This window comes from Loxodonta africana, chromosome 23, assembly GCF_030014295.1.
Source record: "Loxodonta africana isolate mLoxAfr1 chromosome 23, mLoxAfr1.hap2, whole genome shotgun sequence".
Taxonomy (NCBI): Eukaryota; Metazoa; Chordata; class Mammalia; order Proboscidea; family Elephantidae; genus Loxodonta; species Loxodonta africana.
Genome location: NC_087364.1, coordinates 58,858,611 through 59,002,539, shown reverse-complemented (window position 1 = coordinate 59,002,539; position 143,929 = coordinate 58,858,611). Strand labels below are relative to the sequence as shown.

At 40.8% G+C, this 143,929-nt stretch overlaps 1 protein-coding gene across 2 annotated transcripts; it reads right to left on the bottom strand.

Annotated features, from left to right (window-relative positions):
• Positions 1–24,611: 24,611 nt before the first annotated feature.
• On the bottom strand, positions 24,612–86,591 carry SLC25A36 (solute carrier family 25 member 36). 2 transcript variants are annotated; one of them, XM_023555482.2, is made up of 8 exons: positions 86,374–86,391; positions 58,217–58,325; positions 57,565–57,729; positions 53,330–53,407; positions 47,687–47,787; positions 39,246–39,312; positions 35,983–36,272; positions 24,612–35,113 (listed from the first exon to the last, which is right to left on the bottom strand). In XM_023555482.2, the coding sequence occupies exons 2-8, from the start codon at positions 58,261–58,263 to the stop codon at positions 34,920–34,922; spliced, it is 942 nt and encodes a 313-aa protein (XP_023411250.1). In that variant the 5' UTR covers positions 58,264–58,325; positions 86,374–86,391; the 3' UTR covers positions 24,612–34,919. The 2 variants fall into 2 exon arrangements, with proteins under 2 accessions (XP_023411250.1, XP_010594285.1); XM_010595983.2 differs by lacking the exon at positions 58,217–58,325 and having other exon boundaries at positions 86,374–86,591.
• Between the last annotated feature and the right edge of the window lie 57,338 nt (positions 86,592–143,929).

Below are 143,929 nucleotides of genomic sequence, written 5' to 3'. Positions count from 1 at the left end.
TAGAAAGCTCTATGAGGCAGTTCTACTCTGTCATATGGGGTCTCTATGAGTCGACTTGACGGTATCTCGGTATCTAACAATTCTCAACAGTCATTACACATACTTGTGAATTGTGTCCAAATGAGCAAAATATCTAATCTACAAATTGTTTTCAAATAAAATGAACTTTTCATAAATAACAAAATTACAAGTAATGCACTGTAGAAATATTTAATAAAATATTTATTGATCTCATTTGCAGTTTTCCTTTTTGTTAGGAAGCTAATACATAGTTTCTAGTGCACAAACATTTTGCTAGGGCTCTGATGATAAGCTATGCCTATAAAACATTTTAATGGCTTAAAGGACCGTGGGCAAACATCTCAGGAGGGCAAGAAGGCAATATACATACTTTTTCACTCAGAAATTCTACTGAAATGAATTATGCTACATATCTCTCATACGTATACAAAGATAAGTCTCTACAAGAGTATTCATTCATTACATTTTTCATAACAACAGAAAAAAGAAGGAACTTAAATGCCCATCAAACACTGATTGAATAAATAAATCATGGCATATTCCTACCTTGGAATACTATGCAGCCCTTGAAAAAGTGATGTACACCTGGCTCCTGGCTGTGTTGGTAGGAAAAAATTTCTACATGTACTGTTACATGAAACAAACGAAAGGTCAAAACACTATGTACAGAACCTCAGGCCTGCTCCCCTACACTTTTTTTTTTTAAGAAAAAGCTATATATTTTTATATATGTGCGTATGTTCATGAAATAGTTCTGGAAAGATACATGAGAAACCTTAATAGTGGCTCCCTCCATGGAGTTGGACAGGGACAACAATGAAGGAAGTACTGAGTTTTCTTTGAATAAAATCCAAGAGTTATTTTCATAATAATTTAAGGAAGGGGTAAGAGGAGAAGTAGAGTGAGGAGAAAAAACAAATCTCTAAATTAGCCTACAAAGTTTTCCTGATAAGGACCCTACCTGTCTCCAGAGCTTTACCTGGTGCTACTTGCCCTCAATGCTCTCTGTGCTCTAGCTTCTCCGGCCTGCTCTCAATTCTTCGGATTTAGAGTTCTCCATCCCACCTTCCAGTCCTTACACATACCAATGCTGTTCCTTCTGCCTGGAATTACCCCCACCAGCATACACATACTTAATTAACTTGTACTCCTCTCTCAGATGATTTTTTGCTTCTGAGGGAAACCTTCCTGACTTCTCAGACTGGGCCCAGTTCCCCACTATGCACTCTGATAGCATCCTATGCTTTCCACGCATAGCACTAATCACCGTTTAGTTCTATATCTGTGGGTTGTTGTTTTATGTCTAGTCCCCTAGCAAACTGCTGACAATCATATTCCTATCATCTAGCACCATGTCTGACATGTATTAGGTGTTTTGTAAATATTAAATGAGTAAGTGAATCTACTAAGGGGGAAGAAGAAGGAAAGTTTCCCATCATGAAAGGAGCATTGTTTGTGCAGCATGGCACCTTTCAAATTCTTCCCACTCAGCAGCCTCCTAATCACAGGAAAGATGCTCTGCATAAGACTTCCCCTCAGAAGTGATAGAACATACACACATACACACACACACAAAAGGAGCACTTTCTCGTAGAGAACAGGAAAGGGTGCTAATAGACTTCATTCAGTAACCCTAGATTTTGCGCTGTCATGGCTATTAAAAGTCAGCAAAATAAAACTCCATTTTATGTTGGACAACATTGTGTCACTCATATGTCAAATAGGCCTAAAATAGATTATAAAAGACCACTACACAGACAAATAAAACAAAATAAAAAAGAGAATTCCACATTGGTGTGGCCAAGTAGATACCAATGGAATTAACCCTCCCACAGAAAACAATGAAAACTCTGGATAAGCATGAGGGGGTTGTGGGGGAAGGCCTGAGGGCACTGACCCAAAAAACCAACCCATTGCCTTCAAGTCAATTCTGACTCATAGCAACCCTATAGGACAGAGCAGAACTGCCTCATGGTTTCCAGGGAGCACCTGGTAGATTCGAACTGCTGACCTTTTGGTTAGCTGCCTTAGCACTTAACCACTATGTCACCAGGGTTTCCGAGGACATTGAAGAATGAACAAAAGCAAGCAATTTCTGGAGGGGCACAGAGTAAATTACTAATTTTTATGGCTTTTAGCCTGAAAAGGGAGGGCAAAATCAACACTTCACAAAGTAGCTAAATCTCTCCTAGAAAACCCACAAACTTTCTGGCCTGAAAAACTAAAGGACAGAGTTCAGGACAACCGTAGCTGCTAATGTAAAGGTTGGAGGTTCAAGTCAACCCAGAAGCACCTTGGAAGAAAGGGCTGGCTATCTACTTCTGAAAAAACAGCCATTGAAAATTCTATGGAGCACAGTTCTACTTTGACACATATGGGATCACCAGGAGTTGGAATCAACTTGCTGGTAACTTGTTTTTTGTAATTATGCTTAAACAAGTAAAGAAAAATATACTCACAGTGGATGAAAACATACAAAATCTCAGCATACATACACATACCAAATGGAAGAATCTAGAAATAAAAAATACAATACCTGAAGCCATCAAAAAAAAATTACTAGTAGGCTCAACAGCATATTAGAAATGAAAAAAGACTCAGTTATCTTGAAGATATATCAAGAAAAATGATTTGGTCTGAATAAAAGAAAGAAAAAAAATTGTAAAAAATTAACAAAGACTCGGGGCCCCGTAGGACTATATCAAAAGGTCTAACATAGGTGTAATTTAAGACCCAGAGGAGGACGAGTGAGAAAATGAGGTAGAAAATATATTTGAATAATTGTCAAAAGTTGGCTCAAATTTGGTGAAAGACATACATTTACAGATTCAAGAAGCTGAGATAACCCCAAGTATGATAAGCATGAAGAAAATCATCTCTAGGCAAAGCATAGTCAAACTTCTGAAATCTAAAGCAGCTAGAAAAAAAAGAAACATTACGTACAGAAGAACAATGATTCAAATATGAATGATTGTCTCATCATAAACTATGGAAGCCAAAAGACAGTGGAACAGCATTTAAAAAAAATTATTATTTTTTGTTGGTGGTGAAAACATACAGCAATTTAACAATTTATACATATAAAATTCAGTGACATTGATTACATTTTTCAAGTTCGGCAATCATTCTCATCCTTCTTTACTGAATTGTTCCTCCCTCATTAGCATAATCTCACTGCCCCCTAAGTTACCTATCTAAACTTTTGAGTTGCTGGCCCCCTAAATTTTCTATCTAAACTTTTGAGTTGCTGTTGGCAGTTTGACCCCATATAGATAGTTCTTTTAAAAAGTGCAATGCTCAAGGCAGGCATTCTTTACTAATTAAGCTAAATTATTGTTTGTTTTAAAGAAGACTTAATGGGATTTAAGATTTAAAGATTATCTCAGGGAGCTAAATTTCGGGGATTTTTTCAGCATCAATGGTTCTGGGAAGGCTAGTTCCATGAGAATGTGAAATTCTAGGAACAGGATTTTTAAAGTGCCAAAAAGAAAAACAGTGTCACTCCAGAATTCTATATCCAGGGGAAGTATCTTTCAAGAATGAAAGCAAAAGAAGGTTATTTTCAGATAAAAGAAGATTAAGAAATCTGTTTTCAGCAGACCTGGATGACAAAAGAGTGCAAAGGAAATTCTTCAGAGTGAAGGGAAATGATACTATATGAAAATTCAGATATTCAGGAAGGAATGAAAAGCATCGGAAATGGTAAATATGCAAATAGAGGAGTCTATTATTATGACTTCTTAATTTCTTTTAAATGTAACCACTGTGACACTAGGGCTCGTCCAAATGTATACCAAACCAAAAACGAAACCCAGTGCCGTGGAGTCGATTCTGATTCATAGTGACCCTATAGGACAGAATAGAACTGCCCCATGGGGTTTCCAAGGAGCGCCTGGTGCAATCAAACTGTCGACCCTTTGGTTAGCAGCCATAGCACTTAACCACTACACCACCAGGGTTTTTAAATGTATAGGACTGTTTAAATAAAAAATTAAAGTATTTCACAGTTTTTTAAATGTAAACTCCACATGTAAGGTATATGGGAGGAACATACTTGACATTTCTCAAGCTGAAAGAACTGAAGAAAAATTCAGTCCTTGAATTACAATACTGAAGGATTCTATGGGCAAAATACTGAATGATGCAGGAAGCATCAAAAGAAGATGTAAGAAATACACAGTCACTGTACCAAAAAGAATTGGTCGACATTCAACTATTTCAGGAGGTAGCATACAATCGAGAACTAATGGTACTAAAGGAAGAAGTCCAAGCCTTACTGAAGATATTGGTGAAAAACAAGGGTCCAGGAATTGATGGAATACCAATTGAGATATTTCAATAAATAGACGCAGCGCTGGAAGTGCTCACTTGGCTATGTCAAAAAATCTGGAAGACAGTTACCTGGACAACCCACTAGAAGAGATCTATATTTATGCCTATTCCAAAGAAAGATGATCCAACTGAATGCAGAAATTATCAAACAATATCATTAATATCACAGGCAAATAAAATTTTGCTGAAGATCATTCAAAAGCAGTTGTGGCAGTATATCGACAGGGAACTGCCAGAAATTTAAGCCGGATTCAGAAGAGGACGTGGAACCAGGGATATCATTGCTGATGACAGATGGATCCTGGCTGAAAGCAAAGAATACCGAAAGATGTCTACCTGTGTTTTATTGACTATGCAAAGGCACTTGACTGTGTGGATCATAACAAATTATGGATAACATAGTGAAGAATGGGAATTCCAAAACACCTAAGTGTGCTCATTAGGTAGCTGTACATAGATTAAGAGGCAGTCATTCAAACAGAAAAAGGGAATATTGCCTGGTTTAAAGTTAGGAAAGGTGTGCGTCAGGGTTGTATCCTTTCACCATACGTATTCAATCTGTATGCTGAGCAAATAACCCGAGAAGCTGGACTATATGAAGAAGACAGGGCATCAGGGTTAGAAGACTCATTAACAAACTGCATTATGCGATGACACAACCTTGCTTGCTGAAAGCGAAGAGGACTTGAAGCACTTACTGAAGAAGATCAAGACCACAGCTGTCAGTATGGATTACACCTCAACATAAAGAAAACAAAAATCCTCACAACTGGACCAATATATTAGCCACGTCACGATAAATGCAGAAAAGATTGAAGTTGTCAAGGATTTCATTTTACTTGGATCCACAATCAACACCCATGGAAGCAGCAGTCAAGAAATCAAAAGACACATTGCATTGGGCAAATCTGCTGCAAAAGACCTCTTTAAAGTGTTAAAAAACAAAGATGTCACCTTGAAAACTAAGGTGTGCCTGAACCAAGCCATGGTATTTTCAATGGACTCATATGCATACGAAAGCGGGATGATGAATAAGGAAGACCACAGAATTAATGCTTTTGAGTTATGCTGCTGGGGAAGAATATTGAATATACCATGGGCTGCCAAAAGAATGAACAAATCTATCTCACAAGATGTACAGCCAGAATGCTCTTAGAATCAGGGATGGCGAGACTAAGTCTCACATACTTTGGACATATTGTCAGGAGGGATCAGTCCCTGGAGAAGGACATCATGCTTGGTAAAGTAGAGTCAGAGAAAAAGAAGAAGGTCCTCAACGAGATGGATTGAAACAGTGATTGCAACAATGGGCTCAAGCATAACAACTGTGAGGATGGCACTGTTGTACATAGGGTCACTATGAGTCACTATGAGTCAGAACCAACTTGGTGGCACCTAACAACAATAACAATAATGTATATAGAAGTAAGTAATGCATGTGACAGCTATGGCATAAAGGACAGAGTTCAGTGGAAATGCACTATAAGGCTCAAAGATGTCTACATTTTATGAAGTGGTACAATTTTAATTTTAATTAGACCAAGAAAAGTTGAGGTGGTATATTGTAATCTATAGAGCAACAACAAAATGAAATGCAAAGAGGTATAGATAAAAAAAGCCAACTGATTAATTAAAATGGAATTCTAAAATGATATCAACTTAATCCAAAAGAAAAGAAGGAAAAGAACAGATAAGTTAAGGAACAAAAACAAAAATGGAGGAGACAGACAAAACAAATGAAGTATTATCCTAAATGCAATCACATAAATAATTTTATTTTACATTAAATGTTGGGACTAACTCTCCAATTAAAAGGCAGAGATTTTCAGAATGGATTAAAAAAGAAAAAAAGCAAGACCCAACTACCCAACTATATGCTGTGTATAAGAAATGCGCTTTAAAAATAAAGATCCAGATGGATTGAAAGAAAATAGAAAAAGTGTACCAGGCAAACACTAAGCATAAGAAGGTGGGAGTGCCTATATTAATTAAGAAAGAATAAGCTTCAAGACTATTATCATGTAAAAAAGGTGATTTCACAATGATAAAAGGATCAATTCATCAGGAAGACTTAACAATCATATATGTTTATATACTTAACACAAAACCAAACCAAGCCCACTGTCGTCAAGTTGACTCCAACTCGTAGCGACCCTATAGGAGAGACAGAACTGTCCCCATAGGATGTCCAAGGCTGTAAATCTCTACAGAAGCAGACTGCCACATCTTTCTCTTGCAGAGCAGTTGGGCAGTTAGTGGCTTCGAACTGCTAACCTTCTGGTTAGCAGCCAAACACTTTAACCATTGAGCCACCAGGGTTCCTTTCACCAGAGCTTCAGAATTTATGAAGCAAAAATATACTGGATTAAAAGGGAAAACATGACAACTCAGAGTAATGACCAACAGAAAGAATAACTATACAAAACATCAGTAATGACATAAATGATCTGACCAACACTACCAGTGACATTGAGCTGATTGATATTTACAGAACTCTATACCCAATCAACGCAAGTGCTACAGCTGCTAACCAAAGGGTCAGCAGTTCAGATCCGCCAGGCGCTCCTTGGAAACTCTATGGGGCAGTTCTACTCTGTCCTGTAGGGTCACTATGAGTCGGAATCGACTTGACGGCACTGGGTTTGGTTTTTTGGTTTTATACCCAACACTTGTAGAATTCACACTTTCTTTTCAAGTCCACAAGGTATGTTCACCAAGATAGACCCTATGATGGGCCATAAAACAAGTCTCAACATATTGAAATCATACAGAGATCAACACCTTGACCTCACTGATATTTATAGAACACCCTACCCCAAAAGAGCAGAATATACACTCTTTTCAAATACACAAGAAACAATCATAGAAACATACCATATTCTGGGCCATAAAACAAACCACAACATTTTAAAAAGAATCTGTATCATACACAGTTCTTTGAACAGCAACAAAAACAAACCAGAAATCAGTAACAGAAAGATATCTGAAACATATACAAATATTGTTATATTAAACACATACTCCTAAATAACCCATAGGGCAAAGAGAAAGTCACAGGAAAATTAGAAAATATATTTAACTAAGTGATAATAAAAGGATGGCATCTGTGGATTTTAAAACAAAAGTAGTGTTTGGAGAGAGCTCTGTAGCATTAAGTGTTTATATTACAAGTTCTCAAGTCAATAGTTTAATATTTCTCATTAAGAAACTAGAAAAAGAAGAGCAAATTAAACCCAAGCAAACAATAGGAATCAATGAAATTGAAAATACAAAAAGAATATGAAAACCAGTGAAACGCTGGTTCTTTGAAAAAACCAATAAAATTTATAACCTCTAGCCAGACTGATCAAGATAAAAGGGGAAAAGATGCAAATTAAAACTATTAGCAATGAAAGAGGAGCCTTCACTACAGGTTCTGTAAACATTAAAAGGATAATCACGAAAAACTGTATGCCACCTTTATGGACAATTTAGTATCAATAAATTGGTAGTATAGATAAAACTGACAAGTTCCTTTAAATATACAAACTATGAAATCTCACTCAATAGGAAACATATGACCTGGATAGGTCTGTCTAAAAAGAAATTGAATTCGTGGTTTCCAGAAAGCAAACTTCAGATCCAAATTGTTTCACTTGCAATTTCTAGTGAACATTACAGAGGAAATAATACCAATTCTACACAAGCCCTTCCAGAAAATAGAAGAGAAGGGAATATGTCCCAATTCATTCTATGAGGCCAGCATTACCCTGATACAAAGCCAGACAATGATATAACAAAGAAAGAAAATCACAGACCAATATCCCTCATGAACATAAAGGCAACATTCTCTTAAAATTCACCAAATTGAATCCAATAATATTTTCAGAGGGTAATAAATCATGACTTCAGTGGACTTGATCCCAGGAATGCAAGACTGGCTCAACATTCAAAAATCAACCAATGTAATTCATGATATCAACAGACTGAAAGAGAAACTGTTTAATAGATGCAAAAAGAGCATTTGACAAAATTCAATTTCTGTTTATGATGAAAACTCTCAGGAAACGAAGAATAGAAGGGAACAAAGAGAGATTTCTCAACATGATGAAAGGCATCTATTAAAAACCTACAGCCAAACTCACACATATTGGTGAAAGACTGAAGATTTTCCCCCAAGAACGGGAACAAGGATGTTCAGTCTTACCACTCTTACTCAATATCATACTGCAGATCCCAGTAAGCGCAGTGAAGTAAGAAAAAGAAATGAGGTATTCAGATTGTAAAGAAAGAACTAAAACTCTCTTTATTCACCAGCGACATCACCATCTACAAAGAAAATTTCCAAGAATCTACACAAAAGCTATTAGAACTATTAAATGAATTTAGCAGTGTCAGACAACACAAGGTCAATATATATAAAAATCAACTGTATTTCTGCACACTATCAGTGAACAACTGGAAACTTAAATTTATTAAACAATATTTAAATGTAAAAACCATAAAATACATAGGAATAAATCTACAAAAAAAGATTTGTATAAGAAAAATTAAAGAAATAAATGAACAAATACACCATGTTCATGAATTAAAAGACTCAATATTGTTAAGAGACCAATTCTTCCAAATAGATGCATAGATTTAACAATCCCAATTGATATCTAAAATTCATATGGAAAAGCAAAGAACCTATTACAGCCAAAATCCCCTTGAAAAGGAAGAACAAATTGCGTGACTCACACTACCTCATGTTATAACACTACAGAGCTACAATAATCAACACAGTGTAGCATTGCCATAAGAATAGACATTTAGATCAACAGAACTGAACGTTGTTGTTAGCTGCCTTCAAGTTAGCCCGACTCACAGAGACCCCTCCATACACAAAGGGGTTGGACTGTTGTGATCCATAGGGATTTCCATTGGCTGATTTTTGGAAGTAAATTGCCAGATCTTTCTTCCTAGTCTTAGTTTGAAAGTTCTGTGCTGAAACCTGTTCAGCATCACAGCAACATGCAAGCTTCCACTTGCAGATGAGTGAGGGCTGTGCCTGAGGCGCATTGACTGGGAATCAAACAATGGGTCTCCTGCATGGAAGGTGAGGACTGAACCACCCAACCACCACTGCTCTCTGGGGAACCAAATTGAGTCCAGAAATCGACCCACATGTATATAGTCAATTGATTTTCAGCAAAGGTGCTAAGGTAATTCAGTAAAGAGAACAGTCTTTATAATAAATAGTGTTAGAACAATTAATCGGAAAATCCACATGCAAAAAAAAAAAAAAGATAAAAAAGAACCTTGCTCTTTAACTTGCACCACGTACAAAAATAAAATTCAAAATGGATCGTAGAGTTTAATGTAAAATCTAAAATTATAAACCTTTTACAGAGACACATATGAGAAAATCTTTCAGACTTTAGATTTAGGCAGATGGCTTACTAGGACACAAAAGCATGAATTTTAAAACAAAACTGATAAATTGGGCTTCATCAAAATGAAAAGTTTCTGTTCTTCGAAAGACTGTTAAGACTATAAGAAATCTTTGAGAAGCCACAGTGGGGAGAAAATATATGCAAGACACATATCTGATCAGGGATTTGTTTGTAGGATTTATAAAAGAACTCTCACAAGTAAATAAGAAAACAAGGCAATTTTTAAAATGGGCAATAAAACCTGGTGACCCCTAATAATGTATAGAAAAAAGACAGAGTGTTAATAGAAGTATGAATTGCCTTTTTTTACACTTAAGGTAAAAAAAAAAAAAAAAAACCTGGGGTCTTGGCAGTTTTAATACTTCTTTCCCCTGTTAGACCCTTAGTGTTTTGGAGGGTCATTGGGAAAAGCATGGGGCCACAGGCCAGACAGTGGCACCCAGTGGGTTAGCCTGTGCTGGAAGGTATCCGAAGGCCTGGGAAGTTCAAGAGGCTGAGATGGCTTCCTTCCTTTGGCACTCTTTCCTTCCTTTGTGTGTCTTTTCCCTTCCGCTCTCAGGTCTCCCTGTGCTCCGCCTTCAGGGTTAGGGTTCTTTCTGCTTCTCTTGTCTGTTGCAGTCTCAGCCTCCTCATCTTCATCTCCTCCTCTTCCTCACCATGGCCTGGCCTTCTTCTTCCTCTCTGGAACCATCATAATCAACCTCCTGCTCCCTGGCGAAAGCTGTCTCATTTCTCCCCTTCTCCATTGGCGGAGATCCCTGAGCCACTGTGGAGCATGCGGGGACGGGAAATACAGCCGATAAAAAGAAATAATAGGGTTTCGGATCAGGATAGAGGTTACCATCCATACTGAGAACGGCTGCTCTCGACATTTAAAAAAAAAATCCCTCCATTATGTATTATCTCACATAAGGCTTAGAACCACCTTATGCAATAAAACAAAAAACCAAACCGTCGCCGTGGAGTTGATTCCGACTCATAGCGACCCTATCAGACAGAGTAGAACTGTCCCCATAGGGTTTCCAAGAAGAGGCTGGTGGATTCGAACTGCTGACCTTTTGGTTGGCAGCCAAGCTCTTAACCACTGCGCCACCTTGTGCAATAGGATGAGTAATATCACCAGGTCACAAGGAAGGAAACATGCCTTCACACAGCCCATCGATGAGGGAGCAGGCACCAGCACCTACCCATGGTGCTCACCGTTTCACAGGAAACCGGTGAGTGCTGAATGGGAGAAGCCTGGATCTGAGTCGGCCTTTGCCATTGGGCAGCTGGTTGACTTTGGGCAAGTCACTTACCTTCTCTGAGCTTTCACTTCCTGCGCACTGCGTGCTGATAAACTACGTGCCTTACGAGGCTGTTCGTGATGATCGAATACACTTCGTTAAAATTCTACAAATATGGGAACACATATGATTTCTTTCCCTGTGAAGACAAATCTGCTCTTGTGATTTTTCTTTGTGTCCTTCCTCACTCTTTTTATTTTGAATTATTGAAACCTAAACGTTTGATGTCTCGTGTTACGTATGTAAAAAAAAAAAATGGAACTCTTTCCCCAATTATTTAAAACTGTTTTTCCCCTTCTCCTTTTTTCCTACTTCCCTTCCCCATCCCCTCCCTGCTGAAGCCCCTGTACAAAATCACACACCCTTCAGTCCATGAGTTAGTTCTCCCTGTGCTTTAGCCTAACTCAGAAAAAAGCCCACAGAATCCAGAATTAGCTTTGCTTAGAGTTTTCATAAATCCAGACACACTTGTGCCTCCAGGCCTGGCCAGTCCCTACACAAACACAGAACCATTGCTGCTGAGGAAACAGGGCCAGTGCCTGGTTTGGAAACAGGCCTGGGAGTGAGGGAATCTGTGAGGTTGTGTTTTCCTGTGACCATCCCTGTCCTCTGTTCCCCCACATTCCTGTCCACAAAGTTCCCTTCAGTGTCTCCCACAGGGCCTGGGCCAAAGGCCCATCTGGGCTTGGGTCTGAGGGGTAGGTGGACAGGCAGACACAAAGCAGAGGCCTGACCTGGGTACCGGAAAGTGTCCTCCACTTTGTTCTGAGGAGGCCCTGGGCAGCCTGAGGCTGGGGAGGCAGAGCAGGCTGGGCTCAGATGGCAGGCGGCGCCCTTGGCCAGCCAGATGGTGAACAAAGGGGACACACAAAGGAGGCAAATGCGCACAGGTCAGTCCCCACCGCAGGCCCCCCGACCCATTGCCCTCAACCACACACTGCACCTCAGACCCACACTGAGGCACAAGGGAAAGGAAGCTGCCACCTACCGCTGGCCTGCGGAGAGCTGAGACCAGGCCAGTTTCTTCATTTAAATTTCACAGCCAGGTTCTAAGGTCCCCACTTTACAGATGAGGAAACCAGCGTTTGGAAAGGCTTGCCCATGGTTACAGGTCAGAATTTAAACCAAGAGGTTTGCTTCCAGTGCCTATATTCCTGATCTACGTCATCAGGTTATTTTCTATTGTTAAATACTGAGCTGTTTGCCTCTGACCCACGACTTCTACCCAAGGTCAGAAAAACAAAACACTAGCAATTCCTTAACCTAACCTGTGTTCTCAAAAGCCAGGAAACATCAGAATTCTCAACGGGGACAGAATGAATCAAGCTACTAAATTGCTTCAGAGAGAGATTCGTATGTGTGCTTTCAGATGTTTCAAATAATTGCTTTTAGAGAGAGAATTTTTGACCACACACTAACACAGTGGTGCTGAAGCACTCCCAATCTGAACAACTGCTGGCTCCGTGGAATATATTTGACAAGAGGGGCAGTCCAAGGAGCCCTGGTGGCACAAAGGTTAAGTGCTCAGCTGCTAACCTAAAGGTTGGCAGCTCAAAACCCACCCAGTGGCCCTTCAGGAGGAAGACCTGGTGATCTCCCATAGAGATTAAAAAAAAAAAATTTTTTTTTTTTTTTTAAAGCCTAGAAAACCCTGTGGGGCAGTTCTACTCTGTCACATGGGGCCACTATGAGTTGGAATCGATTCAATGACACTCAGGAACAGAGAGAGTCTAATCAATTTCTGGGCAGCACATTCCCATCCAGAGTTGTTTTTTTTTTTTTTTGCCAGTTCTAGGGCTCCCTGGAACCACCCGAGGAGGGGAACAGCGACACGAAGTGTCAGACACATGCTGACTGAACGGATTCCTATAGCACAAGTTCTGCCTCCAAGAAAAGGGCCAGAAATAGAATCACCACTGTACAGATCCTTAGCTTGGCAGCAGGATCTTTGCTTGAGGAAATGGAGGCTAGAGAAGGTGTTGTGGATTGAATTGTGCCCCCCCAAAATATGTGTTGGGTTCCTGGTCCTTGTTTCCTCTTTGGTAATAGGGTTTTCTTTTGTTACGTTAATGAGATCATACAAGCGTTCCTAAACCCAATCACTTCTAAGTTATAAAAAGACCAGAATAGACACACACAGATACACACACACACACACACAAGAGGGAAGACAGACACCCTGTGAGGGTCATCTTCAAGCCAAGGAACATCAAGAAACCAAGGAACGTCTGGGGCTACCAACAAGAAGAAATCTACATGGACAGGGATGGATTGCCCAGTGAGCAAGGTGTGAACAGGCCTACTTGTGCTTGTTTACTAATCTGTGGTTCACAATTTCACATGTTTTTCACCACATCTTGAAACCCATGTGAAATTGTATACTATAGATTAATAAACAAACACAATTAAGCCTGTACGTACCTTGCTTACTGGTTAATCTGCCCCTGGACATGGACGAGACCCTGATTTAGACTTTTGGCCTCCTAAACTGTGAGAAAACAAATTTCTGCTCTCTAAAGTCCCCCACTTCTTGTGGTGTTTGTGTTACAGCAGCACTGTGCAACTAAGACAGAAGGTGAAATGGTAGAGGGTCATCTGTACATCTTCTCTGACAAGGATGAAGTCTTTCTTCTGGCAAATAGAAATCTAATCTTCCCACAGTCCACTGTGAGGGGAGGTGACCTGGCCCCTCGCCTACATTCAGTTCCCTGGACACAATGACTGGCTCAGGGGTGTCCAGGTGACTCAAGTCAGCCCAGAAGATTCAGGCCTAGAACGTCCGCTTGCCTCTTAGGAAAGAAGAATCCTCTCCCCTCTGGAATGGTGAAAGTGATAGGGGGTGGTTAGCCTTGAGAGGCTGAGGGCATCCTGCTTAGTAAAAGTCTGGTCCAGACTGATCCATAGACAGAGCAGGTGGGTCAGGAGGTGAGTGAGGCCATCCTGGGCTCCTCTGAATTCTGCATTGCTTGAAGCTTCTCAGGTGTGTGAGCTAAGTAACACCAATTTTGGTTAAGCCCATTGGTTTTCTTTTTCTGCTGATTTGCCTTTACTTCCTCAGCTCCCCCTTATCTTCTTTTTAACCTCCAGTACAGATGGTGTTTCTTGGTCAGGACAATCATTAGTCACTGGGAGGCCTCCGGTGCAGAGGCTAGATGCATAGAAAACTACACTTCCCAGCTTCCTTTGCAGTTACTAGGGCAAGCCACTGAGTTCTAGACTTTCTTCTTTCATCTATTCTCCCCCCTTTCCCTTTTTGTTGCTGAAGTATTTTAAAGCGAATCCTAGACATTATCTCATTGTACCCTCAGATAAGGACTTAAAAAAAAAATTACCACAACAGCATGATCACACTCAACAAAATTATAGTAATTTCTTAAAATATACCCAATCCATGTTCATCTTTCTCCAATTGTCTTAAAATTTCTTTTTTATAGTTGTTTTGTCCAAATCAGAATACAGTTATGTTCCTTCAGTTGCATATGGCTGATGGGTCTTAAATGTTTTTTAAATTCATTTTAATCTATGACAATACCCCCTTTACCTTTTCACCTCACATCATTTATCTGTTGAAGAAATGGAGTCTTTATCCTGTAGAACTTCCAACATTCTACACATGGCCGATTGTGTCCTTATAGTGTTTTTTAATATGCTCTTCTATCCCTTGTATTTCCTGAAAACTCATAGAAACGTCTTGTAGAAGATTCTATTTGATTTGTCTTGTTTTGTTTTTTTTTAGCAAGAACACTTCCTAGCAGTGCTGTGCATTTTCTATGGCATCACTCCTGGAGGTACATTATATCTGGATGCTGCACTTTTGGTGATGCTAAAATTCATCTGAGGGTTCAGGTGGTATCATTCTGATCAACCCATCCTAAAATGCCCCTCACCTTTCCGTGATGGCTTTGTTAGCATTGATGCTTGTGGCTTAAATTCACTGTTTCAAAATGGTGGTTTTCTAATTCAATGCTTCCTCCATTCATTAGCTGTGACTCTTCTGTAAAGATAAATTTTTCCCTGTCAACTATCTAGCTAGTGTGAAATGTAGTTCACCCAGTAAGGACAGGATACATGCTTGGTTCTTTCCCTTTACTCACCTGTTTTCAGCATACAACTTGCTCCTTACCGATCTTAAGCAAGCAAGCAAACAAAACCCACAATAAATTTTTCAATGAGTATAATTTAAAGAGGATTTATATAGTATATACGGAGCCCTGGTGGTGCAGCGGTTAAGAGCTATAGCTACTAACCCAAAGGTCGGCAGTTTGAATCCTGCAGCTGCTCCTCGGAAACACTATGAGGCAGTTCTCTGTTCCATAGGGTCGATATGAGTCAGAATTGACTCGACAGTAATGAGTTCTGTTTTGTTTTATAATACATATGATGTTCCAATACACTGAGACTATTCTCATCCCTGGCCTGTGACGGCCCCTCCAAATTGGACTCTAAATCTTTTCCTTGTGACCCCAGTAGTCTTGATAGCTTCCTTGCTTTCTGACATGAGATATCCTAGGTTTATATCATACATACTCTATCTCACCCATGAAATCAGTCATTTCTTCTAGGAGCCCTGGGTCCTTTTGGTGGTAAACAGTGCCTAAAAGAATACAATCATTTTAAAAGGACTTCCCCTCTGGAAACGAAGCAAACGGTTCACACAATCACTGGTCACATCTCTTCTGGTGTAGCCAGGAGAGGCAGATGCTGCAAACCAACTTCACTGCATTCAGGATTTTGGCTTCTGGCTGGCCCTGCCGGAAAGGATCATGGAGGAAAGCTCAGAAAAACCAAGCCCAGCTGTCTTCGCATCCCTCTGGCAGAGCAGCTGGCCAAGAGCTGACAGGTGTGAGGCGGGTGTTTTCCTGGAGACCTGCTTCCTAAGCTCACCAGGCTGATCTCTGAAACAAAGGGAAATGGCAGAGCTGGGGTGCACGGGGCTTCCTTGCTGAGGACCCAGCGGTCTATTCCTGAGTGGGTAATTGTGAGTGTGTGGGAGGAAGAGGGGTGTATGTCTTCTAGGGACTTCTGGTAGGGCCTCTACAAGCAAATTCTCATTTAAACCTCACAACAACCCTACTTATATCCCTATAGTACAGATGAGAATGAGGCTCAAAAAGGTTAAGCCACTTGGCTAAAGTCACCACATAATAAGTAAGTGGAACCGCTACAGTGTGACTTGGACTTCACAGTTTCTTTTCAGGACTATGGGTTCCCACAGCCTGAGGGGGGTGGTACTCCTGTGATATCAATAACAGAAGCAGCAGCGGCCACTGAAATTGCCAAATGCCTCCCCAGTGCCCATTCTCCCTTTCTTTTTTTTCATCAGAATTCTGCTTTTATTCTGAAGAACAATGCACTCAGCTAACAGACTACATTTCCCAGTTTCCCTTACAGCCAGGGGCGGCCAACCGGTGTGAGTTGAAGTTGTTGAACGGGACTTCTGGGTAAGCTCCTTGCAAGGGGGATGGGTAGCTGCAGGGCTGCCCTCTTGTCCTTCTTCCATTCCTTTTTCTTCCTCCTTTGACTTTGGACATGATGGCTGAGACTCCAGTGTCATCATGGATTATGAAAGAGCCTTGAAAATGGAAGCCTGGTGCTAAGGATCCCCAAAAACCCAATGCCGTCGAGCACTAAGGATAAGGGAACAGAAAAAGGGAAGGAGTTTGGGTCCCTGATGACCAAGGAATGGCAGTGCCAGCCCAGGTGGCCTATCTTTGGACTTCATTAATGGGAGAGAGAAACAGATCTCTGTCTTGTTTAAACCACTTATCGAGTTTTTTGTTCAGGGCAGATGAGCCTAATCCAAACAGGTATAAGCAACAACATCAAAAGCAGAAGCAGGGTAGGATTCTGGAAGTTAAGTGATGCCCTAGTTCAGAGGCTCTCAGCACTCTGGCTACAGCTTCCCCTTTGAATGACAAACAACTTGCAGGGCCCCTTTTATTATCCTGAAATGAAGGAAATTCAATGTAGTATATCCAAATCAATATAATGCCCTCATTCTAATATGAAGGAGAAATAAAGAGAAAGTAATTTATACACATTTCAACGGATAAATGCTTGGGCACAATTATACTAGTGGACAAAATGAAATAAGCAGATGCCTATAACTACATGTAAAACCACCGTGAATGTGACAGTTTGACATGCAGGCTGATAACCAACCAACTAACCAACCAATCAGCTGCTGTTAAGTCAATTCCAATTCATGGCGACCTCATGTGTGCAGAGTACAACTGCGCTCCACAGGGTTTTCAGTGCACCTCTGGGTAGGTTCAAACTGCCAACCTTTCAGTTAGTAGTTGAGTGCTGAACTATTTGCGCTACCAAGGGACAGTTCAGGCTGATAGAAAAAACCAAAAAACCAAACCCCCTGCCGCTGAGTTGATTCTGACTCATAGAGACCCTATAGGACAGTGTAGAACTCCCCCCACAGGGTTTTCAAGGAGTGGCTGGTGGATTTGAACTGCCAGTCTTTTTGGTTAGCAGCCTAGCCCTTAACCACTGCGCCACCAGGGGGCCAGGCTGATAGTGCGGGGGGTGGAGTGGGGTCGGGGTGGGTGGGGAACCTTTGCCGTCGAGTTGATTCCGGGGCGTGTTTTTTTTTTTTTTTTTTTTTTTATCATCATTGCGGCTGTGACTTTCTGAAACGATGAACAATTCTCGGTAAAGTTTTAATCAAAATGAGGCAAAGCACAACCTTGCCTTGATTTGCACAGTAGATGCATTTCTCGAAAACACTGTATATTCAAATCACACAAAAAATACTTAGTGTTCAGAGATAAAACACAGAGTTCAAGGCTCAGCTAATTATGAACAAGCTTTTCACCCGTGTGAATTTCTGGTCGGACACTGGGAATTCGTATGGGGCGCAGGGCAGCTCTGCTGTACCGTACTACCCCATGCCCTGCAGAGCCCCCGGCACTCACCTCCCAAGCCTCTGCAGTCGAAGGCTAAAGGCACTGCTCAGATTTCCTAGGCGCCCCCTAGCGTGTGGTACTGTCCTTGCTGACAATTGTTCGCAGACTGCCACTCTGAAAGGCAAACATTTCTGTAGGTTGAATGGATTCCAGCTCAGAGCCACCCTATAGGACAGAGCAGAACTGCCCCATAGGGTTTCCAAGGAGCGGCTGGTGGATTTAAACTGCCACCCTTTTTGGTTAGCAGCCAAGCTCTTAACCACCGCGCGCCACCGGGGCTCCTGGCAGCCTCTAGGACAGCGAAAATCGCAATGACTGTGCACTGCCTTTTACTTCATGCTCCTGGATTCTTACGGCAACCCCGGGGGGGTGGGGGGTGTGGTATCACTGTCCCCATTTACTAGATGAAGAAGCAGAAGACACTGGGAAATTACTGAGGCTAAAATAGCTGTGCCTTGAGCCCCCGGCCCTCAGTGAAACAATTTAAACTCCAAATCTTTAAGGCGGTTAATAAGGAATGAGGAAATACAATCACCAAGACATTAGCCGCCTAGTCAAAACTGCGTGTTTTTCTTATTAGACACTTGCCGATTAGTTTGGGTTGGGTAATTAATCTTTGGATAAAGTAAAATTATAACCTAATCATGCTTTCCTTGTACCACAGAAACAGAAAGGCAACGCCTTTGTGTCAGATTTCCACTAATACCTGCTCAGCCTGGAAGGCGACTTGGACAAGGAGGAACACCCTTTCGGCACACAGCTTGACAGCCAGCCCTTGGCTGACAGGCAGCTACAAGTAGGAACCTGTTAAAGGAGTTCCCGAGAACGATAACATGAGAAGAATCAATACGAAATGCACAAAAATCCACATTTTTTCTGCAAAAAAACTGACCAACGTTGTCATAATCCAGCTCTGGGTTGGCTTTCCAGAACTTCAGGCCTGGTGAATTGACGTTGTGATACTTGCCCTCTGCTGTTTTTTGTGCCGTTATTATTTGCTGCCATCAAGTCAGCCCCTGACTAATGGTGACGCTCTACACAACAGAGTGGTCCTGTGCCATCCCCACGGTGGGTTGCGGATCAGACGGTTGTGGGTTCCATAGGGTTTTCATTGGCTAATTTTCAGAGGTGGATCACCAGGCCTTTCTTCCTGGTCTTAGTCTAGAAGCTCAGTTGAAACTTGTTCAGCATCATAGCAACATGCAAGCCTCCACCTGTCAGACTGGGTGGTGGCTCCACATGAGGAGTATTGGCCTGGAATCAAACCTAGGTCTCTTGCATGGAAGGCCAGAATTTTACCACTGAAGCACCGCTGCCCCTTTTAGCCCACTGTAGGCACTAGATAAACATTCTCCTGACATACATATTTTTCATTTTAAAATAAAGAAAAAAAATGCTTTATGTACACAATTCTCCCCTTCCCAACACAATTTTTTTCTTGAAACAGCAGAGACTGAGGCTGGTAGAAGTTTTCCTAAGAATAAGTCAGGCAGGTAAGGGCTTTAAATAAAGATGCAGGCAGTTGCTTTCCCCTAACTGGACAAAAAGAAGGCCATGAAAAATATTGCATCATTAGCTACCTACTGTATACTAGGCCTTCTCATAAGTGCTTATTGAACTTAATGCTCAAAGTAGCCCTGTTGGGGTGGGCAACACAACTCGCATTTTATAGATGGGAAATATGAGAGATGATGACTTGCTCAAGTTCCCAGAATAGGTGCCAGACTCAGGATTTGAACCCAGGTCTGTCTGAACTAGGAAACATCAATGATTCCATCACATCCTTCGCTAATTGCTTGTTTGAACAACTCTGTCCTCCTCTGCTGCCTCGGCCCGGGGCAGAATGTTCAGTGCCTCGCTGTGCGTAATTCTTTGAGTGGTGCAGTGAGCTAGGCCTTCTGCCCTTGGAATCTAACGTCTCCATTCCCAAATCGGAAACTCCGGGGGCACAATTGTAAATGCAAACACTACCTACCCGGATCCTTGGAAAGCAACTCCCTCTCCTCCCAGATTGGTCTCTCCCACAAACAGAACTGTGAGCGCTTCATTGTATACAATGAAGAACTGTTGAAGGAAGTTCTAAATTCCAGCAAGCTCTGCCAGGATTTCTCTGAAACTCAGTGAATATTTGCTGCGTATTCAAACCGATGAATGGATGGTGTGCTTCTGTAGACTGAGAATACAGCCTCAATGAGCAAAGATGAGGGAGGGCTGGGAGCAGGCGACTGCAGGCTTAGCTTTTCCCTTCCCACCTGCTTCAAAGTGAAGCCCTCCGGGAACAAAGAGGAAATTGCACCAATAAACACAATATTACTTTCAATCCTTGATTTCCTGCCTGACATAGCAAAGTGTTTTACTCTAATGCCGCTTCAAGCTGGCATGAAATCCCCTCCAAAAAAGGGGTGGGGCTAGAGAAAGATAGAAAGGGGGTATTTCATCACATCTGCAGTTAGGATTGCAATTAGGATCAGAACCAAAAGGTTTTAAAGAACCCATGTCAATATTTCGTTGAGAATTTCCCTATGGGCTAGGTAATCTGGGAGTACCCAGCTGCTGTTTTCAACTTCATAATCTCATTCTAGCTAAATCACGCCATTACATCATACAATTATTAACCTGCAGCCGAGATTTCGATACACACAGCAGTACTAAAGAGTGTGTTAAAGACAAATACCTAATGGGGGATATATTTATGCAAATACATTTTATTCCTCACATTATCATCAAAAGGCTATAAAATCGTTCTTTATCCCCTCCCCCCCTTTTTTTAATGCTTGTAGTTTACCAGGTCCTCAGGCATCTCGCCAATTTTCCTAAAAATGTTCACAAAGTAGACTTTCAGGGGTGCTCCTCTGTGGGTTCTCAATGCCAGCTCCTCAGCCCAAAGGGAAAGACCCGCTGCCAAACTCCAGACAGCCATGGCTACAAGCCCCAGGGCAGCTAGATGCTAGGTGCTCCCCAGGGCTTCTGAAGGAGCAAGGTGTTTTAAGCTAACTCTGGTCCTAAAGGGAGGCAGCCTTTTCAACTATGAACATGTTTAGGTTGGTTGGAAGAGATGTTGGGGTGGGTTGTATTTTTTAAGCTATTTTTCACTTATATTAAAAATTCATTTGCACGGGTAATTTTTTTTTTCTAGTTGTTTCAGGAAGAGAATTATCAATGTATGTTTGCCGAAACAAATTTTGTTTTTCAGGTTTTTGAACTGTACATAAACCGAATCACACTATGCTTGCTTCTGTGGCTTGCTTTTCTTCGTCAAGATTAAGTTCCTGAGACTGAGCCATGGTGACGCACGCAGGTCATTCCTTTTCACTGTTGTGAACTTATCTGCTCTGTCCTTGGACACTCAGATTGTTTTCAGGGTTTTGCTGTTGTGAGCAAGAATTCTGTGAACACTTTTGAGCACCACTTCTGGGACACACAAGCCAGGGTTTCTCTGGAGGTATGTACCTAGGAATGGAAGTGCCAGTTTATATGGTATAAGCACCTTCAACTTTATACTATAAAGCAAAATTTTCCCCAGAGTGATGATATCACTTAACACTCCCAGTTGGAGTGCCTAAGAGTCCTTTGTTCCACACCCAGTTGATACTGTCTCACTTAGTAATTTTTACCATTTTGGTGGTTGTAAAGTGACATCTCATTGTGATTTTAATTTGCAGAAGCCCTGGTGGCACAGCGGTTAAGAGCTCAGCTGCAAGCCAAAAGGTTGGCAGCTGCTCCTTGGAAACCCTAGGGGGCAGTTCTACTCTGTCCTATAGGGTCGCTATGAGTCAGAATCGACTCAGTGGCAGTGGGTTTTTTGGGTTTAAGACAGCATTTTTTCCACAAGCTTATTGCATAAAAGGTTTTCTTCTTCTGCAAAATTCTTATTTATGACTTTTGCCCAGATTCCTAGCAGGCTGTCTTTAACTGATGGATGAAACCAATCAATTTTTATATATTCTGATTCTATCACTTGTCAGTTATATGCATGGCAAATATATTATTCCGGTTTTTGGATTATCTTTTTCTTTTTGAAGTATTTAAAAAAATTTTTTTTATTGTGCTTTAAGTGAAAGTTTACAAATCAAATCAGTCTCTCATACAAAAATTTATATAATAAGACAGCCCACTCCTTCCCTCCATTCTCTTTTCATGTCCATTCCTCCAGATTCTACCCTACCCTGCCCTTTCATCTCCCCTCCGGATAGGAGATGCCAGGATAGCCTCAAGTGTCTACTTGATCCAAGAAGCTCATTCTTCACCAACATCTTTTTCTAACCATTTCATTTGGAAATGGTTCCTGTTCTGGGCTAACAGAAGGTCTGGGGGCCGTGACCACCGGGGTCCTTCCAGTCTCAGTCAGACCATTAAGTCTGGTCTTTTTACGAGAATTTGGGGTTTGCATCCCACTGCTCTCCTGCTCCCTCAGGGGTCCTCTGTTGTGTTCCCTGTCAGGGCAGTCATCCATTGTAGCTGTTTTTGAAGTATTTTGAGGGAAAAAAGTTCTAACATTTAAGGTAGTCTAATTTGCCAATCTTTGCCTATATTATGTGCATTTTTGTATCCTGCTTAGGAAAACCTCCTCCCAACCCACCCTGGTTTTGGTTTATAAAGGCTTTCTCCTAGATTTTCTTAGAGTTTTAAGTTTCTCCTTTAAGTTGAATTCATCTGAAATAGATCATTTTAGCATGGTGTGAGGTAGCCACCAATTGGATATGAATATCCCATTTCATATTTTTCCAGAAGGATGACCTCAAAACAGCACCCTTAGCTGAATGGTCCACCACATCTCAATGTTCTCTCTGGCACAGTTGAGTTTCTTTGTGTGTGTCTGTTTCTGAACTTGGCCTTGTTCCATTGTTCTAGTTACATATCCTTGTACCAATACCGTACTATCTTAATTACTGTAACTTAATAATAACAATATCACCCCATCTTATCCTCCTTCTTTAGAACTCTGTAGGCTTTCTGGTCCTTAGTTCTTCCATATATATACACTTTAGAATTATTTTAGCAAATTCTAAGAAAAATTCTGCTGAAATTACGTAGAATCGATAGGTTTATTGAAGGCATTGGTATAATTCTAATAATGGGTATTGTTATCCATGACATGTTGCATCTTTCAATTATTTGGGATTTTTTAAAGAGCTTTACAAGAGAGTTTTATAATGCTTTCCATACTTTCTTAGCTTTATGTCCAGCTATATTATTTTTTGTTATTTGCTACTATAAATGGTATCATTTAAAAATTATATTGTCGCTGCTATATATAAAAAAAAAAACCCACAATGATTTCTATATATCCAGCAACATTGTCAAACATATATTAATTCTAGTAATTTTTAGATTCTTTTGGGTTTTCTATGTGGATAGTCATAATCTATTAGTTTCTTCCTTTCAGGCTAGGATCTTAAATACAATGTTGAATAAAAGTGGTAATAGACAGCTTTGACATGGTCTTGGTTTTAAAGGAGCCATAACATTTCATATATAAAGTACGATGTTACTATAGGTTTATTGAAGATTTTTAAAATCAGGTTAAAGTTCAATAAAGACTTTAAGAGTAGCTTTGGGTTTACAGAAAAATTGTGCAGAAAGTACAGTGTCCCCAAACCCCAACCTCTTGTACGATTTCTATTAATAGCTTGCATTCCTGCATCCACTACTGAATCAAACTCTAGGGATAACAGCCAGCAATCAGTGCTTTAACAAGTCCACCAGCTGAGACAGACGCATGCTAAAGTGTGAGGACTACAGCACTAACGTGACCTTGGAAGGGACATGGTGCGGACAGCGGAGCCTCACTCAGCTGAGTTCCTGGACCAAAACTCCCCTCCCAATCCGTTCCTCTGTCCAAGATGATTAAACGAGTGAGAAACAAACGTCTATTGTTGGTATTAGGGGCCGTTGAATCTATTTCGACTCATAGCGACCCCACGTGACGGAGTAGAACCGCCCCATAGGCCTGTAATCTTAATGGGAGCAGATCGCTAGGCCTTTCTCCCAAGGAGCTGCTGGGTGGGTTCAAACTGACAAACTTTCAGTAAACAGCCAAGTGCTTCACCCTTGCACCACATGCTCCTTAAATGTCTATTAGGTTGAGCATTACGCATTTAGTTCTCTAAACTACTGAGCCTTAGCCAACTATAACAAGTTTAAATGCTTATTATTAATTTTCAGCCTTTACCCTTTTCTAAGACATGGACTTAAATTTTTAAATTTTCCATAAGAACTGCTTAAGCTGCTTCTCACCAGTTTTGACATTTAGAATTTTTATTATCATTGAGTTCAAAACATTGTTTTCATTTGATTCATCTGTCCCATGGGTTATTTAGAAGTGTTTTAATTTCCAAACATGGAAATTTTCTTCATGTCAGTGATTTACAGTCTGATTGAATTGTGACCAGAGAACATACTCTGTATGTATGATTTCAACACTTCGAAGTTTGTTGAAACTTGCTTGGGTAAGTTTTATATATATTTTGTATATACTTCAAAAAGTATGCATATTCTGCAGAAGTTGAGTGCAGTGTTCTATCTATTTCCATTAGGTCAAGGTTGTTAATCATATTGTTGAAATCTATATTCTATTTTTTATTTGCTTATTCTATTAATTTCAAGAGAAGTTTGTTAAAATCTCACACTATTATTGTGGGTTTGTCTGTTTCTTCTTTTTTTTTTTTTTTTTATTGTACTTAAGGTGAAGGTTTACAGAGCAAATTAGTTTCTCATTAAACAATTAATAGACATATTGTTTTGTGACACTGGTTGGCAACCCCACAACATGTCAACACTCTCCCCTTCTCAACCTTGGGTTCCCTGTTACCAGCTTTCCTGTCCCTTTCTGCCTTCTCATCCTTGCCCCTGGGTTGGTGTGCCCATTTAGTCTTGTTTGTTTCATGGGCCTGTCTAATCGACGGCACTGGGTTTCTGGGTTAGTCTTTGGCTGAAGGGTGAACCTCAGGAGTGACTTCATTACTGAGCTAAAAGGGTGTCTGGGGGCCATACTCTCGGGATTTCTCCAGTCTCTGTCAGATCAGTAAGTCTGGTCTTTTTAATTGTGAGTTAGAATTTTGTAGTACCTTTTTCTCCAGCTGTCCCGGACCCTCTATTGTGATCCCCGTCAGAGCAGTTGGTGGTGGTAGCCGGGCGCCATCTAGTTGTGCTGGACTCAGTCTGGTGGAGGCTGTTGTATTTGTGGTCCATTTGTCCTTTGCACTAATCTTTCTCTTGTGTCTCTGGTTCTCTTTATTCTCTCTTGCTCCAAATGGAGTGGGAACAGTAGAGTATCTTAGATGGCTGCTTACAAGCTTCTAAGGCCACAGATGCTACTCACTAAAGTAGGATGTAGAACATTTTCTTTATAAACTATATTAAGCAATTGAGCTAGGTGTCCCCCGAGAACATGGTCCCCAGCCCTCAGCCCAGTAATTCAGTCCCTCAGGGAGTCTGGATGTGTCTATGCAGCTTCCATGACTGTGCCTTGGTCAAGTTGTATGAACTCCTCTTGTGTTTCTTGAGCCAATTTTATTAGGTATATAAAAATTTTAAATCATTATATCTTCAGTAAAACAACCATTTCATTATGATGAGGTAAACTTCTCTAATCCTAGTGTTGTTAGGTGCCTTCCAGTTGGCTCTGACTCATAGCCACCCTATGTACAACAGAATGAAACACTGCCTGGTCCTGTGCCATCCTCACAGTTGTTATGCTCGAGTCCATTGTTTCAGCCACTGTGTCAGTCCACCTTGTCAAGGGTCTTTCTCTTTTTTGCTGACCCTCTACTTTACCAAGCATAATGTCCTTCTCCAGGGACTGGTCCCTCCTGATAACATGTCCAAGGTATGTGAGATGAAATCTCACCATCCTTGCTTCTAAGGAACTTTCTGGCTGTGCTTTTTCCAAGACAGACTTTTTCGTTCCTCTGTCAGTCCATGGTATATTCAATATTCTTCACCAACACAATTCAAAGGCATTAATTCTTCCTCGGTCTTCTTTATTCATTCTCCGGCTTTTGCATGCATTATGAGGTGACTGAAAATACCATGGCTTGAGTCAGACGTACCTTAGTCTTTCTGTTGGATCACCTTTCTAATAGGCATAAATATGGATCTCTTCCAAATTTCTTGGCTTAGGTGAGCGAGTGCTTCCAGGTCTGCATCCATTTGTTGAAACATCTCTATTAGTATTCTGTCAAATCTTAGTAAGTTATGCTAAACAAACTTAAAATCTGTTTTGCCTGTAATACAGCCAGACCTCTTTTCTTTTGGGTAATATTTGCACGTCAATATCCCTTTTCATTCGTTTACTTTCAACCTTAGCTTCTTATGTTTTAGCTGTGTACCTCACAAATAGCCATAGTGTTTGTTGTCATTTATATTTTAATTCATCTGACAATCTTTATCTTTTAACTGGAACAGTTGATCTATTTCCACTTAATGTTTTACTGATATATTTGGATCTAAAACTATTATTTCATGCTGTTTGCCTCTCCTTTCTGCCCTTGTTTTATATTGATTTCTTAAAAATAATTATTTCATGTCTTCCTCTTCTACATTATGGAAGTTATACAGGCTATTTCTGTTCATTTATTGGTTATTCTAGAATATTACAATATGCATACTTAATTTACCAAAATTTAACTAAAATCTTCATCCTTCTCCTAGATAATATAAGGTTCATGGACTACTTTAAGGCTGACCAAATTACTTCGATTATGTCTATCTAGTCCGCTTTTAACTTACCCATTGAGTTCTTGATTTCAGCCACTATATTCATTTTTACTGTCAAGTTTTAAAGTTTATTCCTGATAGTTTCTTGTTGCATGCTCATTTTTGTAACTATATTCTGTGTATGACAGTTCCAACACTTTCAGTCCTTGAGGTATATGCCAATCTGTTGGTTTCCATGTTTCTGCCATCATAGTGGTTGGCCTTACATGGTTGATAATCTTCATCAGATAATGCGACAGGAGTTCTGTAGACCTCGCTTGGGGAAGTCTTCCTTCAAAGATTTGATTCTGCTTCTACTGGACCCAGGGAGCCCTGGAGTACACCAACCTGCTCTCACACGCCTTCTCTTCAGCCCCAGATCCCGGATACACAATTCCTCCCGGCCACCTAATCCCCAGCCCTCCTACCTACCCTGTCCACCCCAAATTAATTTCTAGTTGTTTCGATTTGGATACGGGGTGGGGAGGGAAAGGAAAAACCCCCGAAGAGCCTTTCTACTTTTTTGGAGCAATGCTTCAAAAAGTACGCTGTATCGGAGATTTAGTTCCAGTGGAGTAGACAAGCTGCTCAGAGCTCCTACTTATATGCCAGATTCTCATTTTTAAAACCTCAATTTTATTTTTTATTATTTTTTAAAATAATTTTTATTGAGCTTTAAGTGAACGTTTACAAATCAAGTCAGTCTGTCACATATAAGCTTATATACACCTCACTCCATACTCCAACTCTCCCCATGAGTCAGCCCTTCCAGTCTCTCCTTTCGTGACAATTTTGCCAGTTTCTAACCCTCTCTACCCTCCTATTTCCCCTCCAGACAGGAGATGCCAACACAGTCTCAAGTGTCTACCTCATACAAGTAGCTCACTCTTCATCAGCTTCTCTCTCCTACCCATTGTCCAGTCCCTTCCATGTCTGATGAGTTGTCTTTGGGAATGGTTCCCGTCCTGGGCCAACAGAAGGTTTGGGTACCATGACCGCCGGGATTCCTCTAGTCTCAGTCAGACCATTAAGTGTGGTCTTTTTATGAGAATTTGGGGTCTGCATCCCACTGATCTCCTTCTCCCTCAGGGGTTCTCTGTTATGCTCCCTGTCAGGGCAGTCATCGGTTGTGGCCGGGCACCATCTAGTTCTTCTGGTCTCAGGATAATGTAAGTCTCTGGTTCATGTGGCCCTTTCTGGCTCTTGGGCTCATAGTTATCCTGTGACCTTGGTGTTCTTCATTCTCCTTTGACCCAGGTGGGTTGAGACCAATTGATGCATCTTAGAAGGCTGCTTGTTAGCAGTTAAGACCCCAGACGCCACATTTCAAAGTGGGATGCAGAATGTTTTCATAATAGAATTATTTTGCCATCAATTTTATTCTTGAAACATGTTAAGCATGCTTCTTTTATGAACTGTACTTTGATAATTCCAGTAATCTGAAGTCTTTATGCGTTTTATTCTGTAGCTTTCACTCGTATTTCCAAGAATGTTTTTTATTTTGCATTAGTGGATCTTAGGAACATGTTTAAAGTGGACAAATCTTGAATGTACAGCTAATGAGTTTTCATGTTATGTACACACCTGCCTAACCACTACCCAGATCAACAAATGGAACATATCACTCCAGAAGGTTCTACAATGCCCTTTGTTAGTCAAATCTCCTTCCCCCAGGCCCCCGTACCAGGTAACCACTATTTTGACTTCTATCACTAGACTTATTTTGCCTGTTCTTGACCTTAGTATAAATGGAATGGCAAAGCATACATAATTTTGTGCCTGGCTTTCATTTAATATGCTTTTGATACTCATCCATGTTACTGCATGTATTCATGGTGTTTTTTTGTTGTTCTCTTCTACTATATGAATATACTACAATTTATCTTCTCTTGATGATAAGCTTTATATAAGAAAGCTGCTTTATAAGCTTTTGTGGGTAAGTTTATTTCTCTTGGAAAATATCCCTGAATAAAAAATTCAGGTTGTAGAGTGGATGTAGTTTTAACCTTACCAACTGCAGTTTTCCACAGCAGTTTACTACTTTACACTCCCAAGAGCAACGTATGAAGAGTTTGAGTTGTTTTTACATCCCTGGTATTGTTAGTTTACTGGTCGTTCTACTGGGTATATGGCGGTATCTCATTTTGGTTATTTGTATTACTAATCATGATAAGCATCTCTTCATGTGTTTCATTCTTTTTGTGAAGTGCCTGTTCAAGTCTTTGCCTATTTTCTAGTTCAGTACATATCGTCAGACACCTGTATTGTTGAGTATTTTCAATGTTGTATTTGCGTCATCATTGAACAATATTTTACTGATAGTGCTTTTTGTGAACTCTACCCCTAAGTTGTAAAGATATTCTCATGTTTCCTTCGGGTTTATAATTTAAAATTTTACCTATCATCCACCTTTTGTGTATGGTGAGATCAAAGTCAAGGTTAATTTTTAACCATATTGAAGTCCAGTTGCTCTAATACTGTATTTGTTGGGGATGAAGACGGGGGGACAAAAAATTTAAACCAAAAATCAGTATACAACCTAGAAAGGTACAGATCTGACCATTAAGGTTATTTACATAGCGAGGCCACTTATCCATACAACGGAGACCAATCATACCGCAGAATCTTGGATTTATACAATGAAGATTTATTATATCAGAGACTCCTGAAAGCTAAAATTAAGAAGTTGACAATGAAAGATTCATGGAGGAATTATGAGGTGCTTTAAATTTTTTTTTTTTTTTTTGGAAGCAGGCTGGGGAACAGAAAAAAAAAAATTTTTTTTTTTAAATTTTGTTTTAGGTGAAAGTTTACAGTGCAAATTAGTTTTTCATTCAAAAATTTTATACACAAACTGTTTAAAACAGGGATCTTGTACTAAATTTTCTCAGGTTGGATATGATGATCTCCTTTGACTGAGACTTGGTTTAGGATTCTGGGTCTACCACTAGTTTCATAATCTCAAGAAAGTTACTGTTACAGTCAATTCCCAAGAGAAAGGAATCAAAGAAAACGGGTAGTTCCTCCTGACTTGGACTACTAGAACACTTTCATCTTTGGTTCAGTAAGGAATGCATCTCTCTGTATCAGCCTATCCAATTTTTATTCTTGTTCCAGAGTCTGGTTAAAATGCTAACTTTTCCATGTAAACTTTCTGTAAAACACACTTCCCCCCAAAAACAGGTCATCTTCAGGAATCACAGTGGTTCAAAGGTAGTATAATTGAAAATAGCTCACATAAGACATACTCAACCTAGTATTTAAGTCTAACTTTCCGTGATGTCACTATCCCTTGGGAAAAAAATTCAGTGGCCCTGCAGTAGTCTCTGGACGTAATCTAAGCTCCACAGGTCAGATCTAGGACTGTTCATGTAGTCCAAACCTACATGCTCAGTTCCGTTTCTCATTACTTTCCAATATGTTTCATTCTGAGCCAACTCCCAGACTTCACTCACGCTATTCCACCTCTATGAAATACATGAAAAGTTTTTTATCTTTCTGGGTAAAAGCTTTCAACCTAAGGTCAAAGCATGACTCAACCCCATCTCCATTAAGCTACTCCACAAAATATTTCCTGGGTTACAATGATCTTTCCTTTCAATGAGGAGGTGTTTCTCTTAATCCTCCCTGTGCCATCCCGAAAATAACTTAGTACAGTAAAACAAAAATAACAGGGTTTAATATTCAGGACACTCAAGTCAAAAAGCCCAGCTTTGGCTATTAGTCCTCTAAATGTCATTTGTCTATTCATTCAGTCTAGAGGTTATTGGGAAAATCACATAAAAAATGTTGTAAACAGAATTCTATGAATTTAAATTATTGCATTGATTCCGTGTATATTATTAAGGTGGCCAGCTGGTCTCTGCAGTATAAAAAAACTGCACTGAAAAATAAAATTGAAAAAGAAATCATTTAACTACATCTTGCTTGCCTCAATTTCATCACTTGTATAGATGTCACACTTGAACCTTAAGAAATCTCATATCCCTTCCTTCAGCACATCTCTTTATATTCAGTAATGAATAAACATACTCACGCTTAAACTTGGGACACTCTTGAACTCACCCATACCAACCTCAACCATTATTTTGCTAGACTCTTCACTCTATCCACAACTGCAGTGTTCAGTGGAAAGAATACAGTTAGTAGACTAAACGATTTCAGCTTTATGTTAACTTTGAGAACTGGAACTTGACAAATCTGCCCTGGTCTCCTTACCTCTCAGACTGGGTAATGTTTGATGTTAGTTACAATTGAGGAAAACTTAAAATAGACAAAGCATAAAGTGGGTAGACCTTTTGATTAGATTTGACCTTTGATTTCTAGACCTACCACTAGGTCTAGGAGACACAAGCACCCCTTCCCTACCTAAAAAAAAAAAAAAAAGGTTTACCATATGCATGGACCAATAAGCATCACAATGCTCTTTTGTTCTACACACAACCCTAAGAAAGTGTGATTATATTCTTACCATGCCAAATCATGAAAATACATTACGGAAAAAAAATCACCACTATTTTCATAAGCATGTTTTAATTTTTAAATTTTAACAGTTCAAACAAAAGTTGGCTAGTTAACATAAATACAGAGTAAATGCACATAATTTACAGCCATGTACATAAATGCAAAAATAGCAGACCTCATATGAATGACCAAAAGATATCAACTCTTATGAAGTGGACTATTTAGCGATGAGTGACAGGTCATAATTTAATGGTTCACATATGCAGGGGTACACATTCAAAACCTAACACAAAAACTGAGTGAAATTAGAACTTTCAGTTTCTACAAAGATTCACATAAAAGTCAGTGTATATGAGAAATATAAGGGCATGATGGAGAAGAGCTATGAGTGGGCAGAAAGGATGCTGTATGACTTTTGTATATTAAAACTCCTTCCAATTTAAATCATTCAAAATTATCTATATTCTTAGGAATGTTGAAGTCATGATCAATAACTGGAGGAGGAAAAGGCTGAGCTATTTTATTTATTAGCCCAAAAGGGGTCCCGACAGTACTAACAGTCTGGGCATAAGAGCATGTACACAACCTAGTACTGGACATGAACGATGCTGAAAGAACAAAGGATGGATGAATTTCTAGCATTCAAACCCTTTGAATCCAAATCAACACTGTTACTTACTAAAACTAATCTAAAAATGCTGAGATATTTATACTCCAGTAAGAGTAAACAGTCATCACTGTTAACAACCCACGCTCTGCTGGTCCTAATGTGCATTAGGTTCTGTTCAGAGATGAAGGGCGGGGTAAGGTGATTTAATGATATTCTGCTGTGCTTTTGAAGTTACAAATCAATTACCTGTGCGCCCCATCTAGTAAGGTTAGTTCCACAATCTCACATACACAATGAAAATTAAGACAAAGCTTTGGTGATAGTTTTTCCATGGATTCAAAAGCACTATATGGTACCTCACAACCACAGGGTTGATAATTCTCACATTTGGATTCTGAAACTCAGGAAATCATTTCTACAAGCTAACAGGTAGCAGAGTCCTATCTGTTACAGGTCTACTAGAGTCTTACAGGATGTCCTTTCAGTATCTACTGCTTTCACCTGAATAAGTTCAATTTTCTGAGAGGATTTTATAATAGAAGTATGTACCAATCTGAAGAATGCTGACTGCCTTTATACCAAAAATTTAAAAAAGGCATTTAATAGAAAAGAGATGAAAATAAAAAAGTTTAAAAAAGGCCGATGCTTTCAGTATGTGTTTTTCTTTTTTAAACATTTGAATCAGTAATTAAAAAAAAATTTCAAAGAAATATTCTGGAGACAAACTTTATATACAAATTTTATGTATAGTTTTCTTTTTTAATTATCTCTTTCATAAAGTAAACTTCTACAGATTGTGCTTTTGGGAAAAAAACAATGAAAATAAACTTCACTGCTCCTTTCCAGTTGCTGCACAAAGAAACAAAACCCCAGACACTAAGCTCTCCTTTCCTTCCATTATTACATAATACTCTTAAATGCTGAATGTAATGCACTAAAGGGCAACAGAAGTTTTACTTGCTAAATACAAACAGGATTAGAGTACATATCCATCCTTGAAGGACACTTGTTATGAATCTGCTACAACAAAATAATAAGATGTTCCTTAGCTGCTGGTTTTCATATCATTCGTAACCAACTGTGGGGACTGAGGTCATTAAGATTGGGGAGAGTCTCTGTCCTACACTCAACATGCCGATAAATCTTCACAAGGCAAATGGCACTGTATTAGGCAGTAAACGTGGCACCTGAAAAGGCAGACTCTATAGATAGAGACTTTCTCTACAGATTCAAGCCAGAAAACCCTATTTTTGTTTTTTTGGTATGTGCTTCACAATAAATGTCAAAGCTAAAATTCACCATAAAAGGTATTAATAACCCCAAAGGTAAGAGAAATGAATTTGCCTTTGGTCTCGGTCAGGTACACTGGAATTTTTTTTTTTTAATTCCAATCAAAGTACCTCAAAATCATCCAGTTATTGTTACTATGAGGATTTTAAGAAGGTGGGAGAATTCAAGAGGGCACTGTATTTCATTGGTGACAGCAAAGCTTGCAATGACATACTGTAATTTCCAATAACACTGGGGGTCACTAAAATATACACAGGATGCTTAAAACATTTATATTAAAAATCTCCAAAACAACATATCTAAAACCCAGAAAAATGCTATGAACACTGTTTCTGCCTAATATGTGACCAATTTTTTTTTTTTTTTTAAATCTTAACATGGAATTCTCTCCCATTCTCTCACCACCAAAAAAGGCCACAAAGTGCATACACAGGAAGTCAGATAAAGCCACTGCACAAAATGTCCAGTTCATGAATACTGAAATGAGTACCACACTGGAGTTTAACTGTACAAGTCTTATACACCAGTCCAGCAACATTCATGGGCAGAAGTCTCCTCACAGAACTACAGTGAACGCATTCAGGAAGGGCCATACACGTAACAGATCTGAAGTATGAAAAGCTACAGTTGAGCTCAATAGCAAAATTTAAAAGCTATACCCTTTTAGCACACTTAATCAATCTGAATTAACTCGACTCTTTCCATGATATACCATTCAGGAAATTAGGAGAGGATAAATTTGTTAAAAGCAGTTTGTTCATTTATAAAACCATGTGCCAATTAAAACCACTACCTGCTGAAGCAGACAGCAGAGGGCCTCTCTTTTCTGTGTTTACACTGCCCGAGGTATTAATATAATGTCACCTTAAAAAATCGTGAGGGCCAAGTTAAAAATTACCATTTTCTCTATGAAACAAATGTAATCTATCCATATCTTCTGGAAGTAAGTCAAAGGTTCCAATCTTAATGTGAAAGCAAGCAGACAAGAAGTTCAGAAATGGTAGTTTTTTTTCCCCTTTAGGTAAATATATCTATGATGAATAGGTGATAATTCAGGTTCAAAATTAATAAATCACTGAATAAAGATGGTTGAATTATAGCTGTCTTCATTCATGTACCATGAAGTCTGAGAAAGTACAAAAGGCCATGCTCAGGTCACTGAAATGGTCAAGAATCAACATTTTCCTGGTTTATTTTGTCCCAAACTAGTATCATTTGATATGTTAAAGAACAATTATGCTAAACATCAAGCACCTGTTAGAAAGTGCAAATCAAAATATTTTAATGCTAAAAATATACAAGCTATTTAGACAGTATTGTATTGGTTGTCAAAAACAGCAGCTACTAACACAAAGTAATTAACTTTAAAATATTGTGCCAGGTTCTCTCAGAGAAGTATGAAAATAATACTGAGGACCTCACTATTATTGTTGTTATTTTGCAATTTTACAGGAATTTAGCAGAAGCCAGAAGTCGGAAATTTACGACTGTCAATACTATCTTCGGACAGTTATAATACAGCATATAATTAGGGATGGCTTTGTTTAGAAGACTGGAAAAACACATGGAATACAGAACACTATACTCTGACTGCCATAAATCAACAAAACTTAACTGAGTCAGGGGGACATGGCAGAGAAAATGGCAATTTTGAGAAAGGAGTGCTTTTAAAGGCGTTTCCTTGGAAGCAGCTGAGGTTTTTTTCACATTTCCAAAAAGACCAAGTAATGTGGTATGATCACTTTACCTCCTAGAACCAAACTTCCACTTAGGCATAGTTACATGTTCCCGAACTATTTTTCTTCTGTCCACCATGCTGGCTTAGATAGTCCATGGTCCACTGTAATCTTTTGGTCTTCCCTCTTTATAGAATGACAGGCAGCTGTTGCTATCCATTGAGTAGGTAGACCACCAATTCATAGGTGGCCATCATAATAGCTGTGTTTGGAATCTGTCTCACCAGATGAGTTGTTAGACCACGGTAGAGAGACCCGTAACCTTCTTCTTGAACAAGCAAAGATAGTGTCTGAAAAAAAGATCTATATTTTGTTCCCTCTTCACGTAGTCTTGTTCTTATAACTTCTGTTTAGGTTAAAAAAAAAAAAAAAAAAAGTCATTTTATTTAAACAGTAGTAAATACAAACCATATATCATTCTTTAAGTTTAAGATCAGAATAAATGAGTAAGTTTTAAGATGTAGCTTACTGAAACTAGTCACATTATAATAACAGTCCAACTTGGTTAAAAAGAGTTGCCTTCACAAATTGCAGCTGATAGCAAATACTCATTTCCAAGCTGTTTCATTTTTCCTGACATAACTTTTATCACCGAGCTTTTAGCTTCACAAGGGTGAATGTAAATGCCAAGCAGCATCACAAAAGTGAAGCACTTTAAACAAAATGAAAACAAATTTCAGACAAAAAACCAAAGCCTACACTTAAAATTCAGTGCGTTACAAATTCTTAAGTGATTTCTTTCTTTAGCTATTAATAGGCTAATATAAAATTTAAAGATCAAAATAAGAGATTATTCATACTTATTTGTTGACATGAAGTAATATAAAATCATTTGGTCTTTGGAATTACAGACTTCAACTCGAATTTGGGCTCCACTGCTGAGTAGCTATGTGACCCTTGGGCAAGTTACTTAATTTTAACATCTCAGAAACTTGCCTCAAAGTCACCTAGCTGAGGTAAGTGGCATGGCTGGAATTTGATTAGCTAGCGTCCATGCTCAATCACCAACGTGCTATTTTATAGCACATACTAACCTATTTATGCAGTCTTACGTTAACTTATACAGATTTATTCCCATTATGATGGACGTCCAAGAACAGAATTTGTTCTAGTTGGATTTCAGAAGATTACAATGCTCTAGTAAGTGTGCGGCTGGCTGGGGTAAGGAAACATTTCACACGTACCAGAACACGCTCATACACGCTCAGCTCTTACCGTGTGGATACGCTATACTTGTGGCACAAGTTTTTGAGGTGGCAGCAGCCAACATCATTCCCACAAAATCTGTTGCTTCTCTCACAGACTCTTCATCATCTTCCATCGTTGAAGCAGTTTTATATCCCAGTAGTTTTTGCTTAATATTTTCATAAATAACAAAATGAATAACAGTCTCTGATATGCCAGCATATGAAGCCGACATGCCCCTATAAAATCCTCTCAGTCCATCTGTCCGATACACTTTACGAACACATTCAAAGGCACCCATTCGTTTTTCCCCACGGTTCCTGAAAAGCAAAAAGAAAAATCTTACTAACATAAATACAGACTTTGAAATACAGGTAAATATAGTAGAAATGTGCCACTCTAATAAAGGATAAACCAAAAACCAAACCCAGTGCTGTCGAGTCGATTCCAACTCATAGCGACCCCATAGGACAGAGTAGAACTGCCCCACAGAGTTTTCAAGGAGCGCCTGGTGGATTTGAACTGCCAACCCTTTGGTTAGCAGCCACAGCACTTAACCACACGCCACCAGGGTTTCCCTAATAAAGGATGGCTCTCTCTAAATGATGAAGTGAAATTATAATTTTAAAACATTTAGTATTTTGGATTTCCTATTCTTATGTCCCAAATTTGTCATATAAACAGTTTATTTTACTGAATGCAAAATACACTACACTGAATTCTCAGTTTCTTGTCCTCACTGGAGTTTGTGCTGTGGGGATCAGGTAATCACTCCTTTAGGAAATAGCTCCTGACTGCAGCTGAAGATAAAAACAAAATAAACAACCCCCTCATAGTACATTAAATCCACTTCTAAATAAGCTGAATTTCCTTTGCACTTCATAACATCTAAGAAGAGTGAGTGAGACACCAATGACGGCGATGTTTCCTACAGCAAAGGCTAAGATTAATCTGATTTCTGTACACCTAAGGAACTCCATCAACCCTTCCCAATTAACCCCCCAAAGTGACTAGGTGAATTTATGTCAAATTTCCTACGACTCCTTGAAGGTAATGACAGTATGTTTCATTTTAGTGTCCCTGGTGAACAGTGAATAACAATCTCTGTAGTTATTTGTTGAGTTTTGTGTACCAGAAAATTTCTTCAGTTAGTGCTACCTAAAGGTATAGAATCTGCTCTTAGAGGTTTGTAACTTTATGAGCTCATAAAAACACTACCTTATGCTATGATTACCCCAACAGAATCCTATCTTAAGAAACAGGTTTAACGCTACCAGCAGGAAAACAGAAAATTTATCTATTTATGAATTACAACTAACTTGACTTCTAACATAAAACCACAACTAAAACACCCCACCTGATCACCTACTGATCCTTCCAGTTGTATTACCTAATGATTATCTCAAAAGAAAGCTGTAAGAGCTAGAAGTCTCAAAAGGTGGCTTTTGAGAAAGAATTTCTGGTGGCAGACTAATTACAGCTGGTTGCTTACACAGATCATTCAACCAAACAGGCAATGACTCAATATGCGAAGATAATCATTAGTTAAATTAGCGTCCTTCAATCACTGCTTCACTTACACCTATTACCTCACCCCGTCCCCCGCCGCCCAGCCTAGAAAATTGTCCTGGCCTGTGTTACAACAATAAGTTAAACTAAACTAGTCTTAAAGCCATGCTCTTCCTGGATTCTGTACGAACCAACACTGTCACACGGTGAAGCACACCACTGATACTTCGGAACAGTGTAATGCAGACTGGCCACTCCTGTTTTTTACCCTTTGGAATAAGTCTTATCAAGAGTTCCTGGATGGTGCCAACAGTTAATGTGCTTGGCTGCTAACAGACAGGTTGGAGGTTCAAGTCTACCCAAAAGCACCTCAGAAGAAAGATCTGGTAATCTACTTTGTAAAGCCAGCCACTGAACCCCCCGTGGAACCTGAGAAACGTCATCAACGTCACTGAGCTGCACACACAGCAACTGCTGAGATGGGGTATCTGCTGCTATGTGTGCTGTCGCCACCATGTACAGAGAACCACACGCAGCACAGTCCCACGCCGACACACGCGGGGCTGTCACGAGTCGGAGTCAACTTGGCAGCAACAGGTGCTGAGTCTTGCCTGTCATCCCTCTTCAGATACGGGACTTTTGGAAATAAACTGATTTTTGCTGTGCCATATATATTTTATTAAAATGACTATTCCAGATGCAACAAGAACTAGACATTTCAAGTCTCAAAACAGCACACGGTTCAACAGGATAGAATGTGAAAAACAAATATTTAAGTGGGTATAACATTGTTAATGATTTGTCGGATCAGTTTTTATAGGCTTCAGGATATAACACTACTTCCCAAACCCCAAAATACAAAAACACTGCAGTTTGTTGTGTATATTATTTGCTTAAATAGAAGATTAGGTTACTACTCCATCCTAGACTGAAAGTCTGAATGTTTCAAAACCATCAACATTATTATTACTACTGTACGCTGACAGCATCACATCCCCACTTAAAGGTATTCCCTTTACCCCACCCTCTACAGGCCAACAGGAGCTGAGATGACACGACCCTCAGTTGTACTGCTGCTGGGTCGGCCTTCTCTCAGTTCCCAGAACACATCGAAGGCCCTATATTTCAGGGCCTCTGAGGTTTGCACTGGCTGTCGCCTCTGCTTAAAATGGGCCAGAAAGCCATTCCTTGACTACTCCATGTGAAAGCTGGCCCCCACTGTTCACTACTTTATCTCTAGACCTCGAAGTTCCTGGCATATAGCACAGTATGCACTCAATATAGATTTGCTGAATGAATGAATCTTGCTACCTGTAAAGTGGTCAGAGGTAACGGAAGAAGAATCTACCAATTAATTGAGAGCGAGATACCAGCCAGAACTCTTTGTTACATAAGGTTACTGAATTTGAGCAATGATCCTCAAAGACCCGGTCTAGGCTAGCTGACCATGTGGCTTATCTAGCTGCTGGGAAGACAGTGATAAGCACCCACATAGCAGAAGTATTATTTCTTGGGTTAGGTTAATGTACTTTTTTTAGTTCAAAAATTACAGCACATAAAAAATTTTAACCTGGAAAGTCTCAGATTGCCAATTATTATATCATTTTTGCTTCTGATGGAAGTCCCAAATTTAAAAAATAAATAAAATTAAAAAATCTCAGTGGAGCAAAAGGTAAAAACATGGTTAAATATCTGGCACTGAAATCTCAATGATTACAAAAAATATACAGAAAAAATGAGTTGAAATCAACTTTAACTAATTTGATTTTAATGAATTAACATACCTTGCATCGAGCTGTAACCGAGTCTTTACAAGCCAAATTGGGTTGGTCGCTGTGATCGCACTAAAACCTAAACAAACACGTTTAACAAGAACTCTGGTAAAAATGAAGAACACACTAATGCAAGATTTTTTTTTAATTGTATAAATCTAGATTAAAGACAAAATACATATTTAAACTATTAGCTGATATATGCCTTACATTTTTACTTAACAGATCCATAAAACCATAAACATTTGTGCTTTATTTCCAATCTACGTAAATAAAATTCTCAAATTCTGACTTTAACTAAAAGACTCTTTCAAGAGCAAAATCTGATTATGAACAAAGTCCTCTCCCAAATCATACAGAATACCTTCTGGCCACCCTCTTCCCTCTAAGATGAATTCAGAACCCATTTCTACAGACAGAAGTACAGAAATTTATGTATTCTAGGGCTAAACAGCATGCAAACTCTACAAAAGCTATTTGGGGTCTGATGAAGATCACAAATCACTATATTTAAAATTGTTTCTATATAAATGTATCACCATGTCAATATTTTGATCTTAAATTGGTTGTGTAACAAGGGATTTGTCGTTTGGCCCCGTGAATACTTATATAAATGTACACTTACTCTGTTAAAATAATGGTATCACAAAGATAGGGCTTCTGTGAGGGTTATGAGAATGGATGTATTTTTCATATACTTAGACGTATAGAAAAATTCAAAAGTTGAAAAAAAAGTTACAAAATACAACTTCCCTCTCATTTTTATAGACACTGGGGAGAGAAACGTATAGTAGAACGTAGCTCTAGTTTAAAATTCAAGTACTATATATTAACTATTAAAACAGAAAGGTGGTTAACTTAAAATCGCTCATTCCAGGTAGTAAATTAAGGCTTCTGGAAGAGTATGCTTCTGGGCTCCTGAGTATTATTATTGCTTGTCATCCGCACGTGATGGAAGAATAGCACACAAAATGCAATCTTGGTGACAGGAACTTAGGAAGATTGCTTCATCTACACAACAGGATTTTAATCAACTGCTTTCAAACACTGAAGATCAGCTACACAAACTGAACAGAACTATTCACATCGAGCTACATTTACTCAGCTGGCCTTTAAATTTAATGAGACCTGGCATGCAGAAATGCCGAAGGATCTTAACTGTTTTAATATTTTCTATCAAATACTTATCAGGTGAAGCACATTATTTTTAAAAAGGTGGAATATAATTAGCACATTTACTATAAGTATTTTCAGGAACAAAAATCTTGTGATGCACTTTGAAATATATATATATTTAATATATTGTGCAAAATCAACCATAAACTTTTCTGGGCTTTCAAAGTCAGAATGGTCCTATCTACAAGTGCAAAATAATTTTAACAAACTGTCTACATAGTAGAATGTGGTCTCACAACTTCTTTTTCCTTCTGTGTTAAATAATGAGCTAACTCACATTTTACTTTCTTATCCACTGTTTTCACACTGTGTAGAAATAGCCAGGTGTTACCCAGTGGGATGCTCCAACTTAATCTATTTAGCAAGCAAGCTAAATGTACTTAATAAAAAGAAGTTTGGTTTAATAACTCCTTTAACAATTTTGTAAAGACTACTCTAAAACTCTCACTGCCGTTGAGTCGATTCCGACTCATAGCGACCTTACAGGACAGAGCCCCGTAGCCCCATAGGGTTTCCAAGGAGCTTCCGGTGAACTTAACTGCCAACCTTTTGGTTAGCAGCATTAGCTCTTAACCACTACGCCACCAGGGCTCCCTTGTAAAGATTAGATAGTTTGTATTTCTCTTCAGTGCTTTTAACACTACATACGTAAGTATAACACCCAGAATGGGGCTAACAATTTTGGAAGTATCAGCTGGTACTAAAATAATAAAAATTTAAAGTATTGAAGAGGTTGTTAGGAACATCTTTTACTAAGAGGTTCTTTTCATGCAAATAATTCTTGGTAAAAAGAAAAGAAAAACATAAAACTATCAGATCAGTTTAAATATCTTGTTTGAAAAGAATTTTTCTTGCATGGCTTGGCTTAATTGAAAACAAGGGTAAGATTTTTTTTTTCTTCTTCTGAATCTCATTTTTTAAGTGAAAAAGTCAAACTAAAGGTATTCAAATAGTATTTTGAAACAAATATGCATCAGACATCAATATTCTGGTCAAACTCCAATTTAATTTATTATTTTTTAAATATTGTATTACCTAAATATCTGCAGAGCAAGATTAAGGGTTTATTAATGAAAAGTCACTTAGCAGCACAAACAACACAATGGTCTGCATCACTCCTAATGGTCTTTATTCATCGTTCTGTAGCAATGTTGTGTATTAAATTTTGAAAGTCTAAAACTGGGAATCTTTTTATCAAACTTTTTAAAAAAATGCCTGTCTAGGTACAAATTCTCATTTATTATACATTATTTGAAAAGGTGAGCCCAAACAGTTACTGCTTAGAAGCATCAATTATTTTTAGAATAAAAGTTCTATTTCTAAAAATATAAAACTTAGTACCCAAGTTTCTGTCCATAATACTCTTCAAGTCACAAAATTCTTCAATTAGCCTGAAAAAAACCCCATATATATATACAATTTTAAAATATCACAGTAAATATTTGATGTTACTAGAAATAGTTAAAAATACATCTATAGGTTATAATTTTAAACTATTCCCTGTACATATTAATAAAGACAGGAAGCAAACAACAGGTATTTCTCACTTAACTAAAATTCATTTCCAGGCACAAATGAGCCTAAGGAATAGGTAAGGAAGAGAATGTTATCATCTGATCCCTAGGACTGCTGTTATCAACCGGAGTAAGTGTCCAGTGATGCTATAGTCGTTTTGGCTCAGCTCTCCCAAGAACGAGCTAGCTCTTAATGAAGATACAAGCCTAACTGCCAGCAAACCACTGGATTAGGTAAAGAACCTAGACATAATCCATAGGTTTTTAACTATTAGTCTTTTATCAGTTAAAACTCTAGTCCTCGGGTTTTATGCTATTATGTTCCCTTAACCAAGGATACTTCAGTAAACTAAGTATACACTACTAGGCTAATTAAATCTAGAAAAATATAATCTATTAATTCAAGAACTGAAACAAGGAAAAAAGAAGCAAAACTTTACCATTAACTTAAAATTGTATATGGTAAGGTAATTTGAGGCTGACAAACAGTAAAAATGTCAACGCTAAACTTATATTCCTTCTTCTTTTAAGACAACATACACAAAGATATTAGGAATGCTACCTCCAAAATTTTAAAATTGCCTATTACTTTTTGACACTTTAATTTTGTGACATTTTGACAACACGCTAATTGATATTAATCTTCTGACCACCAAGTTAAACATTAAAACGGACTTAGAGGTATATGAGGGATCCATTTGTACGTTAAGAAGCATTAATTTATTCCGTAATCAGTTAAAACAAAGTGCCAATATACTGGGTCACACTGTTAGTAGAGTGGCTAATATTTTACTATACAGGTTTTAAAATTCTTAGAACTGCAGTTTTCAAAGTTCTGTTTCATTTAAGACTCCATTTAATAATGTGAACCAATTAAAAACCAGATTAACAGAAATTCGGCTTATAGTAAACTTGCTGAAAATGTCTATTTCATTAAGTGAGCGATACCTGCAGTATTGCTAACTTCTTTAAGACCAAGGGCTACCTAACCTCATACAAGAAGTGTATTAAAAGTATTTAAAAACAAAAAACAAAAACTGAATTAAAACTCAACAGCTAAGATCCCATATATTTTTATCCTGCATTTATTTAGAAAGTAATAAGATCAATATTTTTGCAAGAGTGTAGAAAGCCCAGTATTGACAGATACGAGAATGAAAAGCACTGTATTAGATTCTTAAATATGTTATGCTAAGCAAAGAGAACTATGTATTTTTTCTGAAAGCTGTAGGCCGGTATGATACCATTTACAACTGTGTATACTTTAAAATGCTGCTATCAAATTCTTTTGAGGTCAAGCTGGTTATGGCCAAGCTGAAGACCCCAGGCTTTTATTACATGATGACTGGAAAGTACCCCATACTTCTTTCTAGAATGATTTTAAAAAGAGATCAGAATTTAATTTTTATAAAATGCTTGGATAATGCACGCACAAATTCAGGAAATAAAAGTTAATTTCCCGCCTTCTATTAATTCCACAGCTGTTATAAAAACCCAGGGTGTGTTTCTTACACTAGAGGCTGCAAGAGACGCTCAGTTGAGTACTCACGAGGTTTAAGTTAGTCCATATTTCTACAGGAAGTGACCTGCGGATGGGGAGCATGAGATGACACGATCTCACTCTTTTCTCGGGAGAAATGTACAGTAAATGCCTAAAATAGACACAGGCTTTTCTGTATCATAACAACAAGCAGTGACCTCATCAGAAACATGTGTACAAATTGAATCCCATTGGAAGGATTTGAGAAATATTTACTGTGAGATCTAACTTTTTTGAAAATTCTAAGTTTAAAAAAAAAAAGAAAAGGAAAGGAAAATATCAGAATGGGCCACAATTAAAAAAAAAAAAAAAATGCACTGAGTACTGAAAATTCTGCCATCTGCAGCAGTTTCAGAGTCCAAATACTTACCTAAAAGAAGCCCAAATTTGCTTAAAAGAAAAAATGCTAACCTTGTCAAAGGGGACTCTAAGTGCCTTGTTTAGAGGGGATTATTTTTTATGGTATACCATCCCCTATCATTATTACTTACTGTTATCAAAGAGCTAAAAACATAATTCTCTAATCTTTCAATCAGCCTACTCAGCAAATCTGTTTTTTTTTAAAAAAACAAAAAGCCCCTAGCAGAATATTCAAGTAACTTCCTTTTGTAATGATTTGTCATTTTACTGTAAAACAAACGATGTTTCTACAGTGGCACCTGTCACCTTTGGCACTACGGACAGTAATAACGCACACCATACTTATGGAATATTTTAGGTTATTTTGTATTTAATTTCTTGTGTTCTACAAAAGAAAAACAGGAAGAATGTTTACATACAAACACACAAAACATCTGTCCAACCATTCATCTGGCTGAATGAACTGCCATGGACAAATTAAATATTGTTTAGAAATATTTTAGATATGCAAGACAAAATTTCTATTCAATGAATAAAAACTTAAATCTCTGATTATAAACTTTATGTCAAATAGAAAATTATATCTTGAAAAATAACAGCATATGGCATAACCAAATAAAACCTAGTAGGTGTAGAAAATGTTAACAATTATATTATTGGAATTAAAAAAAAAACTGAGTAACTGAATATATAATGTTAAACAATTAAGAAAAAAATTCAGCAATATATAAAAATAATAAAAATCATTTCCTTTAAATACATATTGTATATAAAAATATATACATGCCTGATAAAAACTTTTGAAAATTGGGAATTACTATCAAGAAAGAATAAACCTAGTATTGGTTTTTGAATATACATCTGCGTCTCGATGTATAAGAAAGGATATGGAGGCTCTTTTATTATCTATGCAGTGCAGGAGTTAAGAGAGAGAGTCAGAATAAAAAACTAGTTTGAATTCTGATTCTTCTATTAGCTGTATGGCTTGGTAAAAGTCATCTAAAATTTCCGATGCTCTATTATCTTATGTATAAACTGAAACTGTAATATTTACTCCTTAGTTAACAACAGTCTTGTAGAATTAGATGACTTTTTGGAAATAGTAGTATGTACATATTATTGGCATGTAGAATAAACCCACAAAAAATGGTAAAAAAAAAAAAAAAGGGGGGGGGACATGCCAGTTATTTAGACAAAAACACAGAGGCACAAAACAAAAACCCTCAATAGCTAAGGTATACTTAGTCTGACAGAGGTCATATGTAGGGGGAAAAAGGGAAGTAAAATATAAAAGAAGCCAACATTGCTTAATTTCATTAAATATCCTCACAACTTGAACACTTTTTAATGCATGAAAATTTATAGCTTTATTTTAGAGGCTTACACATTCTTGCAGTATTTTTTGAAATGGTACACTAAATGAAAAAAAGACCCACTTTAAATAAACTGCACTTTAATTAAAAAAAAAAAAAAAAGCCTTTGTATCTATAGTAAACATTTGGATTCATAGATAAAATGCAACATGAAACTGATTTGAGAGGCTATTCGACGCTTTAATACGTATACAATAGTGTGGCAAAATTTTACAAGTGATATTGTTAATGGCCATCTATTTTAGTGCATTTTTGATACTGAAGTGACAAGGTTAGCATTTTTTTTTTTTGAACAGCCAGTTAAAAATTGATTTTTCACATTTGACTACCTCTAAGCACTTTATACCCCCAAATAATTCATATTAGAAGACCTCTAAAAATGGTCATGAAGAAAAACCAGAGAAAACTGGTCTAGATTATTTCAAGAATGACGAGGGCAAAAGGCTGCCTTAATGAGTGTGCATGGGACCACTGAGTTTCAACCACGTAGTTATGTAAAATAACTGTAAAGCTGAACGTTAATGCTCATGAACAGTGCAAGGAAGCTCTCAGAAAAATGGAACTGCAAACAAATGGAAGAAGTATTTTCAAATTACAAAATAAACATACGGTACAATAATCTTTGAACAAGTATATCAGTTTACCAAAATTCAAGGAATTTACATTGAGAAATAGTATCAGTGTATAGATAAAAAATAGAGAAACCATGAACTAGCTTTTGTACACATTTGAGAAAAGAGAGCAAAATGAAAATTCTACTAAAATTCTTTGCAATGTGACACAAAAATCCCAATACATTCTGACGAGATATTCTAACGAAAAAAGACGTTCCAGGAAGGAATTAAGGTATTCGGAACTCTCAATGTATGACTATCCTCAGCTTAAAATAACTGCTCACCTAGTTTCTTGATATTGATTCTTTCAAAACACAAAGCTTAACATTTCTTTGTAATTTTCTGGTGTTAAAAAAATACAAGCACTGGTAATTCAGAAATCTATTCTTAAAGAAACTAACACAGTGGTTAGAGTTTTCACTGGTTACCAACTTCTACCTCAGACCCTTCTCCAATTTGTAGGGGAAAAATTACATCTATTCATACTCAATGTCTGTAAAAAGCATGTCAAAAATAATAATTCTAGTTGTAGCTAGATAATCTCTGTGGTACCAAATTAAAGAACTAATTCTCAAAATCCATATTATGTAGGCCAACCCATTCATTTTATAGATAAGGCAATGAAAGTTCACATAAACTATATAACTGGTCCAAGACATTCTCACTGGTTAATTTCACTACCTTGACCTTCAAGGCTGCCCCTTCCAGCTTTAAATGTCAATGATTCAGTCAACAATTACTAAGTATAAAAAGCTCTGAAAACATTTTCTAAGGTATATGCCAGATGTATATGCTAAGGCCTATCAACCTTTCAGAAATTAGTATTTCAAACTTACACTTAGCTCGTTAAGTATGTGGTTCGAATTGATCCAATTTATTTCTAAACAGAAAATGGTTAACAGTTTAATGCACTCATTATTAAGCATATAACTAACACTCAATTTATTGATCAAAAAGAGACAATTAATTAAATCAGTTATAGTTTGCTTTATAAAGTCATAGCATAATTTGAGAATGGGAGATATGGTTAAATAAAGCAATAAATACCAGAAAACTGGAGAGAAGTTTCTTTTGAGAACCAAAGTTCATGGCTTTGTCTAACATGCATGGCAGCAAATGATTCTAGAACCAAACTGATCAAACCAAGCTCCCAGAGTTTACCTTTAAGGAACTGGAATCACAGAGACTAAAGACTAGTTGTTTTAGTTCTAAATCATATATACTCATTAATTATGCTGGAAGTGTTGCTGGAGACACTCCCACAGCAAGCATGTACACGTAGCCAGTGCCTACATTTCAAGTGCTATCTAATGTGATTTATGTGCAATGTCTCAAGGTGTCACAAATTCAGACTATAAACATATTTTTAAAAAATACACATAGAACAGTAACTCTGAGCTATCAATAATACACCATTTATGAAAATTTCAGCACTTGAGCACAGGACAAAATGAATACTTTCCCAAGAACTGCCGGCATATTTCAGACAGAAGCCAAAACATGCAGCAAAAAAGAAAAGGGTACTAACAGAAACTGAGAAGTGTAAATTACAGCTCTATAACTTACAGTGTAATTATTGTTAGATTTTCAAAACTGTTAAGAGATCACTACGTATTCAGTGGACTACACAAGGCAAAAGAAATACTGTATCACCTGTATCCTATCACTTAAACTCCTTATTTAAAAAAATGCCAATTGACAACAGGTTTTTACACACTTGATCAAATGTATTTTTATACTAATGAATGTAAAAATCATTTTTTACAGACGCTAACCAATGAAAGACACATTAATCATCTTAACTGTTCAATGTAAATTCATAATTCAATATTAACTATCTGTTTCAGAGTTTTTTCTTTTTAATATACATTCATACCTGCCATTGCTGCTGAAATCATGTGTACCTGGGTAGAATCAGGATCAAATACACCGTTCAACGTTTCCTTGCAGTTTGAATAAGCAGCAAAGTATATTGCTCTAAAACAAAGGTTTAAATTTTATCAATTAAGCATGTTGATAAACATGTAAGTTGATTCATAATTTTAGAGTGGAGATAAAATATGTCAAACAGTAACAAAGCCTAAAAACATAATCTAAGCCTTGGATGCATTTTTTCCGTGAAGACCCTGATGTACTTTTTGTATTACTCATTAAAAAAAGAAACACTCAAAGCTCCTAGCATCCTCAAACAGAGCCCTTCTACCAAAATACTGTGACAACTAGTAGCAATTGACTAAAACAAATTTGTAAGAGTCTGATGATTGGAAAACACATAAATTAGCTCATTCTATAGGCTAAGGATAAATTACATACATATAACTGAATTTAGTAAACGGGGTACGAGCACTTAAATTTATACATACACACACATTTTGGGGGGAGGGGGTACTGCTAATCCAATTGATCAAAGTAAAAATAACTACTGGCAGGAAAAAACCTCCAGGAGTTCTTATTTTTTAAAAAAATCAACCCTTTATGTATTAGAAAGAAGGAGGCGGGGGGGGGTGGGGAAGAAAAAAGAAAGAGAAATGGTTAGATTAATTCTGGAAGTATTATGTTAAACAAGTTTGAGACATGGTATATTCTAATCTATACTACACACCCTGTAGTCCAGAGTACCTTTCCAAAGATAAGGAAACCCTGGTGACCTTAGAGCTACAGCTGCTAACCAAAAGGTCAGCAGTTCGAATCCACCAGGTGCTCCTTGAAAACCCTATGGGGCAGTTCTACTCTGTCCTGTAGGGTTGCTGTAAGTTGCAATCGACTTGACGACAACAGGTTGGGTTTGGTTTACATAGATAAAACACTTCCAACCATGGAAATCAGCACCATCGGGTCAGGTTAAGTTTTGCAACACTTGTAAATATTCAATTAAATTTGTAAATATTTCCCCTGTCAATTTATTGACTATGACTTGTTGCATTCTCACTATCTTCCTCACTGTTTAGCTTTCCCCTGCACTGAATTATCTGCTTGATGTATGAAATATCCTGTATTTCTCAACAAATCTGATCATCTGTTCAATAAGGGGCAGAGTAGACAAACAATTATAAATGGGGAAAGTTTCACTGTTGTGCTTTTAAAAGTGTGATGCCAAAGACTGAAGAGGAATAAACGACACATTCCTAGAAATCGATAAGAAAAAAGACAAACATTCTAAAGAGAAAATGGGCAAGGAACACTGTTGCTGTTAGGTGTCACTGAGTTGGTTCTGATTCATGTGATCCCAAGTAAAAGAGAACGAAAACATTGCCTGGTCCTGCACCATCCTCATAATCATTGCTATCTTTGAGCCCATCGTTGCAGCCACTGTGTAAATTCATCTCATTGAGGGTCTTCCTCTTTTTCACTGATCCTCTACTTTACCAAGAATGATGTCTTTCTCCAAGGACAGGTCCTTACTAAAAACATGTTCAAAGTATGTGAGATGAAGTCTCACCATCCTCCCTTACTTCTAAGGAGCATTCTGGTTGTACTTCTTCCGAGAAAGATTTGTTCTTTTGGCAGTCCATGGTATATTCAATTTTCTTCACCAACATCATAATTCAAAAGTATCAATTCTTCTTGGGTCTTCCTTATTTGTTGTCCAGCTTTCACATGCATGCGAGGTGATTGAAAATACCATGGCTTGGGTCAGGCGCACCTTAGTCCTTAAGGCGACATCTTTCCTTTTTAATGCTTTAAAAGATTTTCCAATACAACGCATCATTTGATTTCTTGACTACTGCTTCCATGGGCGTTCATTATGGATCCAACTAAAATGAAATCCTCGACAACTTTAATACTTTCTCCATTTGTCATGATGTTGCTTACTGGTCCAATTGTGAGGATTTTTTTTTTTTTTTACATTGAGGTATAACCCACACTGAAGGCTGTGGTCTTTGACCTTCATTAGCAAGTGCTTCAAGTCCTCTTCACTTTCAGCAAGCAAGTTTGTGTCATCTGCACATCTCAGGTTGTCAATGAGTATTCCTCCAACCCTAATGCTGCCTTCTTTTTCATGTAGTCCAGTAATGAATATATATAGGCAATTCACAGGACTGATATCAAATGGGCAATAACTACATAAAAGAGTGCATAACTGCGCCAAAATTAAACAAATGTGTTAAAACAGTTAAAAGTCATTTTAGTTAATTTGCAAACATTAAAAAGATGGCTAATAGCATTGGTAAAGATGTGGCTAAAGAGCAACTAATTCATTACTTGGGAATAAAAATACGTTAAGTTTTCTTGGAAGGCAACTGATCAATCTTCATTAATTTTAAATGTGCATGCATCATTTTGCCACTAGGTAACCATCCCCAAGAAACGTACTTAAGCATTCAAAGCTATCGGTACAATTATGTTAACAGAACCATGGTCTTTCACACCAAAAAATCTGGAAATAATCTAAATGTGTACTAATGCTTATCAGTACTTACTACAATTAAAGAAAAAACAAACCCTACATATCTTCAAAAAAAAACTTCAAGACAAATTAGGTGAAATATTTAATGATTCAATTTATGTAAATAACAATGTTTTTATGCACATGTTCTTGTCGTTAGGTGCTGCTGAGTTGTTTCTGACTCATAGCGACCCTATGCACAACAGAAAGACCCTGCCCCACCCTCACATCATTGCTATGCTTGAGCTCACTGTTGTACCCACCATGTGTCAATTTATAGTGTTGAGGATCTTCCTGTCTTTTACTGACCCTCTACTTCACCAAGTATGTCCTTCTCCAAGGACTGCACCCTCCCGATAACATGTCCAATGTATGTGAGACAAAGTCTCGCCATCCTTGCCTCTGAGGAGCGCTCTGGCTGTACTTCTTCCAGGACAGATTTGTTCGTTCTTCTGGCAGCCCATGGTATATATTCAGTATTCTTCACCAACACCATAATTCAAAGATGTCAATTCTTTGGTCTTCCTTATTCATCATCCAGCTTTTGCATGCATACAAGGCAACTGAAAATACCACGGCTTAGGTCAGGTGCACTTTAGTCCTTAAAGTGACATATTTCCTTTTTAAGGCTTTAAGGAGGTTTTTCGCAGCAGATTTGCCCAATGCAATACATCATTTGACTTCTTGACTGTGGCTTCCATGGGCACTGACTGTAGATCCAAGTAAAATGAAATCTTTGACAACTTCAATCTTCTGTCCATTTATCATGATGTTGCTTACTGGTCCAGTTGTGAGGACTGTTGTTTTCTATATGTTCAGGTGTAATCCATACTGAAGGCTGTAGTCCCGGATCTTGATCAGCAAGTGCTTCAAGTCCTCCTCACTTTTAACACACAAAGTTGTCATCTACGTAACGCAGGTTGTTAATGAGTCTTCCTCTAATCCTGATGCCGTGTTCTTCATATAGTCCAGCTTCTCAGATTATCTGCTCAGCATACAGACTGGATAAGTATGCTGAAAGGATACAGCCCTGCTGCACACCTTTCCTGACTTTAAACCACACAGTGTCCCCTTGTTCTGTTCGAACGAATGCCTCTTGGTTTATGTACAGGTACCTCTTGAGCACAATTAAGTGTTCTGGAATTGCAATTCTTTGTAATGTTATCCATAATTTGTTATGACCCACACAGTTAACGTTTTATGTAATAACCCAGAAAAATGATCGGGAGAATATATACCAAACTCTTTATTAATGGTGGTTATCTACTACGGGTTAGGTGGTGTGAATGGTTAACACGCTAAGCTTGGAAGAAAGGCCTGGAGATCTACTTCTGAAAAATCAGCCATTGAAAACCTTTTGGAACACAGTTCTACTCTGACAGACAAGGGATCACCAAGAGTTAGAACTGATGTGATGGCAATTATGGGTTAGAAGACTAAGTGGGTGCGGGAAGGTAGATAAGGCAAAGGTGATGTGTTCACAGTGGAATGTCAAGTTTTACTCTACACATTTTTGTTTCTAGCTTTTACAATGATGATGTAATTTTAGATAATTTGTAAAAAAAGAGAGAAAAGAACCCATTAAAAAAAAAATACTTGAAATAGGATAAATAATGAGGCATCGGGTATATGGTTTGGATACAGACAGCACTTTCACTCTGAAATCTGGACAGTGTTCTATCATGGAAGATCTAGGATAACATGGTATTAGATAAAATGACCAATTAATGTACTATGGTCTTTTAGGCTTCTTCAAGGGGAAACAAAACCATTCTGTTTGTCCTGTCCCCTAACTAAGGGAAAAAAAGTGAAGGCTTAAAGATGCAGGTCTTCCCCTTTCTTAATGCTACTTCCTTTAGTTTGTTCTCTGCCTTTTGAGTTCTGTGCAAAAACTGCTTTACAATGATTTAAGAAGGTCCTCTGTATCTCCAAATGGCTACAGTCAGCCCATCCTTTAAAGATGGTTACTGTTATCTCTGTCCTTTACATCACAGTGCTTCATCTTCACCACACTGACTTCTCTTCAGCATCTTCCTTTTAGCACAGTAGGTATCTGTGTATACCTTTTGTTGTCCTTCAATGCTACACAAGTTCTGATGCTTTCAGGCTTCTTGCCCCTTTCTTCAAGCCTGTTCTAAGCCCTGACTCTTGCTCCTGGTTCCTTGGTCCTACATTCCCACCTTATTTCTTTGAAGTTTAATTGCTATGTGGAAAGCCAGGGAAAAAAAAATCACTGACTTCATATGGTGTACAGAACAAAATGGCTATCAGAAATGGAAAAATTTTAGAGCTGTATCCAAAAGCTAAGTCTTTGGGACAAAGGAATACATTTATTTATGAGAATGCTTATTTTCTGTAGACAGATTTTTCAAAATGTTTAAGAGCTGGCTTAAATTCACAAAAACTACCAAACATCCATCTCAAAATATCAGAGCAGTCTATGGGCCTACACTTGTGCAGATTTTCATTTTTTTCCCCCACAAAAATTCCTCTACCTTTTAAGACCAAAGGAGAATATAAGCATCTCCCCACAAGATCTGAGTACACAGCCCTTAGTTTTAAGGGAATTTTCAGATTTTTCTGTAAATATTACTATTTTATACCTCCTGTTCTGTGCAATATAAAGATAAATGTTATTTTCACTATTTTCAATTTTGAATACAATGCCAAAAAAAAAAACAAACTCAGATCCATCCATGGAACTTTAAATGATTGCTTATAATGCTGACCTATAAAATACAGCATTTCTTAAACCTCTAGCTATAACATACCATGCATCTCCCCCCTCCCAGTTATAAGACTATCAATAATTTAACATTTAATGAAAATACACCTCTCCCTTACATTACGGGGCATACCCTTGTATTCACGTTATTATTGCTAATTTCTAATGGTACTGAAACATTTAGTCTTTGAAACACCCAGTTCCATTTCCTGCTACAATGCCTTACTTTATTATGGTTATAAATTTGTTCTGTTAAGCACCTTAAATCCTTAAAAAGAAAATTAAATATTTTAACTTCCTATAAACATTTAAACACATATTTATAAATTTAACTGTATCTATAAATTATAAAATCTATATACCCTGAAACATGAAAAAAAAAAACTGCCATACTTTCATTTTTTTACCTGGAAGGAGCCACCCCCACTAAATTGGGGCCCAATCCTCTAAACAAGGAACGAGGCCCTTCTTTTTCCAAGATCATCCTGAAAGAGAAAGAAGGTATTTAGAAAGGAATGTCTTTCAAAGTCTGGTACTTTATTTACTTTGTATTACAAACTTACGGTCTAAATCCCAGAAATTTATATTATTAATATGTTATACTGATTTGGTCAATTTTTCTTATTTATAAATATGTTTTTTTTGACATAGCATAAACTATTGAAGTCTGATAATAGACTATTGATTAAAAAAAAAAAATCCAGATTCTTTCCTAAAAGATTAGACATGATACAGATTTCTACATTTTCATTATTATCATCCTACTCTCAACTTCAATCTCAATTTTACTACTGTCCTCAGCAAAGTCAATTCTCAATTAGAAATGTGTTTTCCTTCTAGTATTTGAGGTCCTCTTCTGCAATACTGAATAATACTATTCAGTACTAAGCCCAAAACCAAACCCAGTGCCGTCGAGTCAATTCTGACTCATAGCGACCCTATAGGACAGAGTAGAACTCCCTGATAGAGTTTCCAAGGAGCGCCTGGCAGATCTGAACTGCTGACCCTTTGGTTAGCAGCTGTAGCACTTAACCACTACGCCACCAGGGTTTCTGCAGTGCTATCCCATCCAACCATTCCAAGGAAATGATATAGCAAAACCTATTATCCTAACGGAAACCCTGGTGAAGTAGTAAAGCGCTACAGCTGCTAACCAAGAGGCTGGCAGTTCGAATCTGCCAGGCGCTCCTTGGAAACTCTGTGGGGCAGTTCTACTCTGTCCTATAGGGTCGCTATTAGTTGGAATCGACTCGATGGCAGTGGGTTTGGTTTTACTGGTTATTAACCTAACATCCCTTAGGTTACTAATAAAACCTTGATCTATTACTATTTCTCCCTCCACTCAGTTAACAATTTATTTTATTGTATTGCACAGAGTACTTATTGTATTGTACAGAGCTCTTTATGATTAGACAGAGTAAGGGGATAGAAAAAAAGAGGGTGAGGCCCCTGCCATTGAGAAACCTGCTGTCCAGTTGTGGAAAAATCATTATATTGAAAGCAATAATTAGATCATACTGTACAAGGGAACAGAGGTGTGTCTCAGTCACGGAAGGCTTTCTGGAATGTGAGTTATTAAGTTTTGGAGGTAAGAAGGCATAGAGACTGATGAAGAGCAGGCACTTTCTGTCAGAATTAATAGACTATGCCAGTGGTTCTCTAACATCTAATGCTTAAGAATGATCTCTTAAAAGGCAGCTGAGCATAGTGTTTAATTAAAAAGGCCTGCGCTCTGGAGGCAGCCTGCCTGGGTATGAGGCCCAATTTGTTTATTGACGAGCTGTGAGATGCTGAAGCAAGTTATTTAACTTTTCTTTCATCCTTAGTTTCATCAGCAGTAAAAACAAAAAGCACTGTGCCCTCATTAAGTCATTGTGAGGATTAAATAAATTAATACATAAAGAACTTGCAAGAGTACCTGGCACACAGTAAGAATCTGACTTTAATATTATTACTAAATATTGATTCAATAGATACAGGACAATGCCCAGTAACTTGCGTTTTTATCACCTTTCCAGTTGACTGACACAGGTGATAGCGACCATTTTGATGAAACTAGATTAGAAAGAAGCAGAGTTAAGAACGACAAGCTGTGAAGCCCATTTTGAAGATTCTGTATCATGGATCCCTCTGAGAAATTAAGGGAAGTAGGTCTTCTTTTTTAATAAAAGCAATCTTGCACACAATTTTATTTATAGACCTCTTGAAGCTCATCCATGAGCCATCTGGGGTCCCTGGTTAAGAATCCTGAAAACACTTCATGACCACTGGAATAGTTATAATGAAAAAGACAGATAAAATAAGCGTTGGCAAGGATGTGCTAAAATTCAAACTCTAATTCATTCCTAGTGGGTATGTAAAATGATGCAGCCACTTTTGAAAACAGTCTGGCAATTTCTCAAAATGTTGAACATAAAGTTACTACATGACCTAGAAATTCCACTCTTACGCAGAAAACGTATGTCCATCCAACAGCGTTGTTCGTGAAAGCGAAACGCAGGAACAGCCCAAACGTCCATAAACTAACGAGTGAATAAACCAAATCTGATACACGAAAACCTGTGAAAGCTGGAGCTCGACAGGACTGCCTCGTCTCCTGGGTCTCTCAAGTTTTCTGCCTTTCACAAGGTGCAGTCTTACCACTTTTCTATTACTTTTTATTAATGGAAAATATGTGAGTTTTCCTTCTCTGGTAAGTTCCCGCCTTACATAGGTGCCAGCTTTCGCAGGTTTTACTATATATATCTATATGGTGAAATATCTGGCAATTAAAATACATGTGAAAACATGGATGAACCTTGTACAACACTGTGTTAAATGAAAAAAGACAGTCACAAAAAACCACACGTTGTATGATTCCGATTTACATGAAACGTCTGGAAAACGCCCATCTATAGAGACGGAAAGTAGATTTAGTAGTTGCCTATGGCTGAGAAAGAGAAGGGAGAGAGTGGGAGTGACTGCTAATGGGCATGGGTTTCTTTTTGTGGTGACGATGAGAATGTTCTGAACTTAGACTGTGGTGATGGTTACACAACTCTGAATGTACTAAAAATGAATGAATTGCATACTTTAAATGGGTAAAGTTTATGGTATGTGAAGTATATTTCAATAAAGATGTTAAAAAAGAAAGGAAGAAGCCATAAAACAGGCTGATTAGGACAGAGCCCCTGAATAAGAAAACAAGGGGATAAGACTGGAGAGATGTCAAAGCAAGACACCTGTATACTGATGACAGCGGAAACACCTTAAGTTTCAGCTTAAAAACCCTTTAGACAGTCAAAACCAAACCCACTGCCGTCGAGTCCAACTCCGACTCACAGCGACCCCAAAGGACAGAGTAGAACTGCCTCATAGGGTTTCCAAGGCTCCAAATTTTTACGGAGGCAGACTGTCACCATCTTTCTCCCGCGGACTGGCTAGTGGGTTCAAAGCACTGACCTTTCAGTTAGTAGCCGAGTGCTTAACCACTGCACCACCAAGGTTCCTTCACCCTTAGATAAGAGAGTCTGAGAAACTGAGAAATTAAAATAAAGCCCAGAAGGATTCCTAAAGTTGCTCTGAGGAAAGGCAGAAAAGGCAAAACCATTAAAAAATACAGTATATCACAGAAGTCAAAGGAAGAATTTTAAAGAGGTAAGAAACGTCAAAATCACGATATTAAAATGCTCTTCCTACTACTACCTTATTTTTTCACAAATAACACACACTGTAACGTGCAGCACAGCCCACTCAGGAAAAGAGCGGGGGAGGGTGGTTTGCGCGGCTGGCAAGAAGATGTACAACACACGTTTTTTGTGCTCAATACAGTAATCAAACAGAACTGTTTATCTACAGTAACTACAGCATTTTAACCCAAAATTGTTAACAATTTTATTCTACTTATCCATGTACTTAGTAACTAAGTTAAAAAGTGATGAAATCTTTTGATCCCGAAGGTGAACAAACAGAGGAGTTTACTTGCTACCACAAAATAAACACTGCTGAACAAGTTCAACAGATTAAGTGCCAAGGAGCTGATAAGGCAGACGCATGGGCAGCCAGTCACAGAACTAAGTGTAAACACGTAGAACCTGATTTTAACAGTTTTAAAATTTCGAATCCTATACGTAACCTAATGAAGTATGATAAAATTTAAAAATACATATTTCCCAAACCACAGAGAAATGGCAAACCAACACTGAACAACATTTTGAAATCAGAAGAACTCTGCTTTAAATCACAATTATGTTTTTTAGGTAATATAAAAATCACTGACTGCCCTGAACTGGATGGACTTACTTGTGTGAGTACTTACAGAATGAAAAATGTAAACAGAAAGAGTTAACATCAGTATCACCAAATTTCAAAAATAAATGAATTGGTAATCCAAAATGAAATACCTATAAAAGCTTTAGGAAAAAAAGCCTTAAGATAAACATAGAAAGGTATTCCATATATTCACGATTTGGGGACAATATTCTATATCATCCAACTAATTGTTCCTCTCCATCAGGAATCACCATTTCTAATAAATATAATTGGGAGTAACTTCTGTCATAGGGTTTCTAAAGAACCTTTTCAAATGTGGCAGAATGTAAACAAACATGGGAATCACTGAGTTAAAGGGACTACAGAAAATCCCCCAACACTCTGTTCTCACTTTAGGCAATGGAGAGGTCCAGGAGAGACTACTCGGTTGACAGTGGCTCCAGCCATGGTGTTTAGCTGAACTTCAGAGACATAAAGTGTCAGGGAGGACGACTGCAGCCGTGTTTTTACAACTTCCAGTGGACATGTCAGAATAGCTCCCACTGTACCACCACATCTACAAAAAAGGGAAAAGAACAAAACTTGCTTATTCATTAGATAACACACATACCTAGAGCTGTAAATACGGGGTAAGCAGCTAGGGCTTGTCAAGGCACTAAAAGTTTTAAATTGTAAATGATTTTAGAAGACTACAAATAATTTTTAAGTCTCATTTATTTGACTAAATACAAATACCAGTAGTTAAAAAAATGAGCTGAATATCTACCTACCAAGAATAATTAGCTAAAATAAGCAGCCTCCAAATGGCAGGCACTGTTATTAAAACTTCCTGGTTAGCCACATCAGATTTTCAATACTGTTCTGAGGTCATTATCTGTGGCTCTGCTGAGACCCAGGCCATTCCTGGAGGTAGATGTTATTTTTCAAACTCCCATCTTATCGTTCAAAACTCAAGAAATGGTCTTCAGAGCAGTTAAATAACTTCCTGATGGATAAGCATACATATTTCTCCTATTTCAAATACTCAAAAGTGTTTCACTTACAAAAAATACAGCACTTGAGTCTCACAATCAGTATCTTTCAGACCCATAATGTAGAAATCCGTGCCAGGTAGGTGAGCTTAGCGAGAAGAATCCAGTTGAAAAACAAAGGCTGCATTCAGAAACAGCGATAATAAAAGTCTGTAACAACTGAAACTGAACTCATTAAAAGTTATGTAAGAGATACTCAGGTTGAGTAATTATTCTTTTCAAATGCAAGAGAGAGACATAATTTTCCTTTAAAGCGTTAACAGCTATCCACTAAATCTCCGAGGACTGCTTTCTAACCAGAGAGGAAAACCACCTCCGGAGACTGCAGTCAAAGAGAAAAGCAGTCTGAGTCAGCACTAACTTGGACCTTCAAAATGGGCAATAAAGAGAAAAAGAAAAGTAGCCCACCACAAGAATAAATACACTAAACAAGTCTACCTCCAGAATTAAAAAATTATTTTATAGGACTACATAAGAGCAGGAATGGCAACATAAACATCACACCAAATAATATTTAAGGCAAGAAATCATGAAATAAGATAAAGAATACTTCATCTGGATGAACAAGTACATGCCATCAAGAAAGTATAGTAAAAAAGTTTATACAACTAACATTAAGAATAAAAATTATGTATTTAAAAATGATTATAGAGGACATCAATATGTAAAACTTGACCCTTACCTCACATCACAGCTAAAAATTAACTCGAAAGGGATCATATTCCTAAATGTAAAACTATGAAACTTCTAGAAGAAAACATTTGACTTCACTGAGGTTTAAACTTTATGTTTGAAAGTAACTGTTAAGAAAATGAAAAGACAAGCCACAAGCTGAGAGAAAATACTTGCAAAACGTATCTGATAGAAAAACACTCAGTAGAAAAGATTTGAACATATACTTCACCAAAGATACACAGAATGCAAAGAGAGATTTGGAGAATCATTTGTCGCCAGGCAAACACAAAGTAAAGCACGACGAGGTACCACTGCACATCTACAAATGGCGAACATTAAAAAGACTGACAACAGCAAGTGCTGATGAGGATAACCAGCAACTGCAAACCTCAGACACACTGCTGGTGGACATGCAGAACGACACCGCCATCTCAGAAGACAGGCGGGCAGCTTCTTATAAAGTTAAACCAACCATTGCCATTGGCATACAATCCTACAATTCCACTGTCACACACTCAGTACTCTGAGGTATTGATCTGAGAGAAATCAACGGATAGGTCCACACAGAGATCTGTCCGTGAATGTTTATAGCAGCTACACTCTTAACTACCCAACACTGGAAGCAACGATAAACAAATTATGGTACACCCATATGACGGAATACTATTCTGCAATAAAAAGCAACAATATGAATTATATTTAAAAGCATTGTGCTAACTGAAAGCCAACCACAAAATGCTACTGTATACTTTCATTTCTCCACATTATGGAAGATGCAAAATTAGACGGACAGAAACGAGGTAAGTGGTTGCTGAGGAGGGAGGTAAGGGGAGGAAACTGTCTGCAGGGGTGATGGGGAAATTCTTGGGACCCAGAAATATTCTACATCTTGATTCTAGTGGTGGTTATGACTTTAGACATTTGCTAAAATTCACTGAACTGTACACTTAATGAAAGCTGAATTTTACTGTATGTAAATTATGCCTCAATACATCTGACTAAAAAAATATGTAAAAACTAGTAGGAATGGCTAATGTGTGAACACCTGGAGTTGAAAAATAAACTTCGCATTTCGAAAAAGTTCCACTTACAGCTTCAAACAGGAAATTAGATATTTAGCCCCCCCAAAAGAAAACAGCATTGAAACCATAATTGTATTGTCAGAAGTCAACATATCAATTAGATAGAAAGTAATAGGATTATAGCAGATTTGAAACAAAATTTAACTAGATCTCAGAGAGACTACTATACTTAATAAATAATAAGGAACAATTATTATTCTCAAACAGCCAAGGAACAGGCTCAAAACCTTATTCTATATTAGAATAAAAAAACAGAAAATCTTAAACAGAAGTCATAGGCATAACCGTGTTAAGTGCCGAGGGCTAAGTGGTGGGAGTGAGTCATCACAGCGTACGTGCTGTACACATGCAACGCGGAACTCAAAGAGAACCTGCAGTGCAATCTATTCACACAACAAGCAATGATTTATTTACAGGGAATCATGCTTGTTTTTAATCTGAACGTGTCTAGCTTTTTTAGCTGTTTAGTATATTTACTTTGTAAATTTACTGAACATAAAACACAAACAGGGTCAAAATTTGTAGTAAATATTTACATTTGCTTTGACGTTATATTCTGTAAAACCTAAGCTTGTTTTTAATCTGAACGTGTCTAGCTTTTTTAGCTGTTTAGTATATTTACTTTGTAAATTTACTGAACATAAAACACAAACAGGGTCAAAATTTGTAGTAAATATTTACATTTGCTTTGATGTTATATTCTGTAAAACCTAAAAAATGTATTCTTGGCTTGCAAATGAAGATGAATTACAACCATAATTTAAAAAAAAAAACAAAAAAACAAAGTTAGCACATACGGCTGTGATTTATATAAGCACACTATACAAAGTAAACAAAAACAACTACGGGGAAAAATAATACCTAAGCTTCACAGGCTTATTGTAATGATGATATGATACAACCCATGTAAACTATCTTGTAAAGTAGCATACAGAAAGTGTGCAACAAATATTAGCTTCCAAAGCTATAGGTGTCTATAACTGATAATAGTAATTTGGTAAAAATTTATAAAAGGACTAGTAAAAATATTTTATGGCCAGACTACTGACAAGGTATATATCTTGATTCCTAAAAATCACTTCAACAAGTAAAATACACACCGAGGATCTAAACTGAGCAGAGCTAGGAGGCGGTCTAAGTGTGTGCACATACAAGCACTAAGGCTATCCTGAAGCAGCTTTACAGTATAAATCTCCACTTATGAAAACAGGATTAACGTTAGATTTATCTCCTCTCCATGTCAAAAACCTCACTGACTAAAGGAATAAACATGCCACAAGCACACAAAGCCAGAGGAGAAATCAGCAGACACAAGATTTCAACCAACCAAGCAAATGGGAAGGGGTGATGGACTTAGTAAAGAGAAAGAAAGGCTTGTAGCGGGAAATACGGGGATACCGAAGAGACGCAAACAGCTTTGCCCTGAAGAATCTGAGAAGCCTGATTAAAGGCACCAGTACTCAGAAGGTGGGGGTGAGGCAAAGAACTGCTAACAGAACTGACTGACAGGCTAATAGAGCAAACGTAGGATGCTCAGAGGTACACTCACCCAAACCCCAGACATACACAGACGATGGATAAAACTATATTCCTGGGCAGAAGACTAATTCTCTGAAGAACATGGACTCAGGTTTAACAGATACAAGGGATTCAAAATAATCCCATACCAAGATATACTACTGCCATCTTTTAAAATACTGGAGACAAAGATCTTACCAACTTCCAAAAAGGAAAAACAAAGGATAACTTATCAAGGCCAAGTCATCAATCAAAACAGTATCAGACTTCTCAGCAACTGCAGACAATTATTTAACCTAGATTCTATCCTACTAAACTATCAAGCAGATGATGAAACAAACCCACAGAAAAACTATTCTAAAAAATTGCCTCCCTTGCATCCTTTCTCACACAGCTACTAAAGGATGTGTTCCATAAGTTAAGGAAGTAAACTAAGAAACTGAACGCACGAATGGAATAACCTAGGAGCTAGAGAAAGGAGTCCCAAGAAGATGGTGAATGCCACAAGCTGAGAAAACCAGTCCAGGTAAGACAACAGAGAGTTCAGACAGAGGAAAATCTCCAGGAAAAAAAAAAAAAAGACTAATATATTAGTATTTGACCATACGAAAAATATCCAAGTGTAAGTACTCACGTTAACTAAACAATTTTTTTTTCAAACGGGGCAATAATTAACTCGGGGCGGGGGAGGCAAAGTTATTCAAGAAAAGGTAAACATAAGACACAACTTACCTCTGTTATGAACAATATTTACATTGCCACAATAAAGCAATCATTGACTGTATATATTGAGAGGACTAAAAACGAGGGTTCCTCATGAGCACAATTAAGTGTCCTGGAATTCCCATTCTTCGCAGTGTTATCCATAGTTTGTTACGATCCACACAGTCGAATGTCTTTGCATAGTCAATAAAACACAGGTAGACATCATTCTGGTATTCTCTGCTTTCAGCCAGGATCCATCCGACATCAGCAATGATATCCCTGGTTCCACGTCCTCTTCTGAAACCGGGCCGAATTTCTGGCAGTTCCTTGTCGATATACTGCTGCAGCCGTTTTTGAATGATCTTCAGCAAAATTTTGCTTGTGTGTGATATTAATGATATTGTTCCCCTATAATTTCCACATTCAGCTGGATCACCTTTCTTGGGAATAGGCATAAATATGGATCTCTTCCAGTCAGTTGGCCAGGAAGCTGTCTTCCATATTTCTTGGCATAGAAGAGTGAGCACCTCCAGCACTGTATCTGTTTGCTGAAACATCTCAATTGATATTCTATCAATTCCTGGAGCCTTGTTTTTCGCCAGTGCCTTCAGAGCAGCTTGGACTTCTTCCTTCAGTACCATCGGTTCCTGATCATATGCCACCTCTTGAAATGGTTGAATATCGACTAATTCTTTTTGGTATAATGACTCTGTGTATTCCTTCCATCTTCTTTTGATGCTTCCTGCGTCGTTTAATATTTTCCCCATGGAATCCTTCACTATTGCAACTCGAGGCTTGAATTTTTTCTTCAATTCTTCCAGCTTGAGAAACGCTGAGTGTGTTCTTCCTTTTTGGTTTTCCATCTCCAGCTCTTTGCACATGTCATTATAACACTTTGCTTTGTCTTCTTGAGAGGCCCTTTGAAATCTTCTGTCCAGTTCTTTTACTTCATCAGTTTTTCCTTTTGCTTTAGCTGCTTGACGCTCAAGAGCAAGTTTCAGAGTCTCCTCTGACATCCATCTTGGGTCTTTTCTTTCGTTCCTGTCTTTTCAATGACCTCTTGCTTTCTTCATGGATGTTGTCCTTGATATCATTCCACAACTCATCTGGTCTTCGGTCACTAGTGTTCAACACATCAAATATATTCTTGAGATGGTCTCTAAATTCAGGTGGGATATACTCAAGGTCATATTTTGGCTCTCGTGGACTTGCTCTGATCTTCTTCAGTTTCAGCCTGAACTTGCGTATGAGCAATTGATGATGGTCTGGTTCCACAGTCTGCCCCTGGCCTTGTTCTGACTGATGATATTCAGCTTTTCCATTGTCTCTTTCCACAGATGTAGTCAGTTTGATTTCTGTGTGTTCCATCTGGCAAGGTCCATGTGTATAAAAAAAAAAAAAATGTGTATAGTCACCGTTTATGTTGGTGAAAGAAGGATGGGAATTCCAGAACACTTAATTGTGCTCATGAGGAACCTTTACATAGATCAAGAGGCAGTTGTTCAGACAGAGCAAGGGGATACTGATTGGCTTAATGTCAGGAAAGGTGTGTGTCAGGGTTGTATTCTTTCACCATACCTATTTAATCTGTATGCTGAACAAAAAATATGAGAAGCTGGACTATATGGAGAAGAATGGGGCATCAGGATTGGAGGAAGACTCATTAACAACCTGCGTTATGCAGATGACACAACCTTGCTTGCTGAAGGTGAAGAGGACTTGAAGCATTTACTAATGAAGATCAAAGACCACAGCCTTCAGTATGGATTACTCCTCAACATAAAGAAAACAAAAATCCTCACAACTGGACCAATGAGCAACATCATGATAAACAGAGAAAAGACTGAAGTTGTCAAGGACTTCATTTTACTTGGATCCACAATCAACAGCCATGGAAGCAGCAGTCAAGAAATCAAAAGACGCATTGCTTTGGGTAAATCTGCTGCTAAGGACCTCTTCAAAGTGTTAAAGAGCAAAGATGTCACCCTGAAGATTAAGGTGTGCCTGACCAAAGCCATGGTATTTTCAATCACATCATATGCATGTGAAAGCTGGATAATGAATAAGGAAGACAGAAGAAGAACTGACGCCTTTGAATTGTGGTGTTGGCGAAGAATATTGAATATACCATGGACTGTCAGAAGAAGGAACAAATCTCTCTTAGAAGAAGTACAACCAGAATGCTCCTTAGAAGCAAGGATGGCGAGACTGCGTCTTACATACTTTGGACATGCTGTCAGGAGGGATCGGTCCCTGGAGAAGGACAACATGCTTGGCAGAGTACAGGGTCAGCGGAAAAGAGGAAGACCCTCGACGAGGTGGATTGACACAGTGGCTGCAACGATGAGCTCAAGCATAACAACAATTTTAAGGATGGCGCAGGACCGGGCAGTACTTTGTTCTGTTGTGCATAGGGTCACTAAGTCGGAACCGACTTAATGGCACCTAACAACAGCAACAAAAACAAGGGGGAATGCAGTTTGGTAAAGATAACAAAATCCTCATCTACCATGATATGAATTTAAAAATCAAGAAGAAGCTGCAGAGCATACTGTCCAGAAATATGAAGGAAAATTCCAAAAGAAATAGCTAGCAGTAGTAGGAAGTTCCCATTAGGAAGTGGAGGCCAGGGTGAAGCTGAGGAATGCTGGGTTTTTATTCTCTTTTAATACTTTTTTAATACTATATGCATACATTTCTTTAGTCTTAATTTTTAATCAAAATCAGCAGTTAAGTATTTTAACAAACACCACAGATTCTTAACTCTGCGGGATATGTGGCTGATGTTTCTAGGATCCAATCAACCTCATGAAATAATATGAAAAAAAAATGATGTGTAAAAGTGTCTTTGTCCCAGAACTCCAAAATCCAGAATACTGACCACATCTCACCACTTCCACCCTGGTCCAAGCCACTATTATACCTTGCCTAGGTTACTGCAATGACCTAATTAGTCTCCTAGCTTCTACCCTTGTCCTCCCACCCATCTATTTTCAATGCAGTATTCAGAGTGATTCGACTAAACTTAAGTATATCAATCACTGCTCTGCTCAAAACTCTCCAGTGACTTGCCTATCTCATTCAGAATAAAAAACCAAAGTCCTTGCAATGGCTATTAAAACCTTACACCATCTCTCACCCTCCCCTGGATCCCCGGCCTTGTCTCCTACAATCACTCTGCTACAGACACAGGGGCCTCTGTTATAACTCATAATTTATTAGTCTAACACAGCAAGCATACCCCTGCCTCAGGACTTTTGTTCTTGCTGTTTCCTCTACCTGTAATATTCTTGCCTCAAATATGGCCACGGGCTACTTAATCTCCATATCCTCTCAGTGATACCCTTCCTTATCACCATACATAAAATTATACCCACCAGCTCCCTATCATCTTCCTTGCAAATTCATCTCTATAGAACTTTCCATACTTGGTTTACTCTATATTTTATTTATTTTATCTGCTGTGTTCCCTTACACTAGGTGCAAGCATCAGGAAGACAGGAATTTTTGTCTACTACCATAAATGTCCTCCACCAAAACAAAACCAAACCAAACCAATTGCCGTTGAGTAAATTCGGGCTCACAGTGTGTTAGAGTAGAACTGTACACAGGGATTTCAATGGTTGTGACCTTTTGGAAGTAGATCACCAGGCTTTCCTTCTAAAGTGCCTCTGGATGGATTCAAATCACCAATCTTTTAGTTAGCAGCCAACCACTGAACTGTTTGTGCCACCCAGGGACCACTCTAATCTCTGCACCCCTATAATAATGCCTGTGAATGACTGTAGCATTTGGTATCCCAGTATTTAAGATGCAGTGTATCTGGTTCAACTTCCTTATCTTGTAGACGAGGGAGCAAAAGCCTTACGATGGAAAACTGCGTGCTCCAGGTGAACAGCCAGTTACTTGGCCACTTACAGAACAAACCATATCCTCCTGATTCCTAACGCAGCTCCTTCCCTCCTCTTTACCAGTGGCTTTCAAATCTTTGACTTCAACCCATGAAAAATATCTTTTACATTGAGGCCCACATACCCACGTTTCACAGAGTAACATTTATCTTTATTATGTGCAATGCACTAATATTTCTATTATTTTAAAAATCTTGGTCACAAACCCACTACATTGATTTTACAATACACTAACGGGTTGGTATAACGATTTGAAACACACTGCTCTATACCATCAGATGTAACTTGACTAGGAAGGGTAGGGAAGATTTTTGTTCTTCTGTATTATTATTACACATCTTAAGTAGCTTGGGGTATGAGATACTGAAGGCTACAATCATCAGCTGAAACAAATGTAACAAGACACAGAAGCTTTCTGATAACCAACTGTCCTTAAGTCTCACTGGCTATACATTCTATATGTCCTCTCATACCACTTATCATCATCCCCATTGCAACTGCCTTAGAGCAGCCCTCCAGTATTTCTTGCCTTCTCACTGGTGGTTAGGAGGCCTGGTGGTGCCGTGGTTATGTGCTCATCTGCTAACTGAAAAGCCAGCAGTTCAAACTCACCCAACAAGTGCTTTGCAGGAGAAAGACATGGTAGTCTGCCTCCATAGAGATTACAGCCTTGGAAACCCTATGTGGCGGTTGTACTCTGTCCTATAGGGGGGTCGCTGAGTTGGAATCGACTTGATGGCAATGGGAACAGGTCTTGCTTCCCTCTGATCCAGTGATATGGCCAATGAGTTAAGCTCAGTAATAAGGTATAAAAAGCCAATACAATTTGCTACTAACAATAAAGACCAAAGTTGGGCATTTTACTTTGTTTTTTAAAAGCTACAATTTAAAGTTATTTCTATAAAAAGGTCACTCACGGGGGGCGGAGCCAAGATGGTGGACTAGGCAGACGCTACCTCGGATCCCTCTTACAACAAAGACACGGAAAAACAAGTGAATCGATCACATACATAACAATCTACGAACCCTGAACAACAAACACAGATTTAGAGACGGAGAACGAACTAATACGGGGAAGCAGCGATTGTTTTCAGAGCCTGGAGCCAGCGTACCAATCAGGTACGGCACAAGCACAGAGAGCTGCTCCACCCCCCTGAACTAACCCCGGGAGGGGGACCAGCCGGTTCCGCGGGCGGCGTGGGACGCAGCCGGTAGTAGAAGTCCCTGGGAGGCAGTGACTGGTCTTGGAACAGGGAGAGCAGCGTCCCAGCCAGGGAACCATCCCGCCGGGATTTGGACTGGACGCAGGTACGGCATAAACACGGAGAGCTGCTCCACCCCCCTGAACTAACCCCAGGAGGGGGCCCAGTTGGGTCGCGCGGGCAGCGTGGGATGCAGCCGGTAGGAGAAGTCCCTGGGAGGCAGCGACTGGTATTGGAGCGGGGAGAGCAGCGTCCCAGCCGGGACACTCGGTCATGGCACAAGCACGGGGACCTGCTCCACCCACCTGAACTAACCCCGGGAGGGGGCCCAACTAGTTCGCAGAGGCGGCATGGCAACGTGGCTGGAGGGACAAGAAGTCCCCGGGAGGCAGCGACTGATTTTGGAGTTGAGAGTGCACCGTCCCAGCAGGGGAGCCTTGACGCTGGGCGTGGGGCTGGAAGTGGAGGATCTGACCGTGACTCCAGGGGGCCAGACCCCCCGGGGGCAATCTCCACACAGCCAGCACACATAGGCGACGTGCCCCGCGGGAATCTCAGATATAATAGTCATTCCAAGCAAGACAAGCAACTCTGGCTATATTCTGAGGTGCTACTCTCCTATCTCTCTGTTCCCTCCCCCACCCTCCCCAGGCGGCTTCATTAACATCCGAATAGCCTGAGCCAGAGGGAGAACTCTGATAGGGATCTGACGGCATTTTTTTTTTTAGTGGATTTTTCTGGAAAAACTAGTTTCCCAGTGATGGCTCGGAGAGAACAATCCATATCAAACCACTTAAAGAAGCAGACCATGACAGCTTCTCCAACCCCCAAACAAAAGAATCAAAATCTTTCCTAAATGAAGATACAATCCTGGAATTATCAGATACAGAATATAAAAAACTAATTCACAGAATGCTTCAAGACATCACAAAGGAAATAAGGCAAACTGCAGAACAAGCCAAGGAACACACCGATAAAACTGTTGAAGAACTCAAAAAGATTATTCAAGAACATAGTGGAAAAATTAATAAGTTGCAAGAATCCATAGAGAGATAGCATGTAGAAATCCAAAAGATTAACAATAAAATTACAGAATTAGACAATGCAATAGGAAGTCAGAGGAGCAGACTCGAGCAATTAGAATGCAGACTGGGACATCTGGAGGACCAGGGAATTGACACCAACATAGCTGAAAAAAAATCAGATAAAAGAATTAAAAAAAATGAAGAAACCCTAAGAATTATGTGGGACTCTATCAAGAAGGATAACCTGCGGGTGACTGGAGTCCCAGAACAGGGAGCGGGGACAGAAAACACAGAGAGAAAATAGTTGAAGAACTGCTGACAGAAAACTTCCCTGACATCATGAAAGACGAAAGGGTAACTATCCAAGAGGCTCATCGAACCCCATTTAAGATTGATCCAAAAAGAAAAACACCAAGACATATTATCAACAAACTCGCCAAAACCAAAGATAAACAGAAAATTTTAAAAGCAGCCAGGGAGAAAAGAAAGGTTTCCTTCAAGGGACAATCAATAAGAATAAGTTCAGACTACTCAGCAGAAACCATGCAGGCAAGAAGGGAATGGGACGACATATACAGAGCACTGAAGGAGAAAAACTGCCAGCCAAGGATCATATATCCAGCAAAACTCTCTCTGAAATATGAAGGCGAAATTAAGATATTTACAGATAAACACAAGTTTAGAGAATTTGCAAAAACCAAACCAAAGCTACAAGAAATACTAAAGGATATTGTTTGGTCAGAGAACCAATAATATCAGATATCAGCACAACACAAGGTCACAAAACAGAACGTCCTGATATCAACTCAAATAGGGAAATCACAAAAACAAACAAATTAAGATTAATTAAAAAAAAAAAATACACATAACAGGGAATCATGGAAGTCAATAGGTAAAAGATCACAATAATCAAAAAGAGGGACTAAATACAGGAGGCATTGAACTGCCATATGGAGAGTGATACAAGGCGATATAGAACAATACAAGTTAGGTTTTTACTTAGAAAAATAGGGGTAAATAATAAGGTAACCAAAAAAAGGTATAACAACTCTATAACTCAAGATAAAAGCCAAGAAAAACGTAACGATTCAACTAACATAAAGTCAAACACTATGAAAATGAGGATCTCACAATTTACTAAGAAAAACGCCTCAGCACAAAAAAGTATGTGGAAAAATGAAATTGTCAACAACACATATAAAAAGGCATCAAAATGACAGCACTAAAAACTTATTTATCTATAATTACGCTGAATGTAAATGGACTAAATGCACCAATAAAGAGACAGAGAGTCACAGACTGGATAAAGAAACACGATCCATCTATATGCTGCCTACAAGAGACACACCTTAGAGACACAAACAAAAACTCAAACTCAAAGAATGGAAAAAAATATATCAAGCAAACAACAAGCAAAAAAGAAGAGGAGTAGCAATATTAATTTCTGACAAAATAGACTTTAGACTTAAATCCACCACAAAGGATAAAGAAGGACACTACATAATGATAAAAGGGACAATTGATCAGGAAGACATAACCATATTAAATATTTATGCACCCAATGACAGGGCTGCAAGGTACATAAATCAAATTTTAACAGAATTGAGAAGTGAGATAGATACCTCCACAATTATAGTAGGAGACTTCAACACACCACTTTCGGAGAAGGACAGGACATCCAGTAAGAAGCTCAATAGAGACACGGAAGATCTAATTACAACAATCAACCAACTTGACCTCATTGACTTATACAGAACTCTCCACCCAACTGCTGCAAAATATACTTTTTTTTCTAGCGCACATGGAACATTCTCTAGAATAGACCACATATTAGGTCATAAAACAAATCTTTGCAGAGTCCAAAACATCGAAATATTACAAAGCATCTTCTCAGACCACAAGGCAATAAAACTAGAGATCAATAACAGAAAAACTAGGGAAAAGAAATCAAATACTTGGAAACTGAACAATACCCTCCTGAAAAAAGACTGGGTTATAGAAGACATCAAGGAGGGAATAAGGAAATTCTTAGAAAGCAACGAGAATGAAAATACTTCCTATCAAAACCTCTGGGACACAGCAAAAGCAGTGCTCAGAGGCCAATTTATATCAATAAATGCACACATACAAAAAGAAGAAAGAGCCAAAATCAGAGAACTGTCCCTACAACTTGAACAAATAGAAAGTGAGCAACAAAAGAATCCATCAGGCACCAGAAGAAAACAAATAATAAAAATTAGAGCTGAACTAAATGAATTAGAGAACAGAAAAACAATTGAAAGAATTAACAAAGCCAAAAGCTGGTTCTTTGAAAAAATTAACAAAATTGATAAACCATTGGCTAGACTGACTAAAGAAATACAGGAAAGGAAACAAATAACCCAATAAGAAACGAGAAGGACCACATCACAACAGAAGCAAATGAAATTAAAAGAATCATTTCAGATTATTATGAAAAATTGTACTCTAACAAATTTGAAAACCTAGAAGAAATGGATGAATTCCTGGAAAGACACTACCTACCTAAACTAACACATTCAGAAGTAGAACAACTAAATAGACCCATAACAAAAAAAGAGATTGAAACGGTAATCAAAAAACTCCCAACAAAAAAAAGCCCTGGCCCGGACGGCTTCACTGCAGAGTTCTACCAAACTTTCAGAGAAGAGTTAACACCACTACTTCTGAAGGTATTCCAAAGCATAGAAAATGACGGAATACTACCAACTCATTCTATGAAGCCACCATCTCCCTGATACCAAAACCAGGTAAAGACATTACAAAAAAAGAAAATTATAGACCTATATCCCTCATGAACATAGATGCAAAAATCCTCAACAAAATTCTAGCCAATAGAATCCAACAACACATCAAAAAAATAATTCACCATGATCAAGTGGGATTTATACCAGGTATGCAAGGCTGCTTTAATATCAGAAAAACCATTAATGTAATCCATCACATAAATAAAACAAAAGACAAAAACCACAGGATCTTATCAATTGATGCAGAAAAGGCATTTGACAAAGTCCAATACCCATTTATGATAAAAACTCTTACCAAAATAGGAATCGAAGGAAAATTCCTCAACATAATAAAGGGCATCTATGCAAAGCCAACAGCCAATATCACTCTAAATGGAGAGAACCTAAAAGCATTTCCCTTGAGAACGGGAACCAGACAAGGATGCCCTTTATCACCGCTCTTATTCAACATCGTGCTGGAAGTCCTAGCCAGGGCAATTAGGCTAGACAAAGAAATAAAAGGTATCCGGATTGGCAAGGAGGAAGTAAAGTTATCACTATTTGCAGATGACATGATTATATACACAGAAAACCCTAAGGAATCCTCCAGAAAACTACTGAAACTAATAGAAGAGTTTGGCAGAGTCTCAGGTTATAAAATAAACATACAAAAATCACTTGGATTCCTCTACATCAACAAAAAGAACACCGAAGAGGAAATAACCAAATCAATACCATTCACAGTAGCCCCCAAGAAGATAAGATACTTAGGAATAAATCTTACCAAGGATGTAAAAGACCTATACAAAGAAAACTACAAAGCTCTACTACAAGAAATTCAAAAGGACATACTTAAGTGGAAAAACATACCTTGCTCATGGATAGGAAGACGTAACATAGTAAAAATGTCTATTCTACCAAAAGCCATCTATACATTTAACGCACTTCCGATCCAAATTCCAATGCCATATTTTAAGGGGATAGAGAAACAAATCACCAATTTCATATGGAAGGGAAAGAACCCCCGGATAAGCAAAGCACTACTGAAAAAGAAGAAGAAAGTGGGAGGCCTCACTTTACCTGATTTCAGAACCTATTATACAGCCACAGTAGTCAAAACAGCCTGGTACTGGTACAACAACAGGCACATAGACCAATGGAACAGAATTGAGAACCCAGACATAGATCCATCCACGTATGAGCAGCTGATATTTGACAAAGGCCCAGTTTCAATTAATTGCGGAAAAGAAAGCCTTTTTAACAAATGGTGCTGGCATAACTGGATATTCATTTGCAAAAAAATGAAACAGGACCCATACCTCACACCATGCACAAAAACTAACTCCAAGTGGACCAAAGACCTAAACATAAAGACTAAAACGATAAAGATCATGGAAGAAAAAATTGGGACAACCCTAGGAGCCCTAATACAAGGCATAAATAGAATACAAAACATTACCAAAAATGATGAAGAGAAACCCGATAACTGGGAGCTCCTAAAAATCAAACACCTATGCTCATCTAAAGATTTCTCCAAAAGAGTAAAAAGACCACCTACAGACTGGGAAAGAATTTTCAGCTATGATATCTCCGACCAGCGCCTGATCTCTAAAATCTACATGATTCTGTCAAAACTCAACCACAAAAAGACAAACAACCCAATCAAAAAGTGGGCAAAGGATATGAACACACATTTCACTAAAGAAGATATTCAGGCAGCCAACAGATACATGAGAAAATGCTCTCGATCATTAGCCATTAGAGAAATGCAAATTAAAACTACGATGAGATTCCATCTCACACCAGCAAGGCTGGCATTAATCCAAAAAACACAAAATAATAAATGTTGGAGAGGCTGCGGAGAGATTGGAACTCTTATACACTGCTGGTGGGAATGTAAAATGGTACAACCACTTTGGAAATCTATCTGGCGTTATCTTAAACAGTTAGAAATAGAACTACCATACAACCCAGAAATCCCACTCCTCGGAATATACCCTAGAGATACAAGAGCCTTCATACAAACAGATATATGCACACCCATGTTTACTGCAGCTCTGTTTACAATAGCAAAAAGTTGGAAGCAACCAAGGTGTCCATCAACGGATGAATGGGTAAATAAATTGTGGTATATTCACACAATGGAATACTACGCATCGATAAAGAACAGTGACGAATCTGTGAAACATTTCATAACATGGAGGAACCTGGACGGCATTATGCTGAGCGAAATTAGTCAGAGGCAAAAGGACAAATATTGTATAAGACCACTATTATCAGATCTTGAGTAACAGTAAACCTGAGAAGAACATATACTTTTGTGGTTACGAGGGGGGGAGGGAGGGAGGGTGGGAGAGGGTTTTTTATTGATTAATCAGTAGATAAGAACTGCTTTAGGTGAAGGGAAAGACAACACTCAATACATGGAAGGTCAGCTCAATTGGACTGGACCAAAAGCAAAGAAGTTTCCGGGATAAAATGAATGCTTCAAAGGTCAGTGGAGCAAGGGCGGGGGTCTGGGGAACATGGTTTGCGGGGACTTCTAAGTCAATTGGCAAAATAATTCTATTATGAAATCATTCTGCATCCCACTTTGAAATGTGGCGTCTGGGGTCTTAAATGCTAACAAGCGGCCATCTAAGATGCATCAATTGGTCTCAACCCACCTGGAGCAAAGGAAAATGAAGAACACCAGGGCCACACGACAACTAAGAGCCCAAGAGACAGAAAGGGCCACATGAACCAGAGACCTACATCATCCTGAGACCAGAAGAACTAGTTGGTGCCCGGCCACAATCGATGACTGCCCTGACAGGGAGCACAGCAGAGGACCCCTGAGGGAGCAGGAGATCAGTGGGATACAGGGATACAGACCCCAAATTCTCATAAAAAGACCACACTTAATGGTCTGACTAAGACTAGAGGAATCCCGGCGGCCATGGTCCCCAGACCTTCTGTTGGCACAGGACAGGAACCATCCCCGAAGACAACTCATCAGACATGAAAGGGACTGGTCAGCGGGTGGGAGAGAGACGCTGATGAAGAGTGAGCTAATTATATCAGGTGGACACTTGAGATTGTGTTGGCAACTCTTGTCTGGAGGGGGGATGGGAGGATAGAGAGAGAGAGAGAAGCCGGCAAAATTGTCACGAAAGGAGAGACTGAAAGGGCTGACTCAAGAAGGGGAGAGCAAGTGGGAGTAGGGAGTGAGATGTATGTAAACTTGTATGTGACAGACTGATTGGATTTGTAAACGTTCACTTGAAGCTTAATAAAAGTAAAAAAAAAAAAAAAGGTCACTCACTCACTTGTCATACATGCACCTGTGACTGGCAAAGAATTTTGAGAAAAGCCAAGGTTGACAGTGGAAGAATATACAAGTTCATTATTCCATAACATTAAAAATCCAGAAAGGGTAGTGTCATGGATTGAATTGTGTCCCCCAAAAATGTGTGTATCAATTTGGCTAGATCATGATTCCCGGTATTGTGTGACTGTCCATTATTTTGTCATTTGATGTGAGTTTCTGTGATTTTCCTATGTATTGTAAATCCTATCTCTATAATATTAATGAGATGAATTAGCAGCAGTTATGTTGACAGACCTACAAAATCAGATTGTGTCTTAAACTGATCTCTTTTGAGATATAAAAGACAGAAGTGAGCAGAGAGACCCAGGGACCTCATATCACCACGAGAGCAGTGCCAGGAGCAGAGCGTGTCCTTTGGACCCGGGGTTCCTGCATGGAGAAGCTCCCAGTCCAGGGGAATAAGGACCTTCCTCCAGAGCCAACAGAGAGAGAAAGCCTTCCCCTGGAGCTGGAGCCCTGAATTTGGACTTGTAGTCTACTAGACTGTGAGAGAATAAATTTCTCTTCTTTAAAACCATCCACTTGTAGCACTTCTGTTATGACAGCACTAGATAACTAAGACAGGCAGTTTCTAGTTTTGGAATCTAATGAAATTGTTAAATGTCACCATACCCATGGTATGTCCATATTAAAAACCAAACAGTTGCCACTGAGTGGACTCCAACTCATGGCTACCCAGTGTGTGCAGAATAGAGCTGTGCTCCATTGAGTTTCGATGGCTGATTTTTCAGAAGTAGATCTCTACTTTTTCTGAGGGGCCTGGGTGAACCTGAACCTCCAACCTTTCAGTAAGCAAGGATCTGAGAACATTAAACCGCTAAGTGCCACCCAGGGCCTTCATGTCCGTATTAGAACATTTAACTACCGTCCTCCCTAGGTATGTGTGGGGATCGGTTCCAGGATCCCCGTGGATATTGAAATCCATAGATGCTCAAGTCCCTTACATAAAATGGCATAGTATTTTCTTTTTTTTTTTACATATCACAGGAATGAACAGCGTTTCTCTCTGACGTGGAATAGTGATGGTCCGGCCAGGTTAGGGGAGACACCTGAGGCCCTGGATCAAAGCAGGCACTTTTAAGGACAGCCACATCTCAGCCCTCCAGCCATAGGCTTGAGTTGGGGTCCTTCAGGTAGGAGGTTCTGGGTGACTTCAGACAGTCACACATACACAGCGCAAAGTGTGCTAAGTCCAGGCCCTGCCATCTTTGTTCTCACCTTTCGGACTAGAGGCCTCTGCTGATCTTTGGTCAGGCCAAGAAGTGCCCAAGTATAATTTCACAATCCCATTCCTAGTGTCCTCACTTGTCCAAATTGTGTTGGGGTGTGGCTGCCTCTGTCCCCTGGGAGCTACTTCCTTCACAGCCACACACCGTTCCTTGGTGCCAACCCTGTCTTGCCTTTTGCTGCCCTCTGCGTCGCTCCTAGGCCCTTGAGCGCTTTCTTTTTCCATTTCTGAATATTTTTGATCCTTTGTTGGTTGAATCCATGGATGTGGAACCCACAGATACAGAGGACAAACTATATATGTTCTTAATGAAACTAAGTGGATCAATGCTCATTTAAAAATTTTTACAGGCAAATTTTAAAGACATGAGAATGCCAAGGTTGCCTGTTGAGGGTCAGGTAATCACAAAACTATGCACTGATGTTATAGAATATTTAAGAATTGCTTAACATAGTTATCGCTGAACAGCTTTATAAAGCATTTAAAATTATTCTGTTTGCCAAATTATACAATAAGCAAATCAAGTCACACCAGGAAATGACTAGAATATAGGCAAGTTTTTAGCCTATGATAATACTGGAGATGCTAATAAAACTAACCTTTTGGAAGTGCACATTGTATAAGAACTTTCAAGTGTTGCTTCTACTTGTTGCTTATTGTTACTGTGCAAAATGAGGTTAAAAATTCTGGCACGTCAGGAGTCTAGTTACTTAAGGGCCTTACGGACCCCTTGAGTAAAGCAGTAGCTAAACGCTAGAATGGAGACTTTTCTGAAGCCAAGCACAGTGGAACCAATAGACCAGGGTTTGGAACCTGTTTGAACTGGTTCAGTCATGGCCGATGAAGTGAAACCAGAACAGGCCTGAATTTTTAAAACCTGAGTGATCTAGAACAATAACTGGAAAAGGAAAAATTGTGGGTTGAAGCCCTGGGATGAGACTTGGAGGAGGCAGAGGGAGCCCTTTCAAAAGCCTGATGAGTGCAACCGGGTTGCTGGCAGGGCTGTGGAGAGTAACACACACCCAAAGTGGCTCATCAGCTGCTATTTTTGACCAGGGCACCCGTTTCCAACCCTGAGCAAAATTCGACAGGCAAGAGATTTGGTTACTACGCCACATGTATGCTGCCCTTCTTTCTAAGAGGAAAATTAAGTTTCTAGCAGGGCTTTGACCTGTAATTTTTCCCAATCTGGTTATCGTTCAGTTTCACCCAAATTTAAAAAATCTAGATCTGTTCCAGTTTCACTTCCTCAGCCACGACTAAACCATGAAGAACCGGTTTGAAGCCTTGCAACAGGCTGGTGAAAAACAAAGTATAAAAAATCTTTGTGCAAATAGGTTTTATAAGAGCGAGGCCTCTGGTGGGGGCCTCAAAGTGCTCTCCCACCCAAGTGATAGCTACTTAAGAATCAGAAGTTGCCAGTGGGGAAGTGTGGAACGGAAAAGGAAAACTGTTCACTAAACAAGTATGAGTAGCCATAGATCATTTTCAGACATGATGCCAAGGGTCATAAAACCCTAGGTCAGGCGCAGACATAATAAATCCAACATCAGCTAGATATTCCCAAACTCCTAAACCACTAGATCCAGTTCCTCTGACTTAAAAGCACTTTTATTAGCTATATACAGCTGAACCTAAGTGTCTTAGTTTCTGAGTGTTGCCTTAACAAAATATCACAAAGTGGATGGTTTTAAAGAAAAGGAATTTACTACCTCATAAAAAAAAAAAAAAAAAATTTTTTTTTTTTTTTTAAGTCTTGGAGGCCAGAAGTCCTTATCAGGGCATCTGGTTCTTAAAAAGGCCTATTCCTTGCTTGTAGCCTGGGGCATTCGTTCCATGGCCTGTAAATGGTTTCTCACATGGCCTCTTCCCTGTGTGTATCCCTCACTGGGTCTACTTTGCTCTTTTTATGAAATACCACTCAGAAGAGTTTTGGTTTAAAACCCACCCTACTCAGGTATGTTCCCTTAGCATAACAAAAGAAAGACCCTATTTCCAAACAGGATCACATTCACAGGTACACGGGTTAGGACTTCACCACCTTTTTGGGGGACACAATTCACTAAGGCACTCCAGGATCCAGCTAGGGAGAGTTGGTCAGGAAAAGGAAACCGGGATTGCAAGGCAAAGTACTGAGGCTGTTAGAGATAAAAAAAAGCCCTTGATTTTAACCTTTTAAGCGTGTATGAACCAAGAAACTTATTACTAATAAGCAAGGCAATATATAAATGGACAAAATCTTTTCTGATTGCGTGTTGTGTTAAATCAGTTCAGAAACACATTTTTGTTAACTTTAAGCAAACCTATTTTGTCAGACTACTGCAGTGTCAAGCTTTACCACAAAATGAACAGTTGAAATATTCTGTGAATTTTCTACCTCCAAGTAATACTTCACTGTAATTTACTGACTATGGCACTAGTCAAATTAAAGACTAAATAAGATTATCAACAAAGGGAAAAAGACAACCTACAGACTGGGAGGAAATTTTCCAGAAAGGTATATCTGATAAGGATCTACTATCCAAAATACATTAAAAACAAAAAACTATAACAACAACAACAAAAAACCAAGCAGTCCAATCAAAAAATGGGCAAAGGACTTGAACAGACAGTTCATCAAAGAGGATATTCAACTGGCCAACAAGCAAAGCCAAATCCGCTGCCCTTGAGTCGATCCCAACTCATTAGGAAGATGCAAATCAAAACCACAATGAGGTATCACTTTGTGCCCACTAAGATGGCTATGACTAAAAAGTGGAAAATAACAGGTGTTGGTGAGATTGTGGAGAAACTGGAACCCCCATCCACTGTTGGTGGGAATGTAATATAGTACAGGCACTGTGGAAAACAGTACGTTGGTTCCTCGAAAAGTTGAATATAGAACTACTACATGACCCAGCAATCCCAACCTAGATATATACCCAGAAAAAGTAAAAGCAGGCCATGCACACGGACTGGTAGACTCAACACGGTGAAAATGACAATACCACCCAAAGCAATTTACAGATACAATGCAATCCCGATCCAAGTATCAACATCGTTCTTTAAAAAGATGGAAAAACTTATCAACTTTATATGGAAAGGGAAGAAGCCCTGGATAAGTAAAGCACTACTGAAGAAGAAGAATAAAGTAGGAGGACTTGCACTGCCCGACCTCAGAACCTACTATACAGCTACGGCAGTCAAAACAGCCTGGTACTGGTACAACCACCGATACACTGACTATGGGAACAGAATTGAGAACCCATACGTAAATCCAACCACCTATGGTCACTTGATCTTTGATGAGGGCCCAAAGTCTATCAAATGCAAAAAAGGCAGTCTTTTTAACAAACGGTGCTGGCAAAACTGGATGTCCATCTGTAAAAAAAATGAAACAGGACCCATATCTCACACCGTATACAAAAACTAACTTGAATAGATCAAAGACCTAAATATTAAACCAAAAACTATGAAGTCCATAGAAGAAAAAATAGGATCAATGCTAGAGGGCCTAATACATGGCATTAACAGGATACAAACCACAACCAACAATATACAAGCTCCAGAGGATAAGCTAGATAACTGGGATCTTCTAAAAATTAAACACTTATGCTCATCGAAAGACTTCACCAAAAGTATAAAAAGAGTACCTACAAACTGGGTAAAAATTGCTGGCTATTACAAATCAGACAAAGGTCTAATCTCTCAAATCTATAAGAAAATCCAACACCTCTACAACAAGAAGACAAATAATCCAATTAAAAAATGGGCAAAGGAAATGAACAGACACTTCACCAAAGAAGACATTCAAGAGGCCAAAAGACACATGTTGAAATGCTTGTGATCACTAGTCATTAGAGAAATGCAAATCAAAACTACAATGAGATACCATCTCACCCTAACATTACTCGCATGAACCAAAAAAAGAGGAAATAGCAAATGTTGGAGAGGCTGCAGGGGGATGGGAACTCTTATGCACTGCTGGTGGGAATGCAAAATGGTACAACCATTTTGGAAAATGATATGGTGCTTCCTCAGAAAGCTAGAAACAGAAATACCATAGAATCCAGCAATCCCCCATATATGCTAGAGAAATAAGAGTTGGCACAAAAACAGACATATGCATACCCATGTTCACTGCAGCACTGTTCACAATAGCAAAAAGATGGGAACAACCTAGATGCCCATCAACAGATGAATGGATAAACAAACTGTGGTACATACATACATACAATGGAGTATAACACAACAATAAAGAATGACGAATTTGCGAAGCATCTCAAGACATGGATGAATATGGAGGGTGTTACGCTGAGTGAGATAAGTCAATCACAAAAACAAATATTGTATGAGACCACCACTGTAAAAACTCATGAAAAAATTTACACACAAAGAGAAACCATTTTTGATGGTTACAAAGGAGGGGAGGGGTGGGGATGGAAAAACACTTAACAGACAATAGAAAATTGGTAATTCTGCTGAAGGGTAGGACAGTACACAATACCGGGGAAGCCAGCACAACCTGTACAAGGCAAGGTCATCGAAGTTCCACAGACACATCCAAATTCCCTGAGGGACTGAATTGCTGGGCTGAGGGCTGTGGGGACCATGGTCTTGGTGAACATCTAGCTCGACTGGCATAACGTAGTTTATAAAGAAATATTCTACATTCTACGTTGATGAGTAGCATCTGGGGTCTTAAAAACCTGTGAGCAGCCATTTAGGATACTCCACTGGTCTCAACCCTCAGGAGCAAGGAAGAATTAAGAAAACTAAAGATACAAGGGAAAGATTAGTCCAAAGGACTGATGGACCCCATCTACCACACTCTCCACCAGAGTGAGTGCAGTACAACTAGATGGTGGCCGGCTACCACCACTGATTGCTCTGACAGGGATCAAAATAGAGGGTCCTGGACAGAGCTGGAGAAAAATGTAGAATTCTAACTCAGAAAAAAAGACCAGACTTGCTGGCCTGACAGAGAATGGAGAAACCCTAAGAGTATGGCCCTCAGATGCCCTTTCAGCTCAGTAATGAAGTCACTCCTGAGGCTCACCCTTCAGTCAAAGATTGAACAGGCCCATAAAATGAAATGACCACTAAAGGGGCACACCAGCCCTGGGGCAAGGACTACAAGAAAGGAGGGAACAGGAAAGCTGGTAATAGGGAATCCAAGGTTGAGAAGGGAGAGTGTTGACACATCATGGGGTTTTAACTAGTGTCATGAAACAGTATGTGTACTGTTTAATGAGAAACTAGTTTGTTATGTAAACCTTCATCTAGAGTACAATTGAAAAAAAAGTGAAAGCAGAAACACAAATAGAAACCTGTACACCAGTGTTCACTGAAGCACTTTTCACAACAGCCAAAAGAAACAACCAAATGTCCACTGATAGATGAATGGATTAACAAAATGTGGTATATACATACAATGGACTACTATGCAGCCATAAAGAGAAATTAAGTCCCGGTGCATGCGACAGTTTGAATGAACCTTGTTAATATGCTGAGAGAAATAACTCAGTTACAAAAGGGCAAATACTGTTTGATCTCACTTATATGAAATAAGCAAATATATAGAAACCAAAGATTTTAGTCGTTACCAGGGGTTGGGTAGAAAGGTAAGGGGGATTTTTGCTTAGGGGGATATTATGGATTGAATTGTGCCCCCAAAATGTGTGTTCTAAATCCTAACCTCTGCCTGTGGTTATAATCCCATTTGTGAATGTGCTGTGTTCGTTATATTAATAAGGCAGGATTAGGGTACATCCTGAATCAATCTCTTTTGATATATAAAAGAGATTAAAGAAGCAAGCTAAAAAGCAGAGATGGGGGAAGAGAGATACCAGCCACATGAAAACTGTCCAGGAGCAGAAGTTCTAAAAAGACAAGGACCTTTCTCAAGAGCTGACAGAGAAAGCCTTCCCCTAGGGCTGGCACCCTAAATTCAGACTTCTAGCCTCCTGAACAGTGAGAAAATTTGTTTGTTGAAGCCTCTCACTTATATTTGCTATAGAATAGCAAATAACTAAGATGGGGCATTAAGCTGATTGTTAATGGTGGTGGGATAATTTGGAAAAGGTAGTGATAATGCTTGTGCAACATAAAAAATGTAAATGACAGTGAAAAATACACGTAGAAATTGTAGAACTGGCAAAAAACAAAACGAAACAAAAAAGCCCCAAAAAACAACACTCAAAAGAAAAAAAAAAAAGGAGAACTCAACAAACTAAATAAGAGATTTCATTAAAATGTTAGTCAGCTCATGTAGCATGTCCCTGAAATTCTGTAAAAAGCATTTAGGAAGTCTACCAAAAATCGTTTCTCTGATATATTTGTGTGAGTATTTTCTCTGACACTTTAGTGTTTGGGTAAGAAACAATTCAAGTTATTGAAATGGTGAGGGCATTTCCTATATACTTGACAGACTAACTTATGACAAGTCAGATGGAACTAATAGTGGTAGAAAATTACAGTGCCTACTGGTAGCTTGGTGCCGCTGCCTTGATTCATGCTAAGACATCAACAGTTCTACCCCTCACTGCTTCTGCACCATCAGCGTAAATGTCAACAGTGAATAAAGGCAAATATCGTCCTGATATTTCTGCGAAAGCAGTTCTAACTTCTCAGACCCCTGAAAGGGTCTCAGAAACTCCCAGGAGGTCCTGGACTTACACTGCGGTGGCTACACTAATCCATTCACTGGAAAATGGTTTCTTTGGGAATATTCTGTATCAGGATAAGCAACTTCCCATAGTTGTGCACTCTTTTAGTGGGAATGAAAAAATGTGTTTTTAGAAGGAAAAGGAAAATGAGGTGGAGAAAATTAAGTAGGACTAATATAAGGAGGGGGTGGCGTTTCATTCTGTTGTACACAGGGTCACTGTGATTTGGAACCAAATCGATGACACCTAACAAAAACAATAAAGAGACGTGGATAGAGTGAAGTGGAAAAGTATTAATTACAGTTTTAAATGTTCTACTTTTGCCCTCCTCTCACAAGAAAGCAGATGAAATTATTTAACAATGAATACCACTATAATAAAATTCCTGTAGAATAAACATATCTGGTATCCGAGTGGGAGCTTCTTACTGAATTAATAAGTGATAGAATTCCAGGATAAAAAAATAACTGGGACAATCTCTTAATCTGTGATATTACTCACTACATGTATAAAGCTTTCTCACTGTAATAGCAGCTACATACATCCACTTAAAAAATGTGAGTTTATTCCTTCATTTGAGACGATCTCACACACAGTAGAAAAAAAAAGTGAACTGCCTCTTGGTGGGCATATGCAGTTGACACATAACTGTACAATTTATAATTCTATTAAAAGTATTTAACATTATATTTCAAACTGCTTATATCTTCATACACAGGCTGACATGTTTGCAGAGGTATGGACAAAATTAAATTGTATTTATATCCTTTTTGCAGGCTTCCATATGAGACTTGCCTCCATAACTCAACTTAACCAATAACCTTACAAACTGAAAACTAACCCTGGCAAAAACATAATGAGACCAAAGGGTATCTTCAAGAAAGCAGGAGTTAAGCATGTGAGTACTTCGCTCAGACCCAAAGTCCACTGCTGCTCTATTTCGAATGCTCCTGCTTTAATAATACAGGCACTAGGTTTGTAGAAACCTTTCTAAGATCCTGACGTATACATACTTGAATATGTACCATTATAAACATCAGCAGGAAAATGTTGACAACCCAAAGGCTCTGTATGTAGACAATCCTTGCCTAAGATTAAATGCCACTGTGAAAGATTACACTTAAAAAAAACAAAACAAAGCTGAGCTTTTATAACTTAATCTAAATGATACCTATGTGTAAAGTAACCCGGGCACAACAACCTATAGAGACCTCTCTCCTTTTCCCTATGTGGTTATTATATTAAAGTAAAAAACAAAATGGATAACCCTTGATTTACATAATAACCAACTCTGACGTATAAAGAATTAGATATCTTTAATCTGAGCAATTCAACATACTTTGCATATTCACAATGCTTAGAACACAGACTTCCAGAATACTCTACAGAACTGAATTTACCTAACACTATAAGGAGCGGAAAGTATCTTTAAAGATTGTATTCCTCACTTGAAAACTGGTTTGATCTTAGTAAGTCAATTTTTTATACTTCATTATTTTTCCGTATTTCGAAAGGGCTTAACTGGATGATTTCTACCATCCTTCCTAATTCTTAAGTTTCTCTAAAAAAGAATGGCAAGCTTTAGTGAAATGACTTATGTAACTCCATGTAAATGCAGAGACAAGCAGAGGAAGGGAACTGACAAAGCTGAACACCTATCTGTGTCAAGTCCTACACGGCAGTACACCACTTGAGATTCTAAATAACCTGAACATGCGAGGCTGATTTTGGCCTAGTCCTATAGGGTCGTTATGAGTCAGAATCGACTCGACAGCACTGGGTTTTTTGGGTAGTCTATTTGTAGGATTCAACTCAATAAATAGCACTGGGTTCCGGGATTTTAGTCTATTTGTGTTTGTTGTTGTTAGTTACCCACCAGTCTATTTTGACTCTTGGTGACCCCCATGTGTGTCAGCAGAGACTGCTCTATAGGGTTTTCAAGGCTGTGGCGTTTCAGAAGTAGATTGCCAGGCATGTCTTTGGAGATGCCTCTGGGTGGGCTTGAACCCCAACCTTTCAGCTAGTACCAAAAAACAAACAAACAAACCCACTGCCCTTGAGTCTTTTCCCACTGGCAGTGAACCTACAGGACAGAGCAGAACTGCCCCATAGGGTTTCCAAGGCACAGCTGGTGGATTCGAACTCTTTGGAAGCTCTTAACCACTGCGCCACCTTCTGCTAGTAGTAGTTGAGCGCTTAGCCGTTTGCACCACCAGATGCGCAAACCCCCTCCAGGTAATCCCTTACATGTATTAATAACGAATGACTGATGACCCTAATCTGAACCGGGAAGTTAACCAAGGTAACATTTATTTCAAACGTTATCCTACTTTCAACAAAACTTGTTATACGAATCCTAAACATAGAATAGTAAGATGTTAGGAGCTAGAGAGGAGTTTTAGAGATCATTTTACAGATGAAGCAACTAAAACCAAAGGGTTGTCCATTTTCACTCAAAATAGTAACCAGAACTAGACCTATGGCCTCCTAACTTTCAGGTCTTCTCATATGATCTGACTACCCCAGGAAACTCAACTATTTGCACGGCAGGACATCTTTGCTTTACAAAAGTATTTATTATAGTAAAATCCACATAGCTAATGGATTTTAAAAAGGGATTTAATTTGCCAAGATTACCGGTAGTAAACATTTCAGAAATATAAAAGGCAAGCCTTGCCTAAGCTAAGGCTCATGGATTAAAATAAAAACGTTGGTTTTACGACAGAACAGTGGCTGGCCCATAAGTGGTGTACAATAAATGTTTGCTAAATAAATATGCTTACCTATTCAAGGAAAGTACTACCGCAATGGCAATATAACGTCCAACTCAAATCAAGACACCGTGAGTAAACTGCACATGGATGACTACTTTAATATTAATAAAATGGTCGACTTAAAAACTAACTCTAGGGTTTACAAGGATGCGATTTTTATATGGTCATATAAGCATAAAGGCACCTCAATATAATCAATCAACGTAGCCATTTTTTTGGTAAAAAGGCTCTAAATTAATCCTCCAGACATGAAGTCTTAAACTCTTAAAATTGCTATGATTCTCCAAATAATTTGGAAGGAACAAATCTAAAGAGGAGACTATACTGGCTCAACAAAATAGATGTCGCACTTACATTGGCAATTTAGGTTTACTCCCAGTCTTGTACACACACAGTAACTACCATCCAAGCGTGTGACCTCTCCCCACCCCCCAGCTTCTCCTTTAAAAAAAAAAAAAGACAAAAAAAGGGGGTGCAGGACGGTTGATTTTTATGGAGAAAAAAATTAAAAAATCGGGCCTTCAGGAAGTGCCGCTTTGCATCACCTCTCGAGACCTGCAGAAGCTCGGCCAGGGCATTTTCCAAGACCCAGGGACCAGCTAAAGCCACGCGGACCAGCACACCAAAGCCTCCCCCGCTCGAGCCTTAAGCGCCCGGAGGACCCAGCCGGGCAGGACCCAGGGCCCGAAAACCAGCGGCCCCAGGTCCCAGGTGGGGCGCGAGCGACGTCAGGAGCCCCCACCCGCGCGCCAGGCAGGGAAGGCGAAGCCGGCGCCCATTTTGTCCGCGGCCTCGGCACTTCCCGCCGCGTCCACCGGCCACGCGACCTACGTGAGGCCCGAGGCTACGCCCCTCGCCGCGGCCCCGCATCCTGCAGACACGCTAGGCCGCGCGCGGCACAGGGCCTCGGCCTGCAGCAGCCCGGGACCAGGCGCCGCGCCCCGCCCCGCCAGCCCGCCCGCCGCCCTCCGGCCTCCGCCTCGTCACGGCCCCGCGGGCCCGGAGCCCCGCACCCCGGTGGGCCTTCCCCGCCAGCTCGCCAGGCTCGAGCCCCCGCAGGCCTCCGTGCTCGGCCGTCACCACGCCCCGCGCGGACTCAGCCCTCGGCTCCCCGGGCTCCAGCCCCTCACTCCTGCCCGCCCGGGCCTCCCCCTGCCCGCCCGGGCCTGACGCCGTCGGTGGCCCGGAATCCAGCCTCGGGCCGCGGCCCTCCGCCTCGCCCCCAGGCGCCTGCCCCCAGGACCCTCGGAAGCCCAGACCCACGTGCCCCTCAGCGCCCAGACCGTACCCCCCGGCGAACAGATGCACCAGCGTGTCCCTCTGGCTCATTCTCTCTCCCGCATGTCCTCCGGGCGGGCGCTGAGGCGGGGCGCGGATCCGGCCGCCCGTGACGGCCGGCGGCGTCGGTCCCGGACTGGAGACGCAAAGCGCCCCAGGGACGGCGAGGGGAGCAACCGGCGCAGCCCTCCCCGCGGCGTTCCTGCCGCGCCGCCTCCAGCTCCAGCGCGGCGCTCACAGCTCGGCGCTCACACCCCGAGCCCGAGCGCGGCGCCGCGGAGGAGGGCGGGGGGACATGAATATTCCGATGACCCTGCCATACACAGAGGCTCTCATTGGTCCGCCCTTCGCAGACGTCACGCGACTTCATGCCTCTTTCACGTGATCGCTAAGGGGTTTCTCAATGAAAGGGGCCGCGAGGCGGGGCCAGAGCGCGTGCCCGAAGGGTAGTAGGTCGCCGCGCCCTCGCACCTTACCAGCGGGCCCGGGAAGGTACCCTGGCCTGCGCAGGCGCGCGCATGGGGCTGCGCTCTGCTTGCTCAAGGAGGACCACCAAGAAGTCCCTCGGCTTCCGTATCCGCAAGCAGAGTGGGGTTGGGGGGCGCCCCTAGTCTTTGATTCACGTAAAAAAAATGAATTTATGACCCAGTAATTCTGCTTCCTGGTGTCTGCCTCAGAGTAACACTCGTGTAATAAATGAAAAGGCCTGTACAAGAATACTCTTGGCAACCGGGAATCCAGACTTGGGGCCATGGTGGTTCAAAGGTAGAATTCTCGCCTTCCGTGCGTTGTGCATGGGGCCCCCATGAATCAGGGGCTACTAGACTGCAGGTAACAACAACAGAGAACTGGAGAGATAAACCATGGAACAAGGAGTGAGGGAGATCCGTATGGAAACACCTCGCAAGTTATAGTAAGTAAAAAAGGCAAATTGAAATAACACAGTGAAGATTTAGAAAGCATAAAGAAAACTGGCCTTTACGCATTCATTTGACCAGCAAATATTTCATATGTGTAAACATAACAATGCCAAAGACTAAGAGAAAGAAAATGTTTTCTTTTTTTCATGACATGGCAATTAAATATTTAATTTTTTTCTTCGCTATGACTCAGAATCAATTCCAGGGCAATTGATTTTTTTGGGGGGGAGAGTGGTTTATTAATTATTTCTAAGGTGCAGAGAAGTACAGAAAATAACAAATGTTGATATTTTCCCCTCGTTGCTTTCATGACTTCCATTTTACCTGCAATGTCCCCCCACCTTTTCTCACCCATAGGGGACTATTCAGGGCTCAGCTTCCTGTTCTTTCAGGGCCACTTCCTCCGAGAAGTCCTCTTTGGTTGCCTCAGCCCACCATGATCTTCGCCTGCTCCTAAATTCCTAAAGAATCTAGAGACTGCATTCCACAGTAGCTACTCATCTGTAAGATGGGGATAAGAGTACCCACCTCACAAGGTAGTTGTAAGGATTAAATATTTTAAACTATGTTAATGTAGGTAAAGTGCCTATGTAAGTATTAGCCACAATTATTAATGTTATTTTACTGCCTTTTATTTTTAATAACAAAATCGGCAGCTGATATTTCTTGAGTATTTACCAATGTGCCGGGCTATGGGCTAAATGCCTTACAACATTGTCTTATTAAACTTTCACAGCTACCCTGTAAGGTAAGCACTAAAAAACAAAACAAAATTAAAACCATTGCCATCAAGTCAATTCCGACTCTAAAAGAGAGTAGAACTGCTCCATAGAGTTTCCAGGGAGTGCCTGTTGGATTTGAACTGCTGACCTTTTGGTTAGCAGCTGTAGCACTTAACCAGTATGCCACCAGGGTTTCCAAGATAAGCACAACTATCCCCAGTTTACACATGAGGAAACTGAGGTTTAGAATAATTAATTTGCCCAACATTACCCAGTTCATCCAGGAGGAGCTTGGACTTGAATCCAGCAGAATCCATTTGACTCCAGAGCTTCATTCAGTTCAAGAAGTAATAGCTGGCGACAGAAAAGTGGAAAAGAAAATTGGCACCCATCCCCCTCCCAGCCATACCTCCCCAAAATATTTTGGGGGTATTTCTTTCTTTTCTACAGTAACTTCATTGAGATATAATGCACATACCTTACAGTTCACCCATTTAAAGTGTAAAATTAATTGAAATTAGTATATTCGTATAGTTGTGCAACGACCACAACTATCTGATTTTAGAACACTTTCACCACTCCAAAAAAGAAACCCTATGTTCGTTAGCAGTTATTCTTCCCCCCTCCACAGGCCCTGGAAACCACTCATCTACTTTCTGTCTCTTTGCATTTGCCTATTCTGGACGTTTCATACATTGTACACTACTTGGCCTTGTGTGAGTGGCTTCTTTTACTCAGCGTGTTGTTTCCAAGGTTCATCCATTCTGTAGTATATATCAGTGTTTCATTTCTTTCTATGGCTGAATAATACTCCATTGTATGGAAATACCACATTTTGTTTATCCATTGTCAGTTAATGGGCATTGGGCTGTTTCTATTTTTTGACTATCATAAATAATGCTGCTGTGGACATTGTGTCCAGGTTTTTGTGTGGATGTATGTTTTCAATTCTCTTGGGTATATTCCTAAGAATGAGATGGTTGGTGATATAGTAACTCCATGGTTAACCTTTTGAGGAACTACCAACCTGTTTTCCAAAAAGGCTGCACCATTTTAGGTGTATTTCTTTTTAGACAATTTAACCCAGTGAATCAAAAGTAATTACGTGTAATGGAACTCCCAAAACTGGTAATGAGGGAGCCAGAATTCTTGTATGCAGAAACAGTTATTCTGCAGTGAGTAATAACAATTCATAATGTAACGGTTTCCTTTTGGACCTCATTCAGGTGCCACCGTGGAAGGAGACTCTGCCTCCACCACATTCTAGCTGGTCCCCTGGAGATGGGGCGCTACTCACTTGGGTGTGGTTGCCGAGCTCGTCATTGTTGCCTGAATTCCAGGGTTGAGTTTGCTGTCATGCTTGCTGAGGTTCCACAACACTGCCGTCCTTCTGCTCTTTTATAACCTGCCTTCCTCATTTTTGTTGACTAGAGTATATCTTCAAGTGACTCCTTCAAGATCAGCAGAAGGGTGAGGTTTTCTGAGTCTTACCCCCTATACAAACAAGCTTCCAGTTGTTTTTCCAGGAGAATGACGCCTGCCCAGAGTGGCTGGGACTAAGGCCATGCTTTGGCATCAGACATACTTTCAACTCCTCCTAATTTCTTACTGGTTGTAGAAAGAGAAAGGAGCCTGGTGGTGCAGTGGTAAAGTGCTTGGCTGCTAACCAAAAGGTCAGCAGCTCGAACCTACCAGCTGCTCCGTGGGAGAAAGATGTGGCAGTCTGTTTCTGTAAAGATTTACAGCTTTGGAAACCCTATGGGGCAGATGTACTCTATCTGATAGGGTTGCTATGAGTTGGAATCAACTTGCAGGCCATGGGTACTGGCCTCAATTCTTAATTGCTAATGGAGTGAAGAAAACGCCTTAATATCTATTGTGGAGAGAACAAAGCTCGGGTGGACCACTGATTCCGTTTCTTTTTCTTCACTTATCTTTTTTTGGTGGTTTAGGTACAGAAAACTCTTGTGGTTTTCAAGCACTGGATTAACATTAGTTGAAATGTTTGGGTAGGTTTTATTACTGTTCTTTTAATCCTAATGTCTTCTTTGCTCTCATAATGGAAGGTTGGGAGAGACTCTCTTGTATTCTTTTAGCCAGATCCCATTTTATTTAATGTTTTCTTTTACTTTTCATAAAAAATAATGGAAACAGTGCAAGTACAGAGATGTGTGAGGTAGAAATTAAAATCCTCGTTTCTGAATCCCACTTTTCAGAGGATGCCATTGTTTCCGATTGGATGAACGTCCTCCTGGATTCTCTGTGCCGGGATGATGATAACCTCAAATAGCTTCTCATTTATTCAGCACTTACCCTGGGTCAGGTGTTGTATGTCTCAGAGATTCAGAGAAGTTGGTGAATTTGTCCAAGGTTATTCAACTAATAGGTAGCAAAGCTGGAATTGAAACCAGTGTGGCCTGGTTCCAAAGTCTGTACTGTCCTCATTTGACATCACCTCAATCCTTTTCTGGGTGATTGAGAATAAAGGCTATATTTCCTACCAAAAAAAAAAAACGCTTTTGAGGGACTGTCTTAGTCATCTAGTGCTGCTGTGACAGAAATACCACAGGCAGATGGCTTTAACAAAGAGAAATTTATTCTCTCACAGTTTAGGAGGCTAGAAGTCTGAATTCAGGTTACCAGCTCCAGGGGAAGGCCTTCTCCCCCTGTTGACTCTGGGGGAAGGTCTTCATCATCAGTCTGCCCTGGGCCAGGAGCTTCCCAGTGCAGGGACCCTGGGTCCAAAGGACATGCTATTCTCCTGGATCTTATTTCTTGGTGGTATGAGGTCCCCATCTCTTTGCTAGCTTCTCTCTTTTATATCTCAAAAGAGATTGAGTTAAGACATGACCTATTCTTGTAGATTGAGTCCTGCCTCATTGACATAGCTGCTCCTCATCCCTTCTCATTAACATTTGAGAGATAGGATTTATAACACATAGGAAAATCACATCAGATGACAGAATAGTGGACAATCATGTAATACTGGGAATCGTGGCCTAGTCAAGTTGACAGATATTTTGGGGGGATGCAATTCAGTCCATGGCAGGAACATAAGCTATACACCCACTCCTCACTTATTGACATGATTAGGTTACAAAGACCAGGTCATTATGCAAAAGTCGGCATTATGCAAAAATGGAGGAGGGCCACATCAAATCACAAAGTGGAGGATGATTAGATCATTACATAACTGCCAAACCACTGAGAATCATGACCCAGCTCAGTTGACACATACCCTTAACCATCACAGCCAGCATTACTCTTGCCTCACACCTCAGCATTTGTTACTGCCAAACGTATGTCAATAATGCACAAAATAGTCAGAGAATACTTTTTTACCATTGTCCTAAATGTGAAATGTTGAATAACGGTGTAGTCTATAAGTGAGGAGTAGGTGTAATGCCCACCACAAAATGTGGACTCACATCTGAAACCCAAATGGAAAGTCACAAGTGTAGTTGCTCCCTGATGCAGGTTTGATCTGCAATTGAATTGCCCCTTCAGTGGGCCACTCTGTGAAGCATTTATATTCAGTGATGGTTAATGGTTCTTCTTAGATTCACAGTGTGACAGCTTAAAGATGTAGCACTGAAGGCAGATAAAGGGCTTTACTCCTAAAAATGGATCTTTCAGTAGTGAGTCAACATTTTAGTTTTAGGAAACACCACCCCTCAGGGGAAACCCTGGTGGCTTAGTGGTTAAGTGCTACAACTGCTGACCAAGAGGTCGGCAGTTTGAATCTGCCAGGCGCTCCTTGGAGACTCTTTGGGGCAGTTTTACTCTGTCCTGTATGGTCACTATGAGTTGGAATTGACTTGATGGCAGTGGCTTTGGTTTTGGTTTTACTCCTTAGGGCCCAATTCAAAAGTGTGTCCCAGGAGCCACTGGGGAAAAAAAACTACACAAAAGTACCTATTCCTATCTTCCGAGAGAAGAGCATAGGCAGTCCCTGGGTTATGAACAAGGCCTTGGTGGTGCAGTGGTTAAGAGCTCAGTTGCTCATTGAAAGGTTGACAGTTTGAATCCACCATCTGCTCCTTGGAAACCCTATCGGGCAGCTTTCCTCTGTCCTGCAGGGTCCCTATGAGTCGGAATCGACTTGATGGCAGTGGGTCTGGTTTTGGTTTTTGGAATATGTGAATTTATAAGGAAAAACAGCAGACCCCTGTCATTTCTCCCTGCCTTTCCATTTTTGTTCATTTTCAAGTTCTTGCTTTTTCTTTAGTTCTTCATCGATAATGGCAGTGTATGACTGCTTTTTCTTAATTATTTTCAAATGTTATCTAATTCACCTCTGGATTTAGCTCCAGATAAATAGATATGGAGGAAACCCTGGTGGCGTAGTGGTTAAGTGCTACGCCTGCTAACCAAAGGGTCGGCAGTTCAAATCTACCAGGCATTCCTTGGAAACTATGGGGCAGTTCTGCTCTGTCCTATAGGGCTGCTATAAGTCAGGATCCACTTGACGGCACTGGGTTTTTCTTTTAAATAGATATGGATTCAGCTTTCTTATTCCACTCCCCTCTCCCCATTTTCCTTGCTCCATCTTAATAGTTTATCACAATTTTTTAGTTATTTGGACAATGGTTGATTTTATTGACCAGGCAAATTTTGTTCACTGCAAAGCTAAGGGATGTACATGTTCTTGTACAACTTTTTATTTTTCTTAGAGTTAAGAATTAAACCTCTTTTTCCCCCATCTGCTTAATTTTCTATGACCCTATCTTTGTTTACGCTCTCCACCTTCATCTCATGTTTTCTTCATTCTTTATTTGCTACTTCACTTTGCTGAAGTACATCCTGCAACTACTGTAAGAGAAAGGGTGCTTGGAAGGTATTAGCCTTATCATTACGAGCGTTTCCATGCTTTTATTTTATCCTCACTTTTGATAATTTGGATAGGTATAGGGTTCTGGGTTGAAAGTCATATTCCCTCTGATTTTTGAAGTCATTACCCCATTGTTTTCTAGCTTTCAGGGCTAATATTGAGAACTTTAACTGCATTTATGTTCCTGGTCTTTTGTATGTAACATGATTTTTGTCCTTTTAACCTTTCAGGATCTTTTCTTTATCCTCGGTTTTGGGAAATTTAATGACAAAGTGCCATGATGTAGGTGTGGTCTTTTGTTCACTCTGCTGGATACCCAATGAGCCTTTTCAGTTTGGAAATCTGATAACCTGGGATTTGTCCTTGGAGTTTCTCATGTTCTAGTTAGGGTCCTTTAGTCCTCTGAAGCCAAACCGTGTATTCGGTATTTTCTTTCCCCAGCAGCACCTGGCACTGTGTTAGCCCTGGTTAAAACCTCAGAATCAAGGGCCACTGATTAAAAGATAGATTTCTGGTTTGGTAGCAAATGGTATGAGAAGTATCCCCTGACAAATATTTGGGGAGGAAAAGAGTGATAACAGCTTCATTTTGTAGGAGGCCAATTCTCTTGAGCCTGGAGTGGGGAGAACCTGTTCAGCAGCTTTTCTTCCACTTTTTCCAGCCTCCATTCCATGTCATGCCCTCTTATTCTCCTTAGTAGTTGAGTGAACAGAAAGAAACAGAGAACAGGGCTGGAGAGTCTCATTGTACTTGGGGTTAGGGTTAAAGAGGTTAGGGAAAGCCCCCAGCCTGTAGTCAGAATTACCTTGGAAAAACCTTTTGATCTCCCAGAAGTACAGGACACTAAGGAATTTTTGTTGCTTAATATTTTTTAAATCTATGCCCCTCAATTAATTCTTCAACATCATCCTCCAGGATGTCAGTGGAAGCATTGCCACCCAGTTGCTTGGCTATAGCTAAACAGTTTGATTTTCATCCTTTCTTTGATTGGGAAATACTTAAAATTGTTTTCACGGACTTGCCATAGTATTGGCTGAGTGAAACTTTTGCTTTCAAATGAGCCGGAGTAACAGGTATTGGAAACAACAGTAAAAATCAGAGAAATTATATGAAATAATGGTTTTTAAGACACTAGTCATCAGGTAACAGACAGTGGTTTCTGAGAGATGGAAAACAAAGTGAGCCACACGGTTGCCTGGCGAGGGTTTCCAACATGGCACAGGAAGAGGGAACCCAGGTGAAGCCTGGCAGACTCCCAGTGTTGAGGTCATGCAGCTGAGAGTCCAGGGTGACTAAGGCAGCTAGGATTTGTGGACAGAGTACCAGAGAGGAGAGGGCTGCCCAGAAAGAGAACCCCAGAAATCTGCAGGAGGTGTTCTTTGAGTTCCCAGCTGAGGACTGATCAGCACATGCATGTGAGGAAATGACCTGAGGGAAGGAAAGAACCTCCTCACAAGATTAGAGTGGGGGGAACAGTACCTGGCATTCACACGGGGCCAGAATAATGCCTATTCCCACCAGCCAGAATGGAAAATTTCGTAAATCGTGGAATGCTGGGTAAAGAACTAAGGATGGCTTTGTTAGTAGCCCTAGACTAAACACTTTATGGTTCTTTCTTACAAATCTTAAAAGCAAGGTCTGAAAGGAGAAAACTGTTTCCAATTAACTGCATCCCAGAAAAAAATTCAACAATATTTTTAGGAATACAAAAATATCCAGTATCCAAGGAGATAAAATTCATAATGTCTGACATCCAGCCAAAGATTACTAAGGATTCAAAGAAGCAAGAAAATAGAACCTATGATATACTGTGTATGTTCTTATACCATGTGTGAAGAAGTATAGTATCATTTAAAAGTAGACTGTGTTAAGTTAAAGATTTCTAGTGTAAACTCTAAAAAAAAAGCTGTTGCCATCAAGTTGATTCTGAATCATAGTGACCCTATAGGACAGAGTAGAACTGCCCCACAGGGTTTCTAAGGAGGACCTGGTGAATTTGAACTGCTGACATTTTGGTTAGTAGCCATAGCTCTTAACCACTGTGCCACCAAACCAAACCAAACCTGTTGCCGTCAAGTCGATTCCAACTCATAGTGACTCCAGAGCTCTATAAACTCTAAAGCACCCACTAAAATAACAAAATAAAGAGTTAATCTGATAAACCAACAAAAGAGATAGAATGCAATTATAAGAAATACACAGGTAAAAAAAATGGCAAAAAAAAAAAGGGAAGAAGGAAGAAAGAACAGATGGGACAAATAGAATACAAATATTTGAGATGGTAGACTTAAACATAACTGTATCAATAATTACATTTAATGTAAATGGCCCAAACACTAAACACCCTGTCTTAGTTTTCCAGGGCTAAGTAACAAAATATTGTTAAGTGGGTGGCTTTAAAGAACAGAAATTTATTTTCTAATAGTTGTGGAGGCTAGAAGTTGAAAGTAAGGGCATCTTTCAGGCTATGCTCTCTCTTAGCTATAGAAAAAAATCCTGTTAGCTCCAGGCAGTTTTTGGCCTTCCTTGGCTTGTAGATGGATCCTCACATGCTGTGTTCCCTCTGTGCGTATGCCTCTGTTCTCCTCTTTTATAAGAGGCCACTCAGAAGGTGTTGCTTAACTGCAAAGAAAACCCTATTTCCCCAAACAAGGCCACATTCACAGCTGCAGGGGTTAGAATTTCAACATATCTTTTTTGACAGGACAAAATTCAATTCATAATACACCCCAATTAAAAGGAGGAGATTGGCAGATGGGACAAAAAAAGAAAAAAAAAAAAAAGGAAGACCCAACTATATGCTGCCTAAAAAATCAACTTTAAATATAAAGACACAAGTATCTTAAAAGTAAAAAGTTGGAAAAGTTTTACCATGATAACACTAGTTAAAAGAAAACTGAAGTGGCTAGATTAATACTAGACAAAGTCGATTTCAGAGTGAAGAATATCACCAGGGTTAAAGAAGGTTGTCTCATAATGATAGAGTCAATTCAAAATTGATGAAGAGGATACAAGCCTAAATGTTTATTTACCTGATAACAGAGCCTCAAAATACATAAAGCAAAAACTGATAGAACTGCAAGGAGAAATAGCCAAATCCACATTTTCTGTATTTTTAAACAAATAACACACGCCTTCTACTTTTATTTGCCAACAACTATTTTGGCATAGTGGTGGTTATGAAAATACCTCTTGAGGGACAGGGAGTGGCTGGCAAACAAACGTAGAAAGGGCGTATTGTTGGCATAAAAATACAGCATAGTCGGAGATTCTAATACCCCTCTCTCAATAATTGGACCTCCGCTGGTTTTGATTATTCTTTGCAATGGCCACACAGAACTCATAGACAATATTCACAGTTAATGGGGGTTTATTAGAGAAGTGTCAGGATATAGTTCTTCAATCAGGACAGCTTCCCCTCGGTCGTGCTCACAGGCAGGCCTCTCTCTGGCCCTCGATCCCTGGCCCAGCTTCTGCCCCACTCAGGCAAGTGCTACAAACCTCTTTAGCTCCGCCAGTACGTGCCCGGAGGCACCCTACTCTGCCAACAAGCCTCCAGCAAGCCTCACTCTGTGGACTGGGAAGCTCACTGTGCTGTCTCCTGCCAGTCTCCTGATTCTGCTGCCTCTGCTGCTACTGTTTCTCTGCTGTGGCTTCTCACCATCTTGCTGGCTTCAGTGTTACAGCTCTCTCTCTGTCTCCTGGGTCTAGGAGGGTCTCAGTGCAGGGATCCCGGGTCCAAAGGACATTCTCTGCTCCTGTCTTTTCTTTCTTGGTGGTAGTAGGTTCCCCTCTGTTCTGGGATTGGCTCTCTTTTAAGCCTAACGGGATGGCAAAACTGACCAATCCTCTCGTTAGGGTTCCTTGCACCTTATTTGCATTCTTAGGCTATCCAGTTCCTTTGGTGGGCCACAAACACTTTATTTGAGTAGTCCCACCCAATCATTCTGTGGCATTTACAAAGACTATGGCTAGGAGGGCCGTAGTAAGTAGTTTACCGCATGGCAGATTGTTTCAGGCTTGAGTGTATCCATGGCTCATATAGTTTGATTCCTATAAATTAAGTGTGTGATAATTCCGCTCTTCTATGGGCGAAGAGAGGCTGTGTAAACAGAATGGAGTGAGTTGTTGGGTGTGTGGAGTATGTAATAGGTAGGTGACAGAAGGAGTAGTAAGTGGGTACAGTTGTGGGTGTAGGTGAGAAATAGTGTACCATCCATTCAGGTCCAAGGAAACTTTATTGACAGTTATGCAACTGCCTTTTATTCAATCAATTGTTTATCAACTATGGGTCAGGCGCATTGGTTTCACATATGTTATTTCATTCTGTTCATGTAAAAAAAAACTTACGATGTTGGCTTTATACTTTTTCCTACTTATTTATTGATTTAGTTTCACGTGCATTTTCATGATCAGTGTTTCAAACCCCGGAACCATTTTTGGGTAATTTAACATCATTTTTCCCTAAGTGGATTGATACATAGAGCTCTTTGAGGCCATGTATAATGGCAACACTGGAAATATTAGCAGGTTTATGCATTATCCTGTCCTGCAATCCAGAGCCTCAGAAGCGTTTAGGACTTGCCAAAGATCACCCAACTGGCGGGTAACTGGCAGAGCTGGGCTAGCAACCCCGAGGGCTTCAACTCTAGCCTCTGGCATTTTCCTGGGCCTTTCTGTCTCTTTTGGGTTGTCTATCACCAATGTGTATGCAACTCCTGAAGACATTTTAATCCTGAATTATCTTGTGAGTCCTAGTTCTTCCTGTCCTGCTGGAGAAAATTTAGACACCTTGCTGGGAACTCATAAACACCCTCTCCTCCTCCTCTTCCTGGAAGGTTTGTAGGCAGCCAGACCCACTGCCTCACCCAGGAGCTGGGTTCCTTCCTACCTTTGCAGTTTTGTACAGGCCACAGTCTAAATGCAGGCCTTCACTGCCCTTCACCCAGTAACAATAGTGTCTTCCTGGCTCTCAGCCTATAGTCTTAACTGCCCTCAATCCATTCTTCGCAATGTTGCCAGAGCAATCTTTTTTCACACAATTCTGATCATGCATATATTCATATGCCCTGATTAGAACCCTTGGGTGGGGAAGGGGAGAAATTCCAACTTCCTTTTGGGAACCCTGGTGGCGTAGTGGTTAAGAGTTTGGCTGCTAACCAAAAGCTCGGCAGTTTGAATCCACCAGGCGCTTCTTGGGAACCCCGTGGGGCAGTTCTACTCTGCCCTGTAGGGTTACTATGCATCAGAATTGACTTGACGGCAATGGATTTGGTTTTTTTTTGGTTTGGCACTCAAGCCTTTCATGGTGAATTCCTGTCTCTCTTTCCTGCAAGCACTGGCCACTCTAGGCTGACTGAACTCCTGGTGTTGCCTATACTCATGTAGTTGTTTCACTCCCTCTGGAACATCTCTCTCCGCTCCTTTATGCTTCCCCAGCTCTGTGCAGGCCTCTCTAAACCTCTTGTCTGTCTACGCCTCAGGCCTGTGGGCTCCCTGAGGGCCAAGATGCCTGTACCAAGCTTCCCCAGGTTGGGAACTGTTTCATATGTGACTTTGCAGTCTCTTTGGCACTTAGAATCATGGACATTCAATAAATATTTTCCATGTGCCTACTCCATGCCAGGGACTGCCCTAGCACGTCAAGAAGACAGGCGAGGCTCCAGCTCTCACTGAGTTTATATCCTCGTGTAAAACAGATAATATTCTGGTTAACAAAGAAGGTAATTTCCTATTGTGAAATTCTTTTACTGTGAAGGAAAAAAGTAATGGGAGGGTATAGTTTAGATTGAGTGTTTAGAGACATACTCTCTGAGGACATGACATTTATGATGAGAGCTGAGAATGACAAGGAGGACCCAGCCCTGCTTCTGCTGTAAGAAACAGGTGAAGTATGTTCCCGGGAATAGCAAGGGTAGAGGCCCTGAGTGACTTTAAGGACCAAAGGGAAGGCCACTGGGAAAGGAGCAGAGTGAGCTGGTTGGAGAGCAAGCTGGAGAAGTATCCAGGGACCAGGTCATGTAAGCACTCATAGACCCTGGCAAGGACTTTGGATTTTATCCTGAGATGGAAAACTAGTAGATAATTATAGGCAGGCTAATATGAGGACCTAATATTCAGTTTCAAAATATCACCCTGGAATGTGTGGAAACTGGATGGGAGGAGGGCCAGGGAGGAAATAGGAAATGAGGAGCTATTGTAGATAGTGGTTTGGACTAGGGTGTTTACAGAGGAAATAATATTTTCTCCTAGATGATGGGTTGGCCAGGGGTGGGGAGGAGAGTGAGTGGATGGGAAGAAGGAAGAAGGCACATGGCACCTTTTATAAAGGTGTAATTTTCAACCAAAATTCATTATCACAGTGAGTAGGTAGTGCTAAAGTAGGAACAGTTTCCATGAGTAGAGCAAGGCCACTCTAATGAGTCTTGGATGACTTGATTGGAATAGTAAGTACCACTCATTGAGCCAGATACTTGCTTTATATGCAGAGTTCATTTCATCTCATGACAGTCCCCCATGCGGGGATTCCCACCATTATTCTAACCGAAACCAAACCCTTTACCGTTGACTCAATTCCAACTCATAGCAACCCTATAGGACAGTGTAGAAGTGCCCCACAGGGTTTCCAAGGAGCAGCTGGTGGATTCACACTGCCAACCTTCTGGTTAGCAGCTCAGCTCTTAACCACTGTGCCATTATTCTAGAGAGAAGGAAATGGAGGCTGTAGTGAGACCACCGCTGAGCATTAGAGCAGGAAATGCCCTCCCCAGCCCCAAACCCCACCTGACACCCTCAGTGCCCAGCTCTTTCCGTTCCCCGGGCCCCTTCCAGTGCTGCCCACTGGCAGACCCAGAGGAGGGCGGGTGGCTGACTCCGTCCCCACTGCACAATTGAGCCCTTCTGTTGCATAGCCCGCAGAGTGAGCCCAGCAGTGCAGACCTGAGGGTGTGATACCCACATGGGTCTCAACAAGATACGGTTGTTAAACTGGAACATTCGACTGCATGTTTTATTAATTTGTTCTCTCTAAATCATGAACTCGTGCTAACAAAAAGTCTGGGCAGTAGTGGATTACTTTGACTTAAGCCATTCATGAAGGTAGTGAATCACCCTCAATTTTGGTTTCTGCGCTGAGTTCTATCACATTATCCACTTCTCTGCCCTGCTAAAGATAACCACTCTGCCCAGAGGACTGTCTGCTGAAGTCCATCCTTCGGCCCTCTTGGGGAAAGCGGCAAACTTATTTTCATGAAGAGGAAAACAAAATATTCAAAGAAAAAACAAGGGAGGGAGAAGCTCGGAATGGGGAGGGTGGCAGGTGGCAATGCTGGGGAAACAAAGTAGTGGGGCAGGGTGTGGGGGTTGGGAGGTATGGGGGTGCTGATGGTGCTAGGGGGGATGACGTGGAGAGGTCATGCACATACCATTGAGCTGGCCAAGGGGGAAGGGAACTTGAGCTCCTTGGCTACCTGTCTGAGGGGTGAAGAGAGGCCACTTTCTACCCTCAAGTGGTTTTCTGCTGGCCGGGAGGAATGTCAGCTCTGAATGCCAAACAGAAGTGGTCATTATTTTTATTTGACTCCCGGCACATACTGCTACTTTCTCTTCAGGGAGCCTCAGGACCAGGAACACAATTTTAAGGAATGGAGAAAGGAGGAGGGAGTGGCCAGTGTGGGGCAATCTCCAGTGGTTTACTGAGATGGTACAGGCTCTGCTCTGGGGCATTCCAACCTCCATAAGGGCAAAAAGGCCCTTTCACCTATTTGGGGAGAAACATTCCTTCAGAGCAGGAATCTAGGCCACTGGATTCCTGCTCTTAGGAAACGGCCAGTCTGAGAGAACAGACAGTTCTAGAGCCCCCAGTCTAATGGGCTCTGTTCTCAGGAAGTGCCCCCATCTGTCTTGGGAAAATTCCAGCTTAATGCAGTTTATACAAACACAGTTTACTATAAACTTCAGGATATGGTAAAAACACACATGAAAATGACTTGGGTACCTTGAAATATGTGTAGAAATGTTAGTCTACAGGCACTTCTTGTTTTAAGCAACCTGTAGATGCAAACTTTAAAAATAGGCTGTTCTGAAGCAGATCGTTAGGCCTTTTCTCCGAAAGGGTGCCTGGTGGGTTCTAACCATGGCTTTGAACTGGCTATTTTTTGGCTCGACCCCCTGCTGATAATTTGCATTTCAGCTCCACATATAGATTCTGATTCAGTATGTCTGGGGTTGAAATGCAGATTTTCAGCAGGAGGTTGAATTGAGGATGACCGGTTAGAAGCCCTGGTTTCAACCCCTGGCCTTTTGGTTAACCATTGCACAACCAAGGCTTCTTGTGGCCACCATCCAAAAAACCCAAACCGAATGCTGTCAAGTCAGTTCTGACTCATTATGACCCAATAGGACAGGGTAGAACCATGGAGTTCCCAAGGCTGTGATCTTTATGGAAGCATACTGCAACATCTTCCTCCTGTGGAACGGCTGAAAAAAAAAGTGTTGATTTTAGATCCAAATACACATGAGAATTTAGCGTAAATGTGGCATTTCAAATCAATGGAGGGAAGAGGAATTATTTAGTAAATCCCGTTGTTATAACTGGGTAGCTATAGCAAAAAAAAAAAAAAAAAAAAAGAGTGGTTTCCTAACGTCACTCCTTAGATCAAAATAAATTTCAGATGAATCAATGGTTTAAATACAAAAATTTTGACCAACATGCAGGAAAAAATCCTTTCTGTTTTAGACTGATATGAGAAATTTTCCCCAATTAAATCTTAGGAAACAAATGGAAAGACTCCCCCAGTGCACCGACCCTCTCCTTCATTGTCCTACACCTAAGTGTCTTCTAGAAACCTAGTTTCTGATTAACCAAAGCTTAGCACCAGATTAGACTGGTTGACCCTGCTGATCACACACCTGGCCCCAGGCTCCATTCCTTCATGGCAGCTCTGTATGGATCCTAAAAAAAGCAGCCTGGCTTCTAGGTCAAGGTTGACTGGGTTGGCATACCATCCAGGCATGGTTGGGTGTAGTGTCCTGCCCAAAGCCCGCTTGCCAATCTTAAATCTGGCTATGGGCTCCGGTCACCCTGCTTGCCCTACTCTGTACTGTGGCCGGGCTTGATTCAGTGCTGGCTCTTGACTTCCCTGAGAGGAAGTCCCTTGCCTGTGTGTCGCAGAGATTCTCTTCTTGGTCTCAGGCTGGGCACCATTTTGCAACTGCTCATTTCTCCTTTGCAGGAGCTTTTTAGGTATCTGAACTCCAGAAAGTCCTTCTGCATCTTCCTTCTCCCCCTCCTTGTCTTCCTTCTACACCTTCTTGGGTACCTACCCTGTGCTAAAGACTTAGAAAGATGCTAGATCAGCCCTGCCCTCAACTTGCACATAGGCTAATGGAGTGGGCAAATGAGTAAATAGGCCATTACAAATCATAGCCGTGATGAAACAGCGCATGGGATGGGGAGGAAGAATGGGATTCTAGCAGAGAAAGCAGCTAACTTGGCTGAGATCAGGGAAGATTCCTACAGGAATTGATGTCTGAGCCCAGACCTGAAAGGCAGATAGGTAAAGAGGTTAGAGGAAGATGCCCTTGACAGAAAGATTAGCCTGTATGAAAGCATGAAACGAAGGAGTGAGCTTAGGGGCCCCGAGGCAGGAGAATCACACAGCTCAATTTCCTCTGTTGGTCCATATTTGTCGGGAGCATCTCTTCTTCCTGGTTGTTAAGGCCCATCCTCCCTGTGTTTGTTATCTAGACTCTAACACAAAACTTAGCAGCCTAATACAACAAACTTTTATTACCGCATAGTTTCTGAGGATTAGGAATCTGGGAGCAGTTTAGCTGAATGGTTCTGGTTAGGGTCTCTCATGACTTTGCAGTCAAGCTGTTGCCTGGGTCAGAGTCATCTTAAGGTTTGACTCAGGTTGGAGAATCTGCTTCCAAGGGTGGTGGCTGGTAGGCTTCAATTTCTCACCAGGTGGTTCTCTCCATAGGGCTGCTGATTGCATGGTAGCTGGCTTCCTTCAGAGTGAGAGATGAGAGACAGAGCGAGAGCACACACCCAAGATGGAAGCCACAGTCTTTTATAACCTGATTTCAGAAATGACATCCCATCACTTCTGCCACATGCTGTTGATCACACAGACCAACTTTGGTGGACTATGGGAGGGAACTACATGAGAGTGTGAGTCCAGAGATGGGGATCACTGGTAGCTGTCTTGGAGGCTGGGTACCACATACCCTATAGTTAAACTGGGTGGCATCCTAGGTTTAATAGTATGTAGACTTGGCTTCTGAGGCAATATGTGGCTTCCTTAGGGCTCATCTTCTTTACCTGGAGTTCCATAGCATTGGGTCAGGTCTCTTAGAAAGCAAGACATTTCCTTTTCTCTTTCTACTTTGAACGTGGGGGCTTTCCTTTGGACTTCCCATTTCTTGTTTCTAGTCTGTGGAATTCCCTACCTTCTCACTCTGCCACTTATGTGAGAAGGGATTTAGGACGCACTCTAAGCCAAGTGAAAGACCAAATCTTCCCTGACTCAGCTAACGAACCATGTCTACCTTTCGAGAATCTATGTGCAGCAAAAGGGTGGCTGTTCTTGAATCTTATTACTCTTGTTTTACAACTCCAAAATATTAAAAAATAAATTTTCATTAAGAAAAGAGGAAGGACACTGTTGCCCATATCTTCAGGAGTTAATATACGAGGGTAAATCAAAAAGTATTGCTACTAGGGTCCTGTTCATACATGCATGGGTTTATTCCAAACAAAACACGTTTAACATGTCTCTGTGATCAGTGGATGGCTGCAGACAAGTTCTCTCTGTAATACCCTTGTCTTAGTCTCATTAGGGTCCCTTCAAAAAAATGGATACTTTTTGTGCCACGGAAAAAACTATTTTGAGGTCAGAGGTAATATCAAATTTTTAACAAAACTCAAGTGGACATCTTCCCAAATCATTGAAGCTTTGCAACAATTTTATGGGGATGCTGCCCCACACAAAACAGAAGTCTTTAGATGGATCAAGAGTTTTAAGGAAGGTCAGGAAGACCTCAAAGATGAGACAAAAGAGGGAAGACCACTCAGAAGGTTATGGCAACTGTTTTCTTGAATTCTACCTTAGTTATCTAGTGCTGCTGTAACAGAAATAACACCAGTGGATGGCTTTATCAAAAAGAAATTTATTCTCTCACAGTTTAGGAGGCTAGAAGTCCAAATTCAGGGTACCAGCTCCAGGGGAAGACTTTCTCTCTCTGTTGGCTCTGGAGGAAGGTCCTTGTCATCAATCTTCCCCTGGTCTAGGAGCTTCTCAGCACAGGGACCCCAGGTCCAAGGGACATACTCTGCTCCTGGCACTACTATCTTGGTGGTATGAGGTCCCTCTCCTCTCTGCTCTTTCATATTTCAAAAGAGATTGACTCAAGATGCAACCTAATGAGTCCTGCCTCATTAACTAACTGCCTGTAATCCTACCTCATTAACATCACAGAAGTAAGGTTTACAACACACAGGAAAATCATATCAGATGACAAAATGGTGGACGGTCACACAACACTGGGATTCATGGCCTAGCCAAGTTGACACACATTTTAGGGGAACATAATTCAACCCATAACGGGGTCCAAAGGGGTAATCTTGATATATTTTCTCAAAAGACATTGGATGATCATGGGGATTTATTATGAAGAAGTTTTAAGAAAATTTAAAACTGCGTTGGTGAGAAAAAGGCCAGGAAATTTGTGCTAAGTTTTTTTCCATCATGACAATGCATCTGCTCATTCTTTGAGGGTAGCAAGGGCTGTCCTACAAGAATTTTGTTGGAAAGTTTTACCCCATCCATCCTATAGCCCTGGTCTTACCCGTTCAAACTTCTTTTTGTTCCCCAAACTCAAAGGGCATTAAAAGGAGCACGGTTTGAGCTCCTCGAGGATGCCAAAACTGCCGTCTTGACATAGTGTAAATCGAAGAGTGCAGATTTTTTGGGGGGGAAGGGTTAGAGAGATGGAAACATTGCCTTCAGAAGTGTATAGGCCTAGATGGAGGATATGTTGAGAGAAAATAGCTTCACATTTTGATATTTGTGTTTACTAAAGGTTTCTGTGATTTTATAGCAATACTTTTTGACTTAATCCTCATAAGCGGTATAGTGGAAAGAACATGGACTTAGGTTGTAGATAAACCTGTTTCCATCATTGGCCAATTCCTTAACCTCCCTGAGCCTCAGTTTCTTCATCTGTGAAATGAGCTGTTCTTAGATTTAAATAAGGTAATTCATGCAAAACACATGTTGTTGTTGTTGTTAGGTGCCGTCGAGTCAGTTCCAACTCATAGCGACCCTATGCACAACAGAACGAAACACTGCCCACTCCTGAGCCATCCTTACAATCGTTGTTATGCTTGAGCTTATTGTTGCAGCCACTGTGTCAATCCACTTCATTGAGGGTCTTCCTCTTTTCTGCTGACCCTGTACTCTGCCAAGCATGATGTCCTTTTCCAGGGACTGATCCCTCCTGACAACATGTCCAAAGTATGTAAGACGCAGTCTCGCCATCGTTGCTTCTAAAGAGCATTCTGGTTGCACTTCTTCTAAGGCACATAGATGTTGTTAAAAGTTGTGCTTTATTTATTTACTTTTTCTAAAAAAGTACTAGTTTTATTATTATCACTGCTATCTTCTTTCAAGGTCCAACTCAATTTTTACTTTTATGTCAAATCTATTCCTATAATCAAACCAACATTGCCATCTCTGTTCTCTAAACTCACATACAAGTAGTCCCCAACTTACGTGGGATTCCATTTGGGTGACTGCTCCATTGTAAGCCAGTTCTGATGTAAGTTGAGTACCTCATCTTTTTTTTTAGTTTTTATTATTATTGCCTTTTATTATCAGTGTCTTTATAAATTGATCTTTATCTTCAGGGGTTGGAAACATTATCTGAGAATGATAATTCATCTTTTTTTTTTAGTTTTTATTATTATTGCCTTTTATTATCAGTGTCTTTATAAATTGATCTTTATTTATCTTTAGGGGTTGGAAATATTATCTGAGAATGATACCATCAGCAAATTACTCTTACTCGCTGCAACACTGTATGCAGTACATACTACTAATGATAAGACATCCGAAAACAGAAAAAAAAAAACAAAACCACGGACGGTTGTAAGTGAGGTTCTCAAAACTTGAATATGTCATAAGTCAGGGACTACTGTGAACTTTGAGCCAGCACTTTACAATTTAGTACTTCATTTCCTATCATTTTATATTGCTTTCTATTTCATGGGTGTCGGTCTCACCTTCACAATTAGATTTTCAACTCTTTGGAATTAGGTACTGTTTTTTTCCTGAAGTGCCTCTAGTAAAGCCAAATACAAGACTGGGCATACAGTAGTCACTCAGTAATTGCTTTGATGGTTGTTCAGGATAATATAGGATACCAGCCAGATATTCTTGGGAAGCTAGCTGCAAAGTGGATCGCCTGCTCCTGAGCTCAGAAAACTTTCAGGGGAGGAAAAGGAAGGAGAGGGAGGGGGCAAAACACCTATGTACAGATACCATCAGGAGTATCTCTGCAGACAAAGTGTTGCATGTTTCCATGATTTTGCTGGATTTACGAATTAACTGCTAAACCCCTCTGTGCAGCTGGGAAACAGCAGGAAAGCTATCAAAACAGGTTGGATTCATTTCTTTAAATGGTGTGAATTAATCTTACTTCTGCAGAGGAAAACAGGCTGTCTCACCTTTAAACTCTGCCTAAAATACCTACCAATTTAGTACTAACCGGAAAATATGATGTAAACAGTTCTTCCTGCAAGACGGCAGGACCACTATTCAAAAACAAAAACAAAAAACCCAAACCTCCGTTTCTTTGCCGCAGCTGACAACATGTTTATCCATATGGAGACTATTTTGCAATGAGAGAAGAATGGTTCTATTAAGGCATCAGCTTTAGGGAATCTAGAGGCTGGCTACAAGTGCTATTTTAGGGCCTTTATGACATGTATAAACATCTGTGTTGACAGCTCTGGCTTCCTGTTTACCAAATGTGAGTAAAATTAGTCCTCCTTAAAAAATGAAATTATTATAGAGAAAGTTGAAGTGCAGGGTTGGCTCTTGAGTGCATCCCTCCATTCCTTTTCTAGAACCTGACATTGTGAACTGGAAGGTTTTCCATTCCTCTGCATGTTGTGTATTGTTGGAAGCTTCAGCAGAAGAATAGCGTTGCAGCACTGCTCATTGTAATGACCTAAGCAGTGGACTTATAGCCTTTTGTGTATATCTGATGAAGCCAAGGGGCTGTTCCCAGAAAATTCATAGTTATAAATAAAAACATGCAAGGGTTCCATGGATGACTGCCCCAAGAGTTGGTGAGTCCTAGGTTAAGAAGCTTTAATTTAGGGTCAACTTGATCAGGGAGTTTGGGGTTTTAGGAGGAGGCTGGGGCTGGCTGTTTGCCAGGGAACTGGAGCTGGGAAGTCAATGATGGCCTGGAAAGTATGGCGCATGCTCACTAGCTTCCTAGCAGCCAGCATGGAGTTGGTGCTCAGGGAATGTTGGTGGAAGGAATGGCTACAACCATGGTTAGAGCCAACATCTCTTAAATATCAGGACAGAGTCAGACAGGTCAGCAGCTTTAGGGAGGAACACCAGTGAAAGTGACAACCTCATTTATAGTCCTCTTTTGTCCTTGCTCATGTTTGTCTTTCTGCTGAGCAGAGTGGATTTTGGGATTATAGCAGGAGGGTGTAGGGTTATGCCTGCACATGACTTCTGACCCTCTTTGTGGGGAAACATTCTAGACACACTCAGAAGGCAAATGTACTATCATTTTGCTGGTTCTGTTTCTACTCTAAGAATTTCCCTGGCCCTAAGTGCTCAGGAGCCCTGGTGGTGTAGTGGTTAAGCGCTCAGCTGCTAACTGAAAGATCGGTGATTCGAACCCACCAGCCACTCTATGGGAGAAAGATGTGGCAGTCTGCTGCTGTAAAGCTTTACAGCCTTGGAAACCCTATGGGGCAATTCTACTCTGTCCTATAGGGTCGCCATGAGTTGGAATTGACTCAACAGCAGTGGCTTAAGTGCTCAGTTCCCCACTGGGCCCTCCTTGCAAACCTCCCCTTTCTACACAGAGCTTAGCTACCTGCACCTTCCGTATCTTTCCAGCAAGATGCCATGATCTCAGGAGGCAATCTGGTAAATGAATTCATACAAGCCAATGTACAACAGTTCAACTCTATTACTCAAAGAGATGGCTCTCCAGGAATAGGAATTTGGTTACTGGAACACACCAGTGGGACAAGCTTTTGTGAGTAGAGTAGCCCTCCCTGCCAGTGAAGGTTGGGACACACAGATCTACGTTTGGGTCTTGGCTGCCCCACTCACCAGTGGATCCCAGCCAGGTCACATTAATTTATTTGAGCTTTATTTTCCTTGTCTCTAAAATGGGGAAAAAACTCTTCCAGCTCTGACAGGATGGTTGAGAATAGGTGAGTGTGTGAATGTACAAAAAATAGTTGGGCATTTGGCAAGTATTTTCATTAATGTCATGTATTGGCAAGTGTTTTCATTAATATCACGCACAGCTTAGCCTTCTCAGGGTGGGATGGTGGTGTGGAAACAAATCCAAATTAGCCTATTGAAATTCTAATGTCTAGGCACCAGGTTTGGAGATAAATTTCAGTAATGATTCAACTCTGTGGTGCTGCCCTATCCCCAATCCCTGCCTCTTCTGCCCCAAATGGGCCTCAGAGGCTGCCAACTATATATGCAGAGGCCACTCAGAGAACCTTGTCATGTATTCCTCAATGGCTCTTTGGGACCTGGGCACCATTTAATCAGCAGTAAAGCTGGAATTCAGGTGGGGAGAAAGGGTGAGAAGTTAGAGACTTGACATTTGTGTTCTGTTCCTTTTCTTGTCAGGGAAGCAGTTTGAGAAAGCTTAAACTCTACTGAGTCTTGGATATTTGTGAAGGAGATTTGTGAATAAATAACTTGGTTTCAATGCCAGGTCACATTTGGTTAGCTCCATAGAATGTCCAGCACAGGCCCCAAGAAAGGGCAGTTTGAGGGAGGTCCCTGCTGACTTGATTAAAAATTAGGAATGCATCTCATGGATTCCTGATAGCTCTCTCAACTGCTTGATATAATCATAAAGGGAGAAGCAGAGGTGGAGTTCGGGGTCAGACATAGTGGGATATTTAAGTGGAATGTCCTGCAGGCAGCTAGATGGTCATGCCAGGGGAGAGAAACTCGGAAGCCGTCAGCCAGGAGGTAGTATGTGAAGCTGTGGAAGTTGATAAGCTCTTCCAGGAAGTGTGCAGAGTGGGAAGAAGGACTCCTGCATCTAGTAGTGTACCAAAGGCAGGGTGGTGGGATTGGTCAGCCTGAGTGCAGACAGTTAAGGCGGGGCATTGTCTGTAGACATGGGGGCAGTGGTGGTTCAGTGGTAGGATTCTTGCCTTCCGTGCGGGAGACGGGGTTCAATTCTCGGCCATGAACGTTATGAGTAGCCTCCACGCATCTCCCAGTGGAGCCTTATGTGTTGCTGTGATGCTGAATAGGTTTCAGAGGAGCTTCCAGACTAGGATGGACTAGGAAGAAAGCCCTGGTAATCTCCTTCAGAAAATCAGCCAGTGGAACCCTATGGATCACAGCGGTCTGATCTGTAACCAATCATGGGCCATTCCCAAGACTCGGCCACCTTTGTTCTGTTGTGTGTGGGATCGTCAAGAGTCGGGGACTGACTCCGCCGCAGCTAATGACAACAACTGTCTCTAGGTAGTTTAAAAACAGTAATAAAACTGACTAAAATCCGCCCACCCTATTCTTGGCATGCCATCACCTATGTCCCTTTGAATTTGCTTACCTCTTGCATTAAGAATGACCTTCTGAATGGCGCACCACTCTCCAGGTGTGCACTGACAAAGTACTGGGCCCATGTCTGCCTGAGATGCTTAAGCAGAATTACAACGTGGTGACCTCAGGAAAAAGGAGACCAGAGCTCCTAGAGATGGAACAGTGGTTTTGCTGAGGTCAGTTGAACATCTGGATCCAATCGTGCCTGAGGATTTTCCTAAAATTTTCATTTATGGAAGCCTACAAATTTTCCTTTGTGTTTGAACTAGATTGATTAAAATATATATATATATATATATATATATATATATGTTGTTGTTGTTAGGTACCGTTGAGTCGATTTCGACTCATAGCGACCCTATGCACAACAGAACAAAACACTGCCCGGTCCTGAGCCATCCTTACAATCGTTGTTATGCTTGAGCTCCTCGCAGCCACTGTGTCAGTCCACCTCGTTGAGGGTCTTCCTCTTTTCTGCTGACCCTGTACTCTGCCAAGCATGATGTCCTTCTCCAGGGACTGATCCCTCCTGACAACATGTCCAAAGTATGTAAGACGCTGTCTTGCCATCCTTGCTTCTAAGGAGCATTCTGGTTGTACTTCTTCCAAGACAGATTTGTTCGTTCTTTTGGCAGTCCATGGTATATTCAATATTCTTCCCCAACACGACAATTCAAAGGCGTCAATTCTTCTTCGGTCTTCCTTATTCATTATCCAGCTTTCACATGCATATGATGCGATTGAAAATACCATGGCTTGGGTCAGGCGCACCTTAGTCTTCAAGATGACATCTTTGCTCTTCAACACTTTAGAGAGGTCCTTTGCAGCAAATTTACCCAAAGCAATGCGTCTTTTGATTTCTTGACTGCAGCTTCCATGGCTGTTGATTGTGGATCCAAGTAAAATGAAATCCTTGACAACGTCAATCTTTTCTCTGTTTATCATGATGTTGCTCATTGGACCAGTTGTGAGGATTTTTGTTTTCTTTATGTTGAGGTGCAATCCATACTGAAGACTATGGTCTTTGATCTTCATTAGTAAGTGCTTCAAGTCCTGTTCACCTTCAGCAAGCAAGGTTGTGACATCTGCATAACGCAGGTTGTTACCGAGTCTTCCTCCAATCCTGATGCCCTGTTCTTCATATAGCCCAGCTTCTCGTATTATTTGCTCAGCATACAGATTGAATAGGTGTGGTGAAAGAATACAACCCTGACGCATACCTTTTCTGACTTTAAACCAATCAGTATCCCCTTGTTCTGTCCAAACAACTGCCTCTTGATCTATGTAAAGGTTCCTCATGAGCACAATTAAGTGCTCTGGAATTCCCATTCTTTGCAATGTTATCCATAATTTGTTATGATCCACACAGTCAAATGCCTTTGCATAGTCAATAAAACACAGGTAAACATCCTTCTGGTATTCTCTGCTTTCAACCAGGATCCATCTGACATCAGCAGTGGTATCCCTGGTTCCGCATCCTCTTCTGACATCTATGTATATATAAACCCCCAAACCAAAAAATATGTATTTTTTATTGAGATTTGGTGAAAGTTGGAAGCCCTGGTGGCATAGTGGTTAAGTGCTACAGCTGCTAACCAAAAGGTCAGCATTTCAAATCCACCAAGGCACTCCTTGGAAACTCTATGGGGCAGTTCTACTTTGTCCTATAGGGTCACTATGCGTCGGAATCGACTCGACGGCAGTGGGTTTGGTTTTTTTTGGTTGGTGAAAGTTTACACATCAAGTTAGGTTCCCATTTGACAATTTCTGCATAAATTGTTCAGTGACAGTAGTTACCCTTGTCACAATCTGTCAACAGTCTCTCTTTTTTTTTTTAACAGTTTCTACATGTACAACTTAGTGACATTGATTACATTCTTCAAGTTGTGCAACCGTTGTCACCCTCCTTTTCTGAGTTGTTCCTCCCTCATTAGCATAAATTCATTGCCTCCTAAGGTTCCTATCTAATCTTTCAAATTGCTATTGTAAGTTTGGTCCCCTATAGATAGTTCTTAAAAGAGCATAATGCTCAAGGCAGACTCTTTTTACTAGTTAAGCTAAACTATGATTTGGTTTTAAGATGACTTCAGGGGATATTTTTGGTTTAAGGTTTAAAGATTATCTCAGGGCAATAGTGTCAGGGGTTCATCCACCCTCCATGGCTCCAGGAAGTTGGCAGTCTATAAGAATTTGAATTTTTATTCTGCATTTCCTTTCTTTGATCAAAATTCTTCTATGGAATCTTTGATCAGAATGTTCAGTAATGATAGCTGGGCACTATCTAGTTCTTCTGATCTCATGGCAAAGGAGGGAGTTGTTCATGGAGGCAATTAGCCACACATTCCATATCCCTCTCCTATTCCTGACTGCCCTTCTTTCTGTTGCTCCAGGTGAATAGTGATTTGGGTTTTTGTCACCTATAACAGAAAATGTTCCAGTTATATAAGTACCATATTAATAAGTATAGGCATGGGAAACTCCAAAAGCATTTGGTTGCACACAAGGTGTTCTGATTTGCACCTAGTGACTAGGGTAGAGGCTGTGGTTCCTAGGTTTTCCTGGCTTCAGTGACCCCTGCCATCACTAAGCAAACAAATGTACTGGCATTCCACAGAGACACCTTTCTGTACAGAACAGGACTCAATAGAAAGTTGTCTGGACTTCATCCAATGCAATTATTTACAGGCGTTTCTGAAGATATAAGTATAGGGCCATAGTGGAGGGACCCACACCATGAGGGCAGCTCTTGATGAAACTCCAGAATGTTATACAAGGAAATCACTGAACTAGTTGAACCTGCATTAAGAAAAAAAAAGAAAAGACCCCAATTCCCCGCATACGTTTAGAGTGAGGAAACCTGGATCAACAGCATTTCATATGAGAAAGCTTTGGAGATAAAAATTTTAAAAGATGCATAAGAAACTGTTTTAGGGGTTATAATTTACTCCAGATGGTACACTAAGTAGTTGTTTGATACACAGGCTAAAAAAGCTCACCTTACATTTCCTCTCTATAGTAGGAAGATGATTCCAGCCACTGCAGGCTTTGAGGGTTCCTAAAACTCATGATCTCTTAATGTGAGAGATCCTTTTGATGCCTACCATTTCTCCAAAAAGGCTCTGAATAGTACTGCTCGGATTATATGCATATCCCTGAACCAATCACTGCCCAAGGGGATAGGGTACTCTGATTTGTTTGGGCCACTTGCCCATCCCTGTGTAGCTGGAGGAGTCAGTCCTTGGGAGTTGCTTGGATGCTTGGGTTAACGTGCTTGACTGCTAACTGAAAGATTGGAGGTTTGAGTCCATTCGGAGGTACTTTGAAAGAAAGGCCTAGTGATCTACTCCTGAAAAAAATCAGCCATTAAAAACCCTATGGAGCACAGTTCTATTCTGACACACATGGAGTCACCACGAGCCGGAGTGCACAGACAGCAACTGGTTTCAGTTGGTGGAGCAGGAGGGGATATCCTCCTTGATTGATAGCCCAATCATAATCCTGTGAATGGGTAATGAGCACTTCGTAACAGAGTGGATGTCGGGTTGATAGACGGTAACGTATGTCCGTAATAATCCTATGAGTTTCAAAACTTCATCTTCTTTCACTGTGCTGTGTCCTTCTTTCTAATCAGTTTGTTTAAAGACCTATTAGCTGAATAGTCTCTGTTATCAATCAGCTTGCCCTTTTTTATTCCCCCAGGCTGGAAGCCTACAAACTACATTTCCCAGACTCCTTTGCTAGTTTGCTTCTGTTAGGATCTTCCAATTGAAGGCACTAACAGCAGACTGACTGGAAGGTGGCAGAAAGGGAAAAGACTTTTTCCCCCAGTTTCTAGTAGTGTTTCTGGAAGTAGTGGTGGCAGTAGCTGTGGCCAGCAAGTGCAGGCTCCTGCGTTCCAGAACAGACAGCTTGGAACAGTTATGGCAGCCTCCGAGGCATAATATTCCTGGGCTCTGGTTAATACCAGTGTCATGGATTGAATTGTGCCCCCTAAACATACGCGTAAACTTGGCTAGGCCATGATTTCCAATATTGTGTGATAGTCCACCATTTGGAGAAGTTGAGAAAATAGGTTGGGAAGATGATAACCATGTTTAGAAAAATGTAACTAAAATGACCACTGTGTGTAGGTATATAGTTCTTGTCTACTAGATGTTATGCTTATATTGTATGGCTAAGTGTGACCCGATGGGTTTCTCTTATATATGGCCTTTCTGGCCTTGAGTTTATAAGTCTTCCAAAAATAATTGGATAGGTCACAATCTTTTAAGGGATTGGTCAGTATACTATACAAATATAGTGTGTGAAACCACTCCATAGGAGTACTTGGTTGATTACTATGCAAATTGAATCATTATGGCCTCTGAAGGGATTGGTCAGTTTGAGTCTGGTTAGGAGGACCCTGCCTTGAAATTGAAACAGAGGTTGATGGGGACCTCACTAATACGAGGAAGAGTCTTAAGTGGAGCGTGTCCTTTGGACCCAGGGTCCCTGCGATGAGAACCTCCTGGACTCAGGAGAGAGCGAGCTGTAACACTGGAGATGGTGAGAGATGGCACAGCAGCACAAGGAGCAGCAGTATAAGCAGTGAGAACCACAGGACTGGCAGATGGCTGCGGTAGGCTTGCTGATCCACAGAGCGAGAGAGCTGAGTGCCTTCGGGCAGCAGGCTTGCTGGCGGAGTGGGGTGCCTCCTGGCACCTGTCAGCAGAGCTATAGAGTTGTAACACTTGTCCGAGCAGGGGCAGAGGCCTGGAGAAGCCCTGAAGGCTGGCATGGCCAGGAGAAGAGCCATTGGCTGGAGTGGCTGAGACAAGGGCTGTCAGCTAGCATGCCCAGAGAAGGGTCTGCCTGTGGGCATGGCCAAGAAGAGGTCTGTCCTGGTTGGAAGCTGTCCTGATTGACAAACTGTCTCCTGTCTCCTGAGTTGTATCTTGTTACTTTCAAGTTGATTCTGAGTAGTAGCCTGTTACTGTCCTAATAAACCAGATAACCATGATTATGGTCTGTGAGTTCTGTGAGGGAGTTGCAATGAATTTTCAAAACCAGCAAAAAAGTAGAGAGTGCCATGGGGAGGACAGCTGGTCTCAGAAAAAGTGAAAAAGTTGAAGAGTAGAGGTTTGTCTGACCTCCACCTTATAGGAATCAGCTTTGAGCCGATCTGATTCTTATCCCGCCTCATGGATGTAGACAGGGTTTGATGCTAGTATGTGACACTAAGGAAAGCAGATATTTATCAATAAATGACTGGCTCAGTCTTTGGGCTTATGAGGGGTCAAGTGTTACCAGGACAGTATGGCTTGTTTATTGGGTTCTGCTGATCTCCTAGCTCACCTGTGGAAGAAATTTCTTGCCCTTAAAGGAATCTGGATATGAGGCACAGGCCCTTGAATGGGAGTAACTCTTCAAATTCTAACTCTTTGAGTGTGGAGCCCAGGAGACCAGGGCTGACATCCTTCCTTGCATTTTCCTTAGCCACGGGACCTACAGAAGGCTTTGAGAGCCTCAGATCCCTGATATATACAATGGGGGTGATAAGGCAGATAAGGTCTTTACATGTATCAACTCATACAATTCTCAGAGCAACCCTATGAAGGAGGTACTGTTATTACTCTCATTTTACAGATGAGAAAACCGAGGTACAGACTGGTGAAATAATGCACTAGATAATACAGTCAGTAAGTGGTGGAGCCGGTATTTGAACCTAGGCACTCAGGCTCCGGAGTGTCAGTCTTCAACCTTACATTGCAGTGTTGAGTAATGTGCAAGATTTAATGACCCTTAAGAAGCTCTGGTGGCACAGTGGTTAAAGTGCTCAGCTGCTAACTGAAAGGTCAGCGGTTCAAACTTATCAACTGCTCTGCGGGAGAAAGATACGGCAGTCTACTTCCATAAGGATTTACAGCCTTGGAAGCCCTATAGGGCAGTTCTGCTCTGTCCTATAGGGTCACTGTGAGTTGGAACTGACTTGATAGCACCTAACAACAACAACACAGCCTAGTCAAGTCGACACGAAATACCGTCCATCACAAGTCCTAAATTGACATCTCTAATCCCAACCTCGCTGCTGAGCCTCAGATCTGAATATCTAACTGCCTACCTGACATAAGGAGCCCTGGTGGAGCGTTGATTAAAGCGCTCGACCACTAACCAGAAGATCAGCAGTTCGAACCCACCAGATGCTCCTCGGGAGAAAGATGTGGCAGTCGGCTTCCATAAGGATTTACAGCCTTGGAAACCCTATGGGGCAGTTCCACTCTGCCCTATAGGGTCTCTATGAGTCAGAATTGACTCAATGGCAGCGGGTTTGGGTTTTTGGTTACCTGACATAACCATTATGTGTCTCAAATGCGATATCTTCAAACCAAGCTCTTGATTCCCTCCCACCCCCACTCCTACCTGCTCCTCGTTTTAGTCTTCCCCATCTCAGTAATTGGCACCACTATTGTCTTAAGCCAAAAACCTCGGAGTCATCTTTGATTCTCTGTCTGTAACCTCTACATTTATAGGCAAGTACTGTCTTCTTCACTTCCCAAATAGATTTCAGATATGTCCACTTTTCACCATCTCCACTATTTCCTCCCTAGCCCAGACACCATCATCTCCAGGCTGGATAACTGCCAAAGCTGCCTGCCTAACCAGTCTCTCTGCTTACATTCTTGCCTCCCTCTCACCCTTACCCCACCCATTCACCAGAGTGATCCTTTTAGAACATAAACGTATTTCCTAATTCCTATATTTGAAACTCACCAGTGACTTCCAATTGCTCTTAAATAAAATGTAGACTTCTTACCTTGGGGTAATATATTGCAAAAATTGGTTGCAAACTTCTCCCTCTCACCCCCGTATGCATGCCCCTTTGCAGTGTAACTTTGCGAGGAGTAGGCTATTTTCCCGCTTCTTGAATCTAGACCGACCTTGCGATTTGCTTTAATGCAGAAGTGACATTATTTTACTTTTACATCTAAGGCTGAAAAAACCTTCCAGCTTCCACTTTTGTCTTCTTACAGTGTTCTCCTGATGCTAACACGTGAAGAAACCTAGTCAGTGTATCGGAGGATGTGAGATCATGTGTGGCCAGAGATGAACTGTTCCAGGTGAGGCCCCCTAGACCATCCAGCCAAAAGTCAGCTGCAAGCATCAGACATGTGAGTGAGGTCATCTCAGATCATCCAGCACCAGCCAAGCCACTAAATCATGGCAGCCGCATGAATGAGCCCGGCCCAAGCTGCTGCCCCACAGAATTGTGAGCAAATACAGTGGCTATTGTTTTAAGCCATTAAGTTTGGGGTTGGTTTGTTCCACAGCTATAAATAATTGATGCACTTGCCCTACAAGGCTCTGCATGCCCGTGGTCAGCTTCTCTAATCTCACCTCACGCTGCTCACTCCCGTGATCACTCTATTTCAGCAACACTGGTCTCATTCTGTTCCTGGAACATTCCAAGCTCTTTCCTGCCCCAGGCCTTCGTTCTCCTGTGGCAATTACATGCCACATTCATTTTCATTTTTCAGCATAAATTAAAATACCGTTCCTCAGTTTATATTCAAATACCATGGAGCAGTCTTCCATGACCACTACCACTCTATTTAAAAGTTGACTACACTAGTTACTAGCATTGTTTTCTTCCTTCATCGCTATAATTGTCTTGTCATTTCACTTTTTTTTCTTGTTTTACTATAAGGTAAATGTGACAAGGGCAATGATTTTGTCTGGCTTGTTTACTATTGTGTTCCCAAGGGCTAGAATAGTGCCACACATACCATAGATGCTCAGTGTATATATTTCTTGAGAGCTGGGTGAATGAAAGAGCCTCCTCTGTGGTGGTGGCCTGGTGTTGTTCCAGGCTTTGGAGGACCACTGTGTAGCTATCTCAGACAGAATGTGAACTGGGACAGGGCCTGTGAGCTCTGGCAATGAGGTAGCTACACCCAGCAGTGTAAGCTAGAGTGTTTTCATGCTTATTCTGTTTTTTAAAATGTATTTCCATGTGAGTCCTTCTCAGTAGAACAGGATGTGGCCTACACGTGTGCAAGAAATGGCGGTGATGAAATCGGCCATCCCCAAAGGAAAATATGGAACCTAGAGGCTCCATCTGAAGGGATTCTTTTCAAGTTTGAAATGTTGAATCCTTGGTTTTGCTGTTTAACTTCCTAAGGCATTTTTGCATGTTCAGAGAAGACCCCTAATTCATCATCAGCATTTGGGTGGTCTTAAAGCCTTTCTGCCTTTCATTTATCTGGTTTTGTTTGTCATAAACATTTTATGGGACTGTCAGCCCAGCCATGTCCCTCTACCCTTAGACCTGCTTCTCTCTCCACAATGGTGAGACCCCAGCAGCCCTGTTGGTATCATACAACGCTGCTCTTCACCCATGGGCATAGGTGATTGGATTGGTTTGAGTTTCTGACTCATGCTGGGCCAATCAGATTCACTTTTGTGGGAATATAGATTTAGGCCTGAAAGATGTCGATATGGAAAGTTGAACTTAAGGTGCTATTTTTGTGTTAAGTGCCAAGGTATTTTTGTGGGATCAGACTGTCTGGGTTTGTTTTCCAGTTCCTTCAAGTTCTAATTAGGTGACTTCCACAAGTTACTTCTCCTTTCAAAGCCTCACTTTGCTTATCTGTAGAACGTGGTTAACAAGATAGGTCCACAGTCCTTATCTGACATGCTTGGGGCTGTTTGTGTTTTGAAATTCAGCATATTTTAGAGTTAAGAAATATAATACAAAGTATGTTTTGTTGTTAGGTGCCCTTGAGCCGCTTTCGACTCATAGTGACCCTTTGTAAAACAGAACAAAACATTGCCTGATCTTGTGTCATCTTCACAACCCTTGATATGTTTAAGCCCATTGTGGCAGCCATTGCGTCAGTCCATCTCACTGAGGGTCTTCCTCTTTTTCACTGACCCTCCACCAAGCATGATGTCCTTCTCCAGGGACTGGTCCCTCCTAATAACTTTCCCAAAGTATGTGAGACGAAGTCTTGCCATCCTTGCTTCTAATGAGCGTTCCTGCTGTACCTCTTCCGAGACAGATCTGGTCATTCTTCTGGCAGTCCATGGCATATTCAGTATTCTTTGCCAGTACCATGATTCAAAGTGGTCAATTCTTCTTTGGTCTTCTGTATTCATTGTCCAGCTTTCTCATGCATATGAGGCGGTTGAAAATATCATGGCTTGGGTCAGGCACACCTTAGTCCTCAAGATGACATCTTTGCTTTTCAACTCTTTAAAGAAGTCTTTTGCATCTGCTGCAAAAGACCCAATGCAGTACATCATTTGATTTCTTGACTGCTGCTTCCATGGGCATTGATTGTGGATCCAGGTAAAATGAAATTGTTGACGACATCAATCTTTTCTTCGTTTATCATGATCTTGCTTTTTGGTCTAGTTGTGAGGATTTTTGTTTTCTTTATGTTGAGGGGAAACCCTGGTGGTGTAGTGGTTAAGTGCTACGGCTGCTAACCAAAGGGTTGGCAGTTCAAATCCGCCAGGTGCTCCTTGGAAACTCTATGGGGCAGTTCTACTCTGTCCTGTAGGGTTGCTATGAGTCGGAATCGACTCGACGGCACTGGGTTTGGTTTTTCGGTTTTTATGTTGAGGTGTAATCTATACCGAAGGCCAGGCTGTAGTCTTCGATCTTTATAAATAAGTACCTCAAGTCCTCTTCACTTTCAGTAAGCAAAATTATGTCATCTGCATATCGCAGGTTGTTAATGAGTCTTCCTCCAATCTTGATGTTTTGTTCTTCTTCGTATAGTCCAGCTTCTCAGATTATTTACTCAGCATACAGATTGAATAAGTATGGTGAAAGGATACAACCCTGATGCACCTTTCCTGACTCTAAACCGTGATGTATCCCCTTGCTTTGTTCGAGCGACTGCCTCTTGGTCTATGTTCAAGTACATGATGAGCACAATTAAGTATTCTGGAACTCCCATTCTTTGCAATGTTATCCATAATTTGTCACGATCCGCATAGTCAAATGCCTTTGAATAGTCAATAAAACACAGATAAACATCTTTCTGATATTCTTTGCTTTCAGCCAAGATCCATATGACATAGCAATCATGTTCCTCGAATCACATCCTTTTCTGAATTCGGCTTGAATTTCTGGCAGTTCCCTGTCAATGTACTGCTGTAGCTGCTTTTGAATGATCTTCAGAAAAATTTTACTTGTGTGTGATATTAATGATATTGTTTGATAATTTCTGCATTCTGTTGAATTACCTTTCTTTAGAATGGGCACAAATATGGATCTCTTCCAGTCAGTTGGCCAGGAAGCTGTCTTCTGACATATGTGTTTTCTAACATAGACGAATGAGCACCTCCAGCACTGCATCAATTTGTTGAAACATTTTACTTGGTATTCCGTCAATTCCTGGAGCCTTGTTTTTCACCATTCCCTTCAGTGCAGCTTGGACTTCTTCCTTCAGTACCATCAGTTCTTGATCATATGTTACCTCCTGAAGTGGTTGAAGGTTGACCAATTCTTTTTGGTACAGTGACTGTGTATTCCCTCCAACTTCTTTTGACGTTTCCTGCGTCATTCAATATTTTCCCCATAGAATCCTTCAATATTGCAACTCGAGACTTGAATTTTTTCTTCAGTTCTTTTAGCTTGAGAAATAATGAGGGTTTTCTTCGCTTTTTGTTTTCAAACTCCAGGTTTTTGCACATTTCATTATAATACTTTTCTTTGTCTTCTTGAGCCATCCTTTGAAATCTCCTGTTCAGCTCTTTTATTTCATCATTTCTTCCTTTTGCTTTAGCTACTCTGTGTTCAAGAGCAAGATTCAGAGTCTCTTCTGACTTCCATTTTGCCTTTTCTTTCTTTCCTGTCTTTTTAATGACCTCTTGCTTTCTTCATGTAAGATGTCCTTGATGTCATTCCACAACTCATCCAGTCTTTGGTCATTAGTGTTCAATGTGCCAAATCTATTCTTGAGATGATCTCTAAATTCAAGTGGGATATACTCAAGGTCATATTTGGCTCTCTTGGACTTGTTCTAATTTTCTTCAACTTCAACTTGAAATTACATATGAGCAATTGATGATCTGTTCTTCAATTGGCCCCTGGCCTTGTTCTTACTGTGATATTGAGCTCTTCCATTGTCTCTTTCCACAGATATAGTCGATTTGATTCCTGTGTGTTCCATTTGGTGAGGTCCACATGTATAGTCACTGTTTATGTTGTAAAAAAAAGGTATTTGCAATGAAGATGTTGTTGGTCTTGCAAAATTCTATCATGTGATCTCTGGTGTCATTTCTGTCACCAAGGCCATGTTTGTCAACTACTGATCCTTCTTTGTTTCCAATTTTCGCATTGTAATCACCAGTATACACCACATTTTATTTAAAGTAGGGTCTGGTGCAGTTCCTTGTAATGAAAGTGTCTTAGTTATCTAGTGCTGCTGTAACAGAAATACCACAAATGGATGGCTTTAACAAACAGAAATTTATTCCCTCAGAGTTTAGGAGGCTAGAAGTCCAAATTCAGGGTGCCAGCTCCAGGGGAAGGCTTTCTTTCTTTGTCAGCTCTAGAGGAAAGTCCTTGTCATCAGTCTTCCCCTGGTCTAGGAGCTTTTCAGCGCAGGGACCTGGTTCCAAAGGACGTGCTGTACTCCTGGCTCTTTTTGTTTGGTGGTAATGAGGTCCCTCTCCTCTCTCCTTGATTCTCTCTTTTACATCTCAAAAGAGATTGACTTATGATACAAGCTAATCCTGTAGATTGAGTCCTACTTTATTAGCATTAAGTGCCTCTAATCCTGCCTTATTAACATTATAGAGGTTAGGATTTACAGATACAGGATAATCACATCAGATCACAAATGATAAGATAACCACACAGTACTGGGAATCGTGGACTAGCCAAGTTGACACACATTTTTGGGGGACACAATTCAGTTTGTAACAGAAAGACCTTCATATTTCTGCAGTGATTTGTCATCCTGAAGTGGATAGAGACCATAAGTACCTTCACATAAGTTCAGGGTAAGTTTTGCTGGGGAAAAAAAGGAACTAAAGAAAAACAAAACCATTTTGGTGCTTTCAGAGCTTTTTTCGACTTCAGAACTGTGGATGAGGAATTGTGGATCTGTGCTACTACCTCAGAGTGGTGCTGCAAAGATTCAATGCACGGAAGGGCTAAGCACGGTGCCTGACAAGTAGTAAGCACTCATTAAAGTTTCACTACTATTTTCATGTGTCCTGGGAAAAGAAGAGAGAGAAACAGAGACAGAGAGAGAGACAGAATATGTATAGAGTAAACAGCAAAGGAGTCTAGAGAGGACAGATGAGAGACTATGGCTCCAGAGAGAAAGATACACTTAGAGATGCCTTGAATCCTGATGCTATAAGACATTTCCCTTCCCTTTGAGTGGCCAGGCTGTCCTTGAAAGCCTTGAGTTCTGAAAGATATTTCTGAGGCCTTTTGAAAATAGTCAGATGATCCTTCGTGATTGGGACTGTCTTTCCTTCCACTGTCAAGTCTCACCACGCTTTCCTTCTCCCTACAAGCCCAAGTTTTCTCATTAGCCATCCTCAATGTCTTGTAGCTCCTTAAGCTGATCTTGGTCTTGTACATAGGTGCCCTTTGTACAGGCACCATTCCTGCCTGGAATTGTCCACCACCCTTTTTAAATTCTTACTCCTTTTTCAAGGCTTAGCTTAGGTTCCCTCTCTTCCCACATCCCCTAGTACTCCCATAGATCCTCCCTCCACCACTACCCCTCTACCATAGGACTTAGGATTCAGTGCTCAAAACATGGCAGCTTGTTTCCCCAAAACAGACGTGCCCAACCCTGTGGCCATTGGATTGGCATTTGTGAGAGGAGATGACAAAAAGGTGTGGATACTGGGAGTCAGAGACATCTCAAAGGCTGATAACCACAGTCAGTAAATACATAGTATGAATGTCGTCATTCCTTTCTGTCTTTTACAGACACTACTACTCAGTTGCTCATGGAACTCTTTTCTGCTGGGTTCAGAAAAAGTTCCCACAATCCTCAACACAGCACTTCGGGAGCCATTATCAATGAGTGAGAGTTGGCGAAGGAGGTCACCCCGTTCCATGCATTACTCAGAAAACAGGCAATAGGCCTTCTGGAAACAGCTGTGGAAAAGGCTGGAAATGAAAGGGGTGAGGAATGGGCAGCATTATTCCAGACGAGAATCTTCTCAACATGGTAAATGTATAAAATTACTGCAGGGCATCAAATGATAGCTTATTTAACGGAGTTGAGAGTATCATAATTTTCTTTAAGTCGGTGAGCAAAACATAGTGTATTCTAGCACTCAAGAATAAATTCAGAGAAGCCACAAGGCAGAAAACCATATTTGAATGAGAATGGGGTCCTCTGCTCACTGGGCCAGTGGAACACACAGATACTGAGCACCTACCATGAGCTGTGCATTCGCTTACTTAGCCCTCACTGATAGTCAGCTGGCCAGTGGTTACTCATTTAGCTGCTAACCAAAAGGTTGGCAGTTCAAATCCACCAGCTGCTCCTTCAGAACCCTGTGGGGAAATTTTACTCTATCCTATAGGGTTGCTATTAGTGGGAATCGACTAGATGGCAATGGGTTAATAGTCAACTGAGCCAGACCTCAGAGTGCACCCTAACTTCTGTCACAGAGCAGCCAATTCCTCTTCCTGGTCAAGGAGGCACCTTGAAAATCCTGCCTCTGATATCAGATTGCACCTTTACCCATCAAGTCATCATGAAGGAGCAGCTGGCAGGAAGGGCATGGTGGTAGAGAGGAGGGTGGTGTGCCACTTACAAGCTGGCTATGTGATATTGGGTAAGTCACATGGCCTCTGTGAGCCTCAGGTTCCTCATCCGTCAACAGGGATATTAATGCCTTTGGTGTGGTGTGTTGGGCAGATTACACCAGGTGACATATGTGGAGCACATAGAACCACATCTGGCATAGAGTAGGTCTTCCTCAAAAAGGTGGGGCAAAGGGAGAGAATATGTTGGCTAAGTGAGTCAAGTTAAACTTTTTTTTTTAAGTAGATGTTGGTCTGAGAGCACCGCATCGTCAAGGAAAAGGCACTTCCAAGAGGGTAGAATTCTCAGGAAGCCAAGAGGTCTTTTCTAAGTCCTGTGTAAGGAGTTGGTCAATTCCTGAGGCCTGGGGAGGGGTGGCTGATTGTTGGACATACACTTGTTTGGGCTGTTTTAAAGTAATTTATGTCCCAGAATTTGCCCCTGGTCTGTCTCCTGGCCATGGTGGTGATCAGAGACAGTGCCTGAGGGATATCTGAAGGCGGAGTGCATTCTTGGAATTTTCCTAATGTGACTTTGCCGCATGGTTTCATCAGCTTGGAATAATCTCTGTCCTTATCCCTGATGACTTCTGTTTTCTCAGCCCAGACACCAGAGTGAAGATCTGTCCCCACCTCTAAACACCCCAGGCGGAGTTAGCTGCCGTTTTGGTGCTCTCTGCCAGTGGCCCATCATTTTTTTATGTCCACACTTGCCACAGGGTGTTGGGCATCTGTTTCCTTCCCAGGAGCAGGTGCTGTCTTGTTCATCTCGGCACCCTGGCCTAGCTCAGGGCCTGGCACTTAGGGCTGGCTCGGAACTCTTGGGTCTGTAAGTGGGGCTTTCAGGAACGGCTCTAGGAGAGGACTTGTCTTGGGCCTGCTCTGCCCCTCTTTATCCCCATTAAAGCACATGCACATTTATTTCTCCTTCAAACATTGGCCAAGCACCTGCTGGGCCCTGGGCCAAATGCTGGAGAAGCAGGAGTAAATCCAACAAAGCTCTGGTGGAGTGGCTGATAGGGAGGGCATCTGTGTGCCCAGATAACATTAACACGAATGAGAGCTGTCAGTGGCCCATTGAGGAGCTGTGCTGTGGAGTCAGAGGAAGAAGGGGTGACTCCTAGTTGAAGTCAGGGAAGCCTTCATGTAGTGGTATTTTTTTTTCCCCTCTTGCCTGGAAATGTCTTCCCAGCGGTTATTTGTTGTCAGTTGCCCTCGAGTCAACTCTGACTCATGGCAACCTACGTACAATAGAATGAAACGTTGCCCAGTCTTGCGCCATCTTCGTGATCATTGGTCTGCTCCGGTCTGTTGTTACAGCTACCGTGCATTTTGGGTGCCCTCCAGCCTAGTGGGCTCATCTTCCAGCACTATATTGGACAGTAAGTATTCTGTTGTAATCCACAGAGTTTCATTGGCTAATTTCCTTAAGTAGATCACCGGGATTTTCTCCCTAGTCTGTCTTAGTCTGAAAGCTCTATTGAAACCTATCGATCATGTGTGATCCTCCTGGTATTTGAAGTACCAGTGGCATAGCTTCCAGCATCATGGTAATACGGAAGCTGCCACAGCATGACAAACTGATAGATGGGTGGTGGCCAACAGTTATAGCCAGGTTCTAATATTGCAAGAGCTGCTGGTGGTGGGGTGGGATGGTCACACAGAAAAGGCCCTACCCAGTGACCACTTTGTGTACCTTGTCTATGGGCCTCAATCTTGCTTCACGGCTTCCTCAAAAACACCACCGTGCACTACCCTGGGAGATGTTTTAGAAATTTGGGGGCGCCTGCTTTGATTGCTGCAGGGGCTGGATGGTGCTGCTGGAGTTTGGTAGACGAGGTCAGGGATACTAGGCCCCCTACAAAGTTTAGGCCAGTCTTGGTTCAACAAAGAATTGTTATACATTGCATGTGGCTCTAAAATGCCCTGCCTGACATTCAAGTAGGTGAAAAACCTGTTTATAATTATCTGAGCCTGAAATCAAATTCTATTTTACATGTAAACACAAAAGTATTTTTTGCCCAATTTTACTAAACACTAAATTTTCCAGGGATGTAACTGTTGGGTAAATCAAGAAAGAATGTACTTTGTTTTGTTTGGAACTTTACCAAGGGTTGTTCAACGTGTTGGAGATCACGTCACCTGTGTTAGCGCAATCTCATGTTTGAATGCCTAGTTCGGCTTTCCTTTACTGGCCTGCAATTGTAACTGTTGCATTCATATTTATTTAACCCTTATTTTAAAATCTCAGAAATAAAGCAAAAAGGGTTGAAATAATATCTATATCTTTCGTTTAACTTGGCTCCACAATCAATGTCCATGGAAGCAGCAGTCAAGATATTAAATGATATATTGCATTGGGCAAATCTGTTACAAAAAACCTCTTTAAAGTGTTAAAAAGCAAAGATGTCACTTTGAGGGCTAAGATACACCTGACGGAAGCCCTGGTATTTTCAATATGGATGCGAAAGCTGGACAATGAATAAGGAAGACCGAAGAAGAAGAATTGACGCCTTCGAATTATGGTGTTGGCGAAGAACGTTGAATATACCGTGGACTGCCAGAAGAACGAACAAATGCGTCTTAGAAGAAGTACAACCACAATGCTCCTTAGAAGCACAGGTGGCGAGACTTTGTCTCACACACTTTGGACATGTTATCAGGAGGGATCAGTCCCTGGAGAAGGACATCATGCTTCGTGAAGTAGAGGATCAGGGAAAAAGTGGAAGACCCTCAACAAGATGGATTGACACAGTGGCTGCACCACTGGGCTCCAGCATAGCAACGGTCATGGGGTTGGTGCAGGACTGGGCAGTGTTTTGTTCTCTTGTACGTAGGGTCACTATGAGTTGATACCAACTCAGCAGCACCTAACACCACCAACAGTATATCTATCTCTAGATAGGGATAGATATAGATGTAGATACCGAATTTTTTTAAGCGAACAAAACAGGTTATGCCACATGCTGAGATGAGTGGGTAGTGAGATAATGAGTAAGTTAAGGTCAGGAGCTTTTTTAGGTAAGGAAGTCAAGGAAGGGCTCTCTGTATAGGTCTGGGAGGTGGAAACTGAAGGATAACAGAGTCAGTTCTTCTGTTTTAAGATGTTTTGGCTGTTTTGGATCCCTTGCATTTCCATATGAATTTTAGAATCAGCTTGTCAATATCTGCAGGAAAAGCAGCTGGGATTTCCATAGGATTGCATTGAATCTGTATATCAATTTAGGGAGTACTGCCATCCAATAGGAAACCCTGGTGGTGTAGTGGTTAAGTGCTATGGCTGCTAACCAAAAGGTCAGCAGTTCGAATCCACCAGGAGCTCCTTGGAAACTCTGTGGCGCAGTTCTACTTTGTCCTATAGGGTCGTTATGAGTTGGAATTGGCTTGGCAGTATTTATATTTATAAGATGCACTAGAAAGGGCACACCACCACTTCTGTGATACGCTTGCCCAAAACGCATGGCCTGAATTTAATTATAAGTAAACATCGGACATTCTATAAAATAACTAACATTAGTTATATAAATATAATGAAACCTGTTGCTGTTGAGTTAACAGAGTAAAACTGCCCCATAGGATTTCCAAAGAGCAGCTGGTGGAGTTGAACTGCCTACCTTTTGGTTAGCAGCCACTGTGCTACCAGGGCCCCATATAAATATAACTAGCATATATAAATAGTATTCTTTGAAAGCATCAGACTTATAAAAGACAAAGAGGTTTAGAAGCTGCTATGGATTAAGTTGTGTCCCCCCAAAAAGATATGTTGATATCCTAACCCCTGGTGCCTGTGAGCGTGACTTTGTTTGGAAACAGGGCCTTTGAAGCTATTATCAGTTACATAAGGTCATCCTAGAGTAGGATGAGCCTAATCCTGTCCGAGTGGTATCTTATAAAAGAGAACAGACATGGAGAGTCAGACAGAGATATATACAGGGGAAGATGCCATGGGAAGAGGCATCTACAAGTCAAGGAACTAAGGATTGCTGGAAGCTACCAGAAGCTTAGAGACAGGCGTATAATAGTTTAGCTGTCAGAAGGGATCAGTATGGCTGGTACCCTGATTTGGAGTTCTGGTCTCCAGAATCATGAGATAATAACTTTCTGTTTTTTAAAGCCCTCCATTTTGTGGTATCTTGTTGTGGCAGCCCTAGGAAATTTGACAGCTGTCTCAGATTGGAGGAGACTGGACAACTAAATGCAATATGAGTTCCTGGACTGGATTCTGGGACAGAAAAGGATAACTGGTGAAATTTGTATAAACTTTATAGGTTAGTTTCTAAGATAGTATCAATTTCCTGGTGCTGATGATTATTCTATGGTTATGTAGGATGTTAACATTTGGGGAGACTCGGTGAAGAGTTTATGGAAATTGTACAATTTTTGGTGTCTGAAATTATTATAAAATAAGTTAGACAAATATTAAGTAAATGAATTTAGAAAATCACACACTCACACACGCCTGGGCTGGTTGCTGTGTGAAGAATGGATTGTAGTAGACAAGAGTGAGTGGGGACAGTTAGGAGGCTCTTGCAAGTGAATGAAAGGTCAGTGAGTGAAATGTGATGGTGATGGTGACTTGAATGGTAGTAGTGGCAGTGAGGACGGGGAGAAATGGAAGGGAAAAGCTCTGTATACAGTGCTTTCCGTGTTTCATAATCTTGGCCTCCTTGTTGAAAATCAATTGAATATAGATACATGGGTTTATTCGTGGACTCTCAATTCTGTTCCATTGGTCTACATGTCTGTCTTGATGCCAGTAGCACACTGTCATGATCACTGTAGCTTTGTAGTAGGTTTTGAAATCAGGAAGTATGAGGGTTCTAACTAAAGTCATATTTTAAGAAAGTGGCTGTGCAACTTGGTTATGGATAGGATAGGAAGTGTGGAAATAGCACAACCTTTAGGGCTTTTTGGAACCTTTGCCCTTTGGAAGGTGTGTTAGCCAAAGAAGACTTTTCCTTTTTCTACCTTGGGGGTCGTAGGAAATAAGATGCCTCCTTTTTTTTTTTTCTAGGTGGCTCCTCCTAGAGGTTTCTGTTGGGCAGCCAACATGGAGAAACCCTACACCTTGCCTCTCTGTGACTTGGAGAGCTTAAAAGAGAATAACTGCTCTGTAAATACTTGTTGCTGCCCTACTGTTGATAGAAACCAGAGAAAATAATGCATAGCAGTTCTGTGTCTGTGCGTTTGTCGAGGGCTGCACCATCGGTACAGCATCCACTAGTCACGTGTGGCTATAAAAGTGGCTATAGAGTGCTTGAAACGTGGGTAATACGACTGAGGAACGGCATTTTAAATCTTATTTAATTTTAAGTAATTTAAATTCACATTAAAAAACTTATAGTTGATGTTTGGAAGAATTCGAGCATGTAAATAAATCTACTTTTCAACTGTGAATTTTATGAAATCTAAATAGAGATCAAGTATTTCTGATGAAAATTTAGTCACCCAATTGAGATGTACTGTTAAGAGTTCAAAGACATCGTATGCAAAAAGAATCTAGAACATCTCATTAATAATTATTAATATTGATTACAAGTCAAAATGGTAATATTTTAGATATATTGAGTGAAATAAAATATTTTATTAATGTTACGTGCTTCTTTTACTTTTTTAAATGAGACTACTGGAAATTTAAAAATTCTGTATCTGGCTGATGTTATACTTCTTCTAGACAGAGCTGGTCTAGCTGTTTTAATGATGAGGCCCAAATGGCATTTTCCACCACAAAGATAATCACATAGCAAAGGAACTTGGTGATTTCCACAGTTAAGATTTAAGTTTCCAATTAAATGGAAAGTATAAGTGAGATTAATGGGGAAAACAAAGGCAAAGACTGCCCTGTGCCTTGATGAAGTGTGAGAGGGCACTGTGCCTGCTCCTCCTTCCTCTTCGTGTCCTCACGTGCCCTCCCTGTGGGCTCTCTCTGCCTTCCCACAGCTGCCGTTCTTTAGGCAAGCAAAGTTTTGCAATCGCCCAGTCAACTTCTGGGCCCCTCTTTCCTCGTCCTCTTGTCCTTCCTGTTCAGGAGCTCACATCCTCCTTACTTGCAGTACCACCAGTCGTCTCTGGAAAAACATAAGGAAAAAACTTGACTCTAATGCAGGGGTCAGCAAGCTTTTTCTGCGAAGGGCCTAAAATAAGGCTTTGTGGGGTATATAGCCTTGTGGCCACCGTTCAGACTCTGTCATTTTCAGCACGAGCAGCTGTAAACAGTGTGTAAACAAATGAGCATAGCTGCGTTCCAATAAAATTTTATTTCTGGACATAAATTTGAATTTCATGTAATTTTCACATGTCAGGAAATACTTCTCTTTTGATTTTTTTTTCCTACTGTTTCAAAATGTAAAAACCATTCCAAGCTCAAGGGCTGTATTAAAACAGGCTTTAGGCCTGACTTGGCCTGGGGGCACTAGTTTGCTGATCTCTGCTCCACAATGTAGGTGAAGACCAGAATGTAATGAACTGCCCTTTTGGGGATATTGGGGCGGAAGGATCTTTTCAGTTCTGGCCCTTGATACTCTGCTTGAGTGATTAGAATTTCAGGAGCACTGTGCAGAGAGGAGTGTTTAACACTGAGGGTCTTCAGAAGACCCGGACAGCAAGGAGGGACTTCTGTACAGTAATTGTCCTCAGACCTAGGCGAGAAGGGACCTTGCTGAGTCCTGTACTTTAGAAGGGTCTGCTTAGGCCCTCTTCTGGCTTTGCCCTCTCCATGGGGTAAGGTATCCATAGGGCAAAGGGGCCAAGCCCACTTGGAACCTCTCTCTGTTCCCACACATCAGGTTACTTGGGCTCTGGAATTCCATTAAAATGGCATCAAGTCCACTTTTAGGCTGGTGTGGGCCCGTTCTCTGGTGCTCAGACCAACGGCCATTGTGCTCGCCGCAAGGTGCAAGGGGTAGCCAAGAGGCAGCTGTTTGAACAGAGTTGGAATGGAGCTTGGAAGTGTGGGCTAGGGCTTGTGCATGAGGCTGGGGTGGCAAGAGAAGGGCATTAGGCCTGGGATTGGGAGCCAAGGATGGTATCCTCTATGTTGCCATATTCGGTCATAGAATTCTAAACTGAAACCTGGCTTCCCAGGTAGTTATCGAAGGTATATTTGTCAAGGCAGCAGGATAAAACATATTTTAATTAGCAGTTTGTTAGTTAGATTTATAACTTAAATATTGTACCCTTGCCCTGAACCCTGCAAATGTTAGGGATGGGCCTGTTTCTGCAGTAAAGATTTAACTTTGAAATGGAGGTGGAGGGTGGGCGGGAACCAGTGGTGTGCTGAAGCTGTCTTGTTTAGGCTGGAGAGTCCTGACTGTGTGCATCTCTTTCCAACTTTGTGTTGAGTGATGGATGCCATCTTAGTAGCTTGAAGTTGGCCAAGGTAGGAGTATTTACACCGTGGAAATTGGCAAATGCTACAAATCACAGCTTTTTTTTTTTTTTGGAGACCCAGTTGCTAAACAGTTACCAGCACTCCACACACTGTATGATTACCCTCTGCTGTGAGGAAGCCTGGAAACCCAGGTGGCATACTGGTTTAAGAGCTATGGCTACTAAACAAAAGGTTGTCAGTTCAAATCCACTAGGCACTGCTTGGAAACCCTATGGGGCAATTCTACTCTGTCCTACAGGGTTGCTATGAGTCAGAATCGACTCATCTGCAATGGGGATTTCGGGGCGAGGAAGCCTGTCTTGTCCCTTGCCTGCCCCGTATGTAATCTCTCCCCCAAGAAGAGACTCATTTCCCGTCTGAGGACAGCTGACCTGGAGAAATTCTCTTCAAGATATTTTCAGCAGAAAAGTGTGACTGTGAGGAAGATGCTGAAATAAGCCAAGTTCGTGGTTGTCCTGGGCCATGTCCCCGAGCTGTGCCAAGCTCTGAATTTTAGGGCAGCCTGTCTGCAGAGGCCCCTCTTCAAACTGTAGCTACTGATTTAATCAGCTCTAGCAAGACATTCCTTTTTTTTTTTTTTTCAGCAAGACATTCTTACCCTTTTACCTCATATTTGTAGAACACTGTAAAATTCTTACAAACATGTAAAATGTCTTTCATGGTTAATCTCTGAATTCCTTTCCCTGAAAGTATCAGTAGTAGCTAAAGCTGTGGTTTTCTTTTTTTATTTTCCATGCCTGCCCTCTGATGGTGAGTTGAGAGAAATGTAAGTAGATTCCTGTCACTGTGATAGATCCTGGAAGAGAATTTACAAACTCAGCCACCTACTGGGGCCAGGCAGGAAGTGTAGAAGAATGAAGAAGGCTGGATGTGAGAGGAAAGAGGAGTTGTGTAGTGTAACGCACCTCACGCATCATCTAAAAGGGAACGAGCCTGCTCACTCAGGATCTAAGACTACCTCTAAGACAGAAGTCATAGCCTGTTTTGGCCTTCACAGTGTTGATCCATGCAGTGTTTCGAAACTGTTAAATTAGTTGCATACGTTAAAAAAAAAAAATTGATTTCCAGATTTTCTTGAAAATATCTGAATATCTGGCAACTCCATTCCCACACTGCCAAGTGGCAACAATCTGGTGGTATGATAACTGTTAGAGAACTTCTGAAAATGGGAAACGGCACTCCAAGGACAAGTTGTTATGATTTTCTCGGTCAGTCAAAGCAAGAATTATCTCTACAGTACCCCCACACATGGCTGTACAATTTATGCTTCAGAAATTCTAGAAATGGGAAATCCATTATTTTTTGTTTGCTTTTAGTTTTTTTTTTTATTATGTAGTGTTTTGTACAAATGAAATCATACACATACACATCTCACAAATATCAGGTATATGGAATAAAAAAAAAAAAAACAGCCTCCTCTCCCCACCCGCCTTAAGAAATAAAACATGACTAAGGTTTTTAAAGCCATTTTCGTCCCACTCCTGTGACATCCTTTCTCCCCATTGAGGGTACAGACTGTTTCGGCTGTTCTCTTTATTATTCCCTTGCTAAACTCTCAGGGATTTTAATAATTTGATTATAGTTACTTTGGGTTTTCTGTGTAGACAATCATTTCATCTGAGAAAGTGACTCTGATTGTTTCCATCCCAGTCTTTATACCTTTGTTTATTTTTACTGACTTATTTGACTGACAAGGTTCCCCACTTCAGTGGCGCTGAGAAGTGGGGGTAGAGGGAGTGTTCTTGTGTTATTCTTGATTTTTTAAAAAAATGCTTCTGTTTCGTCATTAATTATAATGTTTGCTCTAGGTTTTTGATAATCGAACCAAACTAAACCCGTTGCTGCCGAGTCAATTCTGACTCATGGTGACCCTATAGAACAGAGTAGGACTGCCCCACAGGGTTTCCAAGGAGTGCCTGGTGGATTCAAGCTGCCAACCTTCTGGTTAGTAGCCATAGCACTTAACCATTAGGCCACCAAGGTTTCCGGGTTTTTGATATGTACTGTTTATAAGGTTAAATAATTTTTCTTCTACTCCTAGTTTGCTAAGAACAGCTTTTAGGAATGGACATTAATTTTGATCAAATGAGTTTTTCTGCGTCTGCTGAGTTGATATGTTTGTCTTTGACTTTTTTAATTGAAGTTTTCAAACACACAAGTTCTAATGTTTCCCTGGCTGCTGTGACAAATCACAAACTGGGTGGCTGAAAAAAAGCCACAAGTTTATTCCCTTATAGTTCTGGAGACCAGAAGTCTGAAGTGGGTTTCACTGGGCTGAAACCAAAATGTCGGCAGGGCCGTGCTCCCTCTGCAGGATAGGGGAGAATCCATTTCCTTGCCTTTCCCAGCCTCTAGAAAAATATGATACATATTTTCATATGTTTTCAAGACTAAAAGGCATTGAACAGTGTGATGGCTAATTTATGTGTGAGCTTGGCTAGGCTGTGGTGCCCAGTTGTTTGGTCAAACACTTGTCTGGGTGTTGCCGTGAAGGTAATTTGTAGATAAGATTAACATTTACAATCGGCAGACTTTAAGTAAAGCAGATTGCTCTCAATAATATGAGTGGGCCTCATCCAATCAGCTGAAAGCCTTAAGAGCAAAAATTGAGGTTTCCTAGAGAAGAAGAAATTCTGTCTCAAGACTGCCGAGTTTCCAGCCTGCTTGGGAGCCCTGATGGTACAGTGGTTAAAGAGCTCGGCAGCGAACCAAAAAGTCAGCGGTTCGAATCCACCAGCCACTCTTTGGAAACCCTATAGGGGCAGTTCTTCTCTGTCCTATAGGGTCGCTGTGAGTCAGAATTGACTTGACAGCAATGGGTTTGGCTTTGATTTTTGGTGTGTCCTATAGATTTCAGACTTGTCAGACCTCATGATTGCATGACCCAATTCCTTGAAATGATCATGAATGGTTGTATAAAAGGGAAGATAGGCTGAGATAGGGTAGAAGCTAGATCTCTCTGAATGTATCTTATTTTATGGTTTGGAAATGATATAAATGTTTTATATAGAACAAAGAACTCCTGTACATCCTGTGCCCAGAATTATGTACTGTTAACATTCTGCTTTACTGGCTTTGTCATCTTTCCCCCCAATTCATGTATTTGTAGATATAATCTTTCTTTTTTCCTGGATCATTGGAAAGTAAGTTGCAGACATCAAGTCCCTCCACCCCTTAATACTTCAGTGTTTTATTTCCCAAGAACACTGGAAGTCTCTTATATAACCACAGTAAAAAAAAAAAAAAAAATTTTTTTTTATACAGTTTACAAATTCAGGAAATTTAACATTTATGCAAATGTTAGATAATTTAAAAGCACTCTACTTTTGCTAGTTGTCCCAATAATATCTTCTATAGCATTTTTTTTTTTTTTTTTTGCCCAAGATCTAATTCAAGATTACAGATTGCCTTTAGTTGCTATGTCTCTAGGATTTCCTTTGATCTGGAGTAGTCCCTCAGAGATTTCTTAGTCTTTATAATATTGACACTTGGGAGAACAGAAGATAGTTGTTTTGTAGAATGTTGGGTTTGTCTTGAATTTGTCTCGTACTTCCTCATGATTAGATTTGTATTATGCATTTTTTTTTTTTTTTGGTAGGAATACTACATAAGTGACGCTGTTTTGTTCTCAGTGCGTAGCTTTAGGAGCCACCTGGTGGTGATTCGTCCTGTTTTCTGTGATGTTCACTTTGATCACTTGGTTAAGGTGGTATCCATCAGTTTTCTCCACTGTAAAGTTACTGTTTTAACTGTTTTTTTTAAATAAATAATTTGTGAGAGATACGCTGGGGCTATGGAAATACCTTGTTCCTCATCAAACTTTCAAATAAGAGTTTCACCATCCATTGCTGACTCTCGTCTGAATCAGCCATTACTACAATGGTTGCAGAGTAACGATTTCCTCCTTTCGCATTTATTAGTTGACATGCTACTGTAAGGAAGAGTTTTTCCTTCTTCTCCATTGGTTTATCTTATTCCTTTTTAATCTCAGCAGTATCTATAGCTTTGTCTTCTTTTTTTATTTATAATATTCTTTATTCCTTTTCCTTTACGAGGCTGATGTTCCCAGAATTTTGTGTATTATATTAGACTTTTCAAATAACCAATTTTTGATTTGTCGATTGCATTAGGTCTGGTTTCCCCCGCACCCCACCAAAAAAAAACCAAAAAACAAAAACCAACAAAACAGAAACCAAAAAACAAAAACCCCATTGCCATCAAGTCGATTCCAACTCATAGTTTCCAAGAAGCGGCTGGTGCATTCAAACTGCCAACTTTTTGGTTAGCAGCCATAGCTCTTAGCCACTGTGCCACTAGGGCTCCCTGGTTCGCCCAGAAGTAAACAATTTGTAGGTTTGCTGATGATGGTTCTGGCCAACGCACTGTAGGCACAGTGTTAATGAACTTGGGAAGGTAAGTCCTTGTCTGCGTGCTTAGACTTGCCAATAATCTGGACGCCAGCCTTTGAGAGAGTAACTTTATTGCAATGCGCAGAGCAAGGAGCCAGAAGAAAGTGCCTCAGATCCAACCTCCCAAGCTATGAGGAAGCAGGGCTTATATATGATTTGGGCAGCAAGATGGTGGCTGTGCAGGTGTACGGGGGAGGGAAAATTCTAGAAGGCAGCCAGGAAACAGGAGGTGACATAGTTCCTGTCGGAGCCCTTGCTTTGGGATAGGGTTTGGGTGATGATTTTTCTTCTGCTTCATTCCACCTGTTGCTGTGTCCTCTGTTGAGGCCAATTAGCGGTCACAGCTGGCCCTTCTGCGCATGTAGGATAAGCCAAGTCTGGCTTGGGCTAGTTTAAAGACTAATGTAAATTTACCAGCATTTGTAGGGTCAGGCTACAAGAGAAGGCAAACAGATACCCAGAATATATATCATTCCTAGTACTGATGAATTGCTGCCCCCTCCAGGGTAGAAACAATCCAAAGTAATGAACTTGCTACCAGGTGGCTCTTTGTGTCTCAAGGAATTATACCATATCAAGGGCTCGGCATTGGCCTTTGCTGCTGAAGCAGTGATGTTACCTACATCAGCCTTGGAGAGTGAGAGCCCATTATGTTGGGCCACCATGACTACTTCACTCATGGGCCATTTGCATGGCAGAGGACTAGGGTGACTGGCATTCACTGGACAAGTCATCTTTTCCACCTGCTTATTCATTTCTTCTTTGGCCACATTTGCTCTTTGGTGGGGACTGATATGGGACACAAAGACCCACACACTGTATTTCCATTCCCATATGTCCATCCACATGCTTCTCCCTCAGTTCTCCTTGTTTCCAGTCTTGCTCCTTCCATGCCCTTGACCAAGCAGCCAGGCCACTAGCCCTTCCCTAGAAGTCTGTGTATATCTTACTTCAGACCACGTCTCCCCCTGCACATTGCGGGTGACCAGTTGCACTGCTTGAAGCTCTGCCCACTGAGAGAATTGTCCCTCGCTCCCATTTTTCAGGCCGCCCTGAGTAAGTCTGCAGTGCAGCACATTTTTAGCTTACACATACATATTGTGGCTACCGACCTGTAATCAGTACTGGTTTCTTCCTCCACGGTCAAGTGGTTGTAGAGAAACCCCTAGGAGCCATACATGTGAGCTGATGGAGAAGCATCAGTGCAAGACAGGCAGGTTACATGGAGGGCCTGGGCCATCTGTTCATGTAATCTGCATGTTCCCTTTAGACTTGCTTGAGCCTGATCCCAAATGTTCATTATATGATGAATTGCATTTGTGCCTGCTTGAGCTTATGATTTGGGGGGTCTGAGAATCACCCCAGTTTATGATGTTCCATGGTCAGACACTTAGTTTCTCCCAGAGTCCAGCAGAGTGCTAGGAACTGCTGTTTGAATGGCAAACAGCTCTGTGCTGTAGACAGCATGGCCTTGCTCCAGAACCTTAGGGGTCTGGGCTGCAACTGCCTTATAAGGGCATGTCATGGACTCTACATAGTGTCATTAACTACCACAGATGCCTCTGACATCATCGGATCTGCCAAGCCATATGGCTCAAGCAGTAGGGCCACTTGTACTGCAGGTTGAGTCTGCTGCAAAGCTCTCTTTTGCTTTGGGTCTCAAATAACTGACAGCCTTCCGTGACACCTGAAAATGGGTCAGAACAGTATTCCCAAGTGTGGTATATGCTATCTCCAAAGCCTGAGCAAGTCTAGTGTTTCTTTCTTACTGGCAGGAGTCACAAAGTACAATAACTTGTCCTTTACTTAGGAGAGGACGTCGTGGCATACCGCAGACCACAGATCCCTGAACAATTCACTAATGTGGCAGGTCTGCGATCTTTGTTAGGGTTTATCTCTTGGTCTCTGTTATGAATGTGTTTTTCTAAGATATCCAGAGTACTTGCCATGTCCTAATCTTCAGGTCCCATTAATAGTGGACCAACTCTGAAATATCAGGATGACCAAGATTGCTTCAGACTGTCTGGTGACACAGCAGGAGGGCAGGATTCAAATGTGTACGCTGTGATTGATTGTCTTGATAAAACCCCCCAAAACCAAACCCATTGCCATCGAGTTGATTCTGACTCATAGCAACCCTATAGGACAGAATAGAACTGCCCCATAGGTTTCTAAGGTTGCAGTCTTTATAGAAGCAGGCTGCCACATCATTCTTCCATGGGGCAGTTGGTAGGTTCAAACCACCAACATTTTGGTTAGCAGCGCAGTGCTTAACCACTGTGCCACAGGGCTCCTTTCATTCCTAATGGGGCCTGATTAATAGCTGCATTCTAAGTACCAGAGGCCGAGCACATCTGTTCTAGTAAAGATACCGTATCTGGCACAGCAGCCGCAAATGTGGCTGCCCCCTAAGGTAAATTTACAGTAGTCCATCATCACCCACTGCGATCCATCTGATTTTGCAGCAGTGACACCAGTGAATTAAAAGGGATTATGTGTTCTTTAACACTTTGGGATGGCACTAATCTCTGTCATTCTAGCTACCATTTTGATCACTCTGATAAAAGTGTCGCCTCAGCACTCCAAAGATCTGCGTATTTTCCTTATCCCAATGGACAATTACTCTGGTAAAAGGCTGTAGTTCCCTTTGGGGAAAGAGTTGGAGGAATTGCTACCATATGTACTTGTTACGCAGGGTTCTTCATCAGTGGGACCTGGTCTCCTCTTCCATAGAAGGACTCTGGGTTGAGAAGTGTCTCATTTTTGGGAATTAGTGATTTTTTATTGCAGTGGTTGACTCCAGCCCTCTGTATACCTCCTCTTGGGCATTTTGGTCCTATACATCAAGCACAGATCCTTGTAATTATTAGTTGTTGTTATTAGTTGATTTGTATCCGCCTAAAAAAAAAAAATTTTTTTTTTTTTTAAGCGATATGTTCAACTTCTGATTCCAGATACTTGTGAATGTGACATGATTTAGAATTGCGTCTTTGCAGATGTAATTAGTTAACGTGAAGTCATACTGGAGTAGACTGGGCCCTGATCCAATCTGATGAATATCTTTAAAAGAAGAGACGAGACACTGAGGAAAGACAGCCAAGTAAAAATGGAGGCAGGGATTGGAGTTATGCTGCTGGAAGCCAGGGAAGATCTGAGGCTACTGGAAACTGGAAGAGCAAGGAATGGTCCTCCCCTAGAGCCTCTGGAGAGAGGACGGCCCTGCTGATGCCTTGAATTCAGACCTGTAGCCTCCAGAGCAGGCAGAGAATAAATTTCTGTTGTTTTAAGCCACACAATTTGTTGTACTTTGTTTCAGCAACAGTAGGAAATGAATACACTGGTTTTCTCACTTTGTTACTTAATATAACAAAGTCTAAAGTTAAACAATATCTCACCTCCCATCCTAAACATTAGTTTACCCTAACATTAATTACATTCAGTCGGCTTACATGTATTTTTGTCAAGTATTTTAAATCTACTTTGATGATTGTAGCCCCACAAATTAGGCATTATTATTATTCTTTTCTATGATCAATGCTTCTTTAGATTTACCCATATATTTCCAATTTCTTGCTCATCCTTCCTTCTAGCATATGAGACTTTCCTTCTTGGATCACTTTCCTTCTTCCTAAAGTGCATACTTTGGGAAATTTCTTTAGTAAATTATGTCTATTTATAATACACATACCATACCATTAACCCAGTTGATTGTTTTTTTTCTAAAAAAATTATTGTCTTCCATGGCGAAAGAGCCTTAATAATTTGACTACACTCATGCACCTGTGAAATCTTATTTCTTTAGGTGGAGCATCCCCTGAACACTCACCTGTCCCTCCTGGGTCACTGTTTTATTCTTAGGGTATGGTGCCAGGCTCCAGCCCAGAGAAGGGTTGGAATGATTTTGTCAGAATTTGGACTCTGCACCTATTTCCATGTTGCTTACGTTTTCACTACACTCTTCTGTCAACCCCTGCACAGATTTTTTTTTTTTTTTTTTTTTAATAAAAGCTCCTGCCTATGATTAAACATTGGATTACTAGTTGGAAGGCTGGCAGTTTAAACCCACCCCGAGGTGCCTCGGAAGACAGGTCTGGCAATCTACTTCTGAGAGGTCACAGCCTTGAAAATCCTGTGGAGCGGTTCCACTCTGCACACATGGGGGCCACCATGAGTCAGAATTGGCCGCACAGCAGCTAACAACAACAACCTCATTTATTTGTGTATTTAATCCTGCTCAGATTTGTTGTTTACTTATTTTCTTTTTGGCCCAACTTTTCATCTTGGGGGAAGCTTTGAACCTTGATTTAAGTTACAGCGTGGTGAGGTTGGAGTAGCCGAGAAGCAGTGGAGTCAGGCAGCCTGGGTTCCAATTTCAGTTACTGAACTTTACTGAGTCTCGGTTCCCTCATGTGTAAGATGTAAACCCTGAGGGGTCTGTCTTGTGAATCCCAATATCCTCAGCGCCTGGCACAGCGTCTGACATGCAGTGGGGCCTCAGTAAGTGTTTGTTGACTGTACGAATGGATAAAGATAATAATACCTACTTTGCAGGGATGTTGTGACCTTTAGATAAGATTTGTGGGGGCTAGGACACAGGAGGTGCTCAACCAAAGGCAGGTATTCTTATCAAAAAACAATTGCGTAAGCCAGAATGCCCTTTCTAGGCCGAGAAAGACCATAAACCAACATTTTTGGGGCATGGTGGTTTACCAGGCTTATGCTATCACAAGCACATGTTTCCCTGTGGGGTCCCACTGTTATCCATGATGCATCCGGACTGCCTAGCACTGCGCTGTACAGTATGGTAGCCGCTTGCCATATGTGCCTACTCAAATTTAAACTGATTAGAATTAAATGAATAAGAAATTCATTTACACAGACAAATAGCCACATTTCAAATGCTTGGTTAAACCAAAGACCAAACCTGTTAGCGATGAGTCAATTCTGACTCTTGGTGACCTCAGGCATACCAAAGTAGAACTGCTCCATAGGATTTTCTTGGCTATAGTATTTACGGAAGCAGATTTCCAGGCCTTGCTCCTGTAGCACCTCTCAGTGGCTAAACCAAAACCAAAAACCAAACCCATTGCTGTTGAGTCAATGCCGAGACTCACAGCAACCCTATGGGACAGGGTAGAACTACCCCATAGGGTTTCCAAGGAGTGGTTGGTGAATTTGAACTGCTGACCTTTTGGTTAGCAGCCGAGCACTTAACCGCTGTGTCACCACGGCACCTTCTGGGTAACTAGTGGCTACCATAGTGGACAGTGTAGACCTAGAACGTTTTTATCATTGTAGGAAGTTTTATTCCAATAATAACTTCTACATTTTAAACTCTGCACTGTGCTAGCCACTTTACATGAGTTAGCACACAAAGTATATGTTGTCCCCTTTTCCCAGAGGAGGAAATTGGGGTTCAGTTGGGTGCAGTGAGTCTCTTGTTACCACCTCAGAGGATAAGGCATCAAGGATTTCTTAAGATTTGTCTTTGTCTTTTTTGCTGTTCCCTGCCAGTTTCCCCAGATTGTCAGTTAGTCAGACCCTCAAGCCAGGGACTGGGTATTAACATGCTTCACAGGAAATGTAAGAACAGATGGAGAAACAGTTGCCCCTGAGGCAGCCAGGCTGGGCGGGGGGAGGACGGGGTGGGGGGGGGCATGGGGCAGCCAAGTTCCTGGGATCTGTAGGAAGGAGGAGAAGAAAGCAAAGATTGGCCCCTTCCTGGGGTATTGTGGGACTGTGTGTCCTAAAAAAGGAAGCAAAGCTTCCCAGTGTGGGTGGTAGTGGTGGTGGTGGGGGTGAGGTGGTGAAGGAGGTCAGGAGGTGAGGAGGCAGAGCAGGTAGAGGAGGTGGAGGAGGTGAGGAGATGGAGGAGGTGAGGAGGTGGAGGAGGTAGAAGAGGTGGAGGAGGTGAAAATGTGGAGTGGGTGAAGGTGGTGGAGGAGGTGAGGAGATAGAAATCATGAAGAGGTAGAGGCGGTGATGAGGTAGAGAGGGTGGAGGAGGTGAAGGATGTGAGGAGGTGGATGAGGTAGAAATGTAGAAGAGTGGTAGTGGTAGAGGAGGTGAGGAGGTAGAGGAATGGAGGAGGTAATAAGGTGGAAAATGTGAGGAAGTAGGGAAGGTGAAGGAGGTGATGGGGTAGAGGACATGGAGGAGGTGATGAGGTGAATATGGTGAGAGGTAGAGGGGGTGGTGGAGGTGGAGAGGTGAGGAGGTAGAAAAGGTAGAGGAAGTGAGGAGGTGAGGAGGGAGTGAAAGTGGAGGAAGTGAGGAGATGATGAGGTGGAGGGGGTGGAGAAAGTAGAGGTGAGGGGGTGAAAGGCTGTGAAAGTAGAGGAAGTGAAGAGGTGGAGGAGGTAAGAGGTGGAGGAGGTGAGGAGGGGGAGGAGGTAAGAGGTGGAGGAGGTGAGGAAGGGGCCATAGTTCACCTTCAGTACTGTTTTTTTTATCACCCCAACCCCAACTCCTGTTTGCTTTCTACCATGTGCCGGCCTTTTTGTACACTTGATGTCTTTTATTCCCTGCAATAACTGTGAGTTAGGTATTGTTTCCACTTTATGAATGTTAAAACCAATGCTCAGACAAGTGAAGTGGTTTTATCCACATAATAATCGATAGAACTGAGATTTAAACCCAGGTCTCTGACTCTCACATGATGTTCTCCTCTGTGTTTGTGAATGTAACTCGAATAATCTTAATTCTATAGTAAGAATTGCTCTAATTATTTTTTTTGTAACTTCAAGGAAACTCCCTGTGATTATTAGTTTTCTCTTTGAACATTCGGTCAAATCACCTGCACTTACCAAACCTTGCCAGAAGGTGGCGAGACAAAACCAACAACCCAGGATACCAAGCGGCTTTCCAGGGGAGGGACTGTGACCTGTGTTATGTCCTTGCAGGGTGGGTGCCTGGCTTCATACTGTGATTTCTAAGACACTGAGTCCTCCACCTCTGTAGTCTGAGGGCTCACTTGACTGGGTTCCTAAGGCCCTCAGGACAAAGTTCCTCTGCTGTAGCCCTGCCTAGGGGCTCTCTAGGATCTGTTGAGTGTCTGCGTCTCTTGCCCCTCTTCTCATTCTCTGCCCTCTAACTGCTCAGATGGTTGAATGGTCCTCTCTCCTCCTCACTCTCCCACACGTCCATGCCTTTGTCCCTGCTGGTCCCTCGGTCCAGAATATCACTCCTGACCCCTGTCTGGTTAATCTCTTCTCATTCTTGGGGACTCAGCACAGGGTCACCCTCGGGGAGCCATCCCTGTCTCCTCCTGCCCCCTCGTGCCCAGGATGGGAAAGGCTCCTTCTCAGCCTGTCTCCCCTTTGTTGCTTGGCTGCCTTCCTACTAGCCAAGTCCCTTGAGGGCAGGGACCATGTCTTCTCTATCTACGTATTTCTAGCGGTAGGCACAGAGGAGGGCAGAAAAGATTGCCAAGTAAATGAATGGATAGATGAGGTTTACAGAGAGGGCCAGTGACCGGGGAAATTCTGTTCTTGGGCCTTGTGGAGCCACAGTGCAGTCTTTTGTGGACACAGACAGCTGTCACCCAGGGGAGGGTGGCTCTTCCTGGTCTGCAGGGTGGGTGTTTGTGTTGTCCATTTGGGGGCATTTCTTACTTCAACAGCCTCTTTGAATCTCCTTAAATACCTCCAAGGAAGTATGCACTTTCTCAAGATGTAAAAAAAAAGCAATTTAAATAAGCGGAAGGAAAATGCATTTTAATTGCATTATTATACTAATTTATGTCTCCTGCCCCCTTGAAAAAGTGATTTTTCACAGTGTGGAAGCACGTTAGGTTGGGGGTTGAGACTAATTGTTTCAGATGGCTGCTGAGAGACAATGGGCTTTGTTTTTACAGCTCTCAAAGCATGTGGGTAAACAGACTTGTTTTATTCTCTCTGCAAGGCTAGAGTTTTATGAGTTCGGCGACTGCTGCTACAGCATCCATACTCTTAGCACAGCACTGGGCACATACTAGGCACTCAGAAAGAATTTGCTCAATGAATGCATGAGTGAGTAATGGAGAGCTATAGCTGTAAGCAGGGGCATTGGTGGTTCAGTGGTAGGTTTCTCACCTTCTGTGCGGGAGAACTGGGTTCGATTCCTGGCCAAGGCCCCTCACGTACAACCACCATCCGTCTGTGAGTGGAGGCTTGTGTGATGCTGAATAGGTTCTGACGGAGCTTCCAGACTAAGATGGACTAGGAAGAAAGGCCTGGCGATCCACTTCTGAAAATTAGCCAGTGAAAACCTCGTGGATCACAACGGTTTCATCCACAACCAATCATGAGGATGGCACAGGACCGGGCAGCATTTTGTTCCGCTGTCCATGGGGTTACCATGGGTCTGGGGCCAAGTGGGAAAGTAGCTCACAACAGCAAAGCTCTAAGCAAGATTGAGGAGGATCAAGATGACTGGGTCTCTTTCTAGTAAAATCCTGCGGGCTCTGGGTGTCGGGAGAGGAGATATTATTCCTATGTGCTGTTAGGTGCTAGGCAGCCACTGGACACACATTTCTCTCTTCATTTTCCGAGCTACCACCCTGTGAGGTGAGCATTGTTAGCCCAGTATACAGATCAAGAAACTGAGGCTCCAAGGTCAAGATGTTGGAAAAGGGCAGACCCGGCAGAGGGGTAACTAGGGTACAGCAGGCATGGCACATACCGCACTGGCCCT

Excerpts from the sequence above, each read along its gene's own strand:
- SLC25A36 (XM_023555482.2), bottom strand. The coding sequence starts at position 58,263 with ATGGGTCTGAAAGATACTGATTGTGAGACTCAAGTGCTGTATTTTTT. Across the intron at positions 53,408-57,564 it reads GGACCTCTCCATTGCCTAAA|GATGATCTTGGAAAAAGAAG; the intron begins GTGAGAACAGAG and ends TTTCTCTTTCAG. Across the intron at positions 39,313-47,686 it reads GATTTCAGCAGCAATGGCAG|GTTTTAGTGCGATCACAGCG; the intron begins GTATGAATGTAT and ends GTGTTTGTTTAG.